We start from the raw sequence: 121,896 nt of genomic DNA on the forward strand, positions 1-121,896 counted from the left end.
TGTTGTGTCAGACACCATGTGAATGGATAACCCTTTCTGTAAAGGACTGAAATGTAATGCTGGCATGGGCATTTCGCGGGGTGAATAAACCCACTATATTAGCTTCCTATTGCAGCGATAATGAATCACCACAATTAGTGGCTTACAACAACACAAATTAATTATCTTACAGTTCTATAGATCAGAAAATCAACATGGATTTCACTGGTCTAAAATCAAGGTCTTGGCAAGATGAATTCTTTTCTGAGGGCTTTAGGGAGGAATCTGTTTCCTTGCTTTTTCAGTTTCTAGAAGTTACCCACATTCCTTAGCTCACAGTCTTCTTCCTTTATCTTCCAAGCCATCAATGTTGAGCTGAGTCCTTCTCACACTGCCATCTTTCTGGTTCTTTTTCCACTTCTAAGAACTCTTATAATGTTGGGCCTATTTATAAAATCCAGGATAATCTCTCTATCTTAAGGGCAGCTAATGAGGAATTTTAATTCCATCTGCAACTCTGATTCCCATTTGTCATGTAAACTGACATACTCATAGGTTTCAGGAATAAGGACATAGATGTGTTTGGGGAGAGGGTAGCATTGTTCTGCCTGCCACACCCACATCCAGAATAATGCATTTTGTTGAACCACATAAAATTGTCATTTACGTAGCACAAAAATTGTCCTATATTAACAAATTTGTATGCTTCAATCTATTATCAGTTCTGGTAAGGATGAGCTACTGTCTTCACCAAGATGGAAGGTGTTCAATGTAATTGGTCTCTGATCATATGGCTGGCTCCAAAAAATTGGTGGCTTACAAAGGGTGTTAATCATAGCTGCTGGCGAATTTTGCATTCCACAAGGCTAGTTGTGAGATTGCCTTAGTAAGTGAAAGACCCTATTGTTGAACTTATCTTAAGACTCCATTGCTGCCACCATGGTCACTCTGTTTATAAACCCATTAGGGAAGTACTGGAGTATCGAGGACAATGCTGGGTGAAAGTCACAGAAACAGCACAACTAATCCCACCTTGTATTTACATCCTCTCCTATTATAGTGGGAACCAACCTTACCTGGTGACTTTGGCTTTGCCCTCAGCTTCCCAGAGGGGCCAGGTAACACAACCCAGAGGTAAATGGGAATCAACACCCACAGGTTTTGGCCAATTAAAGACAGAAGACAGGGAAGAATTGGCAAATGAACTGCTTTCTATTTTTGACAAGTTCTGAATGGAGTTGCCATTCAGGCTTGCCAGTCAGCTGTGGGTTTTTGGTTTTTTTGTTAGATACCATAACCAGTTCACTTTACATTTGCTTTGTTTCATTTCCTACTTCACTTTCTTTTTCCTTCACTTCTTCTTTCTCAGACTATCATGACTCATTTCCCTCTCCCACCCCCAAAATAAAACACCAGCATGCCTATTTTGCCTCAGTTTCTGAGATAGGTTAGCACATCTATATAAGGGGGAATATTAGGCAGCAGACTCAGAATGGAATTTTGACATTGAATTACCCACTGGTCTGATGGTATAAGAATGGATAAGGGTCTCAGTTCTTAAAGTTTACTCCTATGGTTAATTGGTGAAAGAATACATACACAAAGCAAGGTATTGCCAGGAAAGGAAGTATCTGTTATACTTTGGGGTATTGACAGTTATGAAGACTGTTGTGTAAGATAGGGATTTGTGAGGGCATAGAAGGCCTTAATAAAAGAAAATGATAGGCTTGGGCACCTCCTTACCAAGTTAAAACACACTATTAAAGTCACAGACAGCTTTATTCTTTTTTACATTTTTAAAATATTTATTTATTTTTGAGAGAGAGAGAGAGCAGGGGAGGGGCAGAGAGAAGGGGGGGACACAGAATCCGAAGCAGTCTCCAGGCTTTGAGCTGTCAGCACAGAGGCTGGGTTTGACCTCATGAACTGTGAGATATGACCTGAGCCAAAGTCAGACACTTAACCGACTGAGCCACCCAGGAGCCCCTCAAGTCACAGACAGCTTTAAAGGAGATTTGTATCTCACGCAGTTATGAAGGTTGTGCCAGAGGATGTCCTTGCTCTAGACGAGGTTGAGCCAATTGGTGGTATTAGGAGATGAAATGATTGTGGTTGTTCTAGAGGCTCATGAGACTGCTCAGGGACATAGCTGAGACTTCTAGGCCAGGGAGAAAGGCAGTTAGTAGTGGCAGGGTTTGGGGACTGGTAGAGCTAGGTGGATGTGGGCTGATGCATAACCTTCTGTCTACTGCAGTAACTGGGAGAGCAGCCTCCCCTGACCTCCTTTTAAGTCCATCCTCATGGTCAGAACTGTTTTTACTGAAACACATCGATCCCCTACAAATTTTCTTAAAATATTAAAACTCTACATGCCTAGAAGTCTTTAGGACATTTTCCTAATTGATCTACCCTCCCTAATCTTTTTCTAATCTACTCTCCTTCCCTTTTCCTATCTTTGAATGTGAAATCTGTTGTTTCTGCTACCCGAACCTCACCCCAATCTGCCTGTATATGATAGACTGAAACGCTGTGATCAAAGCCGGCATCAAATGATAGCTTTTCAGTAAAACATTGTAGAACACCCAGACAAAAGAAGTCACTTCCTCATCTGTGTTTCCCTGTAATTTAACCTAATCTTAAGGCCCATGTCAGAGACATCTCTTCAGAAAATAGAATTGTGATGTAGTAGAAAGGTCACAGGGCCTGAGTGGTCTGGGTTGGAGTCTGTACTCATTTGCAGGGCTCTCATAACAAAGTACCACCAACTGGGCATCTTCAACAGCAGAAACGTACTGTCTCATAGCTCCAGAAGCTTCAAGTCCAAACTCTTGGTGTTGGCATGGTTGGTTGCTTCTGAGAACTATGGGGAAGAATCTGTGCCTCCCCTCACTTTTGGAGGTTTGCTGTCAGTCTTTGGAATTCCTTGGCTAATACAAGTATCACCCCAATCTCTCTTCATCTTCACATAGTGATTTCCCTGTACGTGTGTCTGCGTCCTCCTTTATAAGGATACCAGTCATAATCCCATCCTACTCCAGTATGACCGCATCTCAATTTAACCAACTACATCTGCAACAACCTTATTTCCAAATAAAGTCACGTTCTGAAGTATTAGTAGTTAGTTAGGACTGCAGCATATGGATGGAAGCAAGGGTGTAGGGGCAGGAGGTGGGAGATACAATTCAACCTATAATCCCAGAATCCCGGTGACTTTGGGGAAGACTCATAAATTTTCTGGCCTCATTCTACTTATCAGAAAAACAGGAATAATAATACAGATATAAAGCCTAGATTAAATGAAGATAAAAACTGTATTTTAGAGCTGCTAGGTGGAATGGCAGAGAAAGAGAAGGGATTAAAACCAAAGAAATTTTGCCTAACTTCAGTAACAGTGTCCTCATCTGAACAATTTGCTATTTTTTTTAAGTAGGCTTCACAGCCAGCAGAGCCCAATGTGGGGTTTGAACTCATGACCCCGAGACAAGATCTGAGATCAAGAGTCGCATGCTTAACAAACTGAGCCACCCGGTCACTCATGAAGAATTTGCTATTTTAGAATAGAATCTGGGGTTAAAATGTTGGCCAGCAAATAGAATAGAGCAAGAGTATAGAGTATGAGCATAGAGTCATGAGTTCTTCAGTCATGATGAGTTTTTCTTTAAATGGTGAGGAAATCAAGAGCAAAAGCTAGAGCAAGAAAGAAAGGAAATTAGAACACATTACATGATAAGCAAGATGTGCTATATATATACAATGGAGTATTACTCAGCAATCAGAAAGAATGAAATCTTGTCATTTGCAACAATGTGGATGGAACTAGGGGGTATTATGCTAAGCAAAATTAGTCAGTCAGAGAAAGACAAATATCATGACTTCACTCATACGTGTAATTTAAGATACAAAACAGAGAAACATAAGCGAAGTGAAGCAAAAACAATATAAAAACAAGGAGGGGGACAAAACATAAGAGACTCTTAAATATAGAGAACAAACAGGGTTGTTGAATGGGTTGTGGGTTGAGGGATGGGCTAAATGGGCAAGGGACATTAAGGAGGACGCTCGCTGGGATGAGCACTGGCTGTTATATGTAGGGGATGAATCACTGGATTCTACTCCTTAAATCATTATTGCACTATTATATATATTATAGTGCATATTGCGCTATATTGCACTATATGCACTATATATATTATTGCACTATATGCACTTACTTGGATGTAAGTTTAGAAAAAAATTTTAATAAAAAAACATATTACTTGATCTCTCTAGGACTATTTCCAAATCTGAAAAAATGCTTATCTCCTTCAGGTATGAAAAGAGCACCATAAGTTGTAAGCTAGCTATATCTGGAAATAATGTTAGCAGATATAGATTAGCACTATTTATTTGAATACGCTGTTCTATTTCTCCCTTATGTTTCCTTTTACTTTTTTCATACATATATTTCATCATACAAGTACTGAATACAGATTTTCTGTCTGTATCCACAAATATTCTGCTGTACTTCTAAATAATTTTCTTAATATATGTATATATATAATATATATATACATATATATATACATATATACATATTATATATACATATATATATTATATATATACATATATGTATATATATGTATATATATAATATGTCTTTATAAATATGTCTTTATAAAATTATTATGCAAGTAAGGGACAAAAATCTTTAGGGTCAAATCATTCTCAGAAATTGCTGGCATTGAAAATAATTTGTATTCATTAATTGAAACTGTTGGAAAATTGTACATTAGAATCCTCAACAAAGGCATTTTGCATTATTCACAACGTTTAAATGAGGCTGTCAATCTCATTACACAATAAATAAGGAGGTTATAATGGTTTTGCATAGTTGCAGCTATTAATGCTTTTAGTAGAGATTTCCTAATCTTGATTTAAATATTTAGAAGACCCTCAAACACACACACACACTTACACACACACACACACACACACACACACACACACACACACACGTGTGACAGAGAGAATGAGAGAGCAAGAACAAGAAAGATTCTTCCACCAGTCCTCTGGCAGAGCACAACACAACATCTCTCCTATCTCTCCTATCTTCTGCCAGGGATTTTGAAGTCTCTCACTATCAACTCTGCCTGGCACTCAATTTTTTCTTTTGTAACTGTTATGCATGGACTTACATTATGCACATTGCTGTGAGTGTAACTGAATCAAACGAAAGTTCCTCTACCCCTTGCACAGCAAGCTAATAGAAACTGATGCCAATCTTTTGCAATGAAGAAAGATAGGCTATTTACTGGCGTGGCGCCACCCAGGAGAACAGGGAGCTAATGCCCAAAAGTCCCGAACTCTCTAATGACTTGGAAATGAGGGTTTTTAAGGGCAAAATTTGGGGCAGGAGTCTTCTGAGAAGGTGGACACCACTGATTGGAGGCCCATAAGGTCATGTCAGCAGATGCTCTGGTGCTACTTCATCTGGTCCCCAGAAGTCTTTTGCATCTCAGGAGATTTGGAATCTGAAAAAGACCTTTATTCACTAAATTAGAGATTTCATTAGGTATATCTGGTGACTACATCTTTAGGGACTGATTAGCAACTTGTAAGCTGGTGGAACTGTGTTCCTATAGGTTTCTTGGTTGGTCCAGCTGTGCCTGGGGTGATATGATCTCTAGTGTTCATTCTTTCATCTGAAATGACGAGGTGAACATTGGCTTCATAAGCAGAGTGAGAAGAAAGACCAGAAGTTGAGTACAATAAGATTCTCTTATAATCAAACAGATTGAAAACATGCATGTACATAAATAATTGTAATACAAAACAGAAGATACCACAGAGAGAAATCAATCACAGTATGTATTCAAGTGAAGAAGAATCTCCCTGCGGATGGCCGTGAAGGAGGACCAGGAAGAGCACCATTGAAGAGCAGTATTAGCAAAGGGCTGTTAGCAATGAGCAAAATTTTTTAAAAGGCACAAAGACAATAAAGGAGTCAAGGTTGACTAAAGTTAAGCATGTTTATGGAGAAGGTAGAGACAAAGGTATGTGGTTAAAATGTATATACATACTATTTTTGTAGGTCAAAATTGCATGTTGCAGTCAAACTGCAGATAACCTCAAAAGCCAAAATAAGCAGATTGGGCTTATTTTGTTAAAAAATTGGGAGACTTTTGGGGCACTTGGGTCGGCTCAGTCGATTAAGTGTCCAACTGGAACTCAGGTCATGATCTCGAGGTCTGTGAGTTCAAGCCCCACATTGAGCTCTGTGCTGACAGCTCAGAGCCTGGAGTCTGCTTTGGATTCTATGTCTCCCTCTCTTTCTGCCCCTCCCCCACTCATTCTCTCTCTCTCTCTCTCTCTCTCTCTCTCTCTCAAAAATAAATAAACATTAATTTTTTTTAAAAAAAAATAGGGAGACCTTTGAAGGGGGGCATAAATGTGCTATATACTGAGAAAAATGCACTTGATAATTATGAGCTCGGGCTGAAAACAGGAAGAGCAGTCAGGAAGCACTTGCAATGCTGGGTGCCAACTAAGTCCCCAAAGCTCTAGCCTACTCCATGCCATTCAACAAGTATCTCCTCCTTCCTCATCAACTTCCTATTTCCTATACAGTCCTAGTAATCTAACACCCTTGAGCAATTCCTTTGGCTTCACCTGCTATCCCTATCCAGTCAGGATTCTTGCCTCTCGATCTGGATAAGCAAAGACCAGCTCAGCACGGAGGTAGCATCCGTCAGTCCAAAACTGCCATCACAACTATCGCCATGCTCACTCCATTTAACTATAATATTTGTTTGCATGTCTCCCTCTTTTCCATTTGACCGTTCTCTCCTGAAAGGCAGATATAACGCTTCATCTATGTACCTAGAACCTAGCAGGGCACCAGGCACATGCCAGGTACTCAATAAATATTAGTTCAGTGAGTGAAACTCCCAATGTATTAACTCAGAAAAAAAAAATGGACTTGTTGCATTAAAATCTTCCCTGACCTCCTACTCAACATTCTAACATGTGGTTATTAAGCCTATGGCCCAGTTTTTTGGGGGGATACTCCTAATCTAAGATCATTATAATTATCTAAAAGAATAAAATATAATATAATCCCTATGATATTGTTTCACAGAGCCAAATTTATTTATTTTTTTTTTAAATTTTTTTTTCAACGTTTTTTTTTTTAATTTATTTTTGGGACAGAGAGAGACAGAGCATGAACGGGGGAGGGGCAGAGAGAGAGGGAGACACAGAATTGGAAACAGGCTCCAGGCTCCGAGCCATCAGCCTAGAGCCTGACGCGGGGCTCGAACTCACGGACCGCGAGATCGTGACCTGGCTGAAGTCGGACGCTTAACCGACTGCGCCACCCAGGCGCCCCATTGTCTGGCACAATTCTTGCCACATATAGGTGCTCAATTAATATTTGTATATTGCTTGATTAAATAAGAATGTCAGAAATATTAATTAATAGTACTTAGAAGCATTTTACAACATTAACCTAACATGTAGTCATTGGACACTGCACTAGGCGCCAACAGGGCCTTGGATGGTCTGAGGAGTGTGCCAGAATAAGGAGTTCTTATTACATCAGCCTGTTTGTACCACTAACCAAATAAAACTTGAAAATTGACCTGATGAGGTGATCTAAAAGTCTCTTTAGGCTCATAATTTTCCAAGGCTCATTATACAATTTCACATTAGAGTTTTCAGCTCTTTAGATCAAAACGTAATAGACCAAAAACAAACTAAGAATATAAGCAATATTTAGACCACTGTAGGAAGACTCATCCCCCTCTCAGCTAATTGACTGAACCAGAAAGCCTAATTAGTACTACAATCACTTCATACTAGAAAGCATTCACTGTACATTAGAACAATCTAATGTTACCCAACATTGTACATTAAACCTAGATCATGTTCACTAGCAAGGAAATCATTTTTAATGGAAAGAATTCAGTTTTAATGTTCCGTAATGGGCCATTTATTAGTATACAAGAGGGTCAGAAGAACTAATTAGAGACTATTTGAGCAAGTGTAAGTAATATGGTTTTCCCAGGTTGCCAATTGGGATTCCAAATCCCAGAGCAGAATAGTTAGATGCAGATATAGTATCAGATTTTACATGGCTGTGGGATTATTTGAGGGCCCCAAAGCTCAATTGAAATGCCAGGTTGTGAAAATTTGCTTCAGTAAAGCAAGTTTAAGTCACATTCGTCCTTTTGATTTTTATGGGATCTGAACAGCTAAAAGCCTACTCAGTTTTTTTAAAAAATTAGGTTCGTGGCATTCTTTTTTCATTTTATGTACTTCAGTATATAAACACGGAAAAGCAAAGTCTTTTTTTTTTCACACAGTCCAGCATTCATGACAATAATTATCTGAATTGTTTAATTCCCACTATGTTCCTGTTTGCATGCAACACACTTTACCAACATCTCCTCAATGTGAAGCCCTCCTAACAGTTTCTTTTTTCAGCAGTTGCGAGGAAAGCTGTCTGAGGAGAGGGAGTAATTTTGGAATTTGATAGCACGACCCCTGAGGATATGAAAACTTGTTCAAAATGCATTGTACAACTGCCTTAGGCAAGTAAGGTATACCCAAGCTATGAACATCTGGCTTGCAACTATTATTTACATAATGAACTCATTCTTTCCCACCCTCACTATTTACCTCAGGATCCTCTGCTCTCTCCCTCAGGGAGTGCTCCAAAATGCAGCTGAGCCATCCTGCACCAATCTGGGCCAGCTGGTAGTCAGCATGGCCCCTACTTCCTTATCTCATGCTTCAAGATCAAGCACATGCTTTGCGCCTCACGTTTATCCTTTACCACCCGCACTTCCATTGTTTCCATCTAAGGTGTTTTTTCCCCTGAATGTATAAATTTTTCCTTTAAGCAACAACCAAAACTCTTTTCCTTTCTTCTTTTTTAAACAATTCTTTCCCAACTACCTCTTTACTTTCTCTAATTTTGAATCAACCTACATAAAACCTATATAAAACAAAAAAGTATAAAAGTCAGGCTTATGATAAAGTTATGCAAAAGAAGTATGTTTAAGTAAACTTAAAAACAAATTAAAAACAGAAGCCAAAATTATCCCCCAGATTAATCTATAGGAACAATGGAATCTACAGATACAGGGGAAGAAGCCGACAATCTGACTCTGAGGTAAGATAGAATAGCAGAGAAACAAGACTTTTCAAGATAATCTTCCATTAGAAGAGGAGAGGGAGATTTGGCCTATCTGCCACCAACACTTACTTCTATTAAAGTTATAATAAGAACATGTAACATTTGCATGGTGTTAGATAAGTGGAATAATGGAGAAGATAGAGTCCTAAAATAATCCCACACAAATAACATGGAGCAGGAAGAGATCAGTGGGGGAAATAATAGTTATTAAATCAGTGGGTCTAGGACAATTGGTTATCTATATGGAAATTAATTAAATTTAATTCTTAACCCATACCCAAAAAATTACTAGTTGTAGATTTAAGGCAAATATGAAAGGTAAAACTATAGAAATTATAGAATAAAATATAGAATATCTTTGCAACCTCAGACTGTGAGGATTTCTTAAACAATTATAAAACTGATGGGGTACCTGGGTGACTCAGTGGGTTAAGCGTTGGACTTCGGCTCAAGTCACAATCTTGCATTTGTGGGTTTGAGCCCCTCATCGGGCTCTGTGCTGACAGCTCAGAGCCTGGAGCCTTGTTTGGATTCTGTGTCTCCCTCTCTCCCTGCCCCTCCCCAACTCACACTCTGTCTCTCAATAATAAATCAATGCTAAAAAGTTAAAAAAAAACAATATAAAAGATAGTTATATTGTTAAATTGAACCTAAAAACTTGCATTGATCAAAAGACATAAGGAGATAAAGAGACAAATCACAGAGCAGGAGACTTTTGCTACACATATTTGTAACAAAGCATTTATATGCAGAACTAATAAGAAAAAGACAATGCAATAGCAAAATGGGCAAAAATGTGAATGGGCATTTCACAGCAAAGGCAAAGAGCCCAAAGCATATGCAAGATGCCTATCATTATTAGTAAATTAAAAACACAGGGAAAAAAATGAATAATTTTGTGAAAATTATAATGATGATAAATTAAAAATTTTAAATTCAACCAAAAACAAGGTGAGAGTCTCTAACACATTGCTGGTGATGATTTAAATTATTATAGCCACTTCGGGGTGCCTGGGTGGCTAAGTCAGTTAAGTGTGTGACTCTCGGTTTCAGCTCAGGTCATGATCTCACTGTTTTGTGGGTTTGGGCCCTGTGTTGGGCTCTGTGCTGGTGGTGCAGAGCCTGCTTGGGATTCTCTCTCTCCAACTCTCTCTCTACCACTCCCCTACTCATGCTATCTCTGTCTCTCTCAAAATAAATAAACTTAAATTTTTTCTTTAAATAGATAGATGATAGATAGATAAATAGATGATAGATTTACAGCCACTTGGAAAAAAGTTTATTCTGATGGTACTAAGGAAAATTGACCATAGACCTATCCTAGGATTCATCAATTCCATTCCTAAATATATATGCTATGGTCTGAATGTTTGTGCCTCCCCCAAATTCATATGTTGAAATCTAATTCCCAAGGTGATAATATTAGGAGGCAGGGCCTTTGAGAGGTGATTTAGGTCTTGAAGCTGGAGCTATCAGTGATTAATGCCCTTTTGAAAGCTACTAGAAAAAGCTCCCTTGCCCCTTCTGCCATGTGAGGACAGAGAGAAAAGGTGGTCATCTAGAAGCTGGGTCCTCATCAGATACTGACTCTGCTGATACCTTGATCTTGGACTTCCCAGCCTCCAGAACTGTGAGAAATAAATATATGTCTCAAAGCCACCCAGATTATTCTATTTTTGTTATAGTAGCTCAAGCAGACAAAGACAGAAAATATCACAGAGAAACTCTAATCTATCAGGAAGGAGACTTATAGAAGGATATTCTTTTTTTTATTTTTTTTAATGTTTATTTATTTTTGATACAGAGAGAACATGAACAGGGGAGGGTCAGAGAGAGAGGGAGACACAGAATCTGAAGCAGGCTCCAGGCTCTGAGCTGTCGGCATAGATCCCGACGCGGGGCTCGAACTCACAGACAGTGAGAACATTACCTGAGCTGAAGTCGGACCCTCAACCGACTGAGCCAACCAGGCACCCCTAGAAAGATATTCTTAAAAGCCCCAAACAGGAAATGATCTAAATGTCAATCAACAGGATAAACCATGGTGTATTCACACACTAAAATAAGACAGGAGTGAAGGCTAATGAATTACTATGATAGGAATCAAATAAGGCCTTTGGCCCAAGGACACCTGCCACAGAGTACTGTCCACACATCCTCAGGGGTAAGACTAGATTGCCAGCATGACGCCCATATTCCCGTACTTGGGAAAGGAGAAGAAACAAGCAATTTCCTCTAAGGAAGTGACTGCGAAATCACACACATCACTTCTAATCACACTACCAAAAATTTCGTCATATGAGCATACAACAGCATACAACTGGAAAACGTAATCTCTAGCCAGGCAGCCATGTGGCCTTTTAAACTCGGCGGGAGGTTGTATTCCTATAGAAAGGAAAGGGTGTAATATGATATTGCAGATAGAGATGTTGCCCCTGTATCAACATCTGCCCAATCCCATTCACTTTACCTTCTCTCTGAACATAACCTCTACTGAATTTGCTGTTTATCATTCCCGTTCATATGTGTGTATCCATGACAATTATTGGGTTTTTTTTTTAGTTTTTAACCTTTATATACATGATGTCACACTGGATATATCATTTCGCATATTTTTCCCATTCATCCTCGTGTTTTTGAGATTTTTCCTTGTTAATGCATGTGGCTCTAGTTCACTCGGTTTTCTTGCTGCATAATGTTCATATGTGAATGTAATACAAAAATTGGTAAAAATTAGACTGCTTTCAATTTTTCTCCAAAGTCCAGAGAAAAGGTGTTAGTGATAGTCCAGGATGGAGGTAACCACACTATGAGCTATGTGCTATGTCTGTACTATGAAAATTAAGAAGATGGAGCTTATTTGGGAAAAAGAAAACTTGCTTTTAATCTCTCCCATGGGTTTTTTTTTCTTCCTCTTTTTCATACATTACCATGTCTCCCAAAAGTTTTACCTTCTTCTTCTTCCATAATCTCCCCCTGTGTAATATTCTCTACTCCAGTGAATCAAAGTACATAGTCAGCCATTGCAGCAACTTCAGTCTCTCTTATTGTTTAGACCTGCTGGTTACTCTCTCCTTCCCTCCATGCCCTTCTCTTCCCTCTACCTCCCTCTCAAACCACTCCCCCACACCCACAATATGCTAACAGAGAGAAGCTCAGCTCCCTACCCCGACCTCATTTAATTTTGCACCGATTTTTTTGAGAGCAGGTCATATCTTTTTAGATATGCTGAAATAATAAGAGAATTTGAAAACCTGTATATGGAGGCTTTATCAAGTTCTTGACTAAGGCTCTTTGTCCCTCCAGCTTGTGGGTGTTTATTGTTATTTGTGACATGTCCTTTTGGGGTAGGGGAGGCAGAGAGGAGTTGAAAGGGAGTGGCCATGGTTCCAATTACACATATGAGAGTATCTATTCGTGACATCCTCCTTTTGTGTGTGTGTGTGTGTGTGTGTGTGTGTGTGTACAAACTTTCTTTGTGTGTCTCCTCTAAGCACGAGTAAGCTCTAATTGGTTTGTTTATATACCTGTTGTGTGTTTCAGCCACTTTCATGCTTTGAATATTGGGCTTGAGTATAGTTGACAGAAGTAACGTTAATTAATTAATGCTACTTTATTTTGCACACCTGGAGTAGGGTCTTGGATATTAATGCAGGTTTATGTAAAAATAACAAAATTAATACGGCTGTGGCACTTCTCTTAATGGGATCAGAGCTGGTTTCTAGATAAAAACAAGTAAAGTAAACATCTGTCTTTAAGAATTATTTTTATTCAAAATCAACCAGGGTTGGGGCGCCTGGGTGGCGCAGTCGGTTAAGCGTCCGACTTCAGCCAGGTCACGATCTCGCGGTCCGTGAGTTCGAGCCCCGCGTCGGGCTCTGGGCTGATGGCTCGGAGCCTGGAGCCTGTTTCCGATTCTGTGTCTCCCTCTCTCTCTGCCCCTCCCCCGTTCATGCTCTGTCTCTCTGTCCCAAAAATAAATAAATAAAAAAAAGTTGAAAAAAAAAATTAAAAAAAAAAAAAATCAACCAGGGTTGATTTTGGGAAAACAAATCAGAGAGCAAAATAAAAGATGGATTCTCTTTAATGAATCATAACTTAGCTTGAAACACAATCTAGAAATCCTCGACACCACTAGCTTTTTCACAGCTAATGCACTCAAGACCACAATCCACACAGGTTCTATAGGACCTCCACCAAATTGGCTTTCTGCAGTCTTGGCCCAGACTAACAAGAAATCCATCCGGTAGTTTGAGGCTGGGACACTCATGCTGGATCCCCATACCGCACTGACATCCTAAATCCAAAGAATCCACTGCCTTTTATTTAAGCAACAAAGTAAGATATACAGTAATACAAAACAAATAATAAAGTTTCAAGGGCCCCAAAAATCAGCCTGGAGGATGATGGAAGCTTTGGAAACAGGATCCAGTTAAATGGCATATTTCTTTCACTTTTTGCTCAACCCTCCTCAAAACAATACACACACACACACACACACACACACACACGCTTTGCTTGCTCCAAGAACTGAATTAATATTATTGACCAATGGATCATAAACAAGAGGGGAAAAAAGGCCTCCAGAACACGAGATGACTTTTTAGTACAACACATTTACATACTATTGACAACAGGCAAGTCTGAGGTGCCCCAAATAATATTTGAGGATACAGAAAGATACATTGGAAAAAAAGTTTAAAGGTCTCTGTTGGTGAAGAGGAAGCTAGTAAGGGATGTGACAAATCACTAAGTGGATAATATTAGTAGTAGCAGTAGTATCTTGAACCTACCTGGAACTTTCTATTTAATGTCATTTGTGGTAGTTTATTAATAATTAAACATAAACTGTACTTTGATTTCCTAGTTTTATAAAATACATATTAAATTTATCCCAGATGTTTATCTACATTTTCCAACACATCCTCATTGATTTGTGTAGTAGAATAGTCTTCTTAACAAAATGGAAGAGGAGGAAGAAATAAAAATTTTATTGAATGTCTACCGTGTGCCAAGATATACTACATATATTATTTCATTTAATCCCCACAACAATCATAGGAGTATTATATTGCCATTCCCAACTTTTAAATGAGAAATCAGAGATTTAGAAAGGCAAATAACATTTTTAATGTTTCACTAGGACGTGGAAGAATTGGTATTTGAATGGAAGTCCATCTGGCTTCAAATTCTAGCAAGCTTCCTTTCCCCTGTGTTAAAATCCTCCCTAATGAATGTAGTATATAACTCTGAAGAGATAGAATGGGAAAATTCTCCCATGTTACCGTAACCTAATTTCAAGCATTATTTTAATGGATAAAATTGACATCAAATCTCATAGCAATGCTTGCTAGTAGTGAAAACCTTTAGGGAAACTTCTGGAATACTAATCCCTATAGCTAGATAGGCAACATGGCTTTGCATCCTACTACTAAGTCATTCCCAGCCTAAGCCTTTCAATAAAATGCTGCTGATTGCAAGTGACTTCCAAATCCAAACAAGCATTTTAGGTCTATTTAATAGATCAATACAGTAATTCACTCCTGGGCCCCTGAAATCATTTGTTTGGACCTGATGTCTATGTAGTGAGATGGAGGTATACACATTAGCATGTGCAGAGAATTACACAAATAACTTGCATTGAAAGATGTTAAACCAATTTAGATTGTGTGAAGGAGGCAGTATTTAACTCATTTCCAAGTGACTGGGATTAAATGGGTCATTATAAAGGCAATGCCTTCAATGAGCGTCACAAAGGAAAATAAACCTTTTGGCCAAAAGATATACTCTATCCTGTACAGATGCTTCACAATTCAACTGAGCAGTGGCTAGAAAGAAAAAAGTTAAGAAAATCTAATATAAGTTAAAGGGTTTTTTCCTGCTTTTTCTTCTTCTTCTTTTTAATCACTTCTATTTGACAGTGAAAGAGTCTCCCAAGGGAAATAGTAGAGGACCTGTTGCTTGCTTCGCTTAAATTCAGTGGACAAAACACCAGAGGGGAATAATTTTGCCTTAATTCCCCAGAGGAATGGGTCTATGTGGAACTAATAATAATTTTCCATCTCTAATTCTGATGACACAAAAACCAGAGTTATGTGCTTATTTGATCCAGTGTTGGATTGGATTTTAGCAGCAACATTTCATACCGACTGAAGTCTGTTAATTATGTGTGCTGGGACACCAGCCAAAAAACTATTACAACAGTCTGAAGGGAATAAAGTAAAAAGTTTTAACATGGACCCTTCCATGAGGAACAGAGAATTGGCAGTAGAAGGAAAATTTCATTACAGCTGAGGTGTGACACATTTGTCAGGTGTCGAAGTAAAAGAGGATTCTCCATAAGAGAAACAAAAGAGATTCTTTTGAAAAGAGAGTTAAAAGGAAGTCCTTTGCTGATCGATGAATGACTCAGGTGTGCCCATAGATGTCATGCTGGTAACAATGAAGTCATATAAACATTCATTCATTCATTTATTCAATAGGTCAATAAACAGTTGTCTTATCACCAAGTACTTTGCTAAGACTCCAATTTGAAGAGGAATAGGACTCCATCCATGCCTTCAATACAGAAGGACAAAGTGGGGAGGGGGGAAGAGATATAAATAGATAATAATAAATATAATATCTTGAAGTACAGTGATACAGAAGCATAGAGAAAGAACATGTCACCTGCCATGGGCTGAAGCATAGGGACATCTTCCTAGAGGACAGGAAGGCTGAAATAAATCTTGAAATATGAAGAAAACTTAGCCAGTTCAAGAGGATAGTATTCACAAAATAGGAAATGGCTTAAGCCAAAGGAAAGAAAGTAAGGCCATAGTTGTGCTGGGAACTATGAGTAGTTCAAGGTTGAAGCAGAGAGTCTTGAAGGATGAAAAACAGAGAGAGGCCAGATTATGGTGAGCAATGTGAGTCTTCTTAAGGAGCAAGGTCTTTATCTTAGTGACATGGCAAAGAGAGGACCATGGCAACTGAATAGAGAAAGGATTGCAACGTCATCAAAGTAGAGACAAGGTAATCAATAGGAAATCTCTTACAATAATTATGGCAAGGGATAATAAAGACCTGATCAAGGAACAATTAAGGATAAAAAAGAGCAATTTGAGAAATATCTGAAGGTAATATGGATACAGCCTGATGATTGATTTGATATGAAAGTGAAAGAGGAGAAATACCCCAAACCACAGAAGTGTAAATAAGGGGAAGGGGAATAATGAAAAGTAACAATGCTTAGCCACAGAGCCAGGAACATAAGCTAAAAAGAAAACAAGATAAAGACATGTAGAGTGAGACTCTCTGATTAATCCTGGTAAATCATGCCATTTTCCTGGGCTGATGCCTTCGTTTTTACTTTTAGTATTTGCATTGATGCCATTGAAGGGATTCTGAGCAAAAATATCCAAAAATGTGGATTATTTTGACCTGAAGTCTCAAATATGGAGACTTTGCAGTCTCAAGAGAAATTTTTGCCCCTCCCTTCACTACCTAAAATAATATAAATTGGACATCTTTTTCAGAATTAGAGTTATTACCGGAAATAAATTTTATCTGAGCAAGCCATCTGTAAGGCAGAGTGAACATCTAATTACCGAACATCTGGTCTTCTTATTGCCCTGTGAATTGCCCTTCTCCCCTTTGAAGCCCCAGTCCCCTGGCCCATTCCTTAGGTCAGGATAGCATATATACCTCATTTTGCCTTTCTGTTTTTGAACCCTTAATGTATGTGGGATTCCCACACATGAAATTAAATTTGATTTTTTTTTTCTGTTAGTCTGGCTCAACTTAATTCTTAGACAAGTGGGAAGAGTCTTTGAAGGGTAAATGAAAATTTTTCTCCCCAACACCATCTAATAACACATCCGGGTTTATTATATTTGTTTTCTGGTTTTTTGTTTTGTTTTTTTACAAGATAACATATATCTGTATGCTACATATAAAAATGCCCAAGCACATTTTGGTTGATTGAATTTGAATCTAAATATGCTCATACTTACTGTTCCGTGCCTTCTTTAAAGTCAGATGCCAAGCTAGTTCTATAATGTTCTTTTAGGCCCATTATTTCCTTCTCTTTTCTTTATTTTTCTATCAGTGTCTCCAACAGACTGAGACACACTGAAAGTTTCTATCCAATCTGATTATCCTGTAGCACAATTCTGATATGAATCAGCATTTTCATTATATAAATCTCAATTTTCAGTTCAAACAACCAGTATTTAAGGCATTACATTTCCTGCCATTTGGAAATTCTGACTCATTCAGAGTTTACCTGTAAGTGTGAGCTAGGAAAATGATAAAAATCAAAACATAATTCTGGTAGCTATTTGGACAGATGGAATATCAACATGGTCTTTCTATTCTAATTTTTACTAATCTGCCCCGACATATAAATTTTTTCATTCATTGAACAAGTATTTTGAGCACTACTTTGAGGCCACTGGATGTTTCTGTAGTGGAGGAAAACAGCAAAACATCCTGCTGTTATGGAACTTAATCCTACAATAGGGAAATATTCAATTAAATATGTGTGTGAGTGTGTGTGTGTCCTATCTGTGTGTATAGATAGATGGATCGATGGATGGATGGATGATAGGTTAAAAACTTAGTCAGAGTAAGGCATATTGGGCTGAAGGGGTTTCCTAGGATGTGGGACTTGCAGTGTTAAAACCAGAAAAATCCCAGGCATACCAGGACAAGTTGATCACCCTAATGTGGGAGTGGAGAAACAGAAAGCAATTTTAAGAGCAAGCTTAGTATATGCCTAATTGAAAAGATGGTATCTGAGCAAAGTCTTGATGGAAGCGAGGAAGTTAGACATGTAGACATCTAAGGGAAAAGCATTCTAGACAGAGGAAAAAACTGAAAAGGTCCTACAATGGTGACATGTTTAGCGTTTATGGACATAGTGAAAATATATATTATGGGCAGACAATGTCGACAAGGCAGCAAAATTATAAGACTGAGGATTGAGCCCAAAGACCAATATTCAAATCCGGCATCTACTACTTCTTTTATTTATTTATTTATTTATTTATTTATTTATTTATTCATTTATTTATTTTTAAGTTTATTTATTTTTGAGAAGGAGAGAGACAGAGCACCAGCAGGGGAGGGACAGAAACACACACACACACACACACACACACACACACACTCCAAAACAGGCTCCAGGCTCTGAGTTGTCAGCACAGAGCTGATACAGGGCTCAAACCCACAACTTGTGAGATCATGACCTGAGCCAAAGTCAGACGCTTAAACAACTGAGTCACCCAGGCAACTCCAGAATCTACTACTTCTTAGTACTCTGATATTGGACCTCTCCAGACTCTCTAGAGGAACAATTATAAATTATTGGAAGTATAAAAACAATAGGTTTAAATAGTTAGTGATCATATAAAATTACATTTGTGCCGAATCAACAAACCAAAAGAACTTGGACCTCAAATTCATTGTAGCTGTTTTTTTAATATCTTTTGAGTCACTTAACCCCTGTCAGTATAAATAAACCCAACATAAACTGAACATTAACCCAATCAATATAATTTTCCTCCTACATATGTCTGCCTTTACCTTAATACTAAAATATAGGTGTGGAAGTCCCAAAATGTTCAACAAATATTTGGTATGATCATTATAACCCCAGCTTACCCCATACCAAGCCTAAGTCAGTATTTCACACACACATACACACACAAAAATCCTAAAAATTTGCGTTTTATCATCATTTTACTTCTGGTTGACAGCCTATCTGGATAATTCACACTGAAGAAAATCTTTCACTGAGAAGGACTTTATATGAATTAGTTAGAGCTATTGTTTTCAGTAAACCATGCAATTGTATTAAATTTCATATTCCTTTTGCATGTTGTGGACAGCATTTACCTGTTCAGCTAGAGTGAATACTTCAAGTAAAACTAGATTTACAGAGCCCAAATCTTTCCTTCTTGGTCATTTTCTACTCAAGGATACATTTTGGCCTAACATGAACCAAATCACAACAGAAGTCTCTTTCTTTTCATCTTTTACCACATCCTAAGCAATTCCTCCAAGGACTTCCTCAGAGTTATCTGCAGATGGGAAAGGCAATTCACAATGCAATAAAATTTATAGCTCATAAAATTATGAATAAGCCAAACGTTAAAAAAGAAAAGTTAAACTAGGTTTAAAATGATTTTTATAATATCAGCCACATGAATTGACACAGAAAATGAATTGCAAATGTAAGGGAATGCAACAACTAAATGTTCTGTGCTCTCTGGGTGTTAAATGGAGACTGTCAGCACAGCACAAAGAGATTCAGGAAATAGTCATTGATTTCTCTCAGTAGAGGTGGCCAGAGTAAGGCCCAAACTAGATTTTTTTTTTAAAGCTGATTAACTGGGTATGACTCTAAACACACAAGCCAAAAAAAAGGAGGTATTTGGAAATTGGAGGATGAAATCAAGTGAGTCAACCCAAATCATCTATGTGGTTATTAATGTTAAAAATGACAAAAACACAAACAAATAAAGAATTCAACAGCCCAAATTTTCTTTCTCTCAAGACTAGAAGTTCTTTTTTAAAAGAAATATTAGAATATTAGAATACTTAGCAATATTATAATAACCTCAGCTTTACACTTCACTAACCCACTTACAGTGGCTACCCTTGGCAACAAAGACATCAGTATCTAAAAGGATGATGGATGGAAACAGATATTACAAATATCTAATCCAGAATTGTCAAGCCCCACAAGGAAGTGTCCTTGGTGATCTTTTTTCTTCCTAAACACACCTTTCCTGGATGACCTTGTCTATTCTGTGGCTCTAAAGATAATCTATACATTGATGATTCCCAAATCAACATCATTATGGCTCATATTTTTGTGCCCCAGGCCTGTATTTCTTCTATCAGTATCTGAATCTTTCCCAGTAACTTCAACAATATGCCTATATTCAAACTAAATATCTGGCCCCAATCTGCTATTTCTTCTGTATTTCCATCCCAGTTAAACATCATTCACCCAAATGCATGTGGGGACCCAGGACAGGGGGGATGAAGTCACTTTTTATGCATCCCTCTGGGACCAATATCCCTGGCCCAACCCAACCAGTCAGCATATTTAGGCATCAATACCTAAGACATACCTTTTGAGTTTCTCTTTCTGTCCATCTCTATTATTCCTCGCTCATTCCTAACTTTTCATCTACTTTGCTCTGCATCACTGGGGACTGCCCTCTGAAACGTCTGTTTCTGAAGCTTCCTTACCAATTGTCTTCTGCTTCAATCTGATCAAGGTAAGTGTCACATGTAGAAAATTGGAGAAGAGGGAGGATCAGGTTATTCCCAGAAACACGGGGACCCAAATACTCCATGTTTATCAGACTTCAGGGTTTTGCTCATACTCTGAATAGAAGTCTTTTCCATTTTTTTTCCCACAAAGCAAGTTCCCACTTTCTTCAGGCCCAGCTCAAATACCATCAAATCGTCTCCTCACCTCACCCCTTATGGAAGCACCTAATATAGGCATCAACAACATACTTTGAGCATTTTGAAAACAACTGCAGTATAGCACTTATGGTAACCATGAAATTGTCCCTTATCAAAGATATTATTAAGTCACATAGGTACATTTTATTTCTTATCTAACTTGACATTTGTCATTCAAAGAGACGTTCAAAACACATATGTCTTTCGAAATCTGCTGGACAATTCCACCCCTGCTGCTATTCCCATTTTCTTTCTACATTTCCACGTAAACAACTCCTTTTCTGTCTTAAATATTAGAATTCTCCAAGGTGCTTTGTATTACCTTTGTTTTTCTCTCCCCACCCATCTTGAATGGCTTCAACTACTTTTATGTTTCCATCTAGCATCAGTAAGTAGATGACTCAATCTGTATCTTTGGTCCTTGTTTACCTTCTTAACTTCAGATAAGAATATTCTGGATATCTCTTTCTGCCTGATCCATGGGCTTCCCAAAGGCATCATAACAAATTTAGTTCACTATCTTTCTCAATCCCATCAAGTTTCCCACCACAAATTGCCTCCACCAACCTGTGTCTCAGGGAGTATCAGTGTGAAATTTCTCCAGCCAGAAGCCTGGAAGTCAAATTCTCCTCCCCTAGTACGAATATTTAAATCAGCCAAAAATATTTGTAACTTTTCCCTCTTTAATGACTCACTAATCTATAACCCATTTTCTATTCTCATTAAAACACTCTTAAATAGGGGTGCCTGGATGGCTCAGTTGGTTAAGCGTCCGGCTTCGGCTTGGGTCATGATCTCACGGTTTGTGAGTTCGAGCCCTGTGTCAGGCTCTGTGCTGACAGCTCAGAGCCTGGAGCCTGCTTCAGATTCTGTATCTCCCTCTCTCTCTGCCCCTCCCTGGATCATTCTCTGCCTCTCTCTCTCTCAAAAATAAACATTAAAAATTTTTTTTAAAAACCACTCTTAAATAGACACATGATAAGATGCTCAACATCGCCAATCATCAGGGAAATGCAAATAAAAACTACAATGAGATATCACCTTACACTTGTCAGAATGGCTAAAATAAAAAAAAGACAAATAACAAGTATTGTCAAAGATATGGAGAAAACGGAACTCTGGTGCACCATTGGTAGAAATGCAAATTGGTGCAGCCACTCTGGAAAACAGATAAAGATTTCTTAAAAAGTTAAAAATAGAATTACCATATGATCTGTAATTCTACTACTATTTACCCAAAGAAAACAAAAATACGAATTTAAAAAGATACGTGCAACCCTATAGTTAGTGCAACATTATTTGCAACAGCCAAGATATGGAAGCAACCCAACTGTCCATCCATAGTTGAATGAATAAAGAAGATGTATCATGGACTATTACTATACGATACAGACACCACACATATATGAAATGGACTATTACTTAGCCATAAAAAAAATGAGACCTTGCCATTTGTAACAATATGGATGATCCTGAAGAGTATAATGTTAAGTGAAAGAAGTCAGACAGAGAAAGACAAATGCCATGTGATTTCACTCATGTGTTTAAAAAATAAAGAAAGAAAGAAAAAAGAAACAAAAAAACCCCAGACTTTTAAATGCAGAGAACAAACTGGTAATTATCAAAGGGGAGGTGAGTGGGGGAGATGGGTGAAACAGATAAAGGAGATTAAGAGTACACTGGTGATGAGCCCCAAGTAATGTACAGAAATGTGGGATCATTATACTGTACACCTGAAACCAATATAAACCTGTACATCAATTATACTTCAATACAACAAAAAAGTCCTAGAAACCTCAAAACAACGAGGAGGAAGCATTCCCATTGGTTAGGATGGGGACAGGGAGAATTTCCCACACTGGATGCTTCTTCACCTTGTCCAGTAGCCACTGCAGCATCCCCCCGGTAGGTCCTGAGGAAATGAAGCTCTTTCTGTACTGAGCACACCCTGGAGTCCCCTGCATGAATGCACATGTGCTCTATATAGCTCGGTAATGGTGAGTTTGCCAGTCACCTGTTGGCTTTTGGGCTCTCAGCACCAGGGAGTTCAGGATTCAGTGTTTGATTGGACATGCACCCCCTGCCATCTGTCAAGGGCAGCGCAGGATGCACCAACCCTACCCAGCCACTTCTATTACTATACATATTAATATCAGATGAATAAAACCGCTTTGCTGAAATAAAAGGCATCTTGGTATAAAAAGATTTTTTTTTAAAACCCTTAAACAGACTCCCATTACTTATCACCCGGATTGTTTCTATGCTAGCCAGTTTCTACGGCCTCCTGTCCATTCTCCCCATTGCTGCTAGAAAAGTGATCCTCATTGTTTCCTAGAATGTAGTTCTGACTACATTCAATCCACAGGTGGACACTTTTGATGGCATTTTACGCAGTTCCGAATAAAATCTATACTCTTTATCATGACAAAAGACTTTCCACAATTTCACCTCATCTAACTCATCTCTCACCACCCCTTCTCTTTACATTGTGCTCTGGTACTATCAAAATGCCTGCAGTTCTCAAACTCTCTGTTTGTTTTCACATACTATTCATTGCCTGTGGCTCACTCCTCCCTCTTCCCAGAATACACTTCCCTTCCTTCTTAGCCTGGATAACCCATTGCCCCTCACTGAGATTTCATTCAAGCCTACCTCTTCCACAGTTTTTTCTATATAGTCTCGTTAAGGTGTATTTTATCTGTTACCCCATAGTGTGCTGTGCACACTTCTTTGAGAACAATTGCCACTGTTTTCTAATTTTATTTTTATTTCAGTCTGTACCATCAGACTATGAATTCCTTGAAGGCCAGATCTATGTTTTTCCCCCCTGGGTCCTTTCTACTTATTATAGTTTTCTAGCACACAACAAATATTAAGTAAATATATCTTGGTTGAATGAAGTAATTTTGTCATAGTTATATGTATATATGTCATATCTAAAATATATACTCATTGGAAGAAATTGAAAGTTAACCATCAGATCATATTCACCTTTGAATGCCTAACATCAAGAAAAATGCCTGACATACAAAAAGTATTCAACAAATGTTAATTTTTTGTTGGTCCTAAATGCTCTAGATTGAGTTGATTTGGTGCCTGAATTCATTAGAAAACCATGCCAGCCCTCTGCTCTTTTGTTCTATGCCAAACTATCAGTAAGTTCGTCTGTCAGTCTGTCATTTGAGGACCAAAATTGGGCAAAATACCGTGAAAAACTTAAAAGGTTTGGCCTTTGTTCTTTTAGAACTTTATAATCTAAATATACACATAGCTGCAAATATATGTTTAGTATCAGAGTCCATCACATGAACAAGACAGGTGAGATCTCATGAGTCCTATAAAATAGTTCAACACTCCCTCTGCCCTCCATGCATTCAAAGATGACATTGTTCCCATTTGTGGATGCTGCTTTACAATACAAAAACTTTTCTGAAATCCGTATCAAGAGCTAGGAAATGAGTCAGAGAAAGACATTTCACTCTATGAGATAACTCGCTCTAATTTCCTCATTAGTGAAAACGACATCATCATAAAGAATATCTGCCAACAATCTGATATAAAAACGTACATGCATCATGAAAAATAATTGCTGTTCAATTACTACTGAATTATAAAGCCGTCGTACAGGTGCAATAATGCAAGAGCTTTCAAAGTATGAAAAACTGCTTAGCTTAGGTAATTACATGTGTTCAAATAAAGTTCCCAGAATAAAATTTGCAGAGTTTGAAAAAACAATAAAATCAGGACCCAAGTGCTATTTATAGCTATATATTTTTAAATTTTCTGGGTTTTTTTCTCCTGTATAAATTTTGAAAGGGCAGGGATAATAATTTTTAACTCTGGGGTCCAGAGAAAGAGAGCGATGGAGTAGCTCTTCCTTTGCTTTCTATCTTCCCCACCTGTCAAATTGGATCCACAGGGACTGTACTACAAAGATAGAAATCTAGCCATAACCAAGGTAATTGCATCTTTTAAAATAGTTAAATCTTACTTATGCCCTCTGCATAGTTTACATATACAAAAAGAAAAATTTATAGGAAGACAATTCTATTACCATTCTGAAAGCGATATATTTCTTGTAAATTTTCAAGGTCTTTAACAAGGGAAATGAGAATCAGAGAACCAGAAAGGATCTTAAATATCTAATCCAAGGCCCTTAGTCACTGTTTAAGAAAACTGGGGCCCTAAAAATTTTATTGTACAAATTTGTGTAGATAGTGGAAGAACTGAGTCTAAAAGCATTTCTACAATATTATAGATTTGATTAAGCATAAGCTCTATTGATTGTTCCAGGTCAATTTCTAATTTTCAAAGTACTCAAACTTCAAAGCTCTAAGGGAAAATTTTACCCAAATACAATGTTATAAAAATACGATCAGACTGGCAGCAAAAGGACATGAATTTATGGCAGGACAGGCTATTAATTAGTTAAAATAGCTTAGACCAGTCATTTCACCTCTCAGACCTTCAGTTGTAAAACACTGTAAAACAAGGAGCTTGGCCAAAATACCCTCTTCCAAATCTAAAATTATACAATTTTGAAATTAGGAGATAGTTAGTCTAAAATTATGGGGTTTCTTTTCTTTTTATATTTTAGTTTATTTATTTAATTTTCAGAGAGAGAAGGGGCACACACAAGCAGGGGAGGGGCAGGGAGAGAGGGAGACAGAGAATCCCAAGCAGACTTCCTGGTGTCAGGACAGAGACCAACAAAGGACTTGATCTCACGGTTCATGAGATCATACCCTGAGCTGAAATCAAGAGTCAGATGCTTAACTGACTGAGCCACACAGGTACCCCTAAAATTGTGGGTTTCTAAAATGATATGCCACCAGTCCTATCTGCGTATCCACGATCTCTAATCCTCCCCCCTCCCTATAGGAAGTTATCTTCCTTAAAGGAGCCATCATTCCTTTACATGTCTGTTAACTTATGGCCAAGCTCATATTCTAAGCAAATGATTGGTTTTTTAAAGCACTTTTTTTAATGTTTATTTATTTTTGAGAGAGACAGAGAGACAAAAGCCGAGTGGGGAAGGGGCAGAGAGCGAGGGAGACACAGAATCTGAAGCAGGCTCCAGGCTCCAAGCTGTCAGCACAGAGCCCAATGTGGGGCTGGAACTCAGGAACCGCAAGATCATGACCTGAGCCGAAGTTGTATGTTTAACTGACTAAGCCAGCCAGGAGTCCCTAAGCAAATGATTGGCTTAAAAGGGCATAGATGGCTTTAACATTCATCATTATTTTAAGTTTTCAAGACCAGTGCTATAGAGGTTAATTATTTCTTCCTGTATATTTTCTCCCAAATTGGTGCAGGCAAAACCCAAATCTGAGATCAAGGACGGGGAATTAGTTTTACCTCCTTATTGATTAACATAGTACGTGATCCAACTGCTTGCATTTTTCTTTTAATGAAATATAATCTAGTGTTAAAATAACATCCACATTGTTTAGATTACCTCAAGAAATAAAAGGAAGTCACTCAAAGTATTAAAAGTAAATTAGATTTGTATTTTGTAATTAATTTTAAAACAAGCATACCCATTTTCCTGTTTTAATAAAAACTTTTTCTCAAAAAAGATGATTGTTCTACAGTTTATATTTAGCATTGGTTGCAGTCTCCTACACCTTCTCTGGGCACTTTCCATAGGAATGGCATAGTGCCCCATAAATTCTCATGAAATTTGAATGGTATTCAGTAGAGGTGGTTTAAATAGTAAGCAATGTTCTAAGCTTTCTTTGCTTCTGGAATGTTTAATATTGTTACACTAAGTTTCATTGGAAGATATGTTTCACCTCAGTTCAGAGTAAGAAGTGACTCTTTCCACACCCCCCAAAAGAGGGAATTTGACTCCCCTGTTTCCTCGCCTATTGAATATGCCATTGGTGTCTCGAACTCAGTCTGTCACATTGTAAAGTTATCTTCCTTTACCCCAGAGCTGTTCCTTTGTGCCGAATAACACCATTATCCACTGAGATGTCTACACTAGAAACCTACACATCATCCTTGATGGCGGTGGTGATGGAGAAAAAAAGTAGCTAGAAATTACTGAGTCTTGCCAGCACCTCTTAACTGATGCCCATACCTCTGATCTTGAGTAGGAACAAAAAATGATTTGGTATGAAAATACTTAGTCCTTTATACGTTGGTTTATGGTAGAAATTCATTCTACTTAGATAAGTCTGGCATATAGAAGAAAAATGACTTTGAGAAACGGTCAAAATTCTGTCTCATAAAGTCATTTATGATCTGGTTTTTTCTTGTCTTTTTACCGTCAGTGTTCATTTCTCCCCAGATCCTTGTCACTCCCTGATCCAGACCTGCTGAATCTGCTCCTGCATAGAACCATTAAAAACAACGTCTTCTGTCCTTCAATAGTAAATGTTCTATATGACAGAGAACATGCTCTCTGTTAGGAACACCGCTCACCTTACATATTCTCCCCAAGCTGAATTCTATCCCTGTAAAGGACACCCAAGCATAGCTATTGCTTCAATGGAAACCTTTTTGTGAACTTGCTGAGGTTGTGATACAAGCACTGCTGTATGCTCTGTGGCACTTTCTTCTTCTTCCATCATGGCGCATAGCTCACTGGACCTTAGCTCTTGCTTGATTGTTGATATTCCTTACCACATTGTAAGCCCCAGAAAGCCAAGGCTGGTATTTTGTCATTACGGGATCCTCAGAGCCTGGCTCCTACTAGGTGCTTAATAAATATTTGGTCATAGTCAGATAAGGTCCACTGGTGCATATGAATGCTTTTGTTTCCTTCATAATGTCCTGCGAACATCTAATCTTAAACCATATATTTTTCACTTATTCATTCAGGAAGTCAACTACCCATTTATCCATTTAAAATGTTTTAATATTTAGATATCAAGTAGATTTTACCCAGATATTAGAGTCAAGATCCTGGTAACATATTGGGGAAAACTACACAAATAGCACTTCTTGCAGAACTTTGCATAAATGTTATTTATGACTGAGTATAGCACGTGGCACAGACACCCTTAGTCACTAGACACAGACCAAAACAACTAATACACTCCAGGCAGGGTGCTAGGCAGTGGGGGGATAAAGATAAGTAGGAAACTGCTCCTGTTCTCCAAGATCTCATAGTTCGTGAGGAAAACAGTCAGGCAAACTATTTAATATAACATAGCATATGTATTAACAGAAAGAGAGAGAAACATAGTGTTTTAAGAGCATAGAAAAGACTATGTGAGAATCAGAGGAGCCTTCACTGAGGATGTGATACTTGTGCGGAGTTTTAAGGAATGAGAAAAGACTCCCTGAGTGCAAAAGGGTTCCAGGCAGAAGCAATAGCATGTGAAAAGCATGAAAAGATAAAAGAGCATAGCATAGTCATGAAACTGTGAGTGTGTTAACCAGCTCCATGGCAGACTGGCAAGGGAAGATTCTTGTCACAAGGCAGCAACTTGATCATCAGAGGCCTTACGTGCCAGCAAGGAATTTTTAATTTAATCTCTTAGTCTAAAGGAGTTTTTCACAGACTTTAAACATGGGAGTAAATTAATCAAATTCAAATTAAAAAAAAAGTCTCTGGAAGGTTTAAGGAGACTTAAATAGAAGAGTGTTTCCCAATATCTTGGAATTGGAAATTATTTCAAGTGATATGTAGTTTGGGCATTGAATAATGTAGAATTTTGGGGGGGGGAGATGTTTTTGCTTTGTTTGTTTGTTTGTTTTTTACATATTCTCTTTCCATGTTTTTATTAATAAAAGAAAAAGCATCTGTTAAGTGTAGGTTCTGGAGTCAGAGCACCTAGGTTTAAGTCTTTGCTCTATTATTAATTATCTTGAGTAAGTTAGTTGTAGTCTGTGCCTCAGTTTCCATAACTGTAAGATGGGGTTCATAAAAATAGTATCTACCTCATCAGATGGTTACAAAGATAAATGAATTAAATTTTAGAACAGAACCTGACCAGAAAAGCATTTAATAAATGTTAGCTATTATTTTTAACTAGTATTATTATACTGATTTTTTTAAAGTTGATTTGCTTATTTTGAGAGAAAGAAAGAGTGTGCATGAGCAGAGGAGAAGCAGAGAGAGAGGAAGAGAGGGAAACTCAAGCAGGCTCTGTACTGTCAGTGCAGAGCCCAATGAGGGGCTTTATCTCACGAACGGTGAGATCATGACCTGAGCATAAATCAAAAGTCAGACACTTTAATGACTAAGCCACCCAGGTGCCCTCCCTTTTTTTTTTACCTTCTATTATGGCAAATGAAACCACGTATAGTAATAATTTAAAACTTCCTGTTAAGGGGCATCTGGGTGGCTCAGTCAGTTAAGCCTCCGACTTCGGCTCAGGTCATGATCTCACAGTTACTGAGTTCGAGCTCCGTGTCGGGCCCTCTGCTGACAGCTCAGAGCCTGAGCCTGCTTCCAATTCTGTGTCTCCCCCTCTCTCTGCCCCTCCCCTGCTCTTGCTCTGTCTCTCAATAATAAATAAACATTAAAAAAAAAAAATAAAACTTCCTGTTAAATAGACTTACTTGATTTTAAAGAGCAAATTATTCTAAACAATACTCCTAAGGAAATAATATAACATGAAAACTTCAAAAAAGTCAAAGAATACACAGGTATGGCAAATCGGTGAAAATAATATATATATGAAGGATTGAGATAAAAAGAAGCGATACTAGATGCAGGCATTGAGAAAGGGAGAAAGGTTAAGAGTTCAAATTAAGATCAGAGTAGAAAAGGTGAAGAAGGAAAAAGATTTATGAAATATTTAGAAGGTTGAATTGACAATACTTCCTTGATCCCCAAATCTAGGATGGCACCTGGCATGTGGTAAGAGCTCAACAAATATTTTCTGTGAAAAGGTGAATAAAATAGGTAAGGAAACAATAAAGAAAAAGCCTAAGATATCTCATAGTTTTCTAGTTTGAATATTTGGGTAGATGGTGACGTTAAAGAAAGTAGAGCAAGAGAAGTAGGACCCAGAAAGATGATAATGAGTTAGCATAGGATGTGAGGAGTTTGAATTCTTCAGTAAAAATCTAGACAGACATGTCTGTTAATTTACCAGCAACTCAGGACAAATGTCTTGGGTACACAGAGAGATTTGGAAGCTATCAATCTTTAATTCCATGTTCCTTTTTTTAAATTTTTAAAAAAATTTCTTAATGTTTTTATTATTTTTTAAAATTTTTAAAAGTTTTATTTATTTTTTTGAGAGAGACAGAACATGAGTGGGGAAGGGGCAGAGAGAGAGGGAAACACAAAATCTGAAACAGGCTCCAGGCTCTGAGCTGTCAGCACAGAGCCCAACATGAGGCTCAAACTCAGGGACTCCAAGATCATGACATGAGCTGAAGTCATGCGCTTAACCAACTGAGGCATCCAGGCACGTCTCAATTCCATGTTCTTAAGCATGTCTGTTTTTCCTTCATGAACGAAACAGGAAGAAAAGAAAGAAAAATAGGGATGGTTTAGATAGTGTCTCTATCAGTCAGAATTCTCCAAAGAAACAGAATCAACAAGGTATGGATTTATACAGTAAGAGATTTATTTTAAGGAATTGGCTCACCTTACTGTGGAGGCTTTGTGAGTCCAAAATCTCATCAAGGAGGCTGGGAGGCTCAAGATTCAGGAAAGAGTTACAGTTCTGGATCAAAGGCAGTCTGCTGGAAAACCAGGAAGAGCCGATGATGTAGGGAAGTCCAAAGGCAATCTGTTAGAGGATCCCCTTTGCTCAGGGGAGTGAGCTTTTTGTTCTATTCTAACTTTCAATTGATTGGATGAAGCAATCTGCTTTGCTCAAAGTCAGTGATTGAAATGTAAATCTCATCCAAAAATGCCTTCACAGAAACATTCCAGAATATTGTTTTGCCAAATATCTGGGCACTGTGGCCCAGCCAAGTTGACACACAAAATTATTACAGTTGTATGTGTGTGCATACTCTTGTCTTACTTTATACAAATATACCTTGCATGTAGAGCTCAATGTAGTAGCAAAATTCATAATAGTCATTAGTGGTATGGAAGAAAATCCCCTTAGGAGTGCAATGGCCTTCATTCTTAGTTGTCCTCAGAAAAAGAAGAATGGAACATTTTCTGTGTTCTTGGGACTACTTGAGCTATTACCTGCTGGAGTTGGAAGTAATTCTCCTTCACACTAGATAGAAGGATCAGGATAGAAATACATACAATTGCCAAAGCCTCTGTATAATGGAGTAGTAAGGATTAATACAGAGAATGTCTTTCCCAAAACAAAACTACAGCCCAATACGTCCCTTTCCATTTCCACTTTACAGCTTGAACAATGGAGCAGAAATTTCACTCTAACAAGTCTTTGGTGCACAATTTTTAGTAATTAAATTATAGTTAAGACCAATCTTCTATGTTCTTGATAACGGTCAAACCAGGTTTTATACCAAACTTCATAGTCAATGAAATAAAGCAGAATTGATAGACCTAAAAGAATAAATATCTTCAAATGGCCTTTGTCCTTACCACATACAGACAATTATTGAGCTAGAAAAGCTTTTCCATTAAAAAATGCTTATTAAGAGTGTAGAAGACCTATGAAAACTCATTCTGCAAATGCACATAAAATTTGAAAGTGTTACAGTAACACATTGTAAAATCACTTTAGAAAATACTACAGTTTTCTCAAAATTTATAATCAACTTGGAGATTATAAAAATACTTTATAATCTTGCATTGCTAAAAATAGTCTCCCTAAAGCAGGGCTTCTGTTTCTGGTACATTCCCAATGCAGCCCTCATGAGATCTGATGCATTAAGGCTCTAGATGCTTAGTAAAAACCATGAAGGGAAAATAAATAAAAAAAGGAAAAAAAAAAACCATGAAGGATCATTGGTTCCTCAAATGAGCTTCTGACTAATTCCATCTTACGTAAGATACATTTTCCAATACCTGTAAGTATGGTCAACACTGTTACCCCACACAATGACTTATGACTTCTGTTTTTCCAGTGAAGAATTCTAGTGTTAAGTATAGTCTTTGCATTCCAAAAACAACATGGGCTTTTCAATTAAAAAAAAAATGCCTGAAGTTTGTACTGCAATTTGACATATGTCAACATGTCTGAAAATTTTCCCACATTTTAACTCAGTAATACTGTTAAATACTGGTCTAAGAATATATCATGGGTTTCTTAAATTGCACATATGAGTGAAATCATATGGTATTTGTCTTTCTTTGATGGGCTTATTTCATTTAGCATAATACTCTGTAGCTCCATCCACATAGTTGCAAATGGCAAGATTTCATTCTTTTTTATGACTAATATTCCATTGTGTGTGTGTGCGTGCATGTGTGTGTGCATGTGTGTGTGTGTGTGTGTGTGTGTGTAATATATACAGCATATCTTTTTTATACATTCATCTGTCGATGGACATTTGGGCTCTTTCTATAACTTGGCTTTTGTTCACAAAACAATCATGGGGGGGGGAGAATGAAAACCAAGAAAAGGCTCTTAACTATAGAGAACAAACTAAGGGTTACCAGAGGGGAGGTGGGCATGGGTAGGGGTTATATAGGGGATGGGGATAAAGGAGGGCACTTGTGATGAGCACCGGGTGTTGTATGTAAGTGTTGAAACACTAAATTGTACACCTGAAATGAATATTAACTGTATGCTAACTGGAATTTAAATAAAAACTTTCTTTTTAAGTTTACTTATTTATTTTGAGAAAGAGAGTGTGTGCATGCGTGCACAAGCGGGAGAGGGGCAAAGAGAGAGGAGAGAAAATCTCAAGCAGTCTCCACCTTGTCAGTGCTGAGCCCAACCGAAGGCTCCATGTCATGACGCCGAGATCATGACCTGAGCTGAAATCAAGAGTTGGACGCTTGACCAACTGAGCCACCCAGTTGTCCCTTAAATAAAAACTTAAAAAATAATATAATGTGGGACTGAGGGAATTTTTATATATAATCATTCCAGCATTATTTATAAAGGTGTTTTTCTCTTTTAGATGTGGATTTGTAATCAAATTTAAAGAAAATTTGGCTTATAACTGATCTGAGACAAATGTAACTAACGAAAAATGGAGGAATAGTTAAAGGAATGATGTATCTATGAATACAACCATAAAAATTTATGTTCACAAAGACTTCATAATGGAATGTTAAATTACCTAAAAAAGGAATGGAAAATGCATTATACAGTAGTTGTATATAATTATATAATTTAAATATTTAAAGCCTATTAATAAAAAATAGTCATGAGGGAAAACAGCAAAATAAATTCTGCATCAATTTTCACTTTTTTCTATTTCTAGATCTTTTCCACATTGCATCCACTGTACACACATTGCTCTTAAAATGGAGGGAAAATATCATTTTATTAAGGGAGGTGGGGGAAGAAAGAGAACAAGCCCAAGGTTTGGGTGGGGGGAAATTTGAATGAAGCTCAAGTATGCATCGGCCCCCACTCAAGGGCTCAAGTCTGTTGACAAAGAGGATGGCATTCAATATTCCCTGCCAAGTGTTATTCTCAAGTGGAATTTGTACTTGTCCTTTAAGCTCCCTCTGAGCTTGGTATCGAGAAATAATAACGAAAAAGAGGTGTTTTCCTATTGCTCTAACTCTCGTCAGCAAATGCTGTTGCTCTCCCTGAGTCAACCATCTCCAACACAGGTTTCCAATACCTGTAGCCTGTTTTGGGGCAAGGATACACATTTTAGCCAAAGAATTCAAACATGATTATCATTAGTGCTACCCTTCTTATAATATAATCCCGCAGGAGTCCTTTGTCAGGTGCTGGTTAAATATACACCCAGTGGCTGGGGAAAGACTCTTCCCTTGCATCTGGGGTAAACAAAAAGATAAAGATCATTCAGGGTTCTTTGTAAACCACAGGGACCAAACAACCAAAATTGATTGGAAAGTGAGTCCTTTACAGAAGAAAAGCTAATCATGCCTCCTGAAGGATAACAACCAGGATGGCCCTGAATTTTCCACCAGAACCTCTTGAACAATCCCTTTTTTTGAGAACTGCCATCTGAATGACTCAGCTTCCATGTCCAAATTTCAGTCATTTCACTCGTGATTAAAATTCTTGGGGGGAAAATATGAAAGGGCTGCCTGAGACCATGTGCTGATTCCTTTAGCCAGAAGAAAACTCCACCAGGAGCTCACATAATAGATGGGAGCTATTTCCCAAAGGTAAGATGTATGTTGGGCCTTGCACTAGATGGTCTAGTTTATATCTGTTTTGGGGAATAACTATAAATAGCTTCATTTTCACTCACCGAAGAGGCCAAGTTTGGATAATAAATTGCATGATCACCCTACACAAAGGAAAAGTAGGGCATTGTTACCAAAGAAGACGAAGCGATGCTGAACAGATGAAAATAGTTACCATTAGAATGAAACTATTAGAAAGAGCTGAAGCAGTGTTTGCTCCCAATCTCTCAGGTCGGAAGATAAGAATCAGAGTCAAAAGCCCTTATCAGTCTTTTGCTTCTGACTCCACCATAAAATTAACATTCTTATACTCATTGCCTATGTGTTGAATTATTATGACTTTAACCCAATAGTTCCATCTCCTTGTCTTCCTATGTCCTTGCAGCTAAATCCCTACATGTTCAAGTGTTCTATTTTACTGCTGCTTTTTTTTTTGCTTAATTGGTGCCCTCCTGCTTTCCAACATAGAATGCTAACATCCATTCACCCAGCTGGAGGAGGGTCAGGGTGATACCAGATCCAATATTCCCCAAAGCATGTGTAGGATGGTTGCTGTATCCCTGCTGCTGACTAATAATAAGGAGTCAAAAAGCACCTTTTGATTCTGATTTCCTCCGAGAGGCTGTTCTACAAGCATGGGGTCAACTTAAAGGAAAAGGGTTTTTGTTTAATATTTTCTCCTTTCATTAGAGCACTTAAATTACTTTCTTGCAAACTCTGCTTGTTACCTAAATGTACCAGCACTTTTGTTACATAATTAGCTTTCTTATCAGAATTTCAACCAAAAATAACAAGAAATGTAATAATGATAAGGTATTCTGCCCCCTCAAAAATAGATTTCCTTTCGCGCTTTATCTCTTGGTGCTGTTCTGGCTTGTTTAATTAAAGTATCAGAAATTATTAGACTCAAATTATTTCTTGATCTAGTACTCAAATTCTCCTGAAAAACTGCTTCTTTTGCCTCAGTGTTTAAACCTTTATCAGCGTGAGGCAGATGAGTTTCTACATGTATGCAACAGGATTCATGTCATACAATATAAGTTTGGAGGAAAAGCCTAATTAGCCTCTAAATAATTAGACAAACAAATCAGATTTGGCTCTGCTGGTCTACCATGAACATTTAAACACTTGTGTCTCCTCCCTCATGCTCCCGGATCATCAAAATGAACAACATTAATGTGCAAAAAGAGTATGAAACTTCAGCGTGGAGTTGTGAAATTCAAAGCAAAGATCTTATTTATTTTTTCATTAGAGGGTTGGGAGTAAAAAAAATCACCAAGTTCAAAACACTAACAAAAGTTGTATTCAAGGAGGGTAGTCATGTCTGTTACAGACTTTGAAATAACGGATGAAGAAATATCCTTAAATCACCGCACTGAGAAGGAGAAAACTCTAAGACATATTGGTTATTTCTCTTCATCATACTCTGTGAAAAAAATTCGGGTTAGAATCTGTTTGTTTCTGGTGGAGCTGTGTGAGAGGTTCATTTTCTTTGAAGTCGTCTGCAATATGATCCCCTTTTGCACTGTCAAGCTTGGCTACCTCAATTACCAGGCAGCCATTTTGAACTTGTGTTTTATTGGAACTTCAATACTTACCCCTGTGTTTGTGGGATGGCTTGCTGATGTCCGTCTAAGAAGAAACAAACTGGTATATGTTTGCTTATGTCTACATTTTCTAGGTGAGTGTCCTCTTCTGACTGGATTGTTTTGCAACTTAATTGAATAGCTTTTTGGTAGAGTTTTCACTTTCTATTATCCTTATCTTGCTGTTAGCCTAAAATGTGATAAATGAAGAGTATTGTTTCAATTTATACTATTCTTTGTATTATTTGAGGGATGCTAGTAAACATCTGTGCGTATGTGTGAGTGTGAATGTGTGGATGCTTTGATACCTATATCGTTGCACTGATTATCTTTTATAATAATTACCTCTTTACGTGTCTGTCTTCTGTGCTTCAAATGCGCTCCTTTCCCCCTTCCTGCCCCAAGCCGAAATTCGTGACAAATTCTATGTGAAACCTGAAGTTCACTTGCTTCGCAACTACAATGAAATGTGCTAAGAAGGGTTTTGAAGTTCACGTAGAATAATTGAGGATGTTTTCATCAAAAGGTGGTTCTTAATTAGCCATATAGTAATTAAGATTGCATATGCAGGCATGATTTCTATATTATGAACTATGGCTATATGCTAAACGAATGAATTCAAGCACTACACTGTGCTTCTTTATATAGAGAAAAATAAATAATCTACACAAGTTTGGGAGGCAAGAGATTGTGAGAAACGTTGGGGAGATATCAAGATTGATACGGTATAGAGAATAAGTTGATGAACAGTCTGGAACTTGGGGCTGAAAAGTTATGTTGTTCTTCTGGACAACAGAGTCACTGAGGATATAATTAAAACAGTTGGGAAATGTTTTTCTTCAATAAAAAAGATAGACAACCACAGTGACAGGTTTTATACAGGGAGACCAGAACACCTCAGAGGACAGTCTAGGAGAAATGTCAATCCAGGAGAGAACATGGAAAAAAAAAAAAAAAACATTAAAACTTGGCTACTAAATAAGAGAACAAATATGATGGAAAAACAAACATTAACTCCAAGTTTCTGAGCTGAGGAACTTAGGAAGGTAGTATGCAATTCACCATTACTGAGAAGTGTAGCAGAAATGCAGGTTTGGGGGAACAGGGGAGGAGATAAATGAGGAAGGGGTGGATATCAGGTATCCAACATATCACCCAATTTCCAGCAGGTGATCAATTACCTTCACCATTCATCCAATAGAGTGTGATTTAAACTTATAACTTCTTCACTGCTCCAGTTTTGTTAAATAAAAACAAAGCCACTGCATGGCAAATATTCAGTCAACATTCAACAAACATTCCTCAGTGACCACTTTGTGCCAGGCATTGTCCCAGGATCTGGGAATGCAACAGAGGAGGAATTCAGTCTCTTCTCTGTTGGAGTTGACTTTCCAAAGAAAGAGAAATGTAAACAAGCAAATGACACTATGCCAGGTGCTCAGTACTGTTATGATGAAAAATATGGCTCAGTAAGGGGACAGGGGAGACTAAACAGTGACATGGTTACTATTCTGTATCTGGGAATGTTTTCTGATAAGGAGACATTTAGGCAAGCATCTGAATGGTTTCTCTTCTGAATTTGGTAAGAGACCACACCCATAGATTTTGGTAACTTCTTATTTAACATGGTGATTCCTATCAGTCTAAATTCTTGTGTAAGCCATCAGACTAGGACTGAAGTCCCAATTTTAGAATTTGACCAACAAAAGACCTACGTCAACTCCATAACCATTCATTTTCTTACTAAAAGCTATTTCCTTGGCCCCCCACTCAACAGCTGCCATCAAATTCCAACCAGTCACTGAGTATCAGAGGTTCTATCAAAAATGTGTCTTTTATTTCCAATGTTAAACCTTAGCTCAAAACTGCAGATTGCTTTTTCTTGATCATTACAATGGCCTACTTACTGGTCTATCAGTATGACTCCAATCCATATACCTTTCTACTAACAACATTGACTTCCTCAGCCAATAAATCTATATATTGGCTGTATTGTCTAAAAAAACAAAATCCAACTTAGTACAAAAGAACCTCTACAATCTGTCCCAAATTTACCTCTCCAGACTTTTGTGTCAATATGTGACCTCAACCATGCTGAACTTCTTGTCTACTACCCTTCTTTAAAAATTTTACATATGCTTTTTCGTATGTCTGAAATTTTCAACCTTCCTTTATGTTTCTGCCCCATATCCAAGACTTGAAAAATCCGGTCCTTCCTTCAAGACCCATGTTGTTCACTTCTCTGTGCTCACCCATACTCTAATCAAACCTCTATAATTTCATTTAGCACATTATAATATAATTTCCACCTGTATGTCTGTCTTCTCTGATGGACTCATTAGCTTCTGGAGAGGAAATCCAGTGGGGCCCCACGACCTAGCAGAGGAGATAGCACATCTTGGTGTTTTACAAAGACCTGTGAAGTATGTGTGCTGATTATGTAGTGCACAATAGCACACATCAAAGAGGAGACTTTCTATCATACGTGTAATAGACTTGTATTTTTATTACATCAATTTTACAACAGATAAAAATAAAGTTTTGATCCAATGAAATCAACATATTACATTTTCTCAAAAGATGGAAGCAAAGCATCTTTCTAATGTACACAAAGGTAAAAGTGTTTTGTCTTTAGGGACGCCTGGGTGGCTCAGTTGGCTAAGCATCCAACTCTTGATTTCAGTTCAAGCGATGATTTCATGCTTTGTGAGCTTGAGCCCCAGGTCAGTCTCTGCACTGACAGCATAGGATTCTCTCTCTCCTTTCTCTCTGCCCCTCCCCTGCTTGTGAGTGCTCTCTCTCTCTCTCTCAAAATAAGTAAACAAATGTATATTTTTAAAAGTGTTTGTCTTTAAATATATGGTTGCTGCAAGAAGTAACTTCTCTGCCCATCCCCTTTGGGTACCCTTAGCCTAGCCAGGCCTCACATCACCCTTCCAGAGACAAGTGGACTGAGTGGCAGAGAAAAAGCAGTTGGTATCACATCTGGCCAAACTTGACAGGAAACATCTCAACCTCAGTAATCTAAAGGGCCCACTCTCATGATAAATCCATTTGTTCCCAAGCAGCTATTGAGTGCATATATTCTTCACATTATAAAAGCCATTGTAAGAGGGAGATAAAATATTAGACCTAAGTTTTGCCTTTAGGAGCTTACAGTCTAATTGAGAAAACTAACCACACAAAACCACCATGTAAAAATTTATACCAAAAATATGAAAGCCAAATTAATCTAAAAAATGGAAGACGAAAGTAACAGGGAGAAGCATTTTTCACTAATCAAATTGATAAGTAAATAAATAAATAAATAAGATGATTTGACCACTTGATGGGAATTACAAAAAGAGGCAGATAACATCACAGTTACTCTGTAACATTGGGCAAGTCACTTAACCTCACTAAATCTGATCTATTTTTTTTTGAAAAATTGGAATAAGAGAAAATCTACCTCTGACATCACAAAGCTTTTCCAGGATGAAACAATATAATACATATAATTGCTTTGCAGAATTTAAAGAGCTTAGCAAAAGTATGAAATTTCTATCAAACAAGGAAAGTGCTCAAGTGTGGTCCCTGCGAGATGGAAGTGAGAAGGCTTGACCGGCCCCAGCCCTGTCATTTCCTGTCTTTCCCTCCTCTAGGCTTGTACTGCTTCACCCACCTCACCTTCTTACCTCTGTGTGTGCCAAGATGGCTCTGCCCAGCTGCCTAAGTGAGAGAAATCAAAGGGCATTAAAAGGAGAAAGAGAGTAGAAAAGGAAAAGAGACTCTGTTCTTCTTACAATTCTGATAATGTTCTCCTTAAAACATTTTCTTTAGCAGGCTTTTGACATGTCTGAGATCTTCGAGTTTTCTATCACTCTAGTGACCGAGAACAAATAACCCTTACTAACAGTGGTTGGCTCTGGGGCGTGAGATTACAGGCATCTCTAGCTTCTCATATGACATATTTCCAAATTCTGTTAAAATGGACATGATTTGCTTATACATCTGAGAGAAAAGATACGTCAAATTTGAGAGGGGAAAGAACTAGGCTTCTGGATTCATTAAAAGACATATTGAAGGGGGTTTTCACATTTAGAAAAATCATGCTATCTCCAGAATCGCAGTGACTAACAAATATTTTGATAAGACAATCACACAATGAGGCTACTTTCAGAGTTAAAACCTTATTTATAACATGGTCTGGTGATTCAGTTGGTCTGTGCCATATTTATTCTCCTTTTTTCTCTCTCTACAGGCACTGTTTTATTATCCGTGGTTGCTTTTCCCTTGGAAGATTTCTATATAGGCACACACCATATGATTAACAATATACCAACAAAGGAGCAGAACAGGCTGTTTTACATGGCACTATTGTTCATCTGCCTTGGCACCGGAGGAATGCGAGCCATCATTTGTCCACCGGATGCTTATAGCCTTCAGGAGTATGGATCCCAGAAACAAATGTCTTTTTTTAACTGGTAAGTAGCACTGGCTAGAAGAGAAACAAGGTTTATGATGTTCCTCTCCCTCCTGGGATTTCTCATTGTTTGCTCTCTGGTACCCTGTTGATGGTAGTAATTCAGTTTTTGTCATTGACTGGGTTGGGTAAGTGAGGACGTGACAATGCCTGTGACAATGATTCAGCCAGGAACTGTGGGAGCCTGTGAGTCAGGTACAGACCACCACAGCTTACCAGCACCTTCCTGAAATGCAATGATAAATTAATCTTCCAAATAAACAAGTGGCTTATCATATTAAATACAAGGTGGCTTTGGAGCCAAACAGGCCTGGGTAGAAGTCTCAACTCTACTTAACACAAGCTATCTGACCTTGGTCAGGTCATTTATTCTCTATAAGTTTCAGTTTAATCATTTGTGGAGGGTTATAATGATACCTCTTCCTGGGTTTTATTAGAGGTAATAATGTGTGCATTGTGGGCAGAGAACCTGGCACATCGTAGGTGGTCAATAAATGGTAGCTATTGTTAGTTATGTCTACACTGTAGCAGACTAATGTGGCAGAGGTTATAAATGCACAGGTTAGTGCAGAGAAGATAAAAAGTATTTTACAATTTGTTGAATTGCAGTTTACAATTTTTGTATTTTACAAATTGTAAATTTTTTAAATGTGTTGAACACAATTTGAATACAATTTGTTGAATTATATTTTGCAACTTGTTGGAACATCAACCAGTACCTCTGTCTTGCATCCACTTCACCCCTAACACTTAAAAGAGTTTGGATTCCATGAAAATCTAACTACTTTCTGTAAATCTTTTTCTCTTTCAGTAAGTTCTTACACAGCTTTATGTGGTTTTAGAATCAATTTTTGTTATCGAATACAGATTCAAAAAAATAAAATTTGGATCTTAAAGTAGAGCATTTCAGCGTTTACTAGCAAATTTTGTTGTTATTATTACTCATCAGTGGAATATCAAGTAGATCTGAGATACATTCTTTTGTTCCCCTGTTTCTGTGAAATGATTTGCCAACATTTTTTCTAAATATTCTGTCTTTCCATCAATGTTAGCAATGGGAAAAAGCAATGTACAGACAGAATCAGACAAAACATTTAAAGAAAATTCATATTAAAATCATTAAATGAAAAAATTTAGAATCAATAATCTAGGTATATATAACCATGTAACTATCCAAGGCAGTTTCTTCCTTCCTTCCTCCCTCTCTTTTTCTTTCTCTCTTTCTCCTCCCTCCCTTCCTCCTTCCCTCCCTCTTTCTTCCTTCCTTCCTTTCTTTCTTTCTTTCTTCCCAGTTATATTAATATTACAAAGCACTCAGGCCTGTTTTGGATTCAGTCCAAACGTCAGAAAAAAATGCAGTTTTACCAAGGGTGGAAGGGACTCTTTACTTCCTTATAGCAAATTCTGCCTCCTTGACCTGCCCAAAGGAGAAAGAAAAATCCTTCTTTTTTATTCTATTCGGAGGTTTTAATCCTTAATTAGCAACATCATTTTGATTAAATAAGACTCTGGAGGATTAAGACTGGAGAGCAATCAGTTGTTCTGAAAGATAGCTCTGGAGAATTTATTGTACTGTGGTCTTAGTCATTCAGAGTTGTGTTTAATCAAAGTGACATTTCTCAGTGTTGATTACAAAGGAGACATTATATGAATGAAATATTTCCTTTGGGAAAGGGGGGGACTCCCAATGGGTTTGTACTTTAGGCCTTTAAAAGGGGGATGGGGAGCAGGGTGAAAATGAGTTTCTGCAGCTGGGAGGAGCAAGGCCAAATTTAGGATGAACACATTTCAATTTGGCTTCTTATTATTTCCTAATTTTACTAAAATCTCTAATAGAAAGAATCATGCAGAATCTTTAAAACCTAAAGTTAAAGCACCTAGAAATGTGCATGAGGAATCAAGGTGTTACTCTTTCATGTTATAAAGGACCCCCCTGGAAGGCAAGCTTCTTGAAGGCTGAATCTGGTTGTTTCAGTTTTTTGATTTTTGTTTTTTTGATTTTAAGTTCCTAAAATCAAGCTACGGGAAAACTATGAGCAACTGCTTTTTGTAATTTATAGAAAAGAATGTTAACTCTGTTGCTATATATACTGCGGGGGCTGGTGGCAAGATGGACAGGGATCCAGCTGGGCAGCCAGCAAACTGATGGGATCCTGGCTCTGTCAGAGGAGTTTTATGCTTTTCAGCGGGTCCCTTAACCTCTCAAAGCACCAGTCCCTCATCCACAAAATGGGGTTACCTTGGAGGGCTGTTTTATAGCTTATTTTATATAAAGTACCCTAGCACATCACAGGTATTCAAATTAGGGTAGCTGTTACTATAATTAAATGACTAGTAAGTCCTCAGCTAAAATCGTTGTCTAAATTCTGGGTAAGAGGGAACCTGTTTAGGAGGAGGCCATCTTTAAATGGGCAGCACATTAATTTAAAATCTATTTCTCCAAGTCAAAAGTGTGTAGAGAAATTACAAGCTTGGTTAATATAATGAATTTCAGTAGTATCTTTAAAAATCAGCATACCACTTGAATGTGTAACCACTTGAAGGTTGCATCCAGTTCTATTTTCAGCACAGATGTCAGATGTTCCTAATTACAGGACCTTTAATGAGACGTGTCATTGCATCTATACCACCTAAAGCTTCCCAATGATCATGTTAAATAGTATAGACTGGAAGTCTCGAGCACTGAAAGCCCCACTTCCGAGTGGAGCTGCCAAGTGTAGGTGAGAAAACCACTCCCAGCCAACATCACCATCTGGTACTGGATCTTCCTCAACTATGTACCTTATTGAAAGAATATAGCTAAACTCCCTGAAATCAAGAGGCATACTAATCTGCCAACATTCTTGTGCTGTTATCTAGATTAGAACCTGGCTCTTCCAGCATTTTCCAAAATCTGAGGTGTGCAATTAAGAGTCACCACACTGGAGATCATCTAGGTAAATACACCTGTGCAGAATCTTTTCTGGAAGCAAAAAGAAAGGTGGATAATTAAGTCTGTCTATAACCATAATTTTAAATTCTATTGCAATTAACTTCAAATCTTGCTTCCACATTTCTCTAGTTACTTCACCTGATAATTTGCATCCTATCTGCATATCATAGTCTGTTGCTAACCAGTTACCAGAGTGAATTATACATGATTTGAAAGTCCAAATAGAATATTGGTGGAGTTCTTCAAAAAGTCTAGAGACTGACTTATTCCATCCCAGAAATTTTGAATATCTAATACTCAAATTGATTCTATATAATATTTGTTTCCCACTAAAATATTCTGATGTTAAAGTTACTTGAATTTAGTAACTTTTATCTTAGGGAAACACCAGAGGTAAAAATTTGTTATCCCACGGAATGTTTTTTCGGAAGCTGTTTAATATTTACTTGAGTGTTGTTTGAAAGCAGCGATTCTCAATCCTAGATGTACATAAAAGTCACCTGAGGAATCTTAAAAATACTGATTCCTGAGGTGCCTGGGTGGCTCAATTGGTTAAGTCTCTGACTTTAGCCTAGGTCATGATCTCACCATTACCAGTTTGAGCCCCACATTGGGTTCTGTGCTGTCAGCTCAGAGCCTGGAGTCTCTGTCTCCCTCTCTCTCTGCCCCTCTCGCACTCATACTCTGTCTCTCTCTCTCTCTCTCTCTCTCTCTCTCTCAAAAATAAACTTAAAAAAAAAGAAATACTGATTCCTGGGCCTTGACATCAAAGGTTCCAAATATATTGGTTTGAGGTGAGACTGAGAGACCAGAATTTTTTTTTTTTTTAAGCTGCCTAAGTAGTCAGGTTTAAGAACAACTGCTCTCAAGCAATTGCCTACTTTTAAGAATCACTTAAGGGCTTTATTTAAAAATGTTTTCCAGACCCCACCCACAACCACTTAGATCAGAATTTCCTGAAAGCATCGCTAGGGAATGTACACATTTATCAAGTGCTTCAGAATTGTGAAAACAATTCCAGAAGTTTGAGGGAAGGGAATTCCAATGTATCTAGGGATACCTTGAAAAGATATGAAACTAAACATTGAGTGCACACACTGGATGCCACGCGGCTTTGGAAAGTTTTGATGATTCATAGCAACTTTTCACCACACCTAAAAATCTATCTGAGTGAGAAAATCTACATGATCCTTGAGAAGAGAAACAAAATATGAATCTACTGAATTCTGCAGTAGTAAAATCATAATTTATGAAGTACATTTCAGCCATCAAAATCAAAGCAGTTTGTGGAATAACTGTATTAATATTCAAAATATCATGTGAGTTACATACTGAGAAATAGCCTGTAAATAGCTTTAAGAGAATCACTGGGTGCCTGGATGGCTCAGTTGGTTAGGCATCCAGCTTTGGATCAAGTCATGATCTCACAGTTCTCCTGTGTTTGAGCCTTGCATCAGGCTTCACGCTGACGGAGGGGAGCCTGCTTGGGATTCTCTCTCTCTCTCTCTCTCTCTCTCTCTCTCTGACCCTTCCCTGCACACTTGCATGCTCTATCTCTCAAAATAAATAAATAAAGGTTTTCAAAAATATACAAAAGAAATCTTCCAAACTTCTATTTGCACGGGTCCTACTCAAGTTTAACAAATGCTACCTACCTACTCTTATAACAATAGGCACCGCCTTTAACTTTGCCAAAGTTGTAAGCTTTCAGGAAATACACTCAGAATTCCTCTCCAACATACAACCGTGGAAACCAAAGAATATTGAGGAAAAGAAAGACAGATTTCTTACATGACTTACTGCTCCTGCTTTTTCTTAAAGCCTGAGTGGTTGCATTTAAAATTAGTAGGTACATGACTAGGGACTTATTTCCATCAGTAAATATGCGATAGTCTAAAGTTCTTAAGGAAATAAGAAAATGATACACAGGAGCAACTGTGAATGAGGGTAAGTTAAAAGAAGGAGAGGCAGGGAGAGAAAGAGTGAAATATTCTCCTAAATTTCTTATTTAAAAATATACCTTTTACTTTAATCATACTATCTCTTCACCAAAATCAATATCTTCCTTTATTAAATTTCCTCTTCTTTAACTGCAGCGTTGAAAAAAAAGTATGGATAAACAGTAAGACCTGTAAAAATTCCATTTGATCCTTCTTTCCCAAAATTCATGGCTACCAGAGTGTTCTCTGAAGTACTTCAATGGGCCAATGTTTCTACTAAAAGAAGCAACCTTTGACAACAGCCATCCACCAGGGTTTCAGCGCCCAAGTGTTTCCTTGACGCTTCCAAACAGTTCAATTCTATCCCACTGAAGAGCCACCAATCCCCTGGTGAATTATCTCAATATTGTTCAGTACAGAATAAAATGTTCTCCCTGAACTCCGTAAATTGTCCACTACCACCATGAACACCTGAAAGCTTTCCTCCTCAGGTTAAGAAAAACCATTTCAAACCATTTCCCCTAAAATCACTTACAATAACACTGAAGTATGTGAAACTTGGTCCGTCTAAGACATGACAAAATATTCGAGCGACTCTAATAATGATTACTAAATAAGGTAAGGCAAATATTTAAAAGAAATGATCTCAAAAGGATTGCTGAGATTTTAGCAACAAGTTTTCCCCCCCTTATTTGTATTCAATACCATAGGATCATGAAGACAAAAAAAATCAGATTTCTATGTACTCCCCGTTATTTGCAGTTCCCAGTCTGTATTTAAAAGTAGACTAAAGAAACATATTTTTACTGCTGCTTTCAATTTTCCTTAATCACTGGTATTTATTTTGCTTTAGTGCTTTGCTCTCTGACTTTCTGTGTGAGAGGTGCTTTATATACTCAATTTGCTAGTGAGCTATGAGATGAAAGGAGTCTTAATGGTGAGTTTGAACATGGTAGATTTTTATTTCTCTTATTTTTTTTACAGTTGATACATATACATTTCCCCCTTAATTATCTATGGCTTATCCTGTCCATGGATCAATAAAGACATATATAAAACATGCCTGTACTAGGTAATTCTTTCAGAAAATTACACAATCAAATAGGTCGGATGGCATCTGTTAAAATACATGGAGTACTTTATGTGAAATCTCTTCCTATACCTAGATATTCAGCACTATAATTCTTTTGTTTCTAACTACCTTTCACAAGATTTAAGTCTTGGAATAATTGTAATTTTCTTTGACCTTCTCTAGAGTAATTTCGTTTACATCACCATGTGGTGTTTAGAAGAGCCACACAATGTCTTCTTGGATTTTCTCAGCAACATTTAACATTTAAAAAAAGGGGGGTTTCCTAAAGATTGAAAGAAATATAACACTGCTTGCGGGCTCCAGCTTCTCTCGGTTGCTGACAGCCACAGCTCAAGTGTGCAGCATGAAAGGATGACCGGAGGCTGAGCCTAGGGACTCTCCCCAGTTGTCCTACAAAACTCTGTGTGTCCCACCTGCATCGTGACAAGTTTCCATTAGTGGACAATAGCGAACCAGTTTCCTCAGCATGGCCATGTTTCATGTTTGATTACTTTCCTAGGTCAATTATTCAGTTTATTGTTCTATGTTGTTGTTTGATCAGTTGATTTTTTTATGAGATGCTGTGTTATTCATCAAATACTTATTTACTAGTCTTTTATTGTGGGCCTAGAGCTGTGTGGCCCCCTTGGCATTACCTATAGCAAGTATCCAGTATCCAGTCTTCTCTCTCTCCTCCTCCTTTAGATTAGTTCTAACATTTTCCTTTCTCCTCAGACCTTTAATATCCCTTTCCCGTAGCCAGTCCTGCCTGGTGACTCTCTTTTCACTTAGAGGGGATAAAAAGGAAGTAGAGGAGAGGCGAGGGAAGAGCGGGGGGAGGGGAGGGAGACAGCGAGGGAGGGAAAAGGAAGGAAGAGTGGATCAATTAGAACAAGTAGAGGAAATGCCAGAGGATGACCCATAGTGGTCATACTCTTGACAGACCCATCCCCCAGAGTTTGGGCACAACCTGTGACCTGACTCCACCCAACAGAATATGGCAGAGATGACAGGGTATAAATCCTTGATTATGTTGCTATATGGCAAAAGTGAAGGGATGGTGTGGTGTAATTAAAGTTTCTAATCATTTGATTTTAAGTAATCAAGGAAGAGATTATCCCGGAATCCTGCATAGGCCTGATCTAATCAGGGAGGCCCTTTAAATCTTAATGATAATGTTAAGTGTTCTAAAACTTAGATCTATTAGTGTTTGCCCAATTGAAACACTTACCCAAACTCATAAAACTATATATTTAAACAGGTATTTTACTGTATTTAATTCTACCTCAGTAAATGTTTTAATTTAATGTTAAGAACCCCCTCTACAATGTGACTCTAACAATGCATTCTAATAATTCATTAGACCCAATGCAAGGTTGACAGGCAGAGATTATTTCCCCAGAACTAGCAAACCAGACTGCTAGTTTAGGTACTTATTTGTAATACTATTCATTGGGAAGAAATACCGAAAGTTTTATTCAAATGACAGTCGTGTCTTTGGTTTAATGCATTGTCTAGATATAACCTGAGTTTGCCCATACTTTGAAAAGTGGAATAAATAGGAAGATTCAACTCTTAAACCATGCAACCTTTTCCAGATTCATTAGGCATATTCAGTGAAGTATTGTGTATGGCTTCTCTAACACCACAACACATAGATGAGTCGTTGCTGTAGAGACTATATGGCCTGCAAAGCCTAAAATACTTACTATGAGGCCCTTTGTAGAAAAAGTTTGCCAACTTCTACTTTAGATAAGAGAACACATTCTTTCCACATGTAATCTCAAAAGGAATGAAACACAGATGACAAAATTGGTTAAGACTCCATAGCTGATATGTATACACTTACTAAGAAATCTAATAAACAATATTTGAAAATTCTAGTTCAGGGGCACCTGGGTGGCTCAGTCGGTTAAGCGTCCGACTTCGGCTCAGGTCATGATCTCACGGCTCATGAGTTCGAGCCCTGCGTCGGGCTCTGTGCTGACAGCTCAGAGCCTGGAGCCTGTTTCAGATTCTGTGTCTCCCTCTCTCTCTCTGACCCTCCCCCGTTCATCCTCTGTCTCTCTCTGTCTCAAAAGTAAATAAACATTAAAAAAAAATTCAAAAAAAAAAAAGAAAATTCTAGTTTAGCCAACATGCCACAATTTTATAGCTTAAATGTATATACAAGCGGGAGGAGCCAAGATGGCAGAACAGCATGGAAGTTTTTTGTGTGTTTCGCATCCATGAAATACAGCCAGACTAACACTAAACCATCCTACACACCTAGAAAACTGACTGGAGGATTAACACAACGATCTGCACAACCTGAACCACAGAATTCAGTAGGCACACGGCGCGGAGAAGTGAACATGGGGAGCGAGAGGCGCAGGAAGGGAGGTGCTTTTGCCAGCGGAGAGAGGACGGAGACTGGGGGGGGGGCGAGAATATGGGAAAAGCACCCCTCCCCAAAGCAGCTGGAGAGAAAGTAGAAAATTGGAAACAGCTGCAGGGACTAAACTAAAAAAAGGAGAAAGGAGAAGGTTTAAATTCCATTAAGACTGTAAACAAGGGGAGTGCAGAGTCTGCAACTCCGCAGCTCCATACGTGGCAGTGCTCTGGTGGGAAGGGAGAATCACCAGGAACAGAGTGGGACCCGGGAGGATCTCGGGCCACATGGGGAAAAACGGTTCACTGCTGGAAGGACATTTGGTAGAGACTGTTGAAGCCACCTGGACCCAGCAGACCCCAGAGGGTGGCCACATTCTCTGGTGCCGGAACAAAGTCATTAAGGGTGAATCCTGGTGCCAGATGTGTGTTGTGATCTTCCATAATCCCTGAAAAGCTGCTGCTACACCATCTCATGAACATTTTCGGGGGCAGGCTGGCACCTGGCTACAGTCTCAGGGCACTGGCAGCAGCAGGGTCCAGCAAGCGTTCCAGGGTGCAGTCGACACTCAGCCATTGTTCATTCAGCCATTGCTCGGTAAGACCCTCCACAGAGGGGCAGAACGGGTCAAAGCTGCAGTCCTTCAGAAGTAAGGGGCTTGGGAAAGCAGCCATATATGAGACAAAACTCAGGAGAGAGGTACTGCCTGGGGCCTGGTCACAGAGAGTGAAAAAGCAGGGAGTGGACGAAAGCTGAAGACAGATGACAGGTGCATGATTGCTGATCTGGGAGAACAGACTGGGTAGCTGGGTGGCACCATTTTCACCCCTCCGGCACATGCGCATACGCACCTACAGGCACTTCAATAATCCACCTCAGTAGGCTAGCAGCGCCATCTAGTGGAAAGCAGAGCCCTTACACTGAGCCCCGCCCAACTGGGCCAACCTTGCTCTTCAAGAACACAAGTCTCACCATCTACTTAGTATATGGACTATAAAGCGATACCTAGACTGACTTTTAGGGGAAAAAGAAGTAATTTCAGTCCTACTTCAATCTGTTAGCAGATTGAATTCAATTTTCTTTCTTTTTTTTTTCTCTTTTACACTTCTTTTTCTTGAAAACAGAAAGAGAAAAATTCATTTTTATTTTCAATTTTTATTAAAGATATTTTTCTTTAATTTTCATTACTATATTTTTTACTTTTGTATAAATTTGTTTAATTCTATTTTAAATCCATCATTTTATTTTAGTCTACTTCACTTATTCACCTTTTCAAATTTTCAAACAATCGCCTTTTTTTTCTCTTTTCCTTTTCTTTTCTTTTTCTTGAATGCAGAAAGAGAAAAACTTCATTTTTACCTTCAATTTCTATTAAAAATATTTTTTAATTTTTTACTATATTTTTTGCTTTTATGTAAATTTTTTTAAAATTCTATTTTACTTCCATCATTTTATTTTGGTCTACTACAGTGTATTCACTTTTTCAAATTTTCAAACGATTTCTTTTTTTCCTTTTTATTCTTTTTCTTTTTTCTCTCATTTATTTCCTTTTTCTTGAATATAGAAAAAGAAAAATTTATTTTTATGTTTAATTTTTAATAAAAATATTTTTCTTTAATTTTTTTCTATGTATTCTCTACTTCTGTGTATATTTTTTCAAATGTTATTTTACTTCCATTCTCTCATTTTAGTCTACTTCAGTGTATTCATTTTTCAAATTCTCAAATGGTTTCCTTTTTTTTTCTTTCTTCCCCCCTGCCCCACTTTTTTTCTCTAATCTGTCAAACCACTTTCAACACCCAGACAAAAAAAACACCTAAGATCTAGCATCATTTATTCGATTTGTGTGTGTGTGTGTGTGTGTGTGTGTTTAATTACTTAATTTTAATATTTTTTAATTTTAATTTTTTAATTTTAATTTTTCTACCTCATTAATTCCTTTTCTCCCTTTAAGATGACAAAATGAAGGAATTCACCCCAAAAGAAAGAGCACAAAGAAACGACAGCCAGGGATTTAACGAACACAGATACAAGCAAGATGTCTGAACCAGAATTTAGAATCACGATAATAAGAATACTAGCTGGAGTTGAAAATAGATAAGAAACCATTTCTGCAGAGACAAAAAAAGTAAAAAATAGTAAGAATGAAATTAAAAATGCTATAACTAAGCTGCAATTACGGATGGATGCAGCGGCAGCAAGGATGGATGAGCAGAACAGAGAATCAGTGATATAGAGGACAAACTTATAGAGAATAATGAAGCAGAAAAAAAGAGGGACATTAAGGCAAAAGAGCAAGATTTAAGAATTAGAGAAATCAGTGACTCACTAAAAGGGAACAACATCAGAATCATAGGGGTCCCAGAAGAGGAAGAGACAGAAATAGGGGTAGAAGGGTTATGTGAGCAAATCATAGCGGAAAAGTTTCCTAACCTGGGGAAAGACACAGATATCAAAATCCAGGAAGCACAGAGGACCCGCATTAGATTAAAAAAACAGACCATCAACAAGGCATATCATAGTCAAATTCACAAAATACTAAGGCAAGGAGAGAATCATGAAAGCAGCAAGGGAAAAAAAGTCCCTAACCTACAAGGGAAGACAGATCAGGTTTGCAGCAGACCTCTGCACAGAAAATTGGCAGGCCAGAAAGGAGTGACAGGATATATTCAATGTGCTGAATCAGAAAAATATGCAGCCAAGAATTCTTTATCCAGCAAGGCTGTCATTCAAAATATGAACGAGAGATAAAAGTTTCCCAGACAAACAAAAATGAAAGGAGTTTGTGACCACTAAACCAGCCCTGCAAGAAATTTTAAGGGGGACTCAATGAGGGGAGAAAAGATGAAAAAAAATGTATATATATTATATTTATATATATATTTATATATATATTATATTATATATATATAATATAATATATATATATATATATCTCAAAAGCAACAAAGATCGGAAAGGACCAGAGAACACCATCAGAAACTCCAACTCTAAAAGTATCATAATGGCAATAAATTCATATCTTTCAGTATTCACTCTAAATGTCAACAGACTCAATGCTCCAATCAAAACACATAGGGTGATAGAATGGATAAGAAAACAAGATCCATCTATATGCTGTTTACAAGAGACCCACATTAGACCTAAAGACACCTACAGATTGAAAATAAGGGGATGGAGAACCATTTATCATGCTAATGGCCAGAAAAGAAAGCTGGAGTAGCCATACTTATATCAGACAATCTAGACTTTAAAATAAAAACCATATTAAGAGATGCAGAAGGGCATTATATCATAATCGAGGAGTCTATCCACCAAGAAGACCTAACAATTGTAAACATTTATGTGCCAAATGTGAAAGCACCTAAATATATAAATCAATTAATCACAAACATAAAGAAACTCATTGATAGTAATACCATAATAGTAGGAGACTTCAACACCCCACTCACAGCAATGGACAGATCATAATCAAAAAATCAACAAGGAAACAATGGCTTTGAATGACACCCTGGACCAGATGGACTTAACAGATATATTCAGAACATTTCATTCTAAAGCAGCAGAATATACATTCTTCTCCAGTGCACATGGAACATTCTCCAGAATAGACCATATACTGGGACACAAATGAGCCCTGAGTAAGTACAAAAAGATCGAGATCATACCGTGCATATTTTCAGACCACAATGCTATGCAACTCGAAATCAACCACAAGAAAAAATTTAGAAAGGTAACAAATACTTGCAGACTGAAGAACATCCTACTAAAGAATGAATGGACTAAACAAGCAGTTAAAGAGGAAGTTAAAAAGTATATGGAAGCCAATGAAAATGATAACACCACAACCCAAAACCTCTGGGACGCAGCAAAGGCGGTCATAAAAGGAAAGTATATAGCAATCCAGGCCTTCCTAAAGAAGGAAGAAAGATCTCAGATACACAACCTAACCTTACACCTTAAGGAGCTGGCATAAAAAAAACAGCAAATTAAACCCCAAACCAGCAGAAGACAGGAAATAATAAAATTAGAGCAGAAATTAATGCTATCAAAACCAAAAAAATAAACAAAAAAACAGTAGAACAGATCAATGAAACCGGAAGCTTGTTCTTTGAAAGAATTAACAAAATTGATAAAGCACTAGACAGTCTGATCAAAAAGAAAAAGGAAAGGATCCAAATAAATAAATTCAAGAATGAAAGAGGAGAGATCACAAACAACACAGCAGAAATAAAAACAATAACAACAGAATATTATGAGCAATTATATACCAATGAAATGGACAATCTGGAAGAAATGGACAAGTTCCTAGAGACATATACACTACCAACACTGAAACAGGAAGAAATAGAAAATTTGAACAGACCTGTAACCAGTAAGGAAATCGAATTAGTAATCAAAAATCTGCCAAAAAACAAGAGTCCAGGGCCAGATGACTTTCTGATGAACATGGAGGCAAAAATCCTTAACAAGATATTAGCCAACCGGCTCCAACAATAAATGTATTGTTGGAGAAAGAAAATTATTCACCACGCTCACGTGGGATTTATACCTGGGATGCAGGGCTGGTTCAATATCCACAAAACAATTAACGTGATTAATCACATCGATAAAAGAAAGGACAAGAACCATATGATCCTCTCAATAGATGCAGAGAAAACATTTGACAAAATACCGCATCCTTTCTTGAAAAAACCCTCAAGAAGTAGGGATAGAAGGAGCATACCTTGAGATCATAAAAGCCATATATGAACGACTCAACGCTAATATCATCCTCAATGGGAAAAAACTGAGACCTTTCCCCCTATGAACAGGAACAAGACAGGGATGTCCACTCTCACCACTGTTATTCAACATAGTATTGGAAGTCTTAGCCTCTGCAATCAGACAACACAAAGAAATAAAAGGCATCCAAATCGGCCAGGAGGAGGTCAAGCTTTCACTCTTCACAGGTGACATGATAGTTTATATGGAAAACCCAAAAGATTCCACCAAAAAACTGCTAGAATTGATTCATGAATTCAGCAAAGTTGTAGGATATAAAGTCAACACACAGAAATCCGTTGCATTCCTATACACCAACAATGAAGCGACAGAAAGAGAAATCAAGCAATTGATCCCATTTATAGTTGCACAAAAAAACATAAAATACCTAGGAATAAATTGAACCAAAGAGGTGAAAAATCTATACACTGAAAACTATAGAAAGCTTATGAAAGAAATTGAAGAAGACACACACAAAAAAAAATGAAAAAAGATTCCATGCTCCTGGTTAGGAAGAACAAATATTAAAATGTCGATATTATCCAAAGCAATCTACATATTCACTGTAATCCCTATCAAACTAACACCAGCATTCTTCACAGAGCTAGAACAAATAATCCTAAAATCTGTATGAAACCAGAAAAGACCCCAAATAGCCAAAGCAATCTTGAAAAAGAAAACCAAAGCAGGAGGCATCACAATCCCAGACTTCAAGCTATACTACAAAGCTGTAATCATCAAGACAGTATGGTACTGCCACAAGAACAGACACTCAGATTAATGGAACAGAATAGAGAACACACAAATGGACCCACAAACATATGGCCAACTAATCTTTGACATAGCAGGAAAGAATATTCAATGGAATAAAGACAGTCTCTCCAGTAAGTGGTGCTGGGAAAACTGGACAGCAACATGCAGAAGAATGAACCTGGACCACTTTCTTACACCATACACAAAAATAAACTCAAAATGAATGAAAGACCTCAATGTAAGACAGGAAGCCATCAAAATCCTCGAGGAGAAAGCAGGCAAAAACCTCTTTGATCTTGGCCTCAGCAACTTCTTACTCAACATGTTTCCAGAGGCAAGGAAAACAAAAGCAAAAATGAACTACTGGGACCTCATCAAAATAAAAAGCTTCTGCGCAGCAAAAGAAACAATCAGCAAAACTAAAAGGCAACCAAAGGAATGGGACAAGATATTTGCAAATGACATATCAGATAAAGGGTTAGTATCCAAAATCTATCAAGAACTTCTCAAATTCAGAACCCAAAAAACAAATAATCCAGTGAAGAAATGGGTGAAAGACATGAATAGACACTTCTCCAAAGAAGACATCCAGATGGCCAACTGACACATGAAAAAATGCTCAACATCCCTCATCATCAGGGAAATACAAATCAAAACCACAATGAGATACCACCTTACACCCGTCAGAATGGCTAACATTAGCAACTTAAGCAACAACAGATGTTGGCGAGGATGCGGAGAAAGAGCATCTCTTTTGCACTGTTGGTGGCAATGCAAGCTGGTGCAGCCACTCTGGAAAACAATATGGAGTTTCCTCAAAAAACTAAAAATAGAACTACCTTACGACCCAGCAATTGCACTACTAGGCATTTATCCACAGGATACAGGTGTGCTGTTTCAAAGGGACACATGCACCCCCATGTATATAGCAGCACTATCAACAATAGTCAAAGTATGGGAAGAGCCCAAATGTCCATCGATGGATGAATGGACAAAGAAGATGTGGTATATATATACAATGGAGTGTTACTCGGCAATCAAAAAGAATGAAGTCTTGCCATTAGCAACTACGTTGATGGATCTGGAGGGTTTTTTGCTAAGTGAAATTAGTCAGTCAAAGAAAGACAAAAATCATATGACTTCACTCATACGAGGACTTTAAGAGACAAAACAGATGAACATAAGGGAAGGGAAATAAAAATAATATAAAAACAGGGAGGGGGACAAAACAGAAGAGACTCATAAATATGGAGAACAAACTGAGGGTTACGGAAGGGGTTGTGGGAGGGTGGATGGGCTAAATGGGTAAGGGGCAGTAAGGAATCTACTCCTGAAATCATTGTCACACTGTATGCTAGCTAATTTAGAAGTAAATTTTAAAAAAATAAAAAATTAAATTAAAAAGAAATGCATATAAAAGCATTAAAATTTGTGATTGTTGTCTGAGGTAACTGAATGGTATTTTTAATTCAATCTGTGCACCCCAGGTTTTGTTGGATCATGAACCTGAAAGCAACCATTGTCTTTCTGGGAATATCTTACATTCAGCACTCAGGGGCCTGGGCCCTGGTTTTACTCATTCCTTCTATGTCTACACTTATGGCTATGATAACTCTTCATATGATGCACTGTAACCTGATTCATCAGCCAGAAAAATGTAAGTAAACCACATTCTACATTAATTTTTTGGTTTTCATGGTTTTCTCAACACATTTCTTCCTCTTTGATCCCCGGTAACTTCTCTTTCAACTCACAGAATTTGTAGATTCTACCCATTACTACACTTGAGAGCAACAAAGTCTCCAAGAATATCAACAATCTCTAATTTCTTTTACTTTTCCCTTGTTAAAAAAGGTTTACTAATGGGTTATTTTTAAACATAAACAAAAGTAGAAAAAAATCATGTAACCACTCTATCGAGCTCTCAGCTTCAATTATTATCAACTCCACTCACTCTTTTCCCCATCCCTCTTGGTAATTTTGAAGCAATAATGAAACATTATAGCATTTCATTTGTGCATATGTGTGTAAATTACATACTTTAAAAAATATTCACGATGTCATTATTACATACACACACACAATGAAAGACACACAGTGAGAATTTAACACCATTGAATATCTGGTCACTGTTAAAAATCTCTGTCGTCATTTTTTAATTTTTATTTACTTTTCATTTTTTAAAATGTTTTTATTTTTGATAGAGAATCAGAACACAGCAGGGGAAGAGCAGGGAGAGAGAGAGAGAGAGAGACAGAGACAGAGACAGAGACAGAGACAGAATCAGACTCCAGGCTCTGAGCTGTCAGCACAGAGCCTATGCGGGACTTGAACTTGATAACTTTGAGATCATGAGCTGAGCCGAAGTTGGACGATTAACCAACTGAGCCCCCAGGAACCCCTCTGCTTCCATTTTAAAAATTTGTTTATTTTTTGCTTTGTTCAAATCAAATCCAAATAAGGTTTGTACATTCCAAATGGCAAATATGTTCCTTAAATCTACTATATTCCCCTTTCATTTGTCTCTTCCTCTTTCATTTCTGTCTCTTTTCAATTTATTAAAGAAATCTAAACATTCCATGGAGCATTTCTCATATTCTCGATTTCTCTCATTACATCCACATGTGTCAGACATTTCTCCTTCTTATGTCCTGTAAATTCTCTGAAAGACCTAGATGCTTGATCACATTAAGATTTGGGAGTGGGGGCAAAATTCCTTCATAGATGGTGTTATATACTTTGGCCAAGAGGCGTGATGTCTGATTATCTCTGCTTTTGCAGTAACAGTCCCCACTGAAAATTTCTGCTCAAGTCCATACTCCACTGTAGGTTGCAAGGCGGTGATATTCTGTTTCCTCCTTTATTAGCTGAAATAATTCTATAAAGAGAAATGTCTCCTCATTAACTAATTATACATAAGTACAGTTTATATAAGAAAAAGAAAGCAAATGTTCAATTTTTTCCTCTATTTTTAGACTTTCAAATTAATGAGTTGAGCTTCAATATCTTCCATAGGTGATCTGTTAGTTGTTTTTATTTTTAAGTTTATTTATTTATTCTGAGAGAGAGACAGAGAGAGAGAGAGAGAGAGAGAGAGAGAGAGAAGGGGAAGGACAGAGAGAGGGAAAGGGAGAATCCAAAGCAGGCTCCAGGCTCCAAGCTGTCAGAGCCTGACACAGGGTTCAGACTGACAAATGGTGAGATCATGACCTGAGCTGAAGTCAGATGCTCAACCAATTGAGCCACCCAGGTGCCCCCTTAGTAGTCTTAGACTGACACTACCACCACCAGTATGGTTGTTGAGAACAGTTTCAATACTCTTGCAGGTGTTTTTCTTTATGCTATAAACCCTAGGAATGTACACCAAAATTATTATTTTTAAAGTTACTTATTATAGTTTCTCTCCATCTGGTTATGTCACTAACTTTATACACAATTAACTGTATTTGTTCCATTTTTCTTCATACTTAGACATATTTTTAAAATTTAATTTTGTTTTAAGTCATGGAAATAGTTTCATGTATCTTAAATTCATGTACAAAACAAGGTCTATTTATATTCCTATATACCTTCCTATTCCCTTAGGTGTTTGTTTACATTAAAAATTTTTTTTTAATGTTTTTGTATTTAATTTTGAGAGACAGAGACAGAGACAGAGACAGAGCAGGAGCAGGGGAGGGGCAGAGAGAGAGGAAGACACAGAATCCGAAGCAGGCTCCAGGCTCTGAGCTGTCAGCATGGAGCCCAACACGGGGCTCAAACCCATGAGCCATGAGATAATGACCTAAGCCAAAGTCTCACGCTTAACCAACCGAGCCACCCAGGTGCCCCTGTTTACACATTTGTAAAGAATTATCCTCCCATTTTTACAATAAGGGAAAATATTAAAATTTTATATGTGTGTGTATGTCTCCATGTATGTATTTCCCCTCTTTATATAAGCAGTAGTGTATTACTACTCACTTTTCTCACCTGATTTCTTAGTTAATATGACCTAGGGATCGTGTCATAATTGTATTTGAAAATATGCCCCATTCCTTTTTATAGCTGCCTGGCACTCCATGGTGTAGTAAGCCATTGTTTATTTTACCGATCTCATGTTGACGGACATTGGGTTGCTTTTGGTTTCTTTTTTTTGCTTTTGCTGTTAAGTAGAATCTACTGAATAGCTTGATGTAATCCTCTCTTTGCATTTTTTCCCTAGCTTAACTTAAAAGTAGGACTGTTAAGCCAAAAAAGTAAATTTACATACAATTTTGCTATATTTTGGCAAATTCCCTTCCATAGTGGTTGTACCATATGTGTTTCCACCAAAATGCATGAGAATGCCCACTTCCCCACAGTCTCTACAACAGAGTAATGTCAAACTCTTGAATTTTTACCAATTTGAGTGTGGAAAATGGTATCTCACTAAAGTCTTAATTGACATTTCCTTTATTATGAGAAAAGTTGAACCAATGTCTTTCAATGCTTAGAATAATTTGTATGTTTTTCAGTGAACTATCTATTCATACATCTAGTCCATTTTTTTCCCTATAGGATTGTGCACTTTTGATTTTTTAGAAGATTTTTCTATAGTGGAGATGTTAACTCTTTGTATATGATAAAAGTTATAAATATTATTCCCCATTTATCAAATATCTTTTAACTTCCATTCTTGTGTTATTTTCCATGCACAAGATTTTTTTAAGAGGCTTTTATTTTATTTTATTTTATTTTATTTTTAATATATGAAATTTACTGTCAAATTGGTTTCCATACAACACCCAGTGCTCATCCCAAAAGGTGCTCTCCTCAATACCCATCACCCACCCTGCCCTCCCTCCCACCCCCCATCAACCCTCAGTTTGTTCTCAGTTTTTAACAGTCTCTTATGCTTTGGCTCTCTCCCACTCTAACCTCTTTTCTTTTTTTTTTTTCCTTCCCCTCTCCCATGGGTTTCTGTTACGTTTCTCAGGATCCACATAAGAGTGAAACCATATGGTATCTGTCTTTCTCTGTATGGCTTATTTCACTTAGCATCACACTCTCCAGTTCCATCCACGTTGCTACAAAAGGCCATATTTCATTTTTTCTCATTGCCACGTAGTATTCCATTGTGTATATAAACCACAATTTCTTTATCTATTCATCAGTTGATGGACATTCAGGCTCTTTCCATAATTTGGCTATTGTTGAGAGTGCTGCTATAAACATTGGGGTACAAGTGCCCCTATGCATCAGTACTCCTGTATCCCTTGGATAAATTCCTAGCAGTGCTATTGCTGGGTCATAGGGTAGGTCTATTTTTAATTTTCTGAGGAACCTCCACACTGCTTTCCAGAGCGGCTGCACCAATTTGCATTCCCACCAACAGTGCAAGAGGGTTCCCGTCTCTCCACATCCTCTCCAGCATCTAGAGTCTCCTGATTTGTTCATTTTGGCCACTCTGACTGGCGTGAGGTGGTATCTGAGTGTGGTTTTGATTTGTATTTCCCTGATGAGGAGCGACGTTGAACATCTTTTCATGTGCCTGTTGGCCATCCGGATGTCTTCTTTAGAGAAGTGTCTATTCATGTTTTCTGCCCATTTCTTCACTGGGTTATTTGTTTTTCGGGTGTGGAGTTTGATGAGCTCTTTATAAATTTTGGATACTAGCCCTTTGTCCGATGTGTCATTTGCAAATATCTTTTCCCATTCCGTTGGTTGCCTTTTAGTTTTGTTGGTTGTTTCCTTTGCTGTGCAGAAGCTTTTTATCTTCATAAGGTCCCAGTAATTCACTTTTGCTTTTAATTCCCTTGCCTTTGGGGATGTGCCGAGTAAGAGATTGCTACGGCTGAGGTCAGAGAGGTCTTTTCCTGCTTTCTCCTCTAAGGTTTTGATGGTTTCCTGTCTCACATTCAGGTCCTTTATCCATTTTGAGTTTATTTTTGTGAATGGTGTGAGAAAGTGGTCTAGTTTCAACCTTCCATGCACAAGATTTTTAAGTCTGTTTTGTCTTTTCTTTGGGGGGAGTGGTTATGTTTATAATAAAATTTATCATTCTTCTCCCTAATTGCTTCTATATTTTGAATCATGTTGGAAAAGTTTTCCTCACTTTCAGATTATAAAGAAATGCTCTCATGTTTTATGTCAGTTTTCATATTCTTTTTTTTTTTACCTTTGTATCTCTGACCCATTTTGAAGTATATTAAAATAGGTTTTAAGAGTGAACTCAACTTTATCACTTTTCTTTGTAACTCTCAATTTATCCAGCCTCACTTATTTAAAAGTCTACATTTTCCCCACTAATGTGAGATGCCACCTTCATTGTATACAGTCACTTGCACTGCTGGAGTTTCTATTCTGTTCCTTTGGTCAGTCTGACAATTTATTTATCTATCTTGTCTGACTGTGGCCTTAATTTCTAACATTTTTTTTTTTTTACTGTGTAGTTGTCTATACAGCTGCTATCACTAAGAATGATGCAGTGAGTTGTATTTTAAAAAATTAAATACATTCACCAATGTTACTTCATCCTCCCCTTCCCCATACCTGTGACGTGGGCAGAGTGGGTACCATGTATCCTTTCATAGCTCAGACTCCATATGCTTTGCTCTGCAATATATGAAGCAGCACCTCTTCATATCTTTACCATTTTATCTACCATATTATTTTGTTTTTAAATTTTTTCTAATGTTTATTTATTTTTGACACCGAGAGAGAGACAGAGCATGAGTGGGCGGAGGGTCAGAGAGAGAGACACACACACAGAATCCGAAGCAGGCTCCAGGCTCTGAGCTGTCAACACAGAGCCCGATGTGGGGCTCAAACTCACAGACCGTGAGATCACGACCTGAGCCGAAGTTGGATAACGACTGAGCCACCCAGGCGCCCCTATCTACCATATTATTTTGAAACTATCTACTTATAATTATAATTGGGTATTCCCATGTCTGATAAATGCTTGGAATATGGTAAATGTTCAGTGTCTGTTATCCTTAAACTGAGTGCAGAAACTGAGGCATAATTAAATAAAAGACTTACCAAGGACCTCGTGGAAAATAGCTGAAGTGGAACCAGAACCCAAGCCTTATTTTTCTCAGACCGGAGCCCACTTTATTATACTACATATGGGAGCATGGAAAATATCATACACAGAAGCCCCTGCCCCTGTGTGTCAGAGTCCTATGGTCTGTGGATCACAGCTAAGCAGTGCACATCCTCCTGATGGTCTGTGGAATGGGTTCAATGTGCAAAAAAGGTGTCTGAGAGACAGTCTTTGTCAGCCCCAGATAGCAAAAAAGAGAAAAATGGAAAGTATAGAGTTTTATTGAAAGACAATGTTAGCCGTTTTTGGAGTGTGTAATTATCAAATACTTCTGGATTTTTGTGAATATATATCTTTACAATTTTTAAAATTTTATATATACATAACATTTTTAGATCCAAATTTTTCTAAATAATGATACACCATCCATCCATTTGCTTCCTGATTTCTTATTTGAGAATATACTTATTTGAATTAAGAAATGCAATTCTTCAAGTAAGAACAGATACATATAATCAACTGTTCACCGCCAATCTATTTGTAGTCCATATGTTACATATTTTAACATATGATAAAGTAACCCTTCTTTGGAAATTTACAAGGAAAAATTTTATTACCAGCAACCAAAAGTATAATAGAAAATGTTCGTGGGTAGTTTACTTTACACAATACTCTATAAAGTGAATACCTCGTTGTTTTTAGTTTTGTTTTGTTTTCTATTTTCGAGTTATAAGATCACCCAACTATGATGTGGTAAAACTCTGTCTTCCCTCTTAGAAAAGTATATAATCCTTATTTTGGCTTCTTCTTCTCTGATGACTAAATTGGAAATTCCTCAAAGCTGTAATTCAAAGCCATAGGTGACCTTAAAGAAATGATTTTTTATATGCTACCTTTTATTTTAAGGTAACTTTTCAAATGTGGACCATGCATTCCATTATGTTTAGCTGTCAAGCACGGCCTTCATTTGCATTTCTTCCCACTGCTATAATTTTGAGAACTGGCAGGTGACCAAAGAAGAAAAAATGTGCATCTACCATCAGAGTGCAATGTAGGCTTTTTTTATTATAATTAAGTAGCATAGATATTCATGATTAGATCAAGGTCAGAGGAGCAGAACATCAGAGCCAAGGACTTAAAGGTACAAAGAATAGAAAAATTGCTTTCTAAAGTTTTTTTTAAATAGTAATAGCTACAATCTTTAAGTTTTGCAATAAAACATTTAAAATAGCTCATCTGTTTTATTTTAAAATGTGCACGCCTGGTGTGTTTGCCATGCACATTTGAACCAGAGCTTGAAGTCTCCATTGTATTTTCATTCCAGTTATTTTTTTTCAACTTCCCATTTCTGCTCCTGGTGCAGAAAAGCAATTTGAAAATTATAATGACAATGGATTTTTTTTAAAAAGCTGAGTCTACACGACACCCAAAATTATTTGTACAGAAGGCTTGGATTTTCTATTAAGTCTAATGGATGAATCCAAGAAGATGGTGTGATATCTAGACGTAGATGTTTTCAACAGGATATCCCTAACGTTCGGGGATAACTCCACGGTTTGATGGGACAACCGCTGCTCTCCTTGGGCAGACAGATTACTGTACAGTTCCTTCCCTTGCCTTCTCTAGCTACCTTGTGACTCCCTCCCAGTCCAGCTGATCAATTTAGGCTTGCTACATCCCTGCCTTCTTTCCCTCTGACTTAAAACCTGTATAGTACCTTATCTACTCCTTCTCGATTGCCTTGGCTAACTTTTCTCCCATGATAGTCTTCTAACTGATGTGGAGCCCTAGGATGCATTCCAGGGACCCCATGTCTTCCCACACTCTTTTCTTAAGTGATCGCTAATCCCACAGTTTGTAATGCCAACTATACCCCAAAACACTCAAGTTCATATTGACCTCACCTTGAAACTCACATATCCAACTTCTATTGGACCTTTTTTTATGGTGGAAAACTTTTACTTTTCAATTTAATACATTCTTACACAGTTTCTCTCCCTTTTCCATTCATATATATGTATTGTGAAATTCAGAAATAAGACTTCTAATCAAATTGTTGATTGACCATGCATTCATTGCTCTCTCTCAAAACCTCATCAAAATAAAAATACAAAGGGGGCTCCTGGGTGGCTCAGTCGGTTAAGCATCCGACTGTTGATCTCAGCTCAGGTTTTGATCTCAGGGTTGTGAGTTCAAGCCCTGTGTTGGGCTCCACTCTGGGCATGAAGCTGACTTAAAAAAAATAAAAATAGATAATAAAATCAAATACAGAAACAAAAAGATATGAGCTCTCAAAAATGAATAGAAAAAAAGTCATTAGAAGATAAGAGATTTTCGTACATTTCTTGAAGACAAGGCTCAACATTTTAACTTGATTTTTTTTTTATGTTTATTTATTTCTGAGACAGGGAGAGACAGAGCATGAGTGAAGGAGGGGCAGAGAGAGAGGGAGACACAGAATCAGAAGCAGGCTCCAGGCTCTGAGCTGTCAGCACAGAGCCCGACGCGGGGCTCGAACTCACAAACCATGAGATCGTGACCTGAGCCGAAGTCGGTCTCTCAACCGACTGAGCCACCCAGGCGCCCCTTAACTTGGTTTTTTAATGGTCCTCTCAAACTTAACCTGACCAAAATTCAACTCCTGATTCATTCAACTGCAACCGAGCCCCTTTCTTGTGTTCCCTGTCTCAGTGTAAGTCACCCACACACAGTTTTTTAGGAGAAAAATAAGTAGTCATCCTCAACTTTTCTCTTTTGCTCAAACTCCCCCCACATCAGAAAATACTGCCAGTTGTTCAAACATACATCCTATTCTGTCTGCTTCTCTTCTTTGCTACCACTTCATCCAAGTCACCACTACCTCTCGCCCTCTCTCAGCTTCCCTTCTTGTTTTCCAAAATGTATTATCCAAGTACACATCCTATAATATCTCTCCTCTGCATAAAATTTTTTTTTTTAAATTTTTTTTTTTTAACGTTTATTTATTTTTGAGACAGAGAGAGACAGAGCATGAACGGGGGAGGGTCAGAGAGAGAGGGAGACACAGAATCTGAAACAGGCTCCAGGCTCTGAGCTGACAGCACAGAGCCCGACGCGGGGCTCGAACTCACGGACCGCGAGATCGTGACCTGAGCCGAAGTCGGACGCTCAACCGACTGAGCCACCCAGGCGCCCCTGCATAAAATTTTTTAATGGTTTCCCATAACACTGAGGTGGGGAAACTCCAAGCTCCATACTTTAGCCTGTAAAGTCTGATCTCTGAACAACTCTTGGGCCTCACTTCCTTCCAATCTTCTTACTGAGCTATTGCCTCATTGACCTGTACCATTCCTGAATCTCTCTCAGCTCATTTCTACCCTATGACATGCCTGGCATATGCTTCCTCCATGTCTTTTCCCTACTTCCAGTCATTCAATCCTCAGTTCAAATTTCCACTCTTTTGGTTGTGTCTGTATCTCATAATGAGTGTCTGTCTTATCAGTCCATTTTGGCTTCATCATTGAACTCACCTGATATTTTTCTGCTTGGTTAGTGTCTCCCCCACCAGAAAGATAACTGAGGGATTTGTGAGTCTTGTTCACCACTATATTCTCAAGAATGAAAGCCCTGGGCACATAGTAGGTACTTAATATGTTGAATGAATGAATTATTGCATTCACATTTGTTTGGAATCAATTATGTGCCCTTGCTGGCCTAGCTAAAATTCTAGACCTCATTCATTATCGATCATTTCTTGTTCTTTTTTTTTTTTAATTTTTTAATGTTTTATTTATTTTTGAGACAGAGACAGAGCATGAGCAGGGGAGAGGCAGAGACAGAGGGAGACACAGAATCCGAAGGGGGCTCCAGGCTCTGAGCTGTCAGCACAGAGACCGACACGGGGCTCGAACCCACAAACTGTGAGATCATGACCGGAGACAAAGTTGGATGCTTAACCAACTGAGCCACCCGGGCGCCCCAGTCATTTCTTGTTCTTAAACATTTTGTTTTTGTTGTTTCATATCACCCTATCAGATATAATTTTACTTGTTTAAATAAATTCATTTTTCAAAGTGTGTATTCAGTTGAAGCCAGTGCTACTCAAAGCCTTGCCTGCGGAGAAGTGCTGATCAATGAACTGTTTGTTACTGGAGTGCAACAAAATAAATATAGACACTGAGAGAAAACATGTAGGAATATTTACAGAAAGTTAGATTTTATGTCTGTTGAATGTAATAATAAAAATATCAGGATTTATATTTTATATGTCTTTGTTTTATTCTTTAGGTATTCCATTTTATTATATTTTAAAAATGTATTGACCATAACAGTTGAGACTTTTTTTAAAAACCTTTTTTAACACAACTAGTTTAAGAAGCAATAATCTAAACTACTTCTCCTTAGAAATAATATGCGGGGTACCTGGGTGGCTCAATCGGTTGACCATTCGACTTCAGCTCAGGTCATGACCTTGTAGTTCATGAGTTCAAGCCCCACATCGGGAGGGCTGCTGTCAGCACAGACAGGGCTGCTCTCTTTCTGCCTCTCCCTCACTTGCACTCTCTAACTCTTAAAAATGAAAAAAAAATAGAAATGATAAAGATATTTAACTGTTTAATAATACTGCAGGTATCAACTTACCATGCATTAAAAGCAGATGCAAGTTTATTTTGCAACAAATAGTGACTTACTTAAACAAAAAAGGAATAATGAGTTCAAAACGTATTTAATGTAATTTCCTGAATTTAAAAAATAGAAAATTAGGGAGAATATTTTTGGAAATACTCTTTCTTCTTGTGAATAGTTATCATTTCATCATAAAGCCTATTTGAAAGCATAGAACATGTTGGATTAATGCCAGTAATAACCCTACTATCTGCACAGCACTCTTTTGTAAAAGGTGAGCAGAGAACAGGTTGATGAGCAACAGAGGTGAGATCACAAGGGAATGTCAGGGAGTTAAGCCTCCTCACCCAGAACTGTTCAAATTCAGTCTCCAGGCTGTTCATCAAGACATTCTCAGCTCTCGTCTTACTAAAATCTTAACTCAACTAATTGAAATAGCTAGGAAAGTCTCATAATAGAGCAGTTCTTCCTGCAATAATAAAAAGATGTCCCTGTTCTTTCCTAAGAGACACAACCACTCACAGGTGCTTCTGTTCCCTTGGCCCTCTCAGTCCCTGGGCTTTCATCTGTGTCTGGCAATAGTGACTACAGATATGAGCTCATAGGAGATGCAATTATTCCGACATACTTCCACTTGACCTCAACACACTTCACAGAGGCCACCAAAGAGCCACTGCTGTAATCATTCTTGGTCACTACCAATTTGGGCTGGATTTGATTCAGTGACTTAGAGGTTAAAGGTTCCATATTCAATTACCAGGCCCCCAGCTTCCTCAATTAATCAAAGCTTGACATAATAGGCCTATTACAACTCTTAAAAGAGATCAAATCAATATAATCACTCTATAACCATAAAAAGAAATATTAATAAATATTCTTTATTTAAATATAAAAACCAATACTCTGTGGCATTTAAATGAATTTGGTTAGAATGTATTTCATCTAGCATTTTATTGTGGGAAACTTGAACATAAACAAAATGACAATCAAACTATACTCTGTGTTTTTATAGCGGCCTTCTTGGGAGAAACTCAAACATTTTTACATTTATTATATCATTTATCCCTCAACTATGGTTTGGTGTCTATGTAATTTGTGGAAGGGTTTATTTGGTCAAGAGAGTACTATGAAAAATTGTAACAATTATGATGGCGCACTGAATTGCTAACTAAACAGAGGGAGGGGGTAGTCTCGTATCTGTTTTGTATCAGGAAGTCCTAATGGAGTCAAAGAAAAGGTGGAATCTGAAAGATCATAAAAAAAAAAAAAAAGCAACAATGAGGTTGCAAATCACGAGCAGTAAGTGACTGCTAACATCTGAAGCAATAAAATGCTTCTGATGCCAAAGTGACAGCCATATAAACCCAGAGGAAACTACTGGAAAAGTCAAAAGCCAGCTAATCCAATCTGAACTTTTAGTGACACTATCAACATGTATAAAGTCATTTGAAGGGTTCAAAGTTTAACCTTACATCTGAAATTCAAGGATAAAGTCAAAGCAGAGAATACATTTTGCTTCATTTCCATGTCAAAATAAGAAACCACCCTCTACCTGACAAGTGAGGATTATTTATATAAGAGTTTATATTAAAAAAATAGTAATAGTTCTTTGTGTTAAGGCTGTAAAAGAAAGTTCTGGTTGTCTTGTTCATTAATGAGTTAGACTTCTAAGAGATTGTGGAATTTCTTACTTTGGTGTTTTATTTTGTCACCTTTCTTCCCTTTTTAGTATGTTCCCATTGATCTTACTTTTTTCATTTTTTACATCAGCTGTCAAGCACCACCTTGGGCTGGTCACCAGGATGCCAGAACCCTTGTCAGAAGCTTGTTCCTTTGAATTCAGCCCCTTGAGTGCTAAAACCTTCTCGCTCACTTTACTGCCCTTCATCCTTGCAATTGTCATCTTTCTGATTGACATCTTGGAAAATTGAAGAACAATTCCTTTACTAATACATAACATTTCAAATTCATTGCAGGCTACTCCCTCCTGACAACCTTTGGGGTGTTTGTTAATGCACTGAAAACATGCTGTCTGCAATATTGCCGTCTTGCCAGAGATGTGACCAGCTGGTTAGACCACGCCAAGAAAAAAAATGGTGGTTGCTACAGTGAGCTTCACGTGGAAGATACAAAATTTTTCTTCACCTGTCTCCCTCTCCTCATTTTTCAGCTCCTTTACAGAATATGCATCATGCAGGTAAGGAGGGGTAATTAATATTACCCCCAAAACAATAAAATGATTGCATGTGAACCTTACCAGTAACTATTTTCATCCCAACAAGCTCTTCTCATATACTTTGTCAAGCAGTTATCCCATAAATGCTTCTCATCATTACAGGCTCTAATTTGAAGAGACAAGTGGGGTCAGGCAGAGGTATACCTGAGAACCTAGTATGTAAAACGAGAAATGTCTTCCAGAAATTGTGGACGATATTTCGGAGTGCATAGTCGCAAGGCATAAGAGCAATGCATGAAAAAATGAAATCTATGGGCAATTCCCCCACCTTTTTTTAACCAAAGGTTTTGCCTTCCTCCTTCATTAAACCTTTAAAAGCCAGTACTCACATGTAGCTAACTTGACTGATTGAAGTACCACCTCCACTGTACTCTTAAGTACATGTGCTAATGAACAAGTGATTCTTTCCCCACCCACCCTTAGTTCCTTGGTGATTCAGTCCCTATGCGGTGGAGAAATGAAAGGGAAAAACAGCAAGGCCAAAGTAACTTTTATAAATACATGTGATAAAAAATAATTCCAATGTAGTAATGGTCAAGGACTAACTTTCTTAGGAAGAAATATAAATGATTATAAAGTCTTTGAAGAAATTCAGGACTATATTTGCTGTCAGCCCACAACTTGAAATTTAAATGGCTAATGATCTGAGTTATATTCATAAATCCTAGAGCAATAGAGCTGAAAAGAAACTTAGAGACTAATTTACTCAACTACTTCGTTTGTTGAAGAAGAAACCAACGCTCAGTAAAATTAAGCGATTTTTGGAAGGGATGGCTAAGTCACACAATTATGAAAGGAAAAACAAATCTACCTGCTGGCTCGTAGTATAATGCTTGCTCTAATAGACTAGGGGTCAGCAAATTACTGCCTGCAGGCCAAATCCAGCCCACCGCTTTTTTTTTTTTTGCAAGATAAAATTTTTTTATATGCAAGATAAAATGGATTTTATATTTTCATATGCTTGAAAAAAATCAAAATAAAAAACTATTTTATGGCTCATGAAAATTCTATCAAATTCAAGATTCAGGGTCAATAGATAAAGTTTTATTTGAACACAGCCATTCTATGTCTCCTTATGTATGAAGCAGCAGGGTCCAGTGGTTGCAATAGAATCAGTATGTGGAAATTTTTTCTGTGTGGCCCTTTGCAAAAAGTTTCCCAAGAACCCTTGCTGTAAACAATACATGAAAGCTAAGTTGATTTAGTAGATTCAGTCTCCCTCCTGACTCCACAGTAGGAACTAGCACAAAAAGACAAAAATATTACCAATATAAATGATCATTAATATCATATACATCTTAAAATGATAAAATTAATAATAAGTACAGAATTACTAAGTGGTCCATAGCTAGCCTCAAACCTTCCATGCAATCAGCACAAATTTATCTTCATAACGCAGCGACACTTGATTTTTTTTATTAAATTCAAGCCTTTTTTGCAAACTGACATAATTTTTTAATCTGACATAAATTACCATATATTTCAATAAACCAACTTTTAACTATCTCACTAAATCTAGAGGCCCAGTTATTGATCACTTATATGTGTCACAGCTCCTAAAAGATGACATCATAGTATCTCACTTAATTCCCACAGCAAGTTTACAATGGCTGATATTATGATGTTAAATCTGAGGCTCAGAGACATTAAGTAACTTGCACCTTGCTTACAGTCACCCTACTAAAAATGGCATTTCAACTCAGGGCTGGGATCAACAACCACGCTTTGCTGTTCCACACAATGCCTCCCTTGCAGCCGGGTTAAAAACCCCTGACACAGACGTACAGGTGCCAAAATTATACACAGTAATATCATGCCAGAAAGATTTTTCAAAAAAGTTTAGAATGTATTTCTCAAGGGAGGCGGAGGAAACTTCCAACGGGACAGGCTGAAATTAGATTTTTACCTTCAGATGAAATAATCACCAGCATAAAGGCGATCCAAGCACCAAGAATAAAACATCCTCGAATTCCATATTTTAAATTTAGTAGCCATTATTGACCTTCAGTTCCAAGGCATACATTTAAAATATGTTGATATTAAGGCTCATGATGTTGCCATTTGACATTACTGGCCACTCAAAGGTGAAAATGAATCTCTATTGACAGCAATTATTTCTGAATACTCAGAGGCTTGTATGAAATAAAAGTATTTAAAATTTTAAAAGGGGATGATTTCAGAACTTGAGGCAGAAGCAGAAATGATTTCAAGCTTTCAAGACACTGGAGCCTTTTCTTAAATTAGGCAATATATTAATATTGCTTCACTAAAGATTAATAGTACATTCACCACATTATTAAGTTAACAGGTTTCTGTGTCTGTGATTCATGCCGATAATAACTTTATTCCTATTAACAATAATTCTCATTTGAAATCAGTAACAGAAACTTCCAAGTTATGCTGGGAGCCTTTCAGTCTTAGAGCCGATCTGCTGCCAGCATTTTTTTTAAAAAACATCTTTCATTTTCCTCTGATTGGGGGATACGTGCTTAATAATTTTATTAAACTAGGGCAGAACTAGCTAATTTTTCCCTGCAGTCTTGCCATCTGAATTCAACCAAAGCAATCTTTGTTTATAATCCTAAAGGTCAAATTAAAGATTGGAAGATAAATTATCACCAGGACAAATTTTATAGAGATAGAAAGAATGTCCCTGAAAATACGGTCCATTCCTGGGTTTAGGCAGTTAACGTTGCAGTAGGCTCATTTTACAAGCGGTGGGCTCGTTAACAGCTGCACTTATGACTCTGACTCTTCTGCCCTCTGAAATAGTGCAATTGATAACAGAGAAGGAGTCAGTGAAAGTTTCAAACAGGAAGTTATCATTCGGGTATTTGAGTAGTGCTGTTCTCCCAATACAGCGATCAGGCAGAACTCTTACTGCGGTGAATGCACGGCCAGAAAAATGGTTTGGAGAATCCATTTCTTAAGGACAAGGTTTGGGGTGACTTCCTCTCCAAGCCACTTAGCAGCTTTGTGTTCCAGTGGGAATTAAAGAAATACTATGCACTATGAATAATAGTGAGTGATTGCAACAAAGTTCACAAACTAGAAAAGTGAAGAGATGCCCTCTTTCCTGTGACACTGTGCTTATTAACAAGAGGTTTGGAACATGTGAACAGGCTCCAAGTTAGGGTTAGGCTTTCAGTGAAAATTATTAGGGTTATTTAAATTTTTTTTTTAGTGTTTATTTATTTTTCAGAGAGAGACAGAGACAGAGCATGAGCAGGGGAGAGGCAGAGAGAGAGGGAGACACAGAATTCGAAGCAGGCTCCAGGCTCTGAGCTGCCAGCACAGAGTCCAACGCGGGGCTCGAACTCATGAACCGTGAGATCATGACCCAAGCTGAAATCGGACACTTAACCAACTGAGCCACCCAGGTGTCCCAGGGTTATTTTAAAAATGAAGAAATTCGGACACTACACTGAGAGTTTGGGATGGGGTAGAAGTTTTCTTTGTTTTTGCTTTTTGGTTTTTGGGGGGTTTTGTTTGTGTTTTCATTTCTTATCTGCTAGTTTATTATGCAGATCTTTTTCATGCAGCTCCCTTTGTGGTCCTCCAGTGTCACATACTTAGTTTAAAACGAGAGTGTAAACACAAGTATATATTTTTTCTCTTTTTTTGTGTTCTCTTCTCATTGTAGAAGTGAAACCAATCCAAGGAGCCCACAAAGACAACCTGCTACGAGTGCTATGTTTCTACCCTGGGCCCCTCTTCTTAGTAAAAATCATTCCTATCTATTTTGTCACCAAACTACATGCTATTTGAAGGATTTTTTTTCTAGCCCCCAATTTTTTTCATCAGGTTAAAAAGAAACATCCTTAATACTTTCTGCTGGTTTTTAGTTTGTTGTTTGGGGAAAAAAGTCTATTTGTTTATATGGAAAATTATGTATTTTTTATACATCATTTGATTTCTTATGTGTCATCCTAAGCACTATCCATAGGAGAAGTAAGAAGTTAGACTGAAGGACAAAAGCTTCCTCCATGAAGAATCAGTAGTTTTGCCAAAGACTAAATAGAACTCATACTGCCTTTTCTCAGCTCATAGTTGGGACGTTGAAGATCTGGGGGACATCCAGCTCATCTGCCCCAGAGTATATGTAAGGGGCAAGGACATCATCTGCAGGATGCTGTCTGCAAAGTTAAATCACTATCTTGATGCCAGTTCCTTTACCCCTCAAATACAGATTCCTTCAGGATATTATGTGCAGACCATGCATTCTAACCTGAATTTGGATGGATTTCTCCTGCCAATTGCAGCAATGAATGTCGTCAGCATTCTCCCACTACTAATTCTGGCTCCTTTTATGGAGTATTTCAGTACCTGTCTCTTTCCTTCTAAGAGAGATGGATCATTTCTGTTGGCATGCATTAGTAAGTACAACTGACCATCTCAGGTGAATTGTTTGCAACTTTGTAAAATACACAACACTCTGCTAAGGTCTAAGCTAGCTATATGTTGCGGAGTAGAGACTGATTTTGACAAATTGGGAGGAAAGTGAATGCGAGAGTCATAACATGCAGCTTCTCAAGTCTCTCTGCGGACATCAGTGCCCCATTTTCTTCCCATCCTTTTATACCTCCTCAGAGGACACAGCTGATATAAAGACACGGTGAAACTTCCAAGACCACCGAATGGCCTATCTTTCCTCAACTGAGGCGGTCTTTATTCCTAAATCAGTGCTGACTATGTTTTTAAAACTTAACACAGGAAGGGGTGCCTGGGTGGCTCAGTCAGTTAAGTGTGCAACTCTTGACTTTGGGTCAGGTCATGATCTCACAGTTTGTGAGTTCAAGCCCTGCACTGGGCTCTCTGCTGTCAGCACAGAGCTTGCTTTGGGTCTTCTGTCTCCCTCTCTCGTTCCCCTCCTCCCCCCCCCCATGCTCGTTCACACTCTCTCTCTCTCAATCTCTCTCTCAAAACTAAATAGTTAAAATTAGTTAATTAACAAACAAGCTTTAAAAAATTAACACAGGTGATGAAACCCAAAAATAATGTCTGGCTGTTCTTGGGAGGCATTAGCCTGTGAACCAGTAGCAAAATTTCCTAAAGATTAATACTGTGACTCACAGCTTCTCATTGCACTTATTCAAATAGTAAGGTATATAGCAATAATTTTCAAACATTTTTTTCCAGTTTTATTGATCTTCCAGCTCACTTGACATATAAGATTGTGTAAATTTGAGGTGCGCAATGTAATGATTTGATACATCGATATATTGCAAAGCGTTTACCACAATAAGGTTAGTTAACTCATCCTTTACCTCACATTACTGCTGCTTTCTTGTTGTTATGGTGAGAACACTAAAGTTCTACTCTCATTTTTTAAAGTGAAAAAAAATTAGGTCATCTTACCCAGAACACAATCAGTAGAACGATAAAACAAAATTTCTTCGACTGCAGTGGGAGAGAAGGAACTGAAGACCGTTCGGATCACACTCTCCTCTGCCTTGCTCCTGTCCCTCAAGCACTGCCATGAAACAGGAAGAGAGGCACTGGTACAGCAAAACCAGGCTGAACCCCAGAACAGGAGATCTGGGTCTCAGCCTGTGCTCTGTGGCTAAGCTAGACGTGGGCGACCTTGAAAATCCACTTAACCTTTCTTGTCCTCTAGTTCACTTCTTTCGTTCACTGAGGGGCATATCCTCCATAAATTTGGGGTCCCTTTGTTCTGGAAGACTTTCAGAATCACTCTGAATGACATCAGTGCCTGAAGCGTATCCTGACACATAGTGAAAGTTCTATAAATGTTAAGTAGTATTGAATCATCATGTGTAGGGGACAGGCCTAATTGGTGGGCATAAACAGAAAGCAAAGGCACTTTAAACTCTTAAGAAATATCATATGATGGTAACCTAATGTTTTAGTGTCTACTTAAGAAATAACTCCATTGAACTATTCAGGGTCAGGCATCTAGAAGATTCTCTTCTCTTTGTTAACCTATTTTTATTAATAATTCTTCCTCTTTAGAGATCAGTGGAGACCATGCAGCCTTTTAGTCATCCGTTACTATATTTTTCGGCTGTTTCTCTGTTTGTAGAAGTTACTTTTAGGGAGCACGCTTCCTGTTATTTACCAAAGCCATCGACAAGATCACTTCAGATCACATGTCAAGGTAGATTTGTAATTTACCTTGGTTTATTTTGTTATCTCCAGTTATAGAGGCCTTTAGCAAATAACCTTTTTTTGATTTAGTTCTTAAGAGGCTAACCCCAACATTATTTATTGTAATAGGTTTGGGCAAACTATACATCTTAATAGGTTTTGACAATCCTTAAATCTTAAAAAGTGCTTTTTGGTTTGCCAATGTAGAAATTCCAAAACCAATATTTAGTGAATGCCCAACACTATTTCAAGATAAAACAAGAAACAAGAGATTGTACATACCTTCAGCAAGTACACTATTAAAACAGAATGAATACAGGACAAAATGGGGATAAATTTATATTGCAAAATGCCAAAAACTTTGGCAGTCTTGTCTAGTATAATGTAAAACCAGTCTGGGCTCCCAAATTATGCTTAATTACTAATTAAAAAAAATTTGGGCCATTTTAGGAAAATATGCTATGCAACATGGCTGAAAGAACTATGTTAGAAGTCCTTCCTGAAAATAAGATATCTTAAATTCATTTTAAATATGAGCAAATTTCTCTTGGACAATTCTCCACTCTTGCATATTTAATCATGTCTATTCTTTAAAAGGGGTATGTTTTTTATGGATGGAGGAAAGTTAGGCAGAGTTATCTAACATATCTCATGTATATGAACTAAATATTCCCCTTCAACATTGGTAGCAGACTTGTTGGATGGGAAAAAAGGAAAAACTAGACTCATTAAAAAAAAAAAAAAACAACTAAGATATGTTCCTTTGAGTACAGCATACTGAATTCAGTTGTTTCTAAGCCAGGCTCCATTCATTTGTTCATTTACATACTTGTTCATTTATTTGCATAATATTTTGCTATGGGAGTATAAAAAAAGTGTGATGATATGCATTTTTTAAAACTAGATGTTTGCTGAAGTTCTCCATATTTCTGCTTATGATTATGGAAGATTAACAAGTTTTATCAGGACATACAAGCACAAGTCTTGGGTACATTTTTTTGTGGTAATGTACATAACTGAGTTAGTCTAATATTAAAATTTCCTTTCACTTTAAACCCAAGTTCCTTGAAAATGTGAGTGAAATATATAAGTACATCCATTGTGAACAAATATGTATGAGTTCCTAATTTGAACCTAGGTACTTCCTATACGTATCCCATTTAGCCTCACGATACACCGTCATTTAATAAATCAAGAGTCTCAAAGAGAGTAAGTTCCATTTGAATTCAAGTCTTCTAATTCTAAGGCCATTGCATTATTATTATTATTATTATTCTACTTACGAGCTATCAATGCTAGATTATAGTAGTTACATTACCATTGTTAATTTGGAATCCTTACTGCTATTTCTAATTAAGGCTGTGATATGAATGAAAAAAATCCTTTCATCACTACAACGGGCAGTTACTGCTTAGACACCCCACTCTCTTCCACATCCAGTCATTGCCCTTGAAGGGACTGTCCTACTGAAGGAGGCAGATGGTACAGACAGTGCAGATGCCTCATGTTTGACGTGGATCATCACAGCCCGGGACAAGGGTGAGGGATGGGGAAATCTCAGTTGGTCAAGCTAGAAATTTAATAAAGGGAAAAAATAAACTTACTTTCTCTATCTAGCTCATAAACAATGCAACGAAAGAAGGGTTTCTGATTCAAGATATGACAGTCTTGAGTTTATCACCTACAGCCATCAAAAAGTATATCACAGTACTAACAATAAAAAAATCTCCAACCCTTCCGGAACAGTGAAAGGCAAAGGCTTGATATGCTCTGAGTTTTATCTTCCCAATATCTTCCCCTGTATCTTCCTAACACGACATGTGAGCAGATGTATCTGTTTAAAAGTCAACCTTAATTTACCTAAAATCTAAAATCAGGGATATTGTGATTTATCCTCGTCATAATTGGACGTACTTCATTTTAGCCTTTTTCAGTTCAAAAATGTTTACACTGTGAGCATTTCCTTTCCTTAGCATTAATTAAAATCCTGCAGTATGTGGTATTTAGTAGTTAGTGCTGACATACACAAGTATTAATCTGACTAAAATTAGCCTAATTAAGATTGTTATTAAGTCTTACATAAAGCAGAAGTGTGCAACACAGTAGGTAGCAATTATCTTGGCTTTTAAATAACATTTAATTTGAAATGTGGATGAAGTATATTCAAATATCTCCCAGACCTTGCTCCTTAAAATAAAAACTTGAAAATTCAAATTAACTCCAAGTCCTTTATGATGTAGGGACAGCCAAGGTTTTGGTCACTTTTTACATAACCAGTGACTCTCCTTGTTCTAATAATTAGCAGTGATGAAAGACTCCTTTTCTGACTGGAGCCAAAGCGCTTGATAAATTAAAAATTGAGTCAGGGGTCCAATCACCTTCATTGAAAGTAGGATTATTTTAGCAAAACCACGTTTTTGTTGTTGTAGTTTTAGAACTGATGCATGTTTTTCAAAACAATCACAGTACATACTCATTGAAAATACCTGATGAGAGGAACTGTAAATACTAAAAGAAGTAATGTATAAATATCTAGCCTGAATAATTCATTCATTCGACTGTTCATTTGTTTCATACATGGGTGGCTCAGTCAGTTGAGCATCCGACTTTGGCCAGGTCATGATCTCACGGTTCATGAGTTCGAGCTCCACATCGGGCTCTCTGCTGACAGCTCAGAGCCTGGAGCCTGCTTCAGATTCTGTGTCTCCCTCTCTCTCTGCCCCTCCCTCACTCATGCTCTGTCTCTCTCTCTCTCTCTCAAAAAATGAATAAACATTAAAAAAATTTTTTTTTTAAAATAACCCAGGGTCGTGGGATCAAGCTCCACATCAGGCGTGGAGCCTGCTTAAGATTCTCTGCCCCTCTCCCCCACTCATGCTCTCTTTCTCTCTCTAAAAAAAAATAACACACATTAATGTTCTCGCGTTCTTACTTTTAGAGTGGACATCAACAATGGATTATATTTGAGGAAACATAGACCATCTAATACACCATCTGAAGTGATAATTGATATCTTAATAGATACATGTGTATATCTGATCTCTATATAATGAGTTACCTGCTCCATAGTTAGAAATTAAAACACAAACTGAAGCTGAATCTCCTGAATTGAGTTCCAGTGGTCTACAGAGCAACAAAAGACACAATATGAGTAGCTCAGTTCAAATATAGGAACATACCAGGAATAGGAACAATAAATGTAAAAAACATGCCATTTGCCATTCTTATAGTGGGTAAGTAATATCTTCTGCAAAGGCAGAAGATACATATGACAATAAAATTATAGTTGTCTCTGTGAGAGTGGTTTATGGACACCAGTATGTCCTCACATGAGCAAATTTCTTATTCTGGAAATTTGCCAAAATCATGGATCAAGGCTCAATAGAATTTCATACACACAGTTGTGTTACATATCAGAGACTCATATATCAGACTACCCATAAAAAAACACCCATAGTTTCCTCAGTCAGTAAATTTAACCAATAACTGAAGAAACTTAACATATCTGTTTTTTAGTATTAGATTTTGCTTCAGTGTGAAATGGCAATGTTTGAATAAATTCTGACTTTCCTTTATTTCATTGTTGTCTAATTTGGAAAATTATTACATGGCAGGATAATAGAATAAACTATAAGAGCTTCAAGACTCTTATGGACTTGTCTACAACCACACAGCCAATATTAAAATATACATTATTTATCTGAATGTAATATCTCCTTTGGAACTATGTGCTTTATCTTGTAAATACAGATCTGCTAGAAGTTTTAAATGTGTACATTCTGATAAACTGCACTGTGCTTCAGACGAGTTATGATCTCATACAAGTTAAGAATAAAATGGAATGGATTAAATTTAGGTTAGAATCAAACTTTGTTTTGAATTTTAAGAAAGTCATTTTTCACTAGCATCAGAGAGCAGTGGCAAATAAAAAGCAAATGTAGTTATCTAGATCCTTCAGGTAAAAATATGCTTTGCCCTAAAATATCTGGGTAAATGAGTTAAATATTTGTCTTTTGCTCAAAATTGTCTGGAGAACCGTCTTTCATTGGATTTTGCTACATTAGGTCTCATAGTGTTTTATGCTAGAGTCATACTTCTCAAAATTTAATGTGTACTGGCATCTCTGAGGTTCTTGTTTAAACACAGATCTGATTCAGTCCTTCTAGGGTGGAGCTGGAGATTCTGTGTGTCTAGCAAGTTCCCAAGTAATACCAAGTGCTGCTGGCCAGAGACTACTCTTTGAGTATCAAGGACAGAGAAAGAGACCAAAAGACCACTCTGTTGTGCTTCATGACTGTGTACAGGGAGCAGGAGCCCAGGGAAAACTGCCCCAATTTCTCATCAGGCCAGAGTAGACAATAAAAGCTGATGACTAATCCAGGGCCAAATCTGGCCCACCATTTGTTTTTACACTGCCTGCAAACTAAGAATTATTTTCACAGATGAACATTTGCTATTCATCTCATGATAAGAAACAATAACATTTAAAAAAAATTTTAATGTTTATTTATTTATTTTGTGTGAGAGAAAGACAGAGAGCAGGGGAGGGGCAGAAAGAGAGAGAGAGAGAGAGTGAGAGAGGATCCCAAGCAGGCTTCACGCTGTCAACACAGAGCCCAAAGCAGGGCTCAAACTCACAAACCATGAGATTGTGACCTGAGCTGAAATCAAGAGTCAGACGCTTAACTGACTAAGCCACCAGGTGCCCTAAGAAACGATAACTAAACACCAATTAAGTGAAATTCCATCACCTCTCCAAAAGAATTATTATTTTGAATTTCATCAATAGAAAATTTGTAGAAACATATTCTATCTCTTGTTGCAGACGTATCTCCAAAATTTTGCCCTTTGCCTTACAAAATCTAAAATGTTTATTACTGAGCCTTTACAGAAAAAAAATTGCTAATATCTTGTCTAAGCTATTGTCTCTAATGTTATAAACTTTTCTGAATAAAATATAACCTTTTTTACACAGTACAAGGAGATAACCAAAAAAAGAGTAGTGAGGGGGCAGACATGATGTTTTTTTCTCTGGATGATCCTAAATTAGTGAGGATGAAGGGTATCATTGAAGATTCTCATAGAATTCAAATTCTAAAACAAGAAAGTTTGAAAACTTATTCTTACCTACCTCAACACTTTCTTTACAGTTGACATGATTATCATGGACAATATAATTCATGCAATTTGAACAACTGAATTTTTATGTAATGCCTGAACATACATGCATTAGTTCGCTATAGCTGCCATAACAAAATACCACAGAATGGGTGGCTTAAATAACAGAAATTTTTTTCTCACAGTTCTGGATGGTAAAAGTCCAAGATCAAGGTGTAGGAAGATTTGGTTTTTCCTGAGGCCTCTATTCTTGGCTTGCAGATGGCCTTGTTCTCGATATGTCTTCATATGGCCTTTCCTCTACTCATGCACAGACATCATGTCTTTTCCGCTTCTTCTAAGGACACTAGTTTTATTGGATTAGGGCCCCACCCTTCTGACTTCTTTTAACCTTAATTAGCTCTCTAAAAACCTGTATTCAAATAGTCACATTGGAGGTTAGGACTTCAATAAATGAATTTTGAAGGAACATAATTCAGTCCACGGCAATACCATATATATGTATAAAGTCATCTCTGAAATTGTGTTACATAAGCATTTCTTCCTATCTCGGTGATACATAAAAAAGTGTTTCTTCGGGGCGCCTGGGTGGCGCAGTCGGTTAAGCGTCCGACTTCAGCCAGGTCACGATCTCGCGGTCCGTGAGTTCGAGCCCCGCGTCGGGCTCTGGGCTGATGGCTCGGAGCCTGGAGCCTGTTTCCGATTCTGTCTCCCTCTCTCTCTGACCCTCCCCTGTTCATGCTCTGTCTCTCTCTGTCCCAAAAATTAAAAAAAAAAAAGTGTTTCTTCTTATAGTTGAATTTACCTTTGATTCAGGGAAACGTGTAGGTTAGTAAACAAATAATACTGAAAGCCTTATAATAGTAAGTACCGGTCTCTAGCTCTGGCTTTCTCCACCATCCAGTCAAGGTTCCCAGAGGCAGATCTTTAGGTGTTGTTTGTCTAAGTTAATATTGCTAAATAATATGGTTATAGAATATTTTTATTTAAATCAGCAATCAGTTTTACACACACACACACACACACACACTCATGGCAAAATCAAAGAATTAAATTGTCTCATATAAACATTTATTTTCTATATTTAAAAAGTATATGAGGGGCACCTGGGTGGCTCAGTTGGTTAAGCGTCCAACTTCAGCTCAGGTCATGATCTCACAGTTTGTGAGTTGAGCCCTGCATGGGGCTCTGTGCTGACAGTTCAGAGTCAAGCACCTGCTTCAGATCCTGTGTCTCCCTCTCTCTCTGCCCTTTCCCCGCTCGTGCTCTCTCTCCCTCTCTCTCTCTCTCTTAAAAATAAAATAAAACACATCAAAAACTTTTTTTTAATTATTTGTTTTTTTAAACAGCCTGGACAGGCTCCGGGCTCCTAGCTGTCAGCACAGAACCCAACATGGGGCTCCAACTCACAAACCGCGAGATCATGACCTGAGCTGAAGTCAGACACGTAACCGAGTAAGCCACCCAGGTGCCCCCAAAATTGTTTTGTTAATTCTCAGACTGCTCTACCAATTTCATCATCCCATCACCAGCTTTGTCCCTGTGCTAAAACATATAAGATAATATACTAAAGGCTCTTTTTCCTCTGGTGATCTTCTCACAGACTTCTATGTCCTCATTCTGTCTTGACTGTGGCCCTTAGGAACAGCAGCATGGTGCTCTTTCTTGTTAGATTTCTAATTACCTCTTCCTCTTTCTTGATTTACTTCCTTTTTCATTACCATTTATCTTTTAGCAACTTCCTATGAAAGGTATATAGGAAGCAAGTTTTCCAAGAATTTATATGGCTTGAAAAGCCTTCTTTTTACCCTTACCCTTGATTAATTCACTGTACATAGAATTGTAGGTTGAAAAGAATTTTTCTTCAAAATTTTATTTATTTATTTTTAATTTTTTTAAGTTTACTTATTGATTTTGAGACAGAGAGAGAAAGAGAGGCAGGGAGAGGAGAGAGAGAGCAACAGAGAGAGAATCCAAGCAGGCTCCACACTCTCAGCACAGAGCCAGATGTGGGGTTGGAACCTGCAAACTATGAGACCATGACCTGAGCTGAAATCAAGAGTCGACTGCTCAACCTACTGAGCCACCCAGGCACCCTTCTTCAGAATTTTAAAGCTATTGCTCTATTGTGATCCACACACTTGAAGGACTGTTGAAAGGCCTCGTGCCCTTCCGATGCTCTTTCCTGTGTTTATGACCTCTTTTCCTAAGTGGAGTGTTCTATCAGTGATATTCTAAGTTGCCATGTTATTGTGCCCTGGTAAAGGTCTTTTCAACCATCACACTATTCACCAGGTATTCTCATTGTTCTCTTAATCAGAGAAATTTTCTTTTATTTTTAAAATAGAATTTCCTGGGGCGCCTGGGTGGCGCAGTCGGTTAAGCGTCCGACTTCAGCCAGGTCACGATCTCACGGTCCGTGAGTTCGAGCCCCGCGTCAGGCTCTGGGCCGATGGCTCGGAGCCTGGAGCCTGTTTCCAATTCTGTGTCTCCCTCTCTCTCTGCCCCTCCCCCGTTCATGCTCTGTCTCTCTCTGTCCCAAAAATAAATAAAAAACGTTGAAAAAAAAAAAAAAAAATTAAAAAAAAAAAAAAATAAATAAAATAGAATTTCCTCTCCTTCATTTTCTCTGTATTTTTGTTTTCAACTCCTATTAATTACAATAGGTGTTGGATCCTCCTAAAATAATCCAATAAGTCCCTTTAAAAAAAAAACTTTATTGAGGTACGATTGACCCACAGAAGCTGTACATATATAATGGTCACATTTTGATGAGTTTGGAGATAAGTATACGTCTATGAATCCATCACATAATCTATGCTATGCACATGTAGATCATCTCTAAAAGTTTCCTTCTGCCTTCTTTATTTATTAATTTGTAATAATAATATAAAGCATATATTAGACTTCTAAAATATATTACTTATTATGTATAATATTTATTATAGGTGATAAAATATAATTATATTTATAAAATAAAATATATAGATACTAATTATAATTTTGTGTGTGTGATAAGAACACAAGCTCTGTCTTCTTAGTAAATTTTAAGTATGCAAAAGAGTATTATAAACTATAGGCACTATGCTGTATGATAGATCTCCAGGACTTCCTCACCTAGAATAACTGAAACTCTGTACCCTTTGACAAATACTTTCCCATATCTTCCTCATTCCAGACCATGGCAACTTCATTCTACTCTCTGCCTCTTTAAGCTCATAGCATGATTATTTTATATTGCACATATATGTGATATTATGTAATATTTGTCATTCTGTGTCTGGTTTATTTCACATAGTGTAATGATCTCCAGGTTCATTCACATTACACAAATGGTGGGATTTCTCTCTTTTTTAAGATTGAATAATATTCTGTTGCATGTCTATGACACATTTTCTTTATCCATTTGCCCATTCATGGACATTTAGTTTGCATCCGTGTCTTGACTATTGTGAATAATGCTGCAGTGAACATGAAAATGGAGATATCTCAAGATTCTGATTTCAATTCCTTTGGATATATACCCAGAGTTGGGATTGCTAGTTTTTTAATTTTTGTGAATCTCCATATTGTTTTCCATAGTGGCTATACCAGTTTATTCTCCACACCCTTACCAACACTTGTTATCTTCTGTTTTTCATAATAGCTGTCTTGACTGGTGGAAGCTGATATCTCATTGTAGTTTTGATTTGCATTTGTCTGATGATTAGTGATGTTGAGTACCTTTTCATATACCTGTTGACTTTCTCTGTCTTTGGATAAGTGTCTGATCAGTTCCTTTGCCCATTTTTAAATCAGATTATTTGAGTTTTTTGACATTGAGTTGTAGAAGTTCTCTATATATTTTGGGTTTTAACTCTTTATCAGATATACGGTTTGCAAATACTTTCACCTTTTTCATAGATTTCCTTTTCATTTTGTTTCCTTTGTTATGAAAAAGCTTTTTACTTTGATGTAGTCCCATTTGTCAATTTTGCTTTTTTTTTTTTTTCTTTTCTTTTTTTTGTGCCTTGTGCTTTTGGTATCATGCAAAGAAATCACCAAGACCATTGCTTTTCCTCTATATTTTCTTCTAGGAGTTTTACAGTTGCAGGTCTTATGTTTAAGTCTAATCCATTTTCATTTAATTTTTTGTGTGATATAAGATAAAGGTCAAATTTCATTTTTTCTGCGGGTGGATATTCTGTTTTCCCAATACCACATGAGACTATCTCATCCCCATTGTATATTTCTGGCACCTTTGTCAAAGATCAGATAACCACATACGCATGGGTTTATTTCTGGGTTCTCTATTCTGTTCCATTGGTCTATATGTCTGTTTTTATGCCACTACCATATTGCTTTGGTTATTGTACATTTGTAATATATTTCAAAATCAGGAAGTGTAAGGGCACCAGGGTAGTTCTTGCTTAAAATTACTTTGGCTATTTGGGGTCTTTTGTGGTTACATATGAATTTTAGAATTGTTGACTTTGGTGTCTATAAAAAAATGTCATTGGGATTTTAATGAAGATTGAATTGAATTTGTAGATCACTTTAGGTAATATGGATATTTTAACAATATTAATTCTTCCAATCCATGAACATATGATGTCTTTCTATTTATTTATAGCAACTCTAAATTTTTTGATCCATGTTTTAGAGCTTTCAGTGTATAAGTCTTTTGTCACTTTGGTTAAATTTATTCCAAAGTATTTTATTCTTTTTGTTGTTATTGTAAATGGGATCATTCTCTTAATTTCTTTTCTTTCTTTCTTTTTTTTTATTTTAGAGAAGAGAATGTGTGAGTGGGGGAGAAGGGCAGAGGGAGGGGGGGGAGAGAGAGAGAGAGAGAGAGAGAGAGTCCCAAGTAGGTTCCATGCTCAGCACAGAGCCTGACATGAGGCTCAATTCCACGACCCTGGGTTCATGATCTGAACCCAAATCAAGAGTTAGATGTTCAACCTACTGAGCCACCCAGCACCCCACTTAATTTCTTTTTCAAATAGTTCATTGTTAGTGTGTAGAAACACAAGTGATTTTTTATGTTGATTTTGTATCATGAAACTTTACTGAACTTGTTGATTAATTCTAACAATTTGTGTGTATGTATTCTTTAGTATTTTCTACATATGAAATCAAACAAATTGTTTACTTTTTTCCTGCTTTGAATGACTCTTATTTCTTCTTTTTGCCTAATTGTTTTGGCTAGGATTTTCAGTAATATACTGAATATCAATGGTGAGACTGGGCAAGTAAGCAGTAGGAAAAAATGTTTCAGATAGAGTGAAGAGCAAAGCAAAATCTCTAAGATGGGAAAGAGTTTAAGATAGTCAAGAACAAAAAAATTGGCTGAAAAATGGTCCGAGAGGAGAAAGTAGCAAGCAATGAGAGTGAAGCGATAAGTACAAGAAAGATCATAAAGACCATGTGAAAGATTTGGGATTTCATCTTAACTGTATGGAAACCTAGAGAAGGAATTGAAGCAGAAGAGTAACATTGAATTTGCATTTATATAACCCTGAATGTTAGGTGCTTAATAGATTACAGGTGGGCAAGAGTGAAAATAGGAAGACCATTAATCATGCTATTGCACATAGTCTGGTTTCAAAATAATAATGACTTGGACTACAATGATGACAGTAGCTATGAAGAGAAGCAGGTTCATTCACAGGATATTTTCAAATAGAATCTGGATAACTTAATAATATATTTGGGAAAGACAGAGGATCCCAAATTTCTGCCTTGAGTGCATGAAGGTACTGGAAGAGATGGGGAAGAATGAAGAAGTAGGGAAAGATCAAAAGTTCTGTTTTGTGTAACCTCTTCTTTGAAAACTTCCTTTAGAGATTACCCATCTTTCTGACCTTTCTTTCAGTGGTTTTAGCTCTTTTTCTTGCCCCCAAATGCAAATATGTCTGAAGGCATTGCTTAGATGTTCTCTTCTCTCCCCAGTCATTTTTTAATTTCACCTGACCTTAAATTTCAATTCTATGTAGATGATTCATTAGTCTTTATCTTTTGACTCAACCAGGCTTCTGACCTATGATTCACATTTTCAATTGTTTTCTGAGCACTCCTCTTTAAATTATTTCTTTGTATCTCCAACTCAACTCAAAATCAAATTCATGTTATGCCCCATCTATCATGGATCTTATTTATATTATTGGCACTATCATCTTTCTAGTCAACTGGACTCATATTCAACGTTGACATCTGCTTCTTTCTTGCTCTTGCTATGGTTTTATCCGTGGAATCTATTGAAACTTACGTTTCTATTTGCAATGTTTCCTGGAAGTGGGAGCCCTGATTATAACTCAATCCCCTACTATACTTTATCAAGATTATTTTTTAAACTTCCTAACTATCTTCTGCCTCCACTCTCTCTCCCATCCTATGAACTAGCATGTAGCCTTTAGAGTAATCATCCCAAATGACAGTTATAATCATTTCACTTGTGTCTCATATCTTCAATGATTCCATTATCTTCAGAGTAATTTAGAAATTCCTTTAAAATATATTTAATGTCTCTTACGATCTGACCTCAATCTATCTTGTCCCTTGATTCCCAAATAACTTGTTTCTCACTATTCTGAAAATCTGACTCTTCACAACTCTGTGCTTTTGCTCATGCCAATGATGCTGCCATCACCTCTTCATATGGATGCCTTTCTTTCTTCAAAGCATAAAATTATTTCTCTCACCTCCCCAACTAGAAATAAGTTTTTCCTACATTCCCCAATTGAATATGAATCTGAAATGGCTAAGAACAGATATTTTCTCATCCTGTATCCTCAGCTGTGCCTAATATACTGCCTTGCATATAGCAAGAAGAGAGTAAATATTAAATTGAATTGACATATTAGCTCTTTTTCTGATGAGTCTGTAATGTGCCAAGTAACCTAAATAAATGCAATTGTGTGGTGAATGTGATCTGAAAAGTAGATAATCTGAAAAGTATAAAAGTAGATCTGAAATTCAAACTTTTTATATGAGCTGTTTAAAGAACCAAAATCTCTACTTCACTATGAATGGGCCTTTATGGAACTAATTTAAAATAAAAATGAATTAAAAATTCCTCAAATATTTTGTTATTCAGAATCCCCCCCCCCCTTTTACACCTTCTATTTCTCAGGGTCTCAGTAAAGAGCAGACTTTACGGATACATTTAAATGCTGAGATACAATCAAAAAATTTACCTACCAGTTTCTCTATCAACCAAAACAAACACTAAGCTGTTTAAACATTAGATTGATTTTTTTTGAATTGAAAGCTTTGCCTTATCTGAAATTTTATGCAAGTTAGCAAAATGTGACTATCTCTAAATTTCAAGTAAACTCCATCAAGCTAAAGTCTGCCTCTGCTCTAACGATGGGATTAAGTCCAGTAATATGAATGATAAATTGAGAAATGGAATGGTTGCAGTGGATATAACCTGTAACAAAATTGTAACCGAATCCTTACTCATTTTCAGCCAAACTTCTTGTAGCTAATTCCTCAAAAGTAAAAGGAAAAGAAGAGGTAGGCTCCTTTTTGAATAATTGCTTCCATTTACACTCTTTACTAGCTAATTCACCTTTACTATCTCTTTTTCTAAACAAAAGTTTCTAGCTTTTAATTCTCTAATGGCTGCTTTACTTTGTCTGAAAAGATTACAGAAATGTCAGAAAACTGAGGACTGAAAATACTTAGATTATTTCAAAACCATTTTTTAAATGATTCAACCCTTATGAAGAGATAATTTTATTTTAAATTTTCTCCAAACTATTTTTGATTCATATAAATTTTAAAAATCATCAAAACCAATCTATCTTATCTGAGGACAAAAATTCAAAACTATCGCTTTATCTTTAATAATTGGTTCCTATTGCTACCAGGAACTGTTATAATAATACCAATATAGTCTCTGCTTTAAATCTCATTGTCACCCTACAAAGTCAGCATCACTAACCCCATATTAGAGCTGAGGAAAGTGATAATGAGGTTAAATAACTTTCCAGAGGCCATCTAAGCAGTGAGTCAGGAAATAGCAAGTCAGAGCAGCTATTTTTGAAAGACTGGGGTATAGTCACAGTATAGTCAACACAGTTAGTGGGCATCTGGATATTCCCAGGGCAAAAAAATGTTGAGGAAACATCTCCTAGTGTCAATGTGTAAGAAATGCTATGGCCTATACACTGATTTGGGGGCTCACTCATTCTTTTTTTTTTTTTTTTTTTTTTTTGCCTGCCTGATTTTCCTTCAGTCACTGGAAATCTTTCTGCTGCATTGTCTGTGATGGTAGCTGGTTTCTTTGAAATACACAGAAAACACTTCCCTCCCATGGAGCAGCCTCTTTCAGGCAAAGTTCTCACCGTTTCTTCCATGCCCTGTTTCCACCTGGTTCTTCAGTACATTTTACTTGGAGTGGCTGAAACACTGGTCAACCCAGCCTGTGAGTAAAGCCTGCATCACCTCATGTAAGAATACCCTGAGTATTTACACAAAACACATCACCTCAAGGGGTTGGCAACTTATTCACTCCATGGAGATTTCCCATAATGCTTGAGGACAAGTCTATTAATTACACTCATTTTTTTAACAAACGTGTTTTTTTAAATGTTAATTTATTTATTTTGAGAGAGAGAGAGCACAAGCTGGGGAAGGACAGAGAGAGAGAGAGAGAGAGAGAGAGAGAGAGAGAGGAGAGAATCCCAAGCAGGCTCCAGGCTGTCAGTGCACAGCCCAACAAGGGGCTCAAACTCATGACCTGGGAGATCGTAACCTGAGCCAAAATCAAGAGTCTACATTTAACCGACTGAGCCACCACATACCCTTTATTATTATCATGTTTTAAAAAAGTGTTTAATTTCATTTCATTCCTCTGCCAGATACAGAACAAGTATTAGTTCTTCCTGAATGTATATGGAATAAAAGATTTATGAATTTGTTAAAGGCAGTAACTATTTGGTCAGATACACAACAAGAGTAAAAAAAAACTGCTAAAACCTAGAAGTCCAATACATTCAGATGAAAACTCTCCTCTTCTTCTTCCCACCTCCTCCCTTCTCACTCATAGAAAACTCACATATATACACTCCTTCCAAAAATGACACTTATAATGTATTTTGAGAGTGTATAAACATGCAAATGAAATGAAAATTTGAGCCAATTTTCCAGATAACTCAATGTCTTTAAATTAAGTTTCACTAAATTAAGTGTGATCACTAGTGTTTCATAAGATGAGTTCAGAGTAACTTTATTAAATATCAAGGGTTTTCTGGATTATCTAGATTGCTGATATTAATTAAACTAGCCACTTTAAAATTCATGAAGGTATTTCAGTAACTTCTTGCAATACAGCAGTGTGTGTGTGTGTGTGTGTGTGTGTGTGTATTTATCAGTGTAATCTATTGCAATTATTTTTTACCTTCTTTTTATTTCCCTGCAGTGGGAGCCATGATTATAACTCAAACACCCATTATACTTTACAAAGATTATTTTTTTTAACTTCCTACTTTCCTACCTCCACTATCTCTCCTATTCAATCAACCAACACATGACCTTTAGGGTAATCATCTTAATGATATCTCTGATAATTTCACTTGTCTAAAGTCTTTAATTATTCTATTATCTTCAGTTATTCAAAATTCATTAAATATACATATTTAATAAAGATATACATATGTATGCACACATACACATATATATGTGATACCAAAGCAATTCACTGAAAAAGGTAATAAAAATAAAGTCAATTAATAAAATTTGTGTAGGATGTGAAAATAATCTGGCTGTGACATGTGTCACCCCCATTGATCATCAGGGTTCATTCAGCTGATCTGGCTGGCTAGGCATATGTCCCCTTCCTCCCTCACTGCTCCATGTACTTCTCTCTCAGAGCTGCACACTCGGTCAAGGAAGATGACTTTCCCCATAGAGGAGGAACATTCTTTGGTCAAGGGTATATGAGTAGCTGCATTCCCCTGCTAGAACCTCCAAACAAGGTCTCAGGGTCCATTTGTAGGAGAATTTAGGGTAGTCAAGCTTCCAAGACCCCAGACACATCCAAATGAGGCACTGCATGTGGTAATCTGCCTGAAAGAAAGAAAGAAAGAAAGAAAGAAGAAAGAAAGAAAGTAAGTTAGTGAATTATAATCATATATGTGTATTACACTTCTTCTTATAATTTTAAATCATTCCATTCAATACATTTTATATAAACAAATTACTTTATGAGAGTCTAAGATGTGGATATCACTGTTTGACACTATACAAAACACAAAAGAACCATGAAGAAAAATGCCACTACACAAACGTTTGTGACTTCCCTGATGTTGTTGGCAGAAAATTGTTGGAGGTAGCCAAAATGTTGTAGGTTAGAAGTGAAAAAAGGTAATGAATGTGGATGATGAGTGAATGCAGTCAGGAAATTCCCAGCCAACTTAACAATAGCGGTTCATTATGTAAAAGCCAGAAAGTTACTTAAAACAACAGACTATTAAAAAGGTGGATCATGTAATATAAACCACTCAATCTACCCTTCCCTGATTTACTGATAGGGAAACTGACAACCAACTAAGTCAATGGTCTGATCTGTTACATAGACCATAAGGTAGGGACAAGAAGATTTTGTTTTGATTTCCAGCTTTGTCATTTATATTTGTGACCTTGATAATTCAAGTAAACTTGAAGCACCTTCCTGAACTTTAAAATGGAAATAATTATAAGTCTTCTTTATATCACAACATCAGTGTAAGAATCAATGGGAATGGGGACTACTCCTTGAGAATTAAATGACAACACGTGAAAGGGTATTTTGAACTGTAAATTCAATAATTACTTAAAAAAAAACAAAACAACTACTCTTTTAGGAGGCAGTACAGCATAGGGATTAATATCTATGGCCTTAAAATCAAACAAATCTGAGTTTAAACCCCAGTTCTTCCATTGACTAAATGTGTGACTCTCAATTATTCTGCATTTCTGAGCCTTTCTCATCATCTATAAGCTGGGGAAAGGTTGTTGTAAGGACTAAGTGAAATATTTTATGTAGAGGAAAAAGCAAGGTATCTGGTATAAGACAGCACTCAAAAATTAGCAGCTATAATGTGTGCTGCTATTATTATTATTCTAATATTTCACATGAATTAATAGGGCAAGACAGGACTCACACACCAATGTCCTGCTCATATCTCTTTCTACCAAACCTACCACAACTTGAACACCAAGGGATCTGGTAGTGTGAATGAAATTGTGTCTTTCTCACGTGAATCATCCTAGATCCCTTTTTTGCCCTTACTTCTCACTTTTAATCCAACAGCAAGATTTAGTCTTTACTCTGAAATAGAATATAAATCTGGCCATGTCTCATTATCTTCTTTGCTACCCACTTGGTCTACATTGTCACCATTGTCTCTACTGCCATTTCTTTCAGAGCTTCCTAACTTGTCTTGCTGTTTCTTCTCCTGCCCGTGAGTCCATTCTCTTCAAAACAGCTATCATACTCTTTCCAGAAGAAGTCCTACCATTCCTCTACCATTTCACAGTAGGATTTTGAAGACAAATTCCTTAAGTGGTGAATGAGACTGCACATGATTGGGCCTCTTGTACTGCTCCATCTACATATTATAACATTCTTCTCTTTGACCACTTCACTAGAAATGTGATGACCTTCATTCTGTGTTTCTAAAGTGTCAAACTTATTTTTGTCCCAAGGCCTTTGTATTTGCTCTTCTCTCTGCCTAGAATCCCCTTTCCTCTGTTTTTAAGTGTCTGGCTTCAGTTCATCATCAAGTTTTCTCAAAGATTATCTCTTCAGAGAGGCTTCTCTGGTGATGCTATCACTTTTATACCATTACCGTGTTCCATTTTTTCTAATAGCACTTGTCAGGATCTAAAGTATCTTATTTATATGTGTATCTTTTATTGCCTGCCTCTTACCATAAGAATGTGCAGTCTTTAAGTTAAGATTCTTATCCTCATTATCCATCCTTATGTTCTAATGTTCTTCCTTCCTTAAAAGTGCACGTACAGAGCAGATGATTAGTAATTACATTTTGAATAAACAAATGAATTAATAAAATCTATAGCTATTTCTATGTGAGCACAATAAAACATATTATTCAAATTACTGTCAGTGTCTTACATTGATGACATTGAGCAAGGAAACACAGTGGATTACATTCCAAATTTCAGTGGACATTGTTTCTCATACTAAGTCATGTTATATCTTAGAGATGATCTACAAGAAAGAAAAAACACATAGAAAACTTTTCAAATTATGTTTTGATTACAGCTATCTCATAATCTGTGTTTGTTTTATTTATTCAAAAAATACTGCATGGATGCCTACTATATGCCTGACACTACTCTAGAACCTTAAGATGCATCAATTTAAAAAAAAAAGATGAAAATTTCTGTCCGTGTAGTTTCTTTTTTTTTTTAAGTAGGCTCCACACCCAGCATGGAGCCTAACGTGGGGCTTGAACTCATGACCCTGAGATCAAGACCTGAGCTGAGATCAAGAGTTGGACACTTCGCCACCCCTGCATAAATAATCCAGTGAAGAAATGGGCAAAAGACATGAATAGACACTTCCCCAAAGAAGACATCCAGATGGCCAACTGACACATGAAAAGATGCTCGACGTCACTTATCATCAAAGAAATACAAATCAAATCACAATGAGATACCACCTCACACCTGTCAGAATGGCTAACATTAAGGACTCAGGCAACAACAGATGTTGGCGAGGATGCGGAGAAAGAGCATCTCTTTTGCATTGATGGTGGGAATGCAAACTGGTGCAGCCATTCTGGAGAACAGTATGGAGGTTCCTCAAAAAACTAAAAATAGAACTACCCTATGACCCATTAATTGCACTACTAGGCATTCATCTACGGGATATAGGTGTGCTGTTTTGAAGGGACACGTGCACCCCCATGTGTATAGCAGCACTATCAACAATAGCCAAAGTATGGAAAGCACCCAAATGTCCATCGATGGATGAATGGATAAAGAAGATGGGGTATATACATATACAATGGAGTATTACTCAGCAGTCAAAAAGATTGAAATCTTGCCATTCGCAACTATGTGGATGGAACTAGGGGGTATTATGCTAAGCGAAATTAGTCAGAGAAAGACAAATACCATATGACTTCACTCATATGAGGACTTCGAGAGAGAAAACAGATGAACAGAAGGGAAAGGAAACAAAAATAATATAAAAACAGGGAGGCGGACAAAACATAAGAGACTCTTAAATATGGAGAACAGAGGGTTACTGGAGGGGATGGGCTAAATGGGTAAGGGGTATTAAGGAATCTACTGAAATCATTGTTGCACTATATGCCAACTAATTTGAAGATAAATTTTAAACAAATGAAATTTAAAAAAAAAAGAAGAGGAGTGGTATATACATGCAATGGAATGCTACTAGGTGATCAAAAAGAATGAAATCTTGCTATTTGCAACAACGTGGATGGAAGTAGAGTGTATTATGCTAAGCCAAATAAGTCAGTCAAAGAAAGACAAATACCATATGATTTCATTCATATATGGAATTTAGGAGACACAACAAAGGAACATAGGGGAAGGAAAGCAAAAGTAAGATAAAAACAGAGAGGGAGGCAAACCATAAGAGACTCTTAAATACAGAGAACAAACTGAGGGTTGCTGGAGGAAAGTTCAGGGGGGATGGGCTAAATGGGTGATGGGCATTAAGAAGGGCACTTGTTGGGATGAGCACAGGGTGCTATATCTAAGTGAAAATCACTGGGCTCTACTAAAATCAATACTACGCTGTATGTTAACTAACTTGAATTTAAATAAAGAAACTAAAAAAAATGAATAAAGGATAATGGGAAGAGAACTGTAGATAATTCACTTGAAGAATTTTGCTGCAAAAGAGATAAAACAAATGGAACGACGGTAGCTGACAAAAGACTGGGGCTAAGAAAGAGTTGTTTATATATATTTAAGGAGGGAAAGATAATGGCATCATATAGCATGTTGGTGGGAATGACTTGAAAGAGGGAAAATTGATGGTATTTGGGAGTGGGAAATACTGGAGGGAGTGAGGTTGAGATCTAATTTACAAGTTGAGAATGTGGCAAGAATAATTCATCCATGGTAGTTCAGAGATCTGAGTATGTGGGTACAGAAATTCATAGGTGCATATATATGATGTGGAGATTTCTGTGGAAATTCTCTTCTGGTAATTGATTTTTTTCAGTAAAGTAGGATTCCAGGCCATGACTCTGAGTGAAGGTGAAGCAGGATATTTGGGGGTTTGAGGAGAGGGGAGAGGTATGAAATCGTTGTCTAAATGATGAGAGAGTGAATGAACTAAGGAGATACAGAATATTGGCAGGGAGTATTAGGAGACCATTTGAGGTTTGTGGTCAGGAACTTCAAAGAAGTTGGTCAACATGGTTGTGGTTTTCTTCCAGAAACACTAGGCTGCATGGATCTAAGAGCAGAGATGGCAGAGAGTGAATTATTTGGCCAATGAACTTCCAGAAAAGCAAGAGAAAGACAAGGGGATGAGGGTATAGAAAAGAATATGGTCATACCAATTGACTATGGAACTTGGCTAAAAGAGAAGTAAGAACATAAAGGGCATCAAAGAGGTGAGAATAATAAAAAAAGCAATGGAGTGGAGGTCCTGAAGGAGTATAAGCATTTTGTGGTTGAGTAGCACACAGTAAACTGGGAAGACAGAAGGTGGTAGTCAGAGGATGCACAAAGTTGAGATTATGGAGTGGTTACCATTACTGGTCTAAGGTATGGGTTAACTTTTTCCAAAAAGTGGTAGACAGTAAATAGTTAGGATTTTCATACCTCATACGTCTCTCTTACGATTACTCTGCCATTGTGGTGTATGAGCAGTCATAGGTATATATAATGAATGGATGTGGCTGTGTTCCAATAAAACTTTATTTATAAATGGGTGGAAGCTGAACCTTACCTAATGGTAGTTCACCAACTCCTGGTCTGGGGGACAAGGTTCAGGGTGTGACCATGGGTATGAGTGGCTAATGTAGAGTTAGGAGACATTAGATATTAGAAAGGAACTGAAAAACCAAGATTTGGGAAGAAGCGAGGTTGGAAGGATGATCTATGTATATGGTAAAATTGCCAGGAACTAAGGCAGGAATAGAAGTGGACAGAGGACCAGGAGAGAGGAGTTGATGACTTTGAATAACAGAGGAAAATGTCCTAGAGATTGATAGATGACATCACAAAAGAGAAGTATTAGATGATACAATCAGATAACTTTGATATAATCAGAAACAATAAGCTGAAGCTTTTCAGTATGTGGAAGGAATGATGATCTGAAAGCAGTAATAGAATAAAGTTCCATTTTCTAGGACTACGGTACTTCTCTTACACATGTTCAAAATAACTTCTCCCCTGTGCTAGCTTCCGCTGCACATATACAAAATAACTTCTCCCCAGACATAACAAGCACCTTTAACAGTTTAAGAACAATTGGAGTAAAAGAAATTTCCAGCAATGAGTCCCCAATACCAGGTGCCTCGGGAAGGGGATTACAACGCTATGGTTTGTAGATCCCGCAGATGCTGTGATGGGGCATCTTTGCAAACACTAACCAGCCTCCACCTGGAGGCACATTTCAGCTCTCCTTGGCAAGACCAGCTTTCACATACACTGAATATTTTTTACTGTGTCTTCATAGTAAAATGAGAATTTTGGAATAGAGGCAGACTTGTTGCTACTATCTGTACTATTATGTGCTAAAACAAGTACCACAGAGTCTAAAAAATCAGGTTGATTATCACTAAAGTCGAAAGAGATCGGAACATGCAAGTAAGATGCCTGAAAATGGAGATCCGAGGGCTTGAAAAGCTAAGTCCTCTAAAAGGGAACCGGAGGCTTTCAAAACGACTAAAATGACACCAAAGAGAGATTAACCAGCAGGCAGAGAGCTGGCAAAGTGTGCTCATGAATTATATACCGCACCAGAAGTTCTAGCAAGAGAAAAGCATAGGATTAATAATTAACTAGCAGAGTAATAATGGGCTTGTACGTTCTGCTTTTTCTCAGTGAAAGAAATCGGCCTACTTAGTCTTTCTGCCCATTGTTTGTCTCCTCATATTTATAGAAAGGAAAGTTCATAAGCCAAATCCTTTTTATAACTGTGAATCATTTCTTCCCAAAGCCTCTTCAGCATTTCGCTCCCACTCTCCTCTGGATCGTCCTGAAAGAAACTTGTGAGATTGGCCTCAGGCTCCTGCTGGTGATTTGCACTACACAAGAGAGCTAGGGTACCTATATGGCCCCTTGCAGCCAACATTTGAAGCCCTTCTCCACAGTATTTTATTTATCACCATCATTATCTTCACCTCCAATAAGTATTTTGGTATTAAGTGCCTGTTTAGCACTCTCCTTCCTGTTGTGCACATCTCTGCTCTCTGCCTGCCTGGAGTTGGAAATCTAGGAAAGATGCACCGGCGCCTTTTCCACTCATGCCTTCGACACTCAGCACATTTCCTGGACCACAGACAGGGATTCGTTCAAATGTTTATTGGATGATAAATAAAAACATGCAGAAAACAAAAGAGAAATGTTAAATGAATGGCAGGAAGGAGCATGAATACATTTACATTATGTATTAGTAAGTTTATTTCAAAGTGCTGAACAGGAAGGACTGCCTGGGTGGCTCAGTTGGTTAGGTGTTGAACTTTGGATCTGGTCATGATCTTGTGGTTCCTGTGTTCGAGCCCCGCATCTGGCTGTCTGCTGTCTGCACAAAGTCTGCTTGGGGTCCTCTGTCCCTGTCTCTCTGCCCCTCCCCTTCTTTCTCTCTCTCTCAAAAATAAGTATTTTTTTAAAAGTGCTGAACAAATGCACAGTTTTTCTGGGCTAAAGTACAAGTAAATCAGGGGTGAAATTTTCCTGAGAGAGAAGGGAAGAGATGATAAGATCTCTTTTTATAGAAAAGGAAACTAAAGGTTTAGCCTTTACAGTATATAGGTTTTCTATAACCACTTTCCTTTTAATGTTTATTTATGATCTCTCACTGCAGAAATATTTGCAAAGTACAGAAAAAGTAAGAAGAAGGAAAATTAAAAATCTGATAATTCAACCACTCAGAGCTAACATTGCTCACGTTATTTAATGTATTCCCTTCCAATTTTTTGCCACACATATGCAAAAGAGAGAGATTAGTGTAATGAACTCCTGCTGTATTCACATTCCAGCTTTAATAATTTTCAACTCCTAGCCAAACCTGTCTCATCTCTACTCTCACTTGCACACTCTCTTCCTCCTCATTGTATAATTTTGACGCAAATCCCAGATACCCTATTATGATAAATGTTGTAAATATTTTAGCATGTATCCCTAAGGTTGCGATGCATATTTTAAGATAGTTAATATCGTATGTACAAAATCAGATATACTCATTTTCATCTATTTCTGATATCAGAAAAAAATTGGGGGGCTTTTTAAGTTTTTACTTTAATTCTAGTTAGTTAACATACAGTGTTATATTAGTTTCAGGTGTACAATATAGTGATTCAGCACTTCCATACATCACCCTTTGCTCATGATGGCAAGTGCCCTTCTTAATCCCCATCACCTATTTCACCCACCTCCCACCTCCTCCCCTCTGTAACCATCAGTGTGTTCTCTATAGAGTCTGTTAAAATATATTATTTGTAATTGAAATTAAAAAAAAAAATTCTCCATGATTGTTTCCAAACCTCTCGCCACCATTACCCCAACAATGACTTGGGGAAAAAAGATAACCATTTTGAAGACCCAAAGTTTAAGCTATTGTCTCTCTTTAGGTAACCTCTCCTTGAATAGGATAATTCAAATGCATGTAAGGGGCTTTGTGGAAGTAGGGGACATTTGACTTGGTAAGATTAATACTGTTAAAAAATAGCCAATCTGATTCCATTCCTACTAATATAGTATTATACATACAGTACAGCAAGTAAGAGCCACAGGACCTCTGCAAGTGGGTGATAATATTATTCCCATTTTATAGAGAAGAACACTGAGGCTTGGAAAGTTTGAGTAACATACTTAAAATCACAGAAGTAGTAAATAGTTGACCTAGGATTTTAGCATAATCTTGCTTAACTCCAGAACCCATCCTCTTAATCTCCATGCTAATTTTATATGATAAATTCAAGTTTTCTACACAGAAACTAATGATGTATATACACTCACAGAGTGGTAGACCTCATTATTACATTGTCATATTACCTAGTATAATCCTCACCTCAATCTAAAATTAGTAAGAAATATTCAAAAAGGAGTAAAATTTGGGTGAATATATTGGGACACTCAAACCACCAAGTAATCAAATTTTCCATGTACCTGTACAAGAGTATATTTTGCCATATTTTATTCCTTTTAGACATACATAAATTCTAACATCACAATGTCTTACTATAGTAACTTTAACAAAGTCTAACTCAAATTTTGTCTTTATCGGTAAACTTTTTCTGAGGTATGATCAACACGAATTTGAATAGTATCTATGAAAGTATTTTATAGTGAATGTTCTAAATTTTGACCTCTTTTCCTCTCAGTCTCTGTAATACACAGATTTGTTCCAAGTACCATCAGAGGAACCTGTATGAATCTTTTGACACTGTTCAATGGATTTGGTTGTTTCATGGGGGCACTGCTGGTGGAGTTGGTATATCTCATCTCAGAAGGTAAAAATAGATTCACGGTATGCTTATATATATATACATATATATATATATATATATATTATATATATATATATATATATATATATATATATATTGATTTGATGACTAGAGAATTGGGAGACAAAACCTTAAGAGAAGGGCTTTGCCAGGGTAGTCTTTTTTTAATTGATCCACTTTTGCAATTAAGATAGAATTAAGATAGGAAATAGACTCTTGCTGTATTCATTAATTTCTGGGAATTGTTTTTCTTTTGATAGGAGGAGGTAATTACAGAATGTCACTTCTCATGAGACCCTTTCTGCTGTCGTTCTTTAGCGTATTTTAAAACAAATCGGTCATTATATTCTTATTAGATCTTTCAATGAGGGCATATTCAATAATGTCTCACAGATGGCATACATAATCCTCAGAAAAGGTGAGTCCTGTGTAAATGTAGGAGGAGGGGGGTACCTGGATGATCTTTTTTCCTTGTGATTGCCCAGAAATCATGTCTACGCAACCAAAGAGAAATTGTAAATTGAATAGCAAATGGTCTTGGAAAATTTTTCCCATACAAATTGATTAGGAAAAACAACCCATCTGAAAAATTCACGTGCAACAAAAAAGTACAACTCATATGTGCTGGTAGAAAAATCAACAGGATGACAACAGTAATTAGATATCATGGTGAAATACCTTTGGCTGTATTTTAAATCCACAGACTTTTTCCTTTATTTGTTCTAAGATGTTAATACGGCTTCACATTTTTTTTTGAAATTAATTTTGCTTATTTTATGAAAATCTTACAAGCTTATTCTTCTCTACTTTGAAAAATACAGTTGTGCACTTAAAAGAAAGCATTGGCTTGTGTTCTCTTGCAACACACAAATTTAATTTACTTGCTTTCAAACTAGGGAAAAATTAATTTCTATGAGTGAAAAACTCCTTTTAACACTATTTTCATTCAAAAATATTTATAGGTGACCCACTCTGTTCTAGACATCATATTGAACACTGGGGACACCATGGCAAAGAAATACACACTTCCACATTCTCAGTGTTTCCACGGGTATAGCGAAGCAATAAAATGAAGAGTGATAAATTTGATGATAGGTATAGTAGAGTTCTAGGGAGCAAATGTACAACCCTTGATTGGTTCTTAATAAGATCAAACCCTGCCTTTTTCTTAGTTAACTGAGAAAGTTCAACAAGTGTGTATTGAATGCTTACTGTGTGTTAGGCTCTGTGCTATATGGAATTATTTAAGATTTGGTTCCATTTCTCAAAGGACAAAAATCCAGCCAGTCATAATAACACGTGTACACGGCAGCAAGCTGTTAACCTCTCTGATGGTTAGGTTCTTTATACATATAAACACAGAACAAAGCACTGGTATTAGAGTTTTAGAGGATAACCTGAGAAAGTCTTACCTATATCTTTACATACACATGTGTTCAGCATATATTTATTTTCTTCAGCATTACTCACTGAAGATGTCTCTGAAAATTTGCTTAGAAAATGTCTATAATCACGGGCACCTGGGTGGCGCAGTCAGTGGAGCATCCAGCTCTTGATTTTGGCTCTCAGGTCATGACCTCAGTTTGTGAGTTCAAGCCCCACCATGGGTTCTGTGCTGACAACACGGAGCCTGCTTGGGATTCTTTCTCTCTCTTCCTCTCCCTCTGCCCCTCCCCTCCTTGAGCTCTTTCTCTCTCTCTCTCAAAATAAATAAAGGTCTAAAAAAAGGTCTATAATCCAACCACATTTGACATATTCTAGAAGAATTACAAAGTCAAATATTATTATCAGTTTATCTTTTACATAAATCCACATTTTTCATATGCATGTTTGAGGAACTTACCCAGTTAGGCCACACTTCACAAGACTGTGCTAACCTCAGTCATCAGCCACAAGTTCAGAGGTCCCCAGGACTGCCATTGCTTCTGATAAGCTGGCTATAATAAATGTCGAGGTCCCCAAGATCCCCTCCAGTTTGACAATTTGCTAGAGAGACTCACAGAACTCAGGAAAGCACAACACTTATGATTACAGCTTTATTATAGAAAAAAAAAAAATACAAATCAGGACAGGGTCTAAGAGGGTTCCAAAAGTGAAAGCACCTTCATCCTCACTGATGCAGTGGCCAACGGGCTCACCAGTGTGACAATATACAGAATATAGCCAACCAGGGAAGCTTACTTAAACTTTAGTATGCAGAATTTTCATTGAAGTTTTATTATTTATGTAGGCAAGATTGATTGAACCATTGGCCATATGATTAAACACAGTCTCCCGCCTCTCTTCCCTCCAGAGGTTGGGCTTTCACTTGGCTCAAAGCTCCAACCGTCTAATCAGTGCTGGGTCTTCCTGGCTGGCCAGGCCCCTTAGGTGTCAGCTCATTAGCATAAGCTCTCAGGTGGGGCTCCTGGGGAACCACCATGAATAACAAAGGCATTCCAGTTACTCAGAAAACTCAAAGGGTTTGGTGTTTACCAACCAGGAATCGAGGACAAAGGCCAGGCAAACTCTTTATTACACACCATTATTCTTGCAATCTATTTCACTGAAAACCTAAATTTCTGTTGAGAATATGAATAGAATGGTATATTATTGTACTTAATGCAAGAATTTTATAAAGGCAATATTATTACCCTTATTTTTGAAATGTAATAATTGAAACAGAAAAACGAAAGCAAAATGGTTCAGTGGTCATAACTAGTATAACAGAGATCTGACCCTCTCAGCATTCTAACACCAACATCAACATTGCTTTTGATACACCAAACAACTATTAGGGGTCACCCAGTGTAAAAGCCTTTTAAAGACATTTGTTATTTTGCAATACAACCTCCTTGGATAAGGTCTACATGTAGAATATCATTGATAATATTCTAGATATAGCAAAAGATGAATAAATAGAAGTTGATATAAATTTATCAGAGTTTGGTGCCCATGAAAGGAGGTTTACCAAGGACAAATGGTGAGGATGTCTTCACCACATAAATGTGAGTGAGGTGCTCTCTAAACTTATAGTCAAGAGAACACCATTTAAATTACCACTAATTCAATTTACTTTTTCTTTAAAGGTTTTTGTTGTTGTTGTTCATAATAATATTGTTTTGCATCAAGTCTTATCCCAATAAATTAGAATTTTACAATTGGATATTATGTCAGAGCCCATCTAGTCTAACATTGTACCCCAGACTAGATGGACCAGCGTCATCTAACACCCAGAAAAATTCTCTGCTTTGAGATGTAACCTGAGTCTGCCCATCTGCTGACAACTATGTTCCACAGAATAAAGGTGATTTTCTATCCACATATCAACTCTTCCAACATCTAATAAAGATTTGGAGAAATAATGCTGTACAATGTTTAAATCCAGGCAGTCTAGGTATGTGTCCTCAGTTTCCATATCAATAACAACAATACATAGCTCATTGTGTTGTTATCAGGGTTAAGTTCGTAATACACACAATATGTGCTCAGTAAAGATGGTTATGGTCTAGTATTACGGTTTCTAGGATTAAACACAATACTCAAGTTGTTACTTTTATCAACCTGGTGACTCTCTCACCCTCTCTCTTTTTGAATGCCAACAGAGATTGCATTGAATTTTTTAGTAGCTGCATTGTGCTTATGGTCAATTAAAACCTGAGGTGTTTTGTTTTGTTTTGTTTTGTTTTGTTTTGTTTTGTTTTGTTTTGTTTAAGCAGTTGCTCTCAGTTCAGTTTCACTCATCGTATCACAATTTTTTTTCTAATTAAATTCAGGACGTTATCCTTTATAAATGTTAATTCACCATCTTAAATAACAGACATTTTTAAAACTTGATTCTGTCACCCAGTGAGTTACTAATCTTTACTCTTATACTCGCTTTGTGTCATCTGCAAATTTAGTAAGCAAGTTCCTAGACTTCTTCCAGGTAATTGAAAAAATTGTTGAATTGGACAGGACCAAAAATAGAACCTTATGGAAAGTTCCTAAAGATCTCACTGCAAGTTATCAACTAATCTTCCTCTTTTGGATGTAATCAGCTCCCACTTCATCTAATTACTATCATTCAGCCCATGCATTTCATCATTCCCTGAATGATGTCACAGGAGACTGTCATATGTTTTTCTGGGAGCAGGATATATCTGTGTTTGTGACACTCCCTTTAGCCATCAGAATAGCATTCATCAAGAAAGGAAGTGAAGTTTATTTAGAGGATTAGGTCTTGTGACCCTAAATTGGCTTATGTGAACAATTAAGGCCCCTAAAAAAGAATGATCCTATATGGATGACATTGGGTAGGTCATTATCTTCTCTAAGACTTTCCCTTTATTTAAAAAAGGGAATGCTGCACTCCACTTTTCTCAGAGATGATGATAATTTTAATGTCAGAGCTTACTTTAAATATAAAGGAAGTCGTACGTTGTCATGGCCTGTTTTGTTAAAACAAGATCAGTCTTTTAGTCAAACAGCCAGACCAATTTTCATGACAGAGCCGACCATAAAGACCCCAACACTGTAACTACGTGTTTAAGCATCCCACATGCCTCCACATTCCATTTAGCATATAAGATATTTTAAACCTTTAAGGATTCATGTCAGCTGAGCATGTGTGCATGTGAGTGTGTGTGAGTGTTGGTGTATGATTGGAAGAGACGATCAGCTATCACAGTCTCCCAGTCTCCAAGCTGCATTAGTCATTTTTAGCACCATGATGGAGAATGGTGTGAATGTGGTAAATTCAAAAGATTTCTCAAAACTTGACTGTGCAGACAGATAACTGTTAGAGTGACATTTTCAGTACAAGTGAGAAAACTGATCCTTCTGGGATCTCTAACTCTGAGTGCTTTAAAGGAGAAGATACAAGACTAAACCCATCCTCCTACACTAATCATTTCAGGAATAGTTTATCTAAAAGTAGCAATGCTAATATAAGGGGGTGAAGAAGTCAGTCAAACTGCTTATTTCCACCATATGCCATTAGCAGTCAGATCAATTTTCTCATACTCATGAGTCTAAGCTTACCTTTTGAAAAAAAAAAAATAACAAAATAGAATTCAGTGAAAAGTGACATCTTAGTTATGGACGCGAAGATGATTGAAAGATCCAAAGCAAAATGTCTAAGGGAAAAAGGATAATTGGGCAGAATCAAGAAGTCAAGGAATACATCTTCTTGTCCCTGTTAGTCCTTCCTCTTAGAATTCAGGAAGGGAGTAAGGAATTTAGCCGTTTGATTGTATATTGTAGATGTACCATAACAATACAAACCATTACTTTTGTGCACTTTTATCAGTGTGGTGCTTTATGTCTATTTCCTCTAGTTCTCATAGAAATCTTGGAAGTTATTAGTGACACCATTTTAGAGAAGGAGAAATTGAGACTCAGAAAAGTTAAGTATTGTGCTCAAGGTCTCACAGCTTATTAAGAACTGAGTTGAATTTCAGATTTGTCTGACGCAAAGATCTGCCCTATCTCTTTTGAGCCAATAACAATGGATAGTTCTTTCCATCGTCTAAGAGATATTTTGAACTCTGCCCTGATATTGTTATGAACTCTAAGGCCTCTGAGCAGCTTCAAAGGTCTCTGTGGAGCCAAAGGTTGAGGATGTAGAACAAGTTATATCTGAGATACATACCCCCATTGTACAAGGAGGATTCTGAATCTAATTCTGACTGAACACCATGAGCAGGATTTGCCTGTGAGAATTGTGGGCCCACCAAGTAAGCTGTGGGAGCGCTGGCACTAGACCAGTTGACAGACAAGTAGAGAATGGCCTGGCTAAAGATAAATTATGAGGTAGCAGGCCGTTTTCCCTTCCTAGGTCTAAAAATCTCATTTCAAAACCCAGATGAAGCTGGACCTGAGGCACTGATATGAATTTGAAGAAACATATCTTTAAGAAAATAGGCATGGACTTATGGGATCCAGTTAAATAGTTTTCCAGATGCATAAATATTTTCTTTCAAGTTTACTGCAACTACAAATTCCTGTTTCACGAGCGACTCAGAGTTTCATGGCAACACGGCTGTCAGTGGTCTCAATAATCACAGATATTTAAATGAGAATTTTAAAAGATCACATTTTTAACTTAAAATGATCTTGATAGGAATCAAACAGCTAAATTCTTTACTCCCTTCCTGAGTTCTGTATCTTCAATATTTCTAATATTTTCAAAATATTAAACTACTAAAATTTCCATAACCATAGATAAATAAATATGCATATATATATATGCATATATATATATATATATATATATATATATGAGAGGATTGCTTCAAACAGGAAATGGCAAACTGGGTAAAACCCTACTGTGAGATCAAATAAAAATGAAGAATGGAAAGTATCTGCAGGTTTGGCAACATCATTATCACTGAAAACTTTACAAGAGTAATTTCAGTGGTAAGAAGGAAATGAAGACAAGTTTGGAATAGGGTGAAGAATATCTAGTAAGTGAAACATTAAAGGTATCACATTCTAACAACCTTTTTGAGGAACTTGGCACTAAAGAAGATTTAAGAGATAAAGTGGTAGCTAGATGGGCATGTGGGTAGATTTGCCAGATTTAATAAATAAAAGCACAGAGTCTTTTGAACTTTCAGGTAAACAATGAATACTTCGCTTTTAGTATAAGCACGTCTCATGCAATACTGTGAGCATACTTTGCACCAAAAAATTATTTGTACGATATTTATGACAGAGCTGATCCTAGAAAATTACTCGTTGTTGTTCTGAGATTCAAATTTAATGATGGGTCCTGTATTTTATCTGGGACGTTAGGTGTGAGTTCAAGATACTTTTTTATTTCCAGAGATACTTGGCCATATTTAACCAATAAGAACATCTGGTGTAGATGGAGAAGCTAAAAATGCAAGAGAAAGAAGAGAGATTGACTTCTTACTGGAGGGTGGATGCTTCTTTCCTGCACTAAAACAGAAGAGAGAATGGGGAGGTGTGGTCCTGGTATTGGCAAGATGCTGACTCCTACTGTTCAAGGCTCTCAGTTTTCTTTATGACATACGCAGCAAGCCATTCATGAGAGCAAAGGGGGATTAGGATGAAAATGAGGAATAGGAAGAGCAGGGAGCTAAGAACGTGTTGTCACAGGAGCGAGAGATGATTTAGAAGAAGAAAATTAGGATTGCCATCAGTGTTGAAGGCCCAGTTGATACTGGTCATTACAAAGAGCAATACAAAACTACCTAAAGCATGATTTTGTCCAGTGATAGTCAGGTATCCAATGCAGTTATGAAGCTGTCTGGTAGATTTTAAAATGGTCTGAAAACCACAAGAGAGGAAGAAAGGCACAAACCGTACTCTTGAATTAAAGCAATTTGAAGTAAACCTCACATGTGGTTTCCCTCCAAATATGCAAGAGGGGGTGGATATCTTTTCAAATTCTGAAATAAACAAGTCTACATCATTAGCTAACTGAAGTTACAATAGAGAACAGACTGTACAGAAAAACAGATATTGGGAAAAATCAGTTCCTGCTATATCCATGATATTATTTAAATTCAGTATTTTGCTATTTTAAACAGTTCCACTTCGAGGTTGACTTATAAATTCAGTTCACAAATACGTATTGGGTTCCTACTATGTGCGAGCACTGGCTAGATAGTGAATTAATAATACCACGGCTGATGTTTAATTAACAAGAAGAATCTTATAGAAATATTTGACACTCAAATTAATATCAGATATATTCATTTGACTAATGCTATTACAATTACAGTTCATAGCTAATGGCATTATCGGGCTATTATCACAAAGCATTACCTCTCTTCTAAAACTCATTTCCATGATAATTCATTGAAATCATCATGAGAACACACTATCTTGATGGGTTTTTACCTCCCAGTGCTCTTCAAGAGAATGAACTCACCCTTATAAGAAAGCCTGTTTTCCCAAATATCATCCCATGCTCATTCTTTTTGCAGATCAGGTGAACAATGCACATAGTGCTTTCTCTACAATTTTGAAAGACACGGCATCCCTTCCTGGAAACAGCAACCTAACTTCATTTTTATTCACAATTCCCAGGAAGAACAAATGCCAATTAAAGTCTCCATGCAGACATTGTTAGGAGAGCCAGGAATTGAGTATGTGCAGATTTGGGGCCCAACCTCAGTTCACCCATTCGATCAACAAATAATTATTCTGTCTCCTTTACATGACTTCAGGCAGACACTTTAGCCTCTCCATGCCTCTGTTTCCTCGTCTGTAAATTGAGGCTAATAATAGTTTGAGTACTTATTCGACAAATAGGAAAAGGTGGTAGAAAAGCCAGAGTAGAATATAGTTGTTAGATATTATTTCCTTCAGGTATCATGAAAATTAATGTGTTTTAAAAATTAACTCAGGTAGGAGAGCTATGAATCTCAAATGAAGCATTTAAATCAGGTTACTGAATAGAGGAAGGAAAGAAATTAACATTTATTAAGGGTCAGTTATATGCAGACCTTGCTATATGTATTTCACAAAGATATTATTTCATTAAATCTTCACAATTCTTTGGGGGTGGATATTTGTAGCCCCATCACATGTAAAAGGAAAATGAACTCGGAAAGTTATATAAGTTGTCCAAATCTTACAACAGTGGTGGATTCCTGATTCCCAAGCTCTTTTTGCTGCACAGGGTTTATTTCCCGTGGCACAGAAGTACATCCACCCTGGAGAATGACTGTTACATGTCTTTAATTACATACTTCTTCGCACATAGTGAAGTGATAGATGTGCCTAAGATAAAGTTAGGTATAAAAGCCATTTCAGTTTTGTCTCAACAATTTTGGAGGTTTACCACATCACCAGTGTTACAAAAAATAACTTTAAAAATATATTGCCAAAGTCTCAGGGAAAATAATTGCTTACTGTGCTCAACTCTAATTTGAAGAGATTCCAAAAGGCACCATCTAATATTTTCAAAGGTCCACTACATTCAAAATAAAACAGTAGTTAGTAAAAAGGGGAAATATTGAATCTTTCTCCAAAAAGACATAGCAGAAATCTGCCTCTCATCAAAAGCAACATGCCGTAGCCCTTAAAATAATGCCATGTATATTTGAGATAGTTGGTAAATCTAGGATTTCAGTAGGGAATATAGTGACATATCACTGAAGTGAGTGAATCTTAGGTTTCAGAATAGACTGGTTATTGTTACTTGGGATACTATGATTTCCAAAATGATATCTTAGGACAGTTTTATAAATAGCACATAACTTCCAAGTTACAACATCCAGGCTGCTATTCAATACTTCAATTGCTGAAGAAGAGTAGGTTGTGAGAAAAAAACACCCTTTTCTGTTGTTTGATAATAAACCAGAAATGACTTTTAGAAGTCAAGAGTTTTCCCGAAGTAACCTTGAGGAAATCATTTTAAAATATTATTTTTTGCTGCTAAGGTAATGTATGACCAGATAAATCCAAACTGTAAAGGAGGAGGGGAAAAGGCCAAAAAGATGATGGCAATTATTATTGGGGTAAATCTTTTTCCAATTTTTTTTTATTTGTGTGCATGTGGGGAGGGGGTATTACATTTATATAGAGAGGGACGCCTGGGTGGCTCAATCTGTCAAGCGTCCTACTTCAGCTCAGGTCATGATCTTGCGGTTCATGGGTTTAAGCCCCGCATCAGGCTCACTGTTGTCCACCAAGAGCCTGCTTCAGATCCTCTGTCCCCTTCTCGCTGCCCATCCTCTGCTTGCTCTCTCTCTCTCTTTCTCTCTCAAAAATAAACTTAAAAAAATTATATACAGAGATATTTTAAACAAAATTGTAGTCTGAATAACTCCCGAGGAATGCTCAATAAAAAATTATATCAAGTCCCACTTTTTTTCCTTTGAAAATATCATGAGCATCTTTCCATGTCATTTGAATTTCTAAAACAAACAAACAAAAAGACTCTTTTTTTTCCAGAATCCTGGGAATGGAATTACTCATTCAATAAGGATAAATATTTTAAAGACTATTGTTTTCTAAAAGGCTGCATCAATTATACCACCATTGTGATAGAATAATACTTGTCTCAAGATGTTAATTGCAACCCTGAGCATAATAGTATTTTGATCTTTGTGAATATGATTGGCAAAAATTATATTCCATTATTACTTTAATTTGTATTTTTCAGAATGGAAAATTGAAATTTTTAATGTATGAACACTTTTATCTTTACTCACTCATGACATGCTTGATCATATTCTTTGCCCATTTTTCTTTTGGTCTATTTGTCATTTTTTCCTATTGATTTATATGTTTTTTAAACTTTAAGGATATTATCACTTAGTCAAATATATTGCTGATATTTTCCTATTTTAACTCAACATTTTAGTTTCATAGATGAGTTTGGTTTGCACAAGTTTTGCTGATATAGGTAATCAAACCTATTAACCTTTTTCATTGTGAACATGAATAACATGTTCATGCATTGTGAACATGCAATATCATTGCATTTATCTATGGTTATGGAAATTTTAGTAGTTTAATACTTTGAAAATCATATTTTTATCCATGTGGACTTTTTTTATGTTAGGTAAATACATATTTCCTTCAAATAGCCAAATTTCACAGCATAACTTGATATTTGTTGTGGAAAGTTACTTAAACCATAAATACCCCATAGCCATAGGATAAGTGGAATGAAACTAATCAGTTAGTAATATATACTTTAATATATTCTTAGTTCTTAGGCTATCGTAGGGCTATTTGAGAACTGTCTATTTTGTTCCTGTCAGCTGCCTCTTGATTTTAGCTTAGTATCACCCTCTGTTTAATTATTATGACTTTATGATATGTGTCAACTATTGCTAATCATACTTCTCCTTATAGTTTACTCTTCATTTGTAAAGCTCTTATTTCCTATAGTGTACATTTCCAGGTGAATTTTAGAACCATTTTATCAATTTTCCCCAAATCTCATGTTTATGTTAATGAAATAAGTACTACTTGTTAATTAAAACAATAAAGCTTTTCGGGGTGCCTGAGTGGCTCAGTTGGTTAAGCCTCTGACTTCGGCTCAGGTCATGATCTCATGGTCCCCGTGTCTGGCTCTGTGCTAACAGCTCAGAGCCTGGAGTCTGCTTCAGATTCTGTGTCTCCCTCTCTCTCTGTTCCTCCCCTGCTCACACTCTGTCTCTGTCTCTGTCTCTCTCTCTCTCAAAAAGAAATAAAAGATTTTTAAAAATTAAATAAATAAATAAATAAATAAATAAAAGCTTTTATAATATTTAGTGTTCCCTCTAAGTAGATAACATAACTTTTTTATTTATTCAATGTTAAAAAATTCAGTTCAGTTAGATTTTCTTTTCTTCATCCATGTCTTGAACATTTCTGTTGGACTTATTGTAGGCATTTTATGCTCTTTCTCATTTTGCTGTTATGAACTGACTTCTTTCCCTCCTTCCAAATTCACTGAGATAATAATTATGTGTCATATAGGGGGAGTATTAATATTTATGTCTATATCTTACATCCAACTTCTTAAACTTTCTTAGTAAATTTATGAGAGTATTTATCTTTTTCAGTTTACAGAAAAATTATCTAATCTTAAATATAATTTTTAAAAATCCTTATTTCCAATATTAACTCTGATGCTTTAATACCTTTATCAGGACAAAGAACTTCAGAACAGTGTTAATACCAGAAGACAGTCACATTTTACCCTGTTCATAATCTTAATTTGAATCTCTATTTTTTTAAACATATTTGTAGGTCTATAATGTTAAAGGACATTCTTTATCATAAGAAAATTTCTATTTCTTGTTTTCTAAGATCTAAACAAATCAGAGTAAATTTTATCGAATGCTTCTTAAGTAGTTCTTGAGATCACCTCTTGATTTTCTTACTATTCCTGATATTGTAGTATATTTAATTAATAGATTTTTCAATATTAAATCATCTTCACATACATGAGATAGACAACAGCTGGCAGTAGCAATATTTGATGGTTCTTTGCTTTCTAGAAAGATCCAGGGGAAAGAGTCATCTCTTCCATGAAAATTAAAAGGTACATTCAGGATGCATTATCTCTTTTGAAGATACTTCCTGGTAACTTTTCCCCCATTGTTTCTTGCCAGTAAGATTTTCCTTTTTTCTTGGTTCAATTTAGATAATTAAGGTTTTCCTAGATAATCATCCCATTTCCATAATATACTTTTTTAGTTTTATTTTTTTATTCAATTATATTAACATACAGTGTTATATCAGTTTTAGGTGTACAATATAGTGATTCAACAATTCTATACATTATTCAGTGCTCATTAGGACAAGTGTAGTCTTAATCCCCTTCACCTGTTTCACCAATCCCCCTCCGACCTCCCTTCTGGGAACCATCTATTTGTTCTCTATAGTTCAGAGTCTGTTTTTCAGTTTGTCTCTCTTTTTCCTTATTCCTTTGTTTTGTTTCTTAAATTCCACATATGAGTAAAATCATATTATTTGTCTTTCTTTGGCTGACTTATTTCACTTAGCATTAGACCCTCTAGATGGACCCGTGCTGTGGCAGATGGCAAGATTTCATTTTTTAAAAAGTGTTTATTTACTTTTAAGAGAGAGAGAGAGAGAGAGAGAGAAACCAAGTGTGAGTGGGAGAGGAACAGAGGGAGAGGAAGACACAGAACTCAAAGCAGGCTCCAGGCTCCGCACTGTCAGCACAGAGGCTTAAATTCACAAACTGTGAGATCATGACCTGAGCCGAAGTTGGACACTTAACCCACTGAGACACCCAAGTGCTCCTCATTCTTTTTATATGGCTGAGTAATATTCCATCATATACATAATGAGATACACACACACGTATACACCACACCTTCCTTCTTCCATAAGATTTTTGAAACTAATATAGCACACTTATAAATAAATATTGTTATGGCCCCTGACTCTTTTGTTATCTATTCTCTTTGGATTTGTCAGGGTTTCTGTTGTTGTTACCTTTTCTTGCAATGAACCAGGCCTTAGAATTATTAAATCTAATATTCTTTAATATATTGATTTTCTGCTGTCATCTTTATTTTTTTCTTTGACTTTCCTTATAATTCTTATTTATTTTCTAGGGTTCTTTTGTGCTGAATGTTTAGTTCATTTATTTGCATTCCTTCAAACTGAAAAAATATGTGCCTTTAAATGTACCTCTGAATAGAATTTAAATCTGTATAAATTTAGATTTATAAATGCAATTTCCTCATCACTTCATTTTCAAATACTTTGTGGTTGTGGGTTTCATTTTTCTCTTTGACCAAATGATTATGTAGGGGCAGTATCTTAATTTCTAGGAGATTTGGTTTGCTATTGATGTTATTTAAACTTCTATAAGAGAGTATTTTTTTTACTAAACAATAGTATAATCTTTATTAAACTCTTATCAATCACATTATTCTAATCCTCTACATCATTTTCTTTGTTGCTTTTTCTATCAAAACTTGACCAAAATGTGACAGTCATTCACAAAAATTGATCTATCTGTTTTTATCCAAGTTTCCAACAGACTTGTTATATTTTCATTACTTAAAGTATGTTCATTGACCTATCTTCAATTTGGACTGTGCTTTTTATAAATAGAAAAAAATCCTCAGTGTCTCTTTGACACTATTTTTCCTTTGAATTCAACTTTGCCTGAAATTACTATTTTTTTTTCAATTTTTGTCTCTTCCTTATGATTTCCTATATTATTATTATTATTATTATTATCATTATTGTTATTTTAACTTTTGTCGTTGTGTGTTAGGGGTGTTTTTTCATAAGCAAAATTGTAATATGTATACAGTCCCTTTTCCTTCTTCATTTTGACCTTTTTTGTATTTAGTCATCCTCAGTAGGAGAAATTTACTGATAGGCAGTATTTACCAACTAAGAATGTGTATGGATTCCCTTAGCCTATGTCACTTTCCATATGTTTAATGAAGTTTTCTGTGAAAGTGCCCCCATTAAAACCCAAGTAATCGTGATAAGCAAACTGCTGGGCTGGAGTGAGAATTTGACACCATTTTCTGATTGTCCAACAATCTGATCAAATAATGTGATTGTAAACTGGTCTCAAGCATACATGACTATTGAGTGCTCCCTAGAGCCCACATTCACCTATAATGCTTTTCTTTGGGAGCTACGCTACCTGAAAACAATGTGCCTTGACTGCCATGCACCCACTACTTCCTGTCTTCTTGTTTTAAAGGAGTCATACCGCCTGATGTAGTTTAGAAGCAGAGCTACTTGGTACTGGGTACTGATTAGAATGGAATATGGAACTGCTCCTTCTTCTCCCCAAAACAGTAATCATGCATCAGAGCCACAGAAGCTACTAGAATTCTGTGTAGAACTGACCTTGATTTCTGTGTAGGGGCATGTTCTCATCACCTCCTATTCACCTGGTCAGTGTGGGAAGGGTCCTCAACCTAAATAGGATAAGGTGGCTGAAAATATGACACCTGACACTGGAGAGATGGGCTGACAGCAGCTTATTAGTCAGACACGCTCACAGGTCAGGGGAGGAGAACGTGTCACACGGGGCCATATGGGGGCTAACTTGAGAATAGAGCAACAAAGGTCTGTGGAGGGCAAGCCTGGTAGTAACAAAACAGGGAGTGACTCCTGGATCCCACAGGACGATGTGACTTCCTGTTTGCTTGATGTTGAGGTCTGAGAAGGAGGTGAGAGCTTTAGGGTGAATACCAGTAGCAGGAAGCTGGGCTGACTAATAGGGGAACTAACCAGGTGAGGGAGGCCTTCCCCTGGGGTGAGGAGTGTGTCTGAAAGGGCAAAGAACTATGTGGTTAGGCCTTTGGGGCCCTGTGAGGCTCAAAGACATAAAGACAGCATATGAAATTTGGGGCTTTACAATACAAGGCATAATATGGGACAAGAATAAAGCATTTTCTTCTTTCATATTAGTGACTTTGTGCTGTTTATAGTAACATAATTCTATTAGCATCATTAGGGCTTTAGTAGTGCAGTTTGTAAGATGAGGATTCTACTGAGCAATGCCTCAACATACCTCTCTGCACCTTCACTCTTTAATCTGTAAAATACAAGAACTAGTCTAAATAATTCTATAGTCCTTTTGTCTCTAAAATGGCCATGATAATTTAAAATAAATAGAAACATTTTACTTAGTGTCTATAAGGTCTAATACTCCAGAGTAATTACCTGTTTGCATGTCTCTTCTACAAATCTATGAGCTCGTTTTCTTAAGCAACTTGAAATGCCCATTTTTTGATACATGAAAATTTCTTAACAAATAATTTTCAAATGAACGAATAAATCTAACTGAACAAGAAATATGTGGAGAACTTCTGAGCAATGCTAAATATTTCGTGAATGTTCTATTACCGAGTGGTCTAACATTCATTACTAACTAGCTGGTTATTCTACTAAAGTACTTAACTTGGGTTCACTGTGAGCATTGACATATAGCACTTACCACTGTTTATGTAGCACATTCTTTTCTCATGTTGTTAAACTTCCTTACCTTCCCAAGCTAAGATCTGGAGAAGTTTAGTTTGTTCCATTTTAGACCTAAAGTCTTCTCTTTGTCTCCTTTGGCAAGGATGCCCCAGATTTCAATCAGCTACTAGAAATGTCAGGTGAAAAATGGCACAAATGTGAATTACGACAATAAAAGTTTATAAGCTACTAAAATAAAGTTATAGTACCTAAGAGCTGAGTCAACTGACAATGTTAAATGGAACATTTTACAACCAGTCCTGGGATAATGATAAAAAAAAAAAAAAGTGGCACACAGAACATGAAGAAATATCTGACAGGAAATGGGCCCGAGATCAAGTTCAGGCTACATGATTTTGTATGAGCTACTTCTAAAGTGTGTGTGGGTGGGAGTGATAATCTAAATTTTATGGAGCGCCTCCTCTGTGTCCAACCCTTGACATCCTAACTTCTCATAACAGCTCAGTGAGAAAGGTGTTGCTGTCATTTTAGAGAGGAGAAACCAAGGCTGAAGTGGTTCAATTAAACAAATGCCCAAAAACAAAACTATTAAATAACAGAGACAATATTTGACTTCAAAATCTCTCCACCTCCAAGCCCATTCTCTATCAGTCTATGTAAAGAGATAGCTTTGGGTGAAACTCACACCCAAAGCTATCTCTTTACATAGACTTATAATCTCTATATAAATAAAACAAATTTTAGGTTTCATGAAGTATCCCTCTGTCCAACTTGATGCTAGTGTGTGTCCTATGCTATCAATTCAGGTGATTGTTCCCCTTACCATGGAGCTCACCATATAGATTAGCTACACAGGGAATGTAAAATTATAGCTAAGTAAGGCAAAAATATGGGGCTAGCATGAAGATCAGCATTAGGAAGGAAGTTGAACACTAAAAATGCTGTTCAAGAAGGACTACAGAAATGTTATCAGGAGTTTGAATAGGTGATATGGCAATCATTCATTTTATTTTTTTAAATAACTCCACTCACAAAATATTTTGTGTTACTCATAAATTCCCGCTGCTTTCCCTAACCTTTCTAGCATGGCATCCTCTTGTCGCCCCACATGCCCATAATTCCCAGTCACGGTGCTTCTCATTTGTGCCCACCACAGTATCCCCAGTGACAGATACAATGGCACATGCAGGGGGAGCTGGTGCTATCCTGATAGGCTGCTATTTGCTGTAATTGCATAATTTTTTTAGAAATATTATGTTTTACCTTTAAAGATCTTACAAAATTTATATTCTTCTCCCTCATCTGACTTTGTTATAATATAAAGATAGCCTTTTCAATTACTTATTATGGACCAAAATTCATGCTCCAAGCAGAATTAATGTCATGTTAATTCTGAGGCTTCGCATACTCTGTACAAACTCCTCTCATTCTAGCCAGAGAAACACAGTGATAAAATGGTCTAAACGCATCACATGCAAAGTGCTGATGTGAAATGAAAAGGACAGAAATATGATTGGGATATTAATTCAGGAGAAATAAGGAAATAGGACTGTTCGAATAAGGTTAGCAGGGTGGTTTAGTTCTTCCTGAAAATATGTGTGATGTTATCTCACCTTACCTTGACTTCCACCCCAACTACCCCCGTTCAAGTACAATCAAATGCTTGGTTTCTACACACACACACACACACACACACACACACACACACAAGAGGGCTACACAATACCCAATAGACAGACACAGACGGAAACGTTATGTGAAATTACTCCTATCAGATGAAGGCATTATGTCAATATAGCAATAACACCATGCATTTCTATTGTAATGGAACACAAATTAATAAAATGGGGAAGTAGAACTTGCCAAACAGCTTTAAACTCAATACCAGATTTCAATTATAGGTCCAAGACACGAGCTAATTTTCATGGTTGGTCCGTAATAATAGTCATTGTTAAATAACAGAAGAGAAACGGCTTTAAATGGGAAGTGGCACAATTAATCACAGCTGTCATACTTATGTACTTGCTGACTATCAACCCTGAACAGAACATTTAATTCAAATCTCATTTAAAAGTATGCACTGTCAAGGGAGAGGCCAAGAACCATTTTCTAGCTCAGGAAGCAACTCACAACCCATGTGCCAAAGATGTTACTGAAGATCGAGTGTATCGGCACATGGACTGATTGCTCTCGTCCCACACCTCTCTTTACAACCCACTGTAGGAACTTCTATAAAAAAGCAAGAAAATGTCCAAACCTTGGCATCTGACTGCTCAAATTCCTGTTCTCATAATGTATAACTTTTTGGGGGAAGACTCTGCCCATTCAGAACTCCCACTGAATTTAAGTTTTGTCCATGGTGATAGGTTTTGCCTTTTGAACAATCTTTTTAATATTCTGTAATACTATGTATCTATAACATATTTGTTAATACTAATATCCTATTCTTGTTTTAAAAGTACTGCAAAAGTAAGTGCTGCATATATAATACATTATGTCGTATAATGTATTAAATAATAATGTATCAAAACCCACTGAAGGAAAATTGAGTGTGTGTAGAAATAGAGATAATGCATATAGATATAGATATGGATTTGGGTACAGAAAGAGAGAGAGAATTATAGCAAAGATCCAAAGAAAAGTTAAAACTTAGGAGCAAAGTAAGAGCAATTGCCTTGAATCCTAAATAGTTTCATATATACTGATGTAATAGTTTTGTGTATAGAAGTTTGACATCATAAGAAAGAGGGGGATATCTTATTTAGAAGTATTAATTTGAAGGAATTAGTTATCAGGTCAAAAAGTACTTTCATGTTGACTAGAGATTTCAAGTAGTTTGATAAATAGGTTCTGTGATACTATAATAATGTAATATTAGATTTATCTAAGATGTCAAAATAATGTAACATCTGGCATCTACGTCTATTATGTCACTAACCTTACAGCTAGAACTGGCTGTGGTAAATATTTTACCTTTATTCAATGTATATTTACTGAATAATTCCTATGTGTCAGGCACTCTAGGTACTAGATATATAAGGATGAATAAGATATGTACACGGTTTCAGTTAAGTTAGCATAATCAGGGTTACTTTTATAGCTCAGTTCTTCTGAACCTATATTGCGTTATACAAATTAAGGTTTTTTGACCTTCAAAATATTTGTGGTACTTTGCTTGTTATTTTACCATTAATTACAGAATTAAACGAGTCTCGACAATGAGTTTCAGATGAGCTTTTTTGCTTTGTAGATATTATTGAAGCGAATAAATCTCTATGAATAGTGGAATGATAAAATATTCACAGAAACTTACAACTCTGCAGTTGAATAACAATTACTTTTGTTCCAAACAGGCAATTGGTTTCCAAACACATTAAACAAAGGCAATTTAGAAAGCTTCTTCTTCTTTTTGGCATCATTAACGTTGTTGAACGTCCTGGGATTCTGGAGTGTTTCACAAAGGTAAGTTAGTGGTAAGATGAGCAATTTCTGAGTCCATGAAATATTGATCTGGGAACTATCACTGAGCCAACGGGAATCCTGTATGCCATGACTGGACAAATTAGCATATTAGAGAAATTTAACAGATTATTCAGAGCAAGAAATTCCAATTTAGACTTCACTTTTGCCATTGATCCTTATAATAAAATAGTGCTTTACTTGATTCTAAAACATGTTCTGAAAGAAGATATGTTTTATCCACTATATAGCACCACTTTAGAATTAGAAATAACCATATCGATAATAAGAATGAATGAGTCATTATCGTTAAAAGCAAATATCATTAAACAAATAGCTAGAAATCTAATGATGCTTAAGATTTGGATTCCATTCAGGCCTTTCAATCAGCAGTGACCATTTCAAGGTCAATAACAAACTGCAAAATCATTTAGTCAGTCACCTGAGACCAGTCAGTGGCTTATTATGTATCATCTACCATCCATCCATTGCCAGCCCACCTCTCTCTCTCACTGACGTATTTTTGGATGACTGTGGAGTTTTGAGCAAATTGTCTAACTTCTCTGAGCCTCTGTTCTTATATTTGTAAAATAAAATCAAGAAAACCAACATCTTGTGGGCTTTAGGCATATGAATTTTGGTAAAGGGCTGAGCACAGTACCTGCCATGTTGTGGAAACTACAAAGATCTTTATTTTTCTCACTTCCCTCTATTCACTTATCTATTTAGTCATATTTTATCTCATCACTGTCACTTCTCCCTTGCCTATATCATTCTTTCATTCATTGAATAAATCTCTGTTGGAACACCAGTCATGCGATAGGTACTACATGCGATAGTAAACTAGAAGGACACAAAGTCAGTAAGTCAATAAATGTTTAGTGCCATTATGTTCCTGCTCTCACGGAGCTTATGGTTCAGTATAAAAGAGAGGCACTTAAATTTCATGCAAGGCAGAATTAATGACAAAATCAAAAGTTTTAATGGCTCCCTGAATTTTTATATTTCCTACCTTCCAAAGTATATAAGTTGTTGAATTGATCCTCCACAATATAAATACCTATCTCATTCTTGGATTGAAAGCCAAATTAGAATATCAAAGAGTCTTGCAGAAGGATCCAAGGGGAATATCCTCAGTTTTGGAGCAAAATAGAGTCATCGATGAAAACCGAAGGTGAAGGCAAAGCCTCTTTCCCCTCCATTCGTTGCCTCCAAACACATAAGTGGTGCTCATCTTCTAGTTCTCACAAACACTGCACTTCCTACATCTTCTCCCACTGTAAGATCTGACCTTTGTCTTTTCATAAAGTAGTTTGAAAGGTAATTTTTTTTAGTCAGCCCAGTTGAATCCACTTCCACTACTTGGCTGTAGAAACTTCAGCAAGATATTTAACTTTGTTAAGCCCATTTTTTTCATTTGTAAAGTGAAAACAGTAAGAATAGCAATTGTGCCGTAAAATTGTTGTGAGGATGAGTAAACGCTCAAAAGTGTTAGAAATAGTAATAATAATGACCTCATGCTTTGCCTTATGCCTCCTTCTTCCTCCTTTTTAATTCTTCTTCTAGACTCATGCAGAGGTGTGGCAAAAATGACCAGGATGATGGGCTGAATTCATGGAAGAACTAGCACTGGAACCAGACTCTATTAGCTCGGGGATTTACTCATTCATTCATTCATTCACTCACTCATTCATTCAATATACTAAGCATTGTTCCAGGCACTAGAAAAAAAAAAAAAAAAAAAAAAAAAAAAACAACTGAAGACAGCAAAGTACCAGTCTATATGAGCTACTATTTAGTACTCAAATTCAATTATTTAAGTGTGATTCTTTCTCTGTGATTGTTGAACAAGTGAGTTACTACAAAGAAGTGACAGATGGTGGAGTGGGGTGCAGAGAAGGAGACAAGAATAAAATGGTACAAAGCACCAAATATTGGAGGAACCAAAAGTGGGAAGGGACTAAGTGATAATAGAAGATTTATTGAGAAATAAATCTGATTCTTAGCAAATCTTCTCTATTTCCCTACATTTTCTTTTCCTTTTTTTTCTGTTTACTTTTTGAGGAAAGAGGGAAAAATAGAGACTGGATAAAACAAAGCAAGAAGGGAGGAAATTAATTTTCCAAGTGTTGAGCACTCCTATCTTGGGCAGTATGCAACACACACACACACACACATAACCTCGTGTAATCTCTACCACCTCCCTGTTGCAGAAATCTTATCACTTTTTATAAATACAAAAACTAAAGTGAGAATCTAGGTAAGTAAATTGACTAGGTTCACACACCTAGGATTCAAACCCATGTGTGTTTCTTTATAAAGCTCACACACTTTCTCCTACCAGCATACTGTTTCTAAGTGCCACCGAAGAGCTCTCTACCTACTCTATAACAACCCCTTGACTCTGATGGGTAGGGAAGAAACCCATCCCTTCAGTTAAAGTAACCATACCCACCATCACCTCTCGATCAGCCACTCTACCGGGAAAGAATGGGTGTCACATATCAGAAGAAAAGAGAGTGGAAAATTTGTCAGCAGAGATCAAGCAGCTAAAACCAACTACATTAGTGCAAAGTCACACATTACCCTGGGTATCTATTGCCCATTGGGGCGGGACGGACCAAGCCAGAAGTTAGGCAAGAAACTATATGGAACTTATGGTAGGAGATCAGTGTCTCTAGTAAGGAATGAATGATTTTGATTTAGTTCTATACTGATTGTGTGATTGTCAAACACTAACAAACAGTAAGTATGTGAAGAAACAGGAGAAAACACAGGTGTTCTAGAGACAGTATTATTGAAACATATTATTTAGGAGTCAGTGTTTGATTGCAATAAACATTTCATCACAATTCAATTTTTACCAAACCCAATGGTGTTCAGAGCCAGATAACAGTGACAAATCTATCAAGAACAAGACAGTCCCAAGTTATTCTTGTTCTTAAAGTTTTGAGAACAGCATATTAATCATGAAACAGCATCTTCACCAACACACAGCTGACCTTAGGTCTCTGTTGGCACCTGAGGGTACCCCCACCATGATTTTTATAGTAGTGTGATACAATCCTAGTTTAAGTCCTAGAACAAAAAGAATCTTGCCAGGGTCACTCAGATATCACCTGAGGACCATTAGGAATTATATATGAATATCAGGCAAGATTTATTTTTCATTTGTACAAAAACAAAACAAAACAAAACAAAACAAAAAACAGCCCTCTGCCTCTGTCTGTCTTAGAGTCCTCCTCAATCAAATCTAAAAGTAGCAATGGTAACATGTCATACCTGAGGCTCTTCAGGTTGGGGGTGAAGGATGTAGGTAGATGAAATGTCTTTCCCTAGCTGAAAAGTATTACATAAACATCTCTATAGTGCTGGATAAAAATATATATCCCACATTAGATGCTGAAATAAAAAGATATTACAGATATTTTAGGGAGGGAGGGCAAAAGGGTGTTTGTTTTTATCTCAACACCACTGTCCTTCCAGTGTGGTAAAACACATCTTTTTTTAAAAAACTTTTAATGTTTATTTATTTTTGAGAGAGAGAGAGAGAGAAAGAGAGAGAGAGCAGGGAAGGGGCAGAGAGAGGGAGACACAGAATCCAAGGCAGGGTGCAGGCTCTGAACTATTAGCACAGAGCTTGATTCAGGGCTCGAACTCACAAACTGCAAGATCATGACCTGAGCCAAAGCCAGACACTCAACCAACTGAGCCACCCAGGAACCTCTGTAAAACACATCTTAAAGTTGATACCATTGCCCCAATTTTGTCAATGATACCAGTAGTCTTCTGTGCATAACTTGTCATAATTATTGAAAGCAACATAAATCAGAGACAAAAGACCACTTATACAAGCATTATTCTTCCCTTACAGTTACTTTTAGCAATATATTGAGAGGGAAAAGCAGGTAAAATTCACTTTGGAAATTTCCACAAGTCAGAAGTAGATGTTTGACCTCAGAAGCTTACATGTATCTGATAAAACTGAACTTATAGCCCATATTCACTTGTTCATTCAACAAATATTTTTGAGCATGTGCTATCCACCAGGCACTAGGAACACAGCAGTGAATAAAGCAGTTTGAAATTCCTATCCTCCTAAAACTTTCTCAGAAGTGTTTGTGTCTTTTTTTTTAATGTTTGTTTATTTATTTATTTTTGAGAGAGAGAGAGAGAGAGAGAGAGAGAGAGCACGAGCAGGGGAGGAGCAGAGGGGGGACAGAAGATCCAAAGCAGACTCTGTGCTGACAGCAAAAAGCCTCACGTGGGGCTTGAACTCAAAAACCATGAGAGCGTGACCTGAGCCGAAATCAAGAGTTGTACGCTTAACTGACTTAGCCACCCAGGTGCCCCAAGAGAATAATGTGTCTTTAAAAGTAGTGTGCTACAGGGAGAAAAGGCCAGAATTTTGAATAAGAGAGTTCCCAGCCTAGGGTCTGCCAACTACTATTCGTATGAACCCCAAAGAAGTCATTTAACCTCTTAGAATTTTAGTTTCCCTATCTGTGAAATGGGGATGATTTCATCCTTCTAGGGTTGTAGTGAGAATTCACTAAGCGAGGGTGGGTATAGTGCCCTAGCATGGTGCCTGGCACTTAGAAGACAGACACTCAGGAAAACCACGTGTTCCTTGGGTCAGGAGTATAGGGTATGCATTCTAGAAATGTATTCATGGATTGTTTGACAACGGTGTTTTCTACATGGGTTCAACACTGAATTTACAAATCTCCTGTGCATCTGAAGTATTTCATGAGTCCTGGCCTCCATGAAAACTGTAAAGTTGAGAGGGTTTCAGACTTTCCCCCATCTCGCTCTGTCAGTCATTGCAAGTTGTAAAACAGCGCCATCTAAAGGTCTTTATGAGACAACTTAACATGTCCTGAAACTCTCTTTGTCGTTTTATAAAGACTGTTCTGGTACGCAGTGCTCTTAAATAATCATCACTGTTGTGCCAGTATCTATGGACCCGTAATAAAAGGTAGACAGCACAGGAAGAAAGCAAATGATTTATCAAGTCATCTACATCTGGTCCTAAAAAAAGCTTTCTTTCTTTCTTTTTTAGGTATTGTAATCTAAATCATTTTAATGCCCAGAACATCAGTGGTAGTAATCTTGAAGAAACACTTCTCCTCCATGAAAAGTCTCAGAAATTTTATGGCAGTACACAAGAATTTTCTTCAAGTATTGATCTTTGGGAGACAGCCCTATGAAACTACATTTGACTCTACCCATTCTATGAGCAAAGTATTCACGTTTTCTTCACCTGAACACCTTATGCATTTTAGTTTAAGAACTAATATGCATGGCAGTGACTTCAGGAATATTATCGGTGTACTTTATTTATAAAGACTAATCATGACTCTTCTGGTGAACTATTATGCTTTTGCATTAACACATTATACATTACAATTGATAAAGTAATTTCAAAGTCTGTGTTGCCTCCATGACAACAAAATGATTAGGTCCTAAACATTAGTATATTTTACAACTTTTTACAATGGTGGTTCAGCCATTAAAAGCAATATAAATCCTCTTTTTAGTTTTAATGTGCCAATAGAATCAAAATAATAGTATGTTAACATTCCTCCTTTCTATACATTTATTGAGCACTTATTACAATGCCAGACCTTGTGATCATATGCTGTCT

General features: G+C 37.0%; 1 protein-coding gene across 1 annotated transcript; it reads left to right on the top strand.

Moving 5' to 3' along the window:
- The first annotated feature begins 35,129 nt into the window (after positions 1-35,129).
- SLC15A5 (solute carrier family 15 member 5) lies at positions 35,130-121,680 on the top strand. Its single transcript, XM_058743557.1, has 9 exons — positions 35,130-35,490; positions 39,636-39,858; positions 55,177-55,346; positions 67,280-67,500; positions 71,729-71,915; positions 86,990-87,178; positions 97,299-97,427; positions 116,144-116,252; positions 121,312-121,680. The coding sequence occupies exons 1-9, from the start codon at positions 35,130-35,132 to the stop codon at positions 121,457-121,459; spliced, it is 1,737 nt and encodes a 578-aa protein (XP_058599540.1). The 3' UTR covers positions 121,460-121,680.
- Positions 121,681-121,896: the final 216 nt, after the last annotated feature.

The sequence above is a fragment of the Neofelis nebulosa genome, chromosome 8 (assembly GCF_028018385.1).
Source record: "Neofelis nebulosa isolate mNeoNeb1 chromosome 8, mNeoNeb1.pri, whole genome shotgun sequence".
In the NCBI taxonomy this organism is placed as follows: domain Eukaryota; kingdom Metazoa; phylum Chordata; class Mammalia; order Carnivora; family Felidae; genus Neofelis; species Neofelis nebulosa.

Bases quoted from the DNA above. Each gene is read 5' to 3' on its own strand.
- SLC15A5 (XM_058743557.1), top strand. From the start codon at position 35,130: ATGTCTGTTACAGACTTTGAAATAACGGATGAAGAAATATCCTTAAAT. The intron at 39,859-55,176 runs GTAAGTAGCACT...TGTGCACCCCAG, and splicing joins CAAATGTCTTTTTTTAACTG to GTTTTGTTGGATCATGAACC. The intron at 71,916-86,989 runs GTAAGTACAACT...ATTTTCCTTCAG, and splicing joins ATTTCTGTTGGCATGCATTA to TCACTGGAAATCTTTCTGCT.